A 118,357-nucleotide genomic window follows, 5' to 3' on the forward strand; every position below is an offset into this window, starting at 1 on the left:
GACACAGTGACTTTTAATTTTGTAATGTATATAAGTGAGATTATAGTGACATATAGCTCGACTTTGATTCAGAAAAAGAGCAAGGTCTGGTCCAAAATTCAATTCGGTGTCAATATAGATATATAGTCTGCTCTGGTCAATGACCAGACAAAGATTGTCAAACTTGGCGGTAAAACACATAAAGCAAAATATAAAAACCAACCAAATTCAAACTGACACAAACAACCAATAAAAACCAAGATCACAAATATCCACTGACCAACTCATGATCAAGCACTGCCCTAATGGTATATGTACAGGTGTATGCATTAAAAGAAAGGGTGGATCTAACTGTTTTATATGTGTACTGTTTAGATTTATTAATTACAATAACTTTATTTATTTATTCAATCAACAATCTTCATACTCTTACACTCTCCCCCCGGTCGCAGAATGACTTCCACGTCATTCATCTGGAAAGCTGCATATATCTGAAAAGTAACATGGCATGAAATACATATATTTACAATTTAAAATATCATGTGTTAGAACATTTAGAAGCAGACACAATGTTAGTAAAGCCATCTGGCATCTACTTTGGTCAATGTATCGTAGTGAACCATCATTCATCAACCCTTTCATAAATACTGCTCTTTGTAGCCAATCTGGTTGTTTTTGGTTCATCATGACAAACTTCTTTGTCCATGCTGGCATTTTTCTTTGTCTGGTAGATCTTCTTGGGGCTGGAGTAGGTGTATCGTCATTTTCTCTAGAAGGCATTTCATCTTCAGAATCATCAGATTCATTGATGTCATCATCAGTACTGTCAACATAATCATGGATGATATCATCATCATCATCATCATCTTTGATGATCTCTTCAGGTTGGTTCTCATGCTCTCTATACTGATGGGAAGCGTCCTTCCCTGTACCAGCTGCTGAAGCTTCCTCAGTTGTAGATTGATCGTCATCATCTAAACTGGGGGTAACTTTGGAATTTTCATTTCTAAATGCAGAGTTATCTACATAAGAAAATTCACTGTCAGTAATAATGCTTACTGGTTCTGCCTTCCTTCTCTTTCTAGGAATAACTGGAGGAGGAGAAGTACTTCTTAGAAGCTTTGTTCCGATAGGTAGAAGCAAATTTCTATGAAGAACTCTAGTTCTTCCTTCTCCATCCTCACGTCTGACTTAATAAACAGGAATCTCATCATTTGCTTTCGCTAAAATGACATAAATATCATCTTCCCATTTGTCAGCAATTTTATGTTTGCCGTTGTATACCACTTTCTTGACGAGAACTCTGTCACCTTCCTCTAAAGTGATGGCTCTTGCTTTTATGTCATAACGGCATTTCTGCTTCTGCTGAGAAGATTTTATTGCTGTCTGTGCCTGTCTGTAAGCATCTTGCAGTCTTTGCTTCAGCTCGGATATGTACTTAGTTGTACACTTATCCTCAGAATGGCTGCTGGAAAATCCAAAGACCACATCTACTAGCAAAACTGGTTCTCTTCCAAACATTAGAAAGAATGGTGTGAACCCAGTTGTATCATGTCTTGTAGAGATATATGCGTGAACCAGTGTGTTAATATGCTTTTTCCAATTAGCTTTCTGAGCGTTATCTAATGTTCCTAGCATTGATAGTAATGTCCTATTGAATCGCTCTGTAATACCATTACCCATAGGGTGATATGGTGTTGTCCTGCATATAGAGATGCCAAATATGGAGCATAATTCCTTAATGATGTTGCTGCAAAAATTGGTCCCTTGGTCCGAATGAAGTTTAGCTGGAATCCCGTAATGAACAATAAAATGGTTATAAATAGCTTCTGCTGTTGTTTTGGCTGTTTGGTTCTTGGTTGGCACGGCAATTGAATATCGAGTTAAATGATCAGTTATGACTAAAATGTTTTATATTCCTCCTTTCGATGGTTCAAGAGTGAGATAGTCCATGCATATATGCTCTAGGGGCTGTGATGTTCTGATGTTGACCAATTCTGCTCTCTCATTGCTGGTCTTGCTCTTAATGCATCTTTCGCAGGAGTTGATCGAATCAGAAACATCACGCTGTATCTTTGGCCAGTAAAATCTTTGCCTAATTAAGGAGAGAGTCTTATCTCGCCCTAAATGACCCATCTTGTTATGCAAGTATTCCAAAACAGTGGGGTACACTGATGCAGGAATTACATATTGCTGATGAGAATTGTCATCTACTTTGACTTCTCTGAGTAAAATACCATCTCTTACTCTTAATTTGGCGTAGTTCCTATGGTAAACAAAATCATCTTCAGTAATGAGTGTCTCTCGTTTGGGTCTAATACATTCCTGTATCTTGATTTTTCCAAAAACTAACTGTAGGATCTGTGTTTTTTGATTTCCATGATATCCAAATACTTTCCAATATCTGTACAAGGTTGTACTTGGTTACAAATAGCATCATCTTTAGCAAGCTGGGAAATTGCCTTAATGGTGTCACTAGATACTGTTTCCACGTCCTTTAATCTGGATAATCTATCTGCATCTATATTTGTTTTCCCTGGTTTGTAGATAATCTTGAAATTAAATGAAGCTAATGCTGAAATCCATCGATGACCATGGTCAGTTGCATCCAATTTTGCTGAAGTTAAAACATAGGTAAGGGGATTATTGTCGGTGTATACTACAAATTCTTTACCTTGAAGGTAATCAGAAAATTTTTCTGTGACAGCCCATTTAAGTGCCAAAAATTCCAGTTTGTGAGTAGGATAATTCTTTTCAGATTTACTCAGTCCTCGACTAGCATATGCTATAACTCTACCCATTCCATCCTGCTCCTGATATAGCACTGCACCTAGTCCTGTCTGGCATGCATCGGTATGGAGCTTAAAAGGTTTGTCGAAGTCTGTGTAACCTAGGACGGGTGGTGATGTAAGTTTCTGCTTAATGAGGTCAAATGATGTTTGCTGTTCCTTCTCCCACCTCCACTTTGGATCCACTTTCTTACTTCTTGATTTTTTTCCTGTGGCCATGATATCTGATAAAGGTCTAGCAATTTTAGAGAAATCATGAATAAATTTTCTATAGTATCCTGCAAACCCTAAAAATTGTCTTACCTCTTCAGGATTCTGTGGAATAGGCCAGTTTTTAACTTTAGCAAGTTTATCAGGGTCTGGCTCAACCCCATGCTCGGACACAAAGTGTCCTACATATTTAACCTTCTTCATAAGTAAGGAACACTTTTTGGGAGAAAGTTTAAGCCCATATTCTCTAATTCTCTGGATAACTTGCTGAAGGCGATTAAGGTACTTCACTACACCAAAATTTTATTTCATTTTTCATTACAGTACCAATAGTTAGACAGATATCAAATATCCATGTGATGATAGTAATATCTTAAGTATTTTAAAATAATTTCTTAATGTTTTTAGTGATTTTCATTTTAAAAAATATTTCCAGTACATAGTCAATAAAATAGAAGAAGTAATTGTTTCAAAAGATAGATCATTTCCTAAGACACTTTAAAAAAAATACAACACCTCATATCATTTAAATATGTTTTTATTAAAATTATTTGTGTTTTTCCTAAAAACAACCAGTGTTCGTATCTATTTAATCTGTGAATGAATAATTTAGAAATTTTGTTAAAAATAGTAATGAAGTGTAACAAAATGAATACAATATAAATCAAAGTACTGAAGTACTGAAAGCCGGGCTCTTTTGGTGTGTCTTTGTGCATATTGTGTAGTAAAGACTGAAAATCTCTCTCTCTCTCTCTCTCTCTCTCTCTCTCTCTCTCTCTCATGCTTTTAATGTCGGCAAAGCATCAGAGAGCGACCAAATTTTGTAAGCGGCTATAAACAAAAAATATGTCTGTCTAGTAGAAGTTAAAAAGTTCAACAGTTGCTGCCTTGAATTTTGCAACAAGCATTATATATTCAATCCCCGTTTCTTCATCGCGCAGCAAAGTAGTTCATGGAAATTCATGCGCATTGTATGTGTCCAAAATGCATAGTAGTAATGTTTTAAAAACACGTTATTAATAAGAAAACTAAGAAAGATAGACAATTCATTCCGAATTTAAAGAAAAGAAACAAAATGCCAACACTTTTGACAAAACTTGGCTCTTTGTGTAACTATTTGGTATAGCGGAAGCTTTACCTTGACGCTGTTTGGTTTTTTGTTTACTTGTGCTATTTATAGTAACATTGGCGATTTGCCTGCTTTCAGCAGAGCCCGGCTAAAAATTGAATGAAAAATGTTACAAATAATTGAAATAATTTTCCAAAAAATAATATGGTATGCAAGATCCACTTGTAAGAGTTATCTTTCCTAATTCTACGGACTGAATCACCATGGGACTTTTTCATGTCTAAAACATACTAATTTCAATACTTTGTTTGAAATGATGTAAATTTGCTGCATTTTTTGTTTAATTATTAGAATATAAATCAAAAGTATATGACTGAAAATTACTGGTAATTGAATTTAGAAATTAAACCTTTTGATTGTAATAGAAAAGAAAACTATATATATATATATATATATATATATATATATATATATATATATATATATATATATATATATATATATATACATGTATATATATATATATATATATATAGCCTTCACACATTAAAAAAAATTTACTAACATATTTCAGCAAGTACTCTTTGCAAACTATTGAACAGTGAAGGATCAATAATATGAGCTAATAAATTATTAAAGAAAATTTTATTCTAAAAAAAAAAACTCACATAAATTTACACACAAATGCATGCAATGGACAATACAACAGAAAAAAAAGGACAATACAAAAGAAAAACAGGAATTATAATAATACTTACATTCTGTATAAAGTGCCGACGATGTTCTGATATATATTTTATATTTAAAAAACTTGCATGCAACTACATGTACTACAGACACAGACACAAAGAACACAAACAGTACACCACACATAATACTTACATGATGAACATCAAGTTGATACGCTATGGAAACACAAGCTTTTCAAACCAACATGATCGACATACTTACAAATAGTGTGTTTTTCCTCAATGATGTCACTAAACATGTTAAAATCTGCAATTGTATAATACATCTAAAAATTTATGGAACAAATTAAAAAATATGTATACATTAATAAATTCTACATATATTATTAAAATCAATGTTCAGAACAAGCCTTAACTATCAAAATAAGTTTAGCAAAAGTGATCATAAATTTTTCCAACTAGTTTTGTTTTTTGTTACCCTAACATTGCCCTGCTCAGTCTTTTCTCCTAAAACCATCTTTAAACCATCAGCACCACCCCTTTCAATAGCAAGTCTAAGATGGTCATAAGACAGTCCAGACAAGGCAATTTTTTAAGCATGTAGGGAGATATGCATGAAGAGAGGGGAGCTAGTGTAGCAATCAATTCATTAGTTTAACTCTTGCTCTCAATGGAAGAAATAATAAAGTCTACACCAAAACTGTGCTTCAGCATAATTTCATATGAAACTTTATGATGTATAACCAAATATTGTAAGGCCTTAACATCCTCCAATGCTGAATGGGCATTGAAAGCCAGTCCCATAGTATCTTGTACCAGTGTCTGTAGTTTATAGGAGTGTTGTTCTGGCAATATTTCTCTAAATACATGAAGACTGTCAACAAATCCAGCTATTGTTGATTTTAGTCCACTCTCTGGATACTGCATAACAGATCTCATTAGAATTACAGAATCAAATACCTTTCCGTTATGACAAACTAGGATAGGATTTGGAAAAATGTTCAGCCATATATTAAACTCTGTCAAACAAGTCTGAATGTCAACTGAGTTCACTTTTGTTTGTTGGTAAAACAATTGTCCACTGGCAACATGGAGACCTGTAACTGCAGTTGCTTTGGCAGAAATGGGGGATTTGGGAAGAACATACCTATTAAAGGTTTCTTCTTCAAATATGCGAGCAAGCTGTGTTATTTCTGCTGATGTATCTATGAAATAAATTAATTACAATGTAGTATACGAGCTATGCTTCCTTGAATTAAATTTTAACAATAAATAATGTATAAAAAGCAATGTTACTTAAAGCAAACTGTTCACAGGTGCTGATAAAATTTTGTTTTACTGTAAGTGCCCAATAACAATAAAATACATGTATTATTTTAATGCAATGAACATATAATAAGAAGTAAAATATGTCTGCATGATTCATTCATGAAATGTCATTTCCAGTGTTAGAACAAATGATTGTTCAAACCTAGTCCAGTTGTTTCCAAGTCAAAATAAAGAAGGTTTGAGTCTGTATGGGTAGGCACTGAAACAGGTTTGGAAGCAGGGGTGCAATCTGGGATTTCTTCTATTACATCATCAGCACAAGACATTCCAACACCTGATTCATAGGTTGTTCCTTCTTTTATTTCTGAAGTTGATATCTATTGATAAAATTTTACAATGTGAGTTAATTTGACATTGCTAATGGATCGTTTGAAATATAACAATGTTAATTGATTGTAAAAAGAAATTAAATCTTTACACTTAAACAAGAAAAAATAAGAACAATTCAACTTACATGGCTTGATTTCAATTTCTTTAGTTCATGTCTTCGTCTCTTGCACTCAACAGTGCTTTGTCGCAATTTTTCTTTTTCTCTCTTTCGAGAAACCCTCCTTTCATGTACATTTGTGTGCATCCTGGGCGAGAGCTTCAAAGTATCGTAAACCTGATGAAAAATAAAATTAAATATACAGAGAGCAATAATTACATTTCATATACATATTACATGCATACATTTCTTATTTTGTAACTAGCTGTTATAATGATATATACAAAAGTAATTATTCTATGTAACATCTGATATACCTTTCCAATTGTCAGATGTCCAATATTCTTATGTGCAACAGCAGCTGCTACTCTAAAGGATGTGCTCTCAGATCCACTGTAATATAATACTTTGGGATTTTTGCAGGCCACTATTTTGTTGAAGTTTTCATTTGCCTGAGTGCTTCCAATATTGGAAAGTTTACTTGCATTTTTAGCTAAATCACTGAACAGATGCTGTAATTTTTGAGTAAATCCACTACAGAAAGATATTTTCCATATGGTAAATTTATGGGTTTCTAATTGTCTGGGTTCTGTAGATATTTACACCACTTTTTTCACATTTCTTGTGGTTTCCAAATACATGGAGAGGAATAGAGTCTAAATTTCTCTTTAAAGTGTCTGTGTCTTTGTTGGATTTCACAGCATATGAAAAAACATTTTAGTAAATGTTGAATGGATTTTGGACCTAGAAGAGGATACTTTTTCTCCTTCTTGATGTCATAGAGTTTACTTGCCAGATTTTTTTTTGTAGGATTAAAATCCGAAATTTTTTGAATATTTGGATCAAAAGACATTTTTGCCTTGGCTAAGGTTGTTGAGTCATTATCCATTATAAGATGTTTTACATGGAGGTCACGTGCTTTTAAGTCAGGCAACATTTCTAAAGCCATATCTGGTTCCATTGCCTTTGAGGATTTTTCCTAATTTCTTCTACAATCATGTTTATTCACTTCTGCTGATACTGGTGCTTTATCACAAAATCTGTATTTTAAAGAAATCAATTTATCAGTACATGTTTTTATCTGATTACATCTAAATTCAAGAGAGAGAGAGAGAGAGAGAGAGAGAGAGAGAGAGAGAGAGGGGGGAGGGGTGAGAAGAGAAGAGAGCACACTAAAAGCCCTACCTGCATTTCTTGCACCGAACAGCATATGAAAGAATTTTTCCTGTCTTCTCTCCATACTCGCATGCCCTGAAAAAGCAACAACACTTTGTCTTATTGCTATATTTCAATACCAGTAAGTCCAACAGTATACATATACATGTATTTCCTACTTACAAGACTGTTTATTATCTCCCCTTAAGGGAACTACTTTGTTTTAAATACAAAAACTGCTATACTGTTAGGTTTTATGTAGCATTGGGATGCTTGAATAATTATGCAAAATATAAAAAATGAATGATGGATGTTACCTGACAAACTTGCATAGTTTCGACCGCTACCTCTGGTCTGCCGTCCAGCATCAAAGGACACGGAAAAATTTTCGGCATCTTGTGATCTATGTTGAAATTTGTATCAATTTATAAATAATCTTTAACCTATTAAGTCACTGAGAAAATATCATATGTTGAAATAAATCAGTAAAAAAAACATTTCTACTGAACCTTTTTTTCTCCTCGGCAAGGGCTTCATTACAAGTCTCATTTGCAACAGCTTCAAAAATACTGTCAACCTCCCTCTCTCGTCTCTTAAAAGTTACAGAAGTTACAGTGGGAATATTCAATGCAGCAAGGAAATTGTTAACGGTCATTTCTCCAAGTCCACAAAATACCACAGCTGCAATGAAAATAAAAAAAAAATTCAAGATTTGATATTAGAAATCCATTATTATTTTCTTTCATGTTTTATAATTTAACAATTATCTATCAATCAATAGAGTTAATATAATACCTGCATCCAATTTTGTATTAATATCCCAGGTATTTTGACCATGTCTCTTGCCAGTAGGTACATTATTAATTTCATTGCAATTATTGCAATGAATTTTGAGGAGGCTGCCTATAATAAAAGAAATGTTCAACAACTTGTGTATTTTGAAACTGTAAGTTATCTACCCTCTATTATAATTTAAAAGATTGATATATTTTAAATTAAATGATATATTGTCATCTATTCAGATAATTATGAATAGGAGGAAAACTAATTAATGTCTTAGATACCTAGGCCATATCTGGTTTCTCCAACACAGGAGGAAAGTTTTAGCTCTGTAGAGCAATTACTGCAGCCTTCATCTAATTTTGCAGCCAAAACACTCAACTCTACAATCCTGCGACCTCCAAGAGCCCCCTCCTCTTCTTCCTTATCCTCATCTTTTTCGCTTTCAAACTCTGATTGACATGCATCATAGTTGTCATCAAAGCAATCATCTGCTATGATATAAATCAATATTCAGACAGATCGAATTTCAGTTGGCCATTTAATTGATTTTTGTCTATCATAATACTCAGTAATTGCAAAAATCATGGTGCATTCAAATGTAGTTAATTTACCTGGTGACAAAGACTGGTTATGTTCTTGTTGACCATCTATATCATCATGTAGTTCCAAGTATTTACGTTTTAGACCTAGATAGAATTTTAGCAAAATGTAAATTTCATGGTTTTCTCTGAATGTATCAAATGTTATAATAAACTAATGCAATGTTCTTTGTGCCTATAATTATTTAAAATTTCAAACTTATTTTATATACACATCATACCTCTGCTATAGCAATGTTCTTTACTTATATTCTCAAGCTGTCCATCCGTAATGTCACCTAAATTTAGTAAACACACATTTCTGTTTGCCGACTCCGTGGGCGTGTCCATATTTCATTGCCGTCTTGTTGCTCTCAATGTAACTTAGTTCTTTTTTTTTCGTATTCAATATCTCCCTTTCAAAAACGTTTTAAAGATTAAGATCTCTTTCAATAGATTTCTTCCTCTTTTTTAAAAGAGCTGTACCTATACAATTCGTCCCCGACAAAAACAACCGTTCCCGGAAATACGTTCTACGAAGTGTATTTTTTGTGTACTGCGTCATCAAAAACTGATGTAGTGCAAGACCTTAAGATGTTCCCTCAAAGATTTAGAAAATATGATTAAATCATCTAAATATATAAAACAAATTTTGAGATGAAGGTCGCCTAAACATTGCTCTTGAAGATGCTGATATGTTGCAGGGGCGTTTGCAAGGCCGAAACTCATGCGGTTGAATTCATAAAACCCAAGTGGACCAACAGTGAAGGCAGTTCTCTCCTTATGCTCCTCTGCAATTTCTATCTGATGATAGCCGGATTTCATGTCTAATACACTGAAGTAGGTGTTACCTGAAAGAGAATCTAAAATCTCTTCTATTCTAGGCAGAGCATAATTATCTTTGATAGTCCTAGAATTAAGATACCTATAGTCTATACATAGCCGCAAGGATCCATCATGCTTTCTAACTAAAACTACATTAGATGAAAACGGAGAATGAGATGGTCTGATAATGCCTGCAGCTAGTAAATACTTGATGTGAGTACGGACTTCCTCAACCAATGCTGGTGGTACTCTCCTGTACTTCTGCTTAAAAGGTATCTCATCAAGGAGTTCAATTCTGTGCTTCACTTTGTCCGTTGTACCTATGTCTGTTGCTCCTGTTGAGAATATATCCCTGTATTAAATACGAATTCAACAAATTCAAGCAGACCTGTTTTTCATCTTCTCCAATATCATCTGGGAGTTGAATTTTGGATATAATATCCTCAATTTGTTCTGAGCTTGACAAAGAAGATTTCTCAACTGTTGTGTCCTCAATAGCAACAGGCTGTATTTCGCAAATCACTCCTTTTGGGGATATTGAAATAGTCCTAGTTGTTATATTGTTGATGGTTACAGGCATTGTTTGACACTCTTCATACACATACTGATGCAGTGTAGCTTCTATGTCTACATCAGATGGAATGCAGGATTTTTCAGATTGCTGCATCATGACAGTTACTTGATGATAAGAAATCTTCTTATCCAAGTATCCGAGAATGGTCACATGACTGTTCGGAGGGATGATAACTCTATCTGTCTCAGCACTCTTTACTAATCCTAATACATAGCCATGTCTGTGTAACTCCCTCTCTCTCAATGCAAGGCATCTGAATGCTAAATACTATGGTGTGTAAATGGCTGCATCCTGCAGAAATCTTATGCCAAACTCCTGTTTTGTCACATCCATCAGGTTCTGTAAGATGTTTGTTCCTATAAGCACTGGTACATGTGCATTATAATTGCTCTTGGGAACAACTAAAAACAGACAATCATTTAGTTTGTTCAAAGATGGAATACCAAATGGTGTTAAATCAACACATACATAGCCAAGATAGGGCATCAGTTGACCATACGCACACTCTATATTGATAACGTTGTCCAGTGAATGAAGCTCTTCATCTGAAAGGTACTGATTATAAAATGCTTCGCTTAGAGTGGATACCGTTGCTCCTGTATATAGAAGAGCTGTACATTGTACATCATTGATGGCCACTGATATTTCATTTGGTTTTCCAATTAGTTGTTTTTCATTGGGACCCTTGATCCTCTCGCCAACCCCTTGTCCCCAGGTGCTGACGTGTTGTAGTTTAAAGCCTGGCGCCTGTGGTTGACTAAAACTCTGCATCCCACAGCGATATGGCCTACCTGTTCACATCTATAATAAGTAGGGGGTTTCTCTTACTCTGGCACTCTGAGGTTCCTTAGCAACATCTGTAGTTTGGGGCTGAGGAAATCTGGGATATTGCCTATATCCTCCTATGTATCCTCTTTCCTGTCTGCCTCTCTGATATGGTTGTCTTGGTGCCCTATAAGGCTGGGGAATAGGAGTATAAGAATACTCTTTTTCCTTCATACTTCTGACCTCAGTGGTTAACTGATTAATCTTTGCTTCTAAGCTACGAATCTGTCAGCTGACTGATCTTTCACTGTTGCAGCTTTTGCTGTAGCTGATTTCTTTTCTGTAGTTTGTGGATAATGTTCAATCTCCAATTTTCTCACAGATGTTCTTAGTTCATCGAATGATTTGCATTTATCATATAGATGTCCACATATATCTTTAATTGAAGTTGAAGTCCCTTAAAGAACATGGTTCTTAGCATCTCCTTGAACTGACTCCGGTCAATGAGGTTTTTCTGTATGGCCTTATTCAGAATATCCTCCGATCTACAACTCCACATCTCGCACATTCCTCATCCTCTCTCTGTCTAGCACTGTAAAACTCTGAAAGAATGTCCTCTTTTTCAGCCACTTTGTCATAAATACTGTCTAGCTTCTGTATAATTGAGGTTATTCGTGCCCCTGGTCCAAGATGCATTACCAATCGACTTGCTTCTCCCTTAAGTAAGCGCCATATAGCTTGATGAATGACATCTGGACTATAAGACTCATTATAGAGACATTCCACCTCATATCTCCAAACTTCATATGTGGCATCATTCTTAGAATCTCCGGAGAAAAATGGATTTTTAGGGAACTGACTAGGAGGTAGAGATTTGGCAGGTCGTGAAGAAGCAAAGGCAGTATCAGTACTTACAAACTCTTCCTTGATCTTCTTCTCCTGAACAGCAGATGACATCCATGATAAAAAATCTTCAGCTGAATCAGCTTTTGGTTTCATCTTTAGCTGCTTGAGTGCAGATACCACTTTGGCTATCTCCTCTGTTGACATTGATTCCTCAGTGTCTGACATGGTGTTAAATTGTATGATTGTAGCTAACACAAGTAATATTGAATGTATCAAAGAAATTTCACACAAATTCATGCAACAATACAATGTATGTATCCAAGTAGACAGTGTGCAAAAGGCACAATGAATTATTGCAAGCAACAGCTGATAATGTTTCTTTAAGTAAATGAATCAAAGAAATAATTAAGTTCTACCTGAAAGAGAAAATTCAGTTCAAATATAAAAATAACAATAAATAAATGACGAAAGAATTCAATAAATCCTTTCTATGTTGAAATAAACTAGAAAAAATACCGAGATGAATGGAAACAGCGAATTTCCTCGATTACACTTTGTTTACTTCTGTGAAACGCTTTTATTACGAAAACCGAGCCCGATTAGAATTTTTAACGGCGTAAACCGAACCCGATGATTTAAATACCAGTAGAAATGGCGATTTCTATGTAAATAATATAAACAATGAAGATAAAGCTTAAAACTAAATTAAAAGAGAAATTAATTAAATGTGTGTTTTAAATACTGTGTATAGCTTTCAAACCACACAAAAACCACTTAGATCGATACTACTACAACTCTGCGACAGAAAACGTGTTCAACACTGAACTCACGGCCCTCAAGATAAACAACGATGTAAACCAACTCAATCAACCGGCAAAGTAGTCCGAATCTCACGTCAGTCTCGTCAATAAACTGTCAAAAGTCTTGAGAGTATACAGCAAATAGTTTTCTTCTTAGCTTTTATGATTAGTATATTTGGAAATACGGGGAAAAACAATATGGGTTGTGCGCAAATTGTTAATGTTTTCACTTACACTGTACTGTACCCACACTTCCTTTCTTGCTATTGCTGTTCTTAATTTCAAATTCAAATGATCAATACACAATAAAGGGCAAAAATATATCTGAACAAAAAAAATGGTATAAGGATTGTGGCCAGACGCAATCCTGTCTCAATCAATATTACACAGGTATTTAAATCCGGATTACTTATACTAAAGTGCACTGTCTAACTAAAGAAATCACAGCTTTACATGCTTTGTGGTATACCAATTCTTTCAACAGTTTTATGAATTATGATAAATCAAGACTTGTCTACTTTGAGGTAAGGTATGCATATATGCGCGCACACAAATTACTAATGTCAATGTGGTGCACCAAAGTCTTATATCTATACGACTCACCAGGTGAGATACACAGTTTGTTTGCACGTGTTGCACTCTGTCGGTGGGTTGAGCAGCTGATCCTAAGAATAACAGATGCGCGGATCCCAGTCAATTTAGGAACACAGGCGCGGGACACGAGTCATTGTTCAATATGAATACACTGGCACTGGTCGTCGTGGTTCACAGTTCACTGGGTAGGGTTGGTGAAGTCTTTCCAGCTCCAATTACATATAAAGTCACTGTGTCCCAACGTGGGCGCCAAAATGTTACAGTCTTTGTTTAATGTAATTGATAACAAAGGTTTCTGTATGGTTCGTTTTATTCAGACACAGTGACATTTAATTTTGTAATGTATATAAGCCCATGCTATGGGAACAGACTCGTAATACACCGAATGCGTGATGAGATTATAGTGACATATAGCTTGACTTTGATTCAGAAAAAGAGCAAGGTCTGGTCCAAAATTCAATTCGGTGTCAATATAAATATATAGTCTGCTCTGGTCAATGTCCAGACAAAGATTGTCAAACTTAGCGGTAAAACACATAAAGCAAAACCAAATAAATACAAACCAACCAAATTCAATCTGACACAAACAACCAATAAAAACCAAGATCACAAATATCCACTGACCAACTCATGATCGAGTACTGCCCTAATGGTATATGTACAGGTGTATGCATTAAAAAAATGGGGGGATCTAACTTTTTTATTTGTGTACTGTTAAGTTGTATTAATTACAATAACTTTATTTATTCAAATCAACAATTTTCATACTCTTACACTATCAATGATCGGGATCGGGATTTCGATATCATTGGAAAATGTCACTGTACACGTCATTTTCTGGTTAGAGTACAAAAAATAACAATGGCGACTGCAGCTCTGCAGAACGACCTGACAACTTGTTCTATTTGCTTTGAAAAATTCAAAACGCCGAGGATTTTACCTTGCTCGCATGTATTTTGTCAGAGTTGTATTTCATCGTATATAGTGAGCTCATGTGAATCTAAAGAGGCTCCAGTGGGATTTTCCTGTCCCCTGTGTAGGGAATTTGTTCCATCACCAGTTGCTGACGGACAACCAGGAAGATGGGCAGAAAGTTTGCCCATTTGTGAAATTATCGAAAAATTGGTGAAACTCGGTGATCTAAAATTGTGCCAATCGTGTTACCGAGACAATGAAGAAGAAGAAGCTGCAAATATGTGCGTCACATGCGATGAGCCAATTTGTGAAAACTGCACAAAATACCATAAACGAATATTGACGACAAGAACGCACCTTATAATTCCTCTTAATGAACCTAGCAGAGCTCTACAATTCATCAAATCTTTAAATAAAAACGATAGATGTCCCAAACATCCTAATAAAGAAGTCGAGTTATACTGCAATCAGCATCGAAAACCTTGTTGTGCTCTCTGTGCCGGTGAAGAGCATAGAAAATGCTCCGACCTGGAGACCATAAAGTCAGCTGCCGAGAATACAAAGAAAGTGAAAGTTTTGAAAGAATTACGTGAAAAAATAAACAAATTTGAACAGAATCTGCTTACTCTCAAAATGAGACACGAAGAAAATCTAACAGAGATAGAAAACAAGTCTGATAGCATAAAAGAAGAAACTAGAAGACTCCGTCAGGAAATGAACGATCATCTTGACAAGATTGAGAGTGCACACATGAATGAGTTAGTTGACGTAACTAAAAAAAGTAGGGACATGTTGAATAAGCGCATTGATTCTGTATCAGATAGGATACACTTCAGCAGACACTGTATTCAGAGACTTCAAAACCTAGAGGGTGCGAGTGATGCCTGCTTTATGAAGGAATACCACCTTGTCAGAGAAAGCTTTAAATCACTGGAAAGACAAAGAATCAAAGGCCATGAATTAAAGCTAGAAATAAACATACCTGAAGAACTTAAGGTATTTGGAAATCTTAAACACTTCTATAAAATTCAAGTGCCACAATCGGAGTTACATCTGACAAGGAGAAAAGATGTCAGTAAGATTTCCCTTTCCCTCGTATATGACTTTAAACTACCTTGGACCATCATTCACAGTGGAACTTTACTTTCTGATGGAACCATTTTGCTTGCTAATTTCAACTGCCCTGACATCGGATTTTTGATGTTGAGATTGAGATTAAACACATGCGAAATAGTAAAGATAATTCCTTCTTTCGATTTTTTCTTCGACGTGTTGCACATAGGGAATGAATTTTATGTTACAAACCATAGCAAAAGTAATGTGATGGTTATGTCAAGCGATACCTTTAACATGGTAAGAGAAATCAAAATACTCACTGGTTTTAGACCTTATGGTTTGGCCAAATGGAATGACTTTATATTCGTTGCATGTGAGAGTGCAATCCTAAAATACTCTTTGGACGGGCAGCTTATTCGGAAATATTCTGTGGAAGATGAAACTATTTACGTTACAGTGACTGGCCTTGGTCACATCGTGTTCAGCAATGCTATAAAGGACACAGTAACCTGCATCAATGAGGCAGGGCGAATTCAATGGGTATACAAATCCTCTTTGCTTAAAAATCCACAGAGTGTGGACAGGGATGAGTTCGACAATTTGTATGTGAGCGGTTCGGGCAGTAACAATATTCTCATTTTGTCTTCAGATGGCGAGCTCATTAACTATTTTGAACTTATTCCATGTCCCTATTTTATAAAAATATGGAAAGACATTGGTATGTGTTGTGTGTGTAGCAAGAAGAGAAAAATCAAAGTATTTGAGATAAAATAAAGTACTACATGTAATTCTATTTTGTATTGTTGTAAAAATATTTAGTGAAATACTGTGTACAGGGAAATATTCGCCCCCGTTTTATTTTCTTTCCTTTAGCCTTTTCACCTTCGTCGTCAGCTGGGAGTTTAAGATTGGGCGAGTTCATGGAGTTTAAATATCTCAAATTGTCCTATCTTTAACACAATTGTTTCTGGGGGATTCAAGACGGGTTGATGCTGTTTGAAATTGAGACGGGCGAAAACATAACCCGGTATGAAGTTTTATTTTATCATATATGGATTTTTGACATCTATTGTAATGCATATATATTTTACAAAAATAATAAAAGCTGAATGTCGAATTATTTTCTTGTTTTTGTATACATACTAGTATTTAAAACATTTTTGTTTTGTAATGCTTTATGTTTTTGGTACATTATATAGCGTAATATATTTGAATTTTTAAAACCTGTACATTAAGTTACCTGTAGCTGTATATTAACTGGAAAAAACTGGCGATTCTTAACTTAATCGACAGCTTCTCCAACTTAATGTACAGCTACAGGTTACTTGATGTACATGTTTTAAATGTTGAAAGCAATACACACACATTGTCCTCAACAGTTAGGAAAATTTACTTTTAATTCAAATATAAACATAAATACCAACATCAATATTTAAAATACTATTTTACAACAATATGAATTTATCATCTCCGGAGAAAGACATAGAAGCACAACAAATATGCTGACCATTTCAAAGAGTCATTGTAAATGTGACTCCAGAAACATAAATGATTAAAATTTGAATGAGAAAGACATATTTCCAGAGGTAATATTAATTTCACTAGGGCACAGCTATTGGAATCACAGGGATCGCACATTTTCATCTTTTTTTTCACATACTATATTTCATAATTATTTTATTATATTTAACCGTGAAATAGTTTCCGTGCTATCATGATGAATAGTCAACGAAACTTTTCACCATTTTATCTCTAGAATGTCCTTTGAAGACTTAATAAGACCCCCATCAAACAAAGTTTGTATATAGAAATAGGTATTTAGGAATCACCTTGTCCGTCTGTCCGTGCAAAATTTGTGTCCGGAGAAACATTGGAAGTTCTTACTTCATACGAAGATTGCTTCTGACCTGAGGATGTGTCTTCACACGAACATTACCTATGACCTGAGGATGTGTCATGACCCTAACGCAAGGTCATTTTGGCAAATGCAAGGTAACTGGCAGGAAAAGTGTAAAATTTGTGTCCCGTTCATATCTTTCTTATGAATAAACATCGGGAATTTTTACTTCACACAAAGATTGCTTATGACCTGAGAGGTGTGTTATGACCTTGACCTTAGGTCATTTGGGCAATGTCAAGGTTACAAAGCGTAAAATTTGTGTCCGGTTTATATCTTTTATGTAGAAACATAAGAAGTTCTCTAGAAGTTCTTATTTCACACAAAGATTGCTTATGACCTGAAAGTGTGTCATGACTGACCATAGGTCATATTGGCAATTCCTGGCTGTAACATGTCTAATATTAATGGATATGATGAGAAGGTAAAGTTTCACACAAAGTTTGCTTGTACCAGGCCACATAAAATTAATTGCTAGATTATCCTCCCCGCCCGCCATTCTGAAAATGCCCGCCCCGATGCATTTTGTCTTCTTTTTTGAAAAAAAAAATTGTGTGTAAAAAATTTCGAAAAAAAGTCTTGTTCGGTATACCAAAAATTTAAACCATTTAATGACTGCCTGACATGTGGATTGTCGTTTGATTCCAGTCATGTTTGTTATGAAAGGATGCAAATGTCTTGCATTGACATTTCAGTTATATTGACAGTTAAGTTAATTAAGTTAAAAGTTAAATAAAATGGAATTTACATAACAGAAATTGCCTTGTGTTCAGGTATAAGCATTGACAATTCTTAAAAATCGAGCAGTTGTCATAATAGAACAGGGGCGGTTAAATAAAAAGCATTAAACATTTTCTATAATAGAAAAAACTTAAGTTATGATCTTTTTTTAGCGGATGGGGTATCGTCAAGTAACAACATTCTGACGCCTGCTTCAAAATGAATATGTATGGGTGGCGGAACGAGTAAAAAAAGTTAAAGGGGCATGGACACGATTTTGGTCAAAAATTATTTTTTTCTGTTTTTAATGTTCACAATGCTTCACTAAAGCATTCCTAATGATCAACTAAACTTTGAGTGTCAGTTTTCGTGTCATAAGCGAGATAAAGGGCTCATATTTCTTTGTCATGTAAACAAAGCTTTGTGTACGTTTTGAATTTTGAAGTAAAGAATTCCAGTTTTAGACATAAAATGAATGTCATAAACGCTATATGCTTAAAACGAATCATAACATAGAGAAATCGGCTTTAAACAGAACAACTTTTACCGGTATTTGAACCAATGTAAACAAAAGCAGGGAACAAGCCTTGTTTACATGACAAAGAATTGTAAGCTCTTTATTATGCGTATAACTACGACTAATACTCAAATTTTGGGATATCATTTGAAATGCATTTTTAAAGCTTTATAAACACTAGAATGAACTTTGACCATAATCGTGATAATGCCCCTTTAATGCAAAATGAACAAAATTTTTTTAAAGACATAATAAAATACGACACAGACCAGCTTAAAACAAAATCAACAGCCTCTTTTGCAAAATCAACAGACACCGATGCAAACCAAGCAATCACCGATGCAAAACCAACAGTAATTTCCTTGATTAACGCTAGGTGTCTTGCAAAGAGATATCAGGAAAATCATATCCTGGAGAAAATGCAAACCGGAGAAAACGCACTTAAGAATTTAGCTCGCTAAACAACATTTCAATTGCTGTTTACGTAGTATTTATTTCCCTGACAAAGAGCACTTGGTATTGTTTGAAAAAAAAATCCCGCATATATATTTTATACATATTAACACTAGGATCAGTTTAGATAGGATACTGTGAAATCATTAGATTTTGTGGTGGCTCACTTTTCGTGTAATTCGTGGGTACCTCTCATCCACGAATTAACATCCTCCTCGAATTAATAGATTAGGGTAATAGAGTCATAGTTTCTTTGTAGGTTTAAGAGAATACTCGAAAGTACGTCCCCACCAACCTGTAAAATTTAAGCAATCCACGAAAATTAGCCCCCACGAAATTTGACGATTCCACAGTAGTTAAGAGCCAGTTTAATTAATTGCGAGAATATTCCTTTTTTTTCTATGCTGCATCTCATATTCTACATCTCTTTCCTTTTATATCATAATGACATATTTAACACATTTATTGGTTTTTTGCCAAATTAATGTGACATAAAAATTATTTATAATGCATGAGTAATTAAATATCTATAGGCCAAGTGGTAGTGTAAGGCTGTTATAAGCTTGACCAGTCCCACGTTTTTGCCATAACCATCAAATGAGACGGTTAGTTTTCCATCGCTCCTTCAAAAAAATATTATTTTTATTTGTTTTATCATTTTAGTTTATCATTCACCTACACATTTTAACAAGCTATGATGCAAGCATATTAACATTTTTAATACCTACATTTCTAATGCTTTATTTAATTGCTTCTTGCATGATTCATGCGCCATAGAGTTAAGATGGTGTCCCAATTCTCTCTTCCTCCTCTTCGGTGCCTATTTTGGTGATTCTTGGAATGTTCAAGGTAGCAATATTACTGTTAATGTGTCTCCCCCAAAACCTCCATTTATCATTTGTCATTCCTGCAATTGTATTGTTAATGTACACATCGATTTCTAGAGCATTTGTCACAGACAGAGATAAAACGGTCGGGATCTATGTTTCAATATTTGCTTATCAACGACCAACTTTCGATTTAAAATGGTTGTCATTCTCTGATAAGATCAAACAAAAGCGATGCCGACTACAGCTCTGCAGAACGACCTGACAATTTGTTCTATATGCTTTGAAAAATTCAAAACGCCAAGGATTTTACCATGCTCGCATGTATTTTGTCAGAGTTGTATTTCATCCTTTATAGTGAGCTCATGTGAATCTAAAGAGGCACCTGTGGGATTTTTCTGTCCATTGTGTAGGGAATTTATACCATCACCAGCTCCTCTCCTTTATCCAGAAAAGTGGGCAGAAAGTTTGCCCATTTGTGAAATTATCGAAAAATTGGTAAAACTCGGTGAACCTAAACAGTGCCTACCATGCCAACGAGAAAATGAAGAAGAAATAGCTATAGATATATGCATCACATGCGATGAGCCAATTTGTGAAAACTGCACGAAATACCATAAACGAATATTGACGACAAGAACTCACCTTATAATTTCTTTTAATGAACCTAGCAGAGCCCTACAACTCATCACAACTTTAAATAAAAACAATAGATGCCCCACACATCCTGATAAAGAAGTCGAGTTACATTGCAATGATCATCAAAAAACTTGTTGTGCACTCTGCGTTAGCACCGAACACAGGAAATGTTCCGACGTTGAAACCGTAAAGTCAGCTGCCGAGGAAGCAAAAAAAGACAAAAGAGTGAAGGAGTTAAGTAGAAAAATAAACGAATTTGAAAAGGAGCAGCTTACGTTTAAACGAAAGTATGAAGAAAACATAACAAAAATAGAAAGTAAGTCCGATAGCATAAAAGAAGAATCCAAAAGAATCCGTAAGAAAATTAACGATCATTTGGACGAAATTGAGAATCAACACATGGGTGAGCTAAGTACATTTACTAAAAACAATAGGGATTTATTGAGGAAGCGCATTGATTCCGTCTCAGATAGGATTCACTTTAGTAGACACTGTATACAGAGTCTTCTGAACCTGGAGGATGCGAGTGATGCCTGCTTTATGAAGGAATACAATCGTGTCAGAGAAACCTTTGAGGTGCTGGAAAGTCAGACTATGAAAACAAAACTCGATTTAACAATACCAGAAGAACTTGCAGCCATTAGAAACCTAACACACTTTTGTGAAACTAATCTGTCACGATTAGAGGCACAACTAACAAGGAGAAGAAAATACATTAACATGTCTCTCTCTTTGGTTTATGAGTCTCGACTTCTCAAAGCCAATATCTGTAGTGGAACATTATTCTCTGACGAAAAAATCGTCCTAGCAAATCACAGCAGCGATAAAATCGGACTGTTTTTATTGAGATTAACAAATGAATCATGGGAAACAGAAATAAACTTTGAATCTTACAATTGGTTTTTTGACGTCAAACATACAGAGAATAAAATTTATTCAACAAATTGTAGCAAAAAATGTGTGATTATCATGACAAGCGATAACTTTAACAAGGTAGGTGAATTCAAAATGAAAGATGATTTAATGCCTTTCGGTTTAGCATTGAGAAGAGGTTTTCTCTTTGTCGCGTGTAGAAATGTAATCTTAAAATATTCTTTAGAAGGGTTGTTTATTTACAAATACAATGTGGAAACTGGAACACTTTATGTAACTGTGACAGACGTCGGGCACATTGTTTACAGTAATGGAACAACTGACATAGTGACTTGCATCAATGAGATAGGACAGACCCAATGGGAATACAAACACACCAGGCTTAAGAGTCCACACAGTGTTGACAGGGATGAGCTCGATAATCTTTTTATTTGCGGATCGAGCAGTGACAATATTCACATATTAAGTTCCAATGGCACACTTATCAAAATTATTGAGGATATTCCATGTCCAGCTTTTATAAAAATGTTTAAAGGCATTGATATGTGTTGTGTGTGTTGCAGTTGGAAAAATATCAAAATATATAGGATCAAATAAAGAAGCTGTATATAAAACTATATTTAAAATATATTAGACGTCTTAACTATTCAAAAGGGAATCAAAAATATACCATGTTTAATTTCGTGTTACTTTGACAAATTGATTTATTGCTTCATAATGATTTTTGTGTGATTGCGGTGTGACACATTTGTATCCTTGGAGATTAAGCAATGTACCACGTCATACACGTGTACAGTCATTGAAAGCTTTTATTTCATTTTCTGCTATCTAGACTCATATATATATATATATATATATATATATATATATATATATATATATATATATATATATATATATATATATATATATATATATATATATATATATATGCCTGTATTGACCATTTGTGAAAGTAAGACTTTATTCTTAAAAGAGCATAAGTTGGTCGTAGAATAGAATTCACATTTTTATTTTCATTTGTTCATTTTTTCAATATTTAATTCCGTTAAGTTGAATCTGTACATGTTACAGAAAGATAATCTTACAGTGACTAAGCTATCAAAGCCTTATGTTTTACAGTAAGAGCCCGACCCATATATTTGCAATGTAACATCCGAAAAGTAAGTCTTCATTTCTTGTAAGTTTTTGCTAGATATTTGTATGAAAAAAAGATAACTAGGTAATTATAATAGATATAATGCATGAGGTGGGGAAAATGTTTAAGAAATTTGTTGAGTGAAGTGCCCACCTATTCCAGACACCCTTTTTAAAATAAAAAATGTAACATTGAAATGTAGAAGATATTTTAATGCATTTTTCATTACTACAAAATTGAAAATCACAAAAGACATTCGCGTGCGCATGTAAATAATAATGAAATATATGAAAAATTAAAATTTTCAATTGAGTATGCCATTTTAAAACATTATTTCATCGACATATTGTTCTGGGTAAAGGGTCCGAAACTGAAATTTAATCTGTTATATACACAGTTCAATTCTAACAAAAACTTTTCTCCACTGAAACAAACATGATTTATTAAGAAAAACTTGTGCAACTGAAATTTCCTTCCTCGTATTTGTTAATCATACTTTAGACCAATCAGCTTAGTGCAGTATCCATAACAACAGATCAATACTAGCAGAGATTCAAATATTCTGAATGTTTATGAAGAACTAACAATCCAAAATCAGTGTATCAAATTGGTTATAATTTTATCATTTACTATCTACAAAATGTACTGAGCAAACCAAGAATACGGTATTATTCACCTTTTTTCTTCGTTTGTGGTAAGAAATATCAGACACTCCGATTTCAGGAATAATATATTTGATTGAATTGTAATCTTAGAATTCTTTAACTATTTCTTGAAACAACCAGAAAAACAAGTAAATACCAATGCTCAAAGAGGAGTGTCCAAGTAAGGAAAAATACGACCTATTACCATGTATGTCGATTAACAAAACTAATAATACTTTCATAGGTTTGTCATTACTTTACTATGTATATTGTATAATTATGTATAAATTACATGTGTATTACTGTTTGTCATTATTTTACTATGTATATTGTATAATTATGTATGAATTACATGTGTATTACTGAAGTTCCCTCAGTATTCGTGGATGCCATCTTTTTCACCCTTATAACAGATAACAAGGCATGTAACACTATTGCCTAGACAATCCTCCTTGTGTTCAACAGTTTATATATACCAGACTTTGATTAAATTGATGTTTATTTTATTTATATAACACTAGATTTTGACCCGTGCGTGCACGGGTTGACATTACATATAATATCGGATATTTACGAAATAGATACATCGACGCACCGTATATTGTTGACATTTGCATAATGCTGTTAATTTCACTACACTCTGCCGAGTTGGAATAATCTAAGTGTGCCTCGGGAAAGGCTTTCATCACAGTTAAAATACCTCCCAAATACCCGTAATGTAGCAGAAAATTGCAGAATCGCTCCAAAACGATTTTGGAAAAGATTGATGAAGTTGCATTGAAAATAAATTTTTCATAACAAACCATTTTGAAGCTGTAAATACCTTTCTTCGAAAAGTTTAATTCTATAATTGCAGAATTCAACATTTTTTCAACAACATTTTTTACACACCATGTTGACATTCGAAACACTCGGGATTTTTTTTTAGTAAATGCAGTGTGTAAGAGTTATCTCCCGTATTTTCTTTGATGAACAGAAAAAAAATTCCAATGAAAATTAAAACGCATTTTTTTTATCGTTTTTGAGTTTATCCATGCAAATGTGATATCGTGGAAACATTAAAAATGAAGTGCATCCCGTGATTTAGCGTGAATGTAATGCGTATGCGCAAGATTGTAAAATCCAAAAAATTCAGATGATTTCCGGAATTTTTTGAGGATTTTTCGTTCATTATTAATTAGCGATTGAGAAAAAATAAAAACAAATTGGTAATCTTCAAGTACCATTGGTGTTTAAAATATATAAAACAAAAGACAGTACTCTTCCGATTTATCGGTATTAAAGCCCAAACATTCGAGTCTATTATTTTAATATAGTAGTATAGAAATATTAAAAATGTAAAGTTGCATCGGACTTAAAGTTTTAGACAACAATAACTGTTAAATCAAGAAAATATCGTAATTTAAATTTTCAATATGAGGAATAAGAATGGTAAATGACAACAAAGTATGGAAAACATCAAAAAATGCTAAAAATTTTCAGTTTTGCCATTCTTGAAAAATATTTGACTTGAGAAAACTCAACGAGCTGACAAAACTGTTTAAAGAGGGTGATATCTCTAAGAAAAAAAATCAATTTCAGCCGTGAGGTATGCCGGTCCATTAAACTAAAAAAAGCGACTTTTCTTTCTTTGTCACTCCACTATAGGGGGTGTGTAGCGATGAGAAGAACAATGGAAATCGACAATAAGGCGGAAATCGGAGATATTCTTTAATATTTGGATATTGAAGGGTGTAGATTATTGACTTTCCACGAAGTGCATGATTTTTTGGAACTACATAATCATACATTGTCAAATGCACATTTTTTATAAGATCTAAAATTCAAAGATTCATTGAGTATGATTACATAAAAGTATATGAGAGAAAACCTAAGTGTGTGGGTCCTTTAGGTTGTGTGCAGAGAGGAAATGGTAAATATAGGTCAATTTGACTGATTTGACAAATAAAAACACATTTTGCTCGCCTCCTAGATATAAGAATAAGGATGTGAGAGATCTTGCATCTTAAAACCTCATGACAAATCCATTTCTTTAGATATTAAAGATGGGTTTTACCATATACCTGTACATCCATTAGATAGAGAGTATTTAGGATGCTGTTGGTCAGGTGTTTGTTATAGGTGGAAAGTACTAGTACTACATTTTGGCTTGAATTTTTCGCCTTACTTTTTAGCAAGTGTACATGTTAAAGTATTTTAGAGACATTGATCAAATTTTGTGTTGACGATGTCTTGCTGGGTGCGGCTAATAAGAATATTGTAGATGCTAAAGACCTTAAAGGGTTTGGGTTTTTTAATTTTGAAAAGTCACAGTTAAACCCGTCCAAAGGAATTGACTCCATTGCATGGGTACACTTTTTCCAATGCACAGAATACTGTGGAATCATTAAAATTCTTGGGGGGGCAATTTTCGTGGATTGCTTAAAATTTACAGGTTCGTGGGGATGTAAAATCGCTATTTTTCAGAGATTTGACAAAGAACATGGTGTGTACATAACTTTAAAGAAATTTCTATCAAAAAAAAAGAGTCAACCAAATCGGGGGAAGGGGGTCCTGTCCTCAAACGCCAGTGTTGGCAATGATCATGAAAAGTACGGACAAAAGTAAATCTTTATCCAATGTTCATTGATGAACATTCTGAAAAATTCAGGCCCTCTTAATATGTAAATAAAATGTAATAATCTGTCATTATATTCTTAATAATACAAAAAAGGAAATTATGAATATCGCGATAGACTTCATGATATAAAACAAATAATTTGCTGCTTTAAAAGCTTGTTTGACATCAGATTAAAATGTGTTAGTTTAAGTTTTATAAAAACTTTATGACCGTTTTATTGGTATCTATTAAGTACTGGGATTACTGTACTTAATCAAAGACAAAAACAATTTTCTGATACATATTTTTTAATGAACGATTCATGTTTGTGTATTTTCATGTAATCGAAACAAATAGCAAAATTATTTTACATGATATTACTTTTCTGACGTTGAATTTTTTTATTCTTCTAGAACTTTCTTGGCTTTCTTTTCCTTCTTTGTTGAAGGATTTGTGTTTGAATAATCTTGATTCCCAGTTACTCAAGCATACTTTGTGCTTGGTTTGGTTGAAATGGCCCTGTGATTCTGAAGAAGAAAATTAGCTAATAATGAACAGAAATAAATAAATGTTTAGTTTGTCAGTATAGTGCTAGCATTGTTTCGACGATTTCTCTATAAAATCTAACTAATGGTGTTTGGGAAACAAGGCATAGGAATCCAAGATGACCATCCCTATTTTATTCTTCATATCTTAAAAAATGCTGTACTGAACAAAACATGTATATTATGGAAAATATTAATCAAATGATGAATGTCAAGTCTTAACAAACAATAGGCCCAAGGGCCACATTGCTAACTTGTAGCATTGCAGTTTTCAAGAAGATCTCAATGGATATTTCATTTACGTGTACGCATATTCCTACATCAAGCTTTAGTTTAAGCTTATCTGGGCAAATGGTTTTCAAGCAAATTTTGTATTTTTTAAATATTCCTTTGTAAAATATTCAACCCCTCACTGGGACCATATTCTATCCATTGGGGTCATAATTTAATCAAACTTGAATCCACACTAACTTCCACACATTTAGTTTGCCAAATGGTTTTTTAGAAGAATTTTTCAGAAAATATCAACAAATTTTGCAATAGTTCTTAATTAATTCCCCTTGAAAAAGAATGCAGCCCTTCTTTATTTAAAACAAATAACTTGAATACCCTTCACCCAAGGAAGCTATATGTTAAGTTTGGCTGAATTTAAGCAGTTGGTTTTTGGAAATAAGTCAAACATAGGTAATCACAGATTACAAAGCTCAACGAAACGAGGCATCACCTATATGAGGCATCACCTATATGAGGCATCACCTGTATGAGACCATCTTTATAATAATATAATATGAAAATATGGATATTCATGGATACAGTAGTGTGGTTTGGCACAATAGCGTATTTCATATGTTAAAAAATTGTTTGATAATCATATGTTCATTTCATGAAATATTTCAAATACTATTCATCAATACACTAATATAAAATACGATATTGCATCCAGTGATAATATACAATATGGTGTAATATGATGTATAAAATTATACAATATAATACGGTAATATAATGATACAATATGGTATTGTATCATATCACATTGTGTCAAGATATGGTATAATATCATATGATACAATATCATTTCATATATGATACATCATATGGAACAATATAATTTCATACAACATTGTATCATTTCATATGATACAATCCCATGTGACATATTAATATATTATATAATACAATATCATATAATACAATATCAATAACATGATAAAATATAATATATAACAATATCATATAAAACACTTTCATGTGATACAATAATACATCATATAATACAAAATCATTCTATTTAATATCATATCAAAATAATTAATACTATACGATATTGTATCATATTCATATGATGAAATACTATACATATCTAAGTCATAAGATTTAATATCATGTGATAAAATAATATACAATACATATCATATTAAAGGATACAATATCATATATTACAATATCACATAAAACAATATCATTTCATTATGCACAAAAAACTGATACAATATCATATCATATAATTTTTCAAAATAATATTGTATACTTTAATAATATCATATCAATATATTATATATTTAATAAAATCAATATCATATGAATCATGTTATATCATCGGATAACAAACACATCTATCAAGCATGTTTGAGGGAGGTAGATTTTTTTAGCATCCTTGATAATGGAGATCAGGTTCTGCATCTGAAGCTACCCCTGCAATTCATTTATATTATAGTTAAATCAACCATGCAAGTTTGAAATAGTACTACAAGTACTACTAGCTATTAATCACCTGACCTGTTCCTTAAAAGACTAAACTTCCTCCAGCATTTCAAACCCATTGCTCAGATTCAGCATCCAAACCTGTAAGGTGCATGAGAATCACAAGCTGCATCATCCATGCAAGTTTGAGTAAGACTGAACCAAATATAACTAAGATTTGTTTATCAAAGGGCACCTGCTCTTAAAAACTTAAAAACCAGCTCAAAAACCTTAACCCTATCCAGCATCCGAAACCTATAGCTCAAATTCAGCATTCAAGCCTGTCAGGTGAATCGGTATCATAAGACACACCATCCAAGCAAGTTTGGTGAAGTTAGGACCAATAGTAACTTTAAAATGACTGTCAAATGACACCTGCTCCAAAAACTCTAACCTGCTCATAAACCTTAACCTCCTCCAGCATTTGACTTTCATGGCCCAGATTCAGCATCCAAGTCTTTCACGTCCATTAGTAGGTCCAGATGCATCATTCATGCAAGTATGGTGAAGATAGGACAAGTTATAACTTAGATACAGGACCTGCAACAAAAACTTTAACCAGGTCCAGACCCAGACGCTGAGGGTATAGCCTACAGTAAGCCCCCCCCCCCCCCCCCTTCCTCTCTGTGAGCTAAAAATGTAATGTACAGACACAGGGACAAAAAGAATAATAGAGATATGGACATTGGACAAAATGTGATCAGACAAGCTTATTTGAGCTTTCAGTTTAATTGAGATAAAGCTTGAGTAATTATAATAGCAAATCTAACAAACTACATTAAGCCTACATATCATTCCATATAGATATAAGTATATCCAAGAGGGTTTTTTCAAATAATTTTTAATTTTTCTTGCAATTGGAATTCTTTTAAACTATACTTTGATCCTTTCCAGAACAGCTTGATCATTGAGTGCTCTTAAGTGTTCTATCTGTCCATTTGTCTGTTCACATTATGTCCAGAACATATTACCTCTCCCTTTGCCTATTCAGTCTCATACTTTACCCTAAGAGTATCTTTTGGTAAAGAGTGTGCAGTAACCTTGAACCAACTTTCTATATATAAGGTGAAATGTCAAAGCAAACCTATGAGTAAAATCTTTGTCTGGATATGTCATATATTTTGTACCTTTGATCCTATCTTGCTCAAATTTCTCATAGTGCTTGTGGTTAAAGACTGTGCATTTATACCCTGAAACAAGCTTTCAAGTCAATGGTTAAGGTTATACCAGATCCATTAATCATTAGAATTAATTTTTGGATTTTCTCTCCATCTGACCAAATTTTACTCAGAACCTCAAGACTGAACTGTATTTTTCATCTTTTTATTTGATTTTTTTGCATTCACTATACATGTATTTGTAATTCAATAAAGATCAGTCAAAATTTGACATTTTTCCTATCATTTTTGAATGGGAAATAGAGATTGCTCTTTGAACAAGAACAAATTTTGTCAGTAGACACTTACAATCCTTGAAACGCTCTACTTTCCCACTTGAATGGTGAGTGAACAGCCAGCACAAGCTTAGCAAATGGCGGGCACACTCTGAGTGAACGGTGAGCATGGTAAGCACACATTATGAACGGTGAGTAAACACAGAGCGCAAATGTGAGCGCAAAAGTAAACAGTGAATGCACGGAAAACGATATGTGAATGCTATTTGTCACGAATACAAAATGAATGATTTATTTGGAGAGTCTCAGGAGTTATTCTTACATTTTGTCTATAATCAAGAAAAAATAACAAAATACAAGTATGTATTGCTATCAGCCTAAATTTAATATCAACCGACTGAACTATACATGAACACTGAATGAACGGTGAGTGCAAGTTGAACGCTATGTGAAAGCACTGAGGAAGCACACAGTGAGCACTTCGTGAACGATGAGTGCGAAAGGAGCGACCAAAGAGTGCAAGTGAATGCATGGTGAACGCATGGTGAACGCAATGTAAGAGAATGATGAGTGCACAGTGAAAGTAGAATGTTCCAGGGACTGTATAAGTCTTAGATAGATACCAGTCTAGTACATTTTTTTATGAAAATATTTCATTTGTTCAAGCAATCACTTAATATTTTCAGAAGAAAAAAAATGCTTGAAAACAAGCAATTTATATGAAAACGGAAGGAAAAGGTTAACTTTTTGATGTCATTTTTCAAAACTTATGGCATTAACTTTTTGATGTCATTTTTCAAAACTTATGGCATTAATGAATAAAACTTAATATTATGAAAAACATATGTATCTGTACAAAGAAAGCAAAGAATTACCCAGTAATAACAGTTAACTGATGATGTTCATTAAAGGGGGCAATATTAGGCCTTTGTCATATATAGTCTTTTCTTAATTATACAGTTAAAATTCATGTTTTTTTTATGCGCCTTAACTAGATTTCTCTAAAACATAAAATTACAACCTGTCAATATCCATTTTCAGGCTGGTCTTGAGCAAGAAAAGGCTTCCTCAGCAGAACAGCTTCTATGTTCGGCTTTCAAAAGTCATAAAAAGAATTGTTGAAAGATATGGAAAAATGAAATAGCAAAAAATAAAGAACAATAATAAAAAATTTGGAGACATTATTTTCATTTGCTATGTATTCCTATTACATTGTATAATAATTAAATAACATGACTTATATAAGTATTAAATTAAACCTAATGATACAATTAAAATATCCTACATAATATTAGATAAATAATGCCTGATTGTTTACATGTGTACTTAAATGTGATAATAAATCACACTTACCAGTCTTATTGTCCTGTTGAGTTATGTACCTGTAGACAAACAGCTTGTTGCTGTTGTCTGATCCAACCCAGAGATGATGAGTGTTGATATCATAACATAGGCTGCGTGGTTCATCTATGTCTTCTGATTTTGTCAGCAAGTATGACAGGAACTGACCATTCTTATCTATTATCTGTATTGTGTTGGTTCTGATATCACACACCAGGATGTTTGACAGCGCGTCAGTGCAGATCCCACATGGTGATAGCCCTGATCCTGATGGATGTCCTGTATAGGAGAAACGATGTCTTCCTTCACGATCTGTCACCACTACTGCGCTCAAATCATCAGATACTACAACATCCCCATTGTTGTTCTCTGCTAAAAAGGTAGGATTTTTGTACAGTTCCAGTCCCCGGTCATCGTGTTCTATTGTTTGCGTAAGTTCTCTAGTCTGGTTGTACCGTGTTACCTTGCCTATATTTGTATCTTCTCTATACATCCCAACCAGTAGATCTCCATTAGACTGGGACCAGAGCACACAATGTGGTTCCCATTTAGATTCTGTTTTCTCTATAATTGTGGTGGTTATTTTCATATCGTTTGACAGTTTGTTGATGTTATAATCTTCATCTATATAAATCAATTCACACTCACTATTTACAGTTTGAATTCCACCACTATATATCTCAAAACAAAAATTCTTCAGATGGTGTAGAATGTCACCTGCGGTGTTTATCAAGATGATATTATCATCACCTACCCATACATGGTCCGATGTCACACAGGAAATGTGCTCGCAATTATCAACACCAGTCACAGTGAGAGAATGGAGTAACTCAGGGGAAGACATCAATTTCAGCAAACTTTCATTTCCTTCCAGTGGTTTTTCTGTCTTTGAGACCTGAATTTCACTCAGTGACTCCCAAATATTAAGAGCAGCTGGATTATGACCTACAAACATGGGGTTTTTTTTTTAATATGTTGTGTTATATTAAATAATACATTAATTGATATAATTTATTTTCATTAAATTCAATTAACAGATTCTAACAGCTTGCTTTTGTACATGTATCATTATAAACAAAATATTTTCTCTGCAAGTAAACTAGTATAATTATATATTGGATGTACTGTATTCATGAGTGTTGCAGGTACTTACAAAAATAAATAATTTAATACTGGTTGTAACACAGCATGTGATTTAGTTAAATTTATATAACCTGGTTCTCAGGCTTGTCACAAGACACTTCACAATGCACCACCGTCAAAAACATAAAAATCAGCTTAATGGTACATTTGGATTTTGAACAGATTTTAATTTCATTTTCAAAAGTGAAACAAACTGAATTTGTCCATGAAATAGAGAAATTAAATTATATGGAATTAACTCAATATCTACCCAAGTTATACTCATATAACCTAGGTTGGAGTTATGAACGCTTTCTTATAATGATCTCAACCTTTAATTTTAATAATATCCCAAATAAACTATCATTTCTATGTGTTTTGTCGTCTAATTTTACATATTTATTACGTTTATGTTACTATTATCTTCAGATTACTGGCCGATAAGCAATGGAAATTATATGTAAGTTGCAACATCATGATCGATAGCTATTACACAGCACATGCAAATTAATCATGTTAATAATGTCCTACTTTTGTAGTAGTGTTTCTGAAAAGGAGAAATAAGCAAAGACAGGTGTCATATAATACTGTAAACGTACTACATTTGGCTGTGTATTCTAATTAGCGTTATTAGCGGAATGCATCTTCCTCTTAATCAAGTACGTCGCTAAATGCCATGCATATTTGTATCAGAATAGTCACAATCAGGAATACGCTAATTCAAATCCATGACCAACTTGTTGCAAAAACTAATTTCCGCCAAATATCATACATACCAAATATAAATATGTTTATAGTAATTTGATACCATGAAACATTGAACCATGCATGCTTACCAGCCATACTGTCCTGTCGAGTTATGTACTGGTAGACACAAATCTTACTGTTTGTGCCTGATCCAACCCAGAGAAGATGCATACTAATATCATAACTCAGGCAACTGGGTGTGAATATCCCTAATGGTCTAATTAGTAGATGCGACAGGAACTGACCGTTCCTGTCAATCATCTGTACTGTGTTGGTTCTGATATCACACACCAGGATGTGTGACAGCGCGTCAGTGCAGATTCCACATGCAGATAGTCTTGATCCAGACGGATGCCCTGTGTAGGAGAAACGATGTCTTCCTCCACACTCTGTAACCACTACAGCATCAAAGTCAGACACCACGACATCCCCATTGTTGTTCTCTGTTATACAGATAGGATTTCGAAACATTTTCTGTCCTGTGTTGTCTTCTTGTATGGTTTGTGTCAGTTGTCCAGTGTAGTTGTATCGAGTTACCTTGCCCCACATTTTACATGTTGAATCATAATCATAATAATTATAGAAAATCATCCCGACCAGTAGATCCCCAGTGCACGGAGACCAGTACACACACTGTGGTTTCCATGTAGAGTCTGTTCTCTCTATAAATGTGGTGGTTGTTTTCATATCCTTTAACAATTTGCTGATGTTATTATCCATGTCAATATAAAGAAGTTCATTTTCACTGTTTACAGTGTGTTTTCCATTACCACTATCAAAATGAAAAGAACGACAGTCTTTAAGATGATGTAAAGTTTCACCTGCTGTGTTTGTCAAAGTGAGATTGTTCTTGTACTCACTGACCCAGACCTGGTCCGATGTCACATGGGAAATGTGATAACAGTGATCCAAATTTGTACCTTTAAGACTAATAGAATAATAAAACTCGGGACTGGACATCAGTTTTAGCAGATGCTCATTACCTACACCTCGTTGTCTTCTCTCTGTTAGTTTGATTCCACTCAGTGACTCCATCACATCCTCCTTGTTAAATGATTTAGTCATAGCGAGCTGGCTGGTGTGGTGTGGAACACAAGGGCTATGTTGTATCTGGGGAAGGCATCTTCTCTTCATGAATAGGAGAAATTTTACTGATGTGTTTGATGACTGCTCATAACTGTATTCATAGCTCTGTATGCTTGTAAGATATGTTTTCATTTTTTCCTTCCGTTTTAAACATCTGTGTTTGAAATCAAAGTTATGTAACACATTGTCAAGACGACGTTTTAGTTTCTGGGCCTTTTTTAACATCTCTGAGTGGCAGTTGGAGAATTCTGTGTGATAGGTTTTGAAATCATCTTTTGCTCCTGTCAGGAGAAAAGGTCTGTAAAAGAGAGCCTCACTTCTGATGGTGTGAATGGTTCCTCTGTGTTGTTGTTGCTTTTTTCTATAAGTTTCCTTCAAACCTACTAAAACATGCAGATTCTTTTGCTCACTTTGTCTGTTAAAGTGAGAAATTCTGAATACCTGGGGTTTATGCTCAGAACAAGAATCGCACACAGGAACTTGACACGGTTCACAGTATTTTCCATAAACCTTGTTAGGATGCCTCACACAGATCTCGTTTTTCTGGATGTTGTTAAATTCCCCACAGTATAGCTCTACATTATGGTCTATTGTTTTGAGATCCCTCACATGAATCTCTTTACATTGGAGGCATAGATCACATGGACATGATATACATACATACTTTGTGTCCCCCAGACACTTAGAACACCGACGTATCCTGCACTGGGAGCTCGAATTGATTTGTCCATGCATGTTCTGATGCTGTTGGCCAACCCATCAACCTGTAGGTCCAAATATCCCAACTGACCTGTTCAAAAATAAATTTCATAAATGTACATTGTATACTTTCTATTCATTTGACATTTAAAAAGACATGTGAGTAGGACTAATATAATTGTATGTTGTGCACATGAGCAGAGATGTGTGCTTAATGTACCACTGTATATTTGCAAATGACTGTCAGACCGGTTTGAATACCGGTGCCTGATATTTAAGTTGGTAGAGCACCTTAATAAAGATTTTGGGGCCCTGGCTCAAATCCTGGTCTGGTTCATCATTATTTCTCCCATCCAGTTACATTTGGAGCTGTGACCAAGCCCCTGGAACTAACAGGTTAACACTTGCCAGAGGAAGAAGGCGGGTGACCAATAAAGAGGGGAAAAGACCTGCAATTAGGCCAAAAAAAAAAATATCTCTGTTTCCTGTCACCTGACCAAAAAAAATAGGGTAGGTAGGTAGGAAAAACATTTTATTTTTTAAAAACATTTTATTTTTTTAAACTTGAAACATGTGTCATATTAATAGGGGAAACAGTGTCTTCAGGCCTCAGATGAAGCTTTAAAATTTTCCATAGGGCCTCTGTGTAATAATGTCCTTTCCCTGCAAGATGCAGCTTTCACAGATGGGAAGAACAGTCTTGAACTTCTGCAAGAGTTCTTTATTAACTTCCCCCTCTCCACAACAATATGAACAAAGGTTTGCATGGCCAAGACCACTCCTGTAGTAGGATAATTCAACCGGACTTTCACATGTGATGGTTGACCTCGCCATTACCGTTTTATATAATGGATTTGAAGGAGGGAGTATCGGTGATCCACAGGTGTATTCTAGCTCACTAAGGTCACATACAATTGAATATTGTTGTCTTTCAGTTAATCTGTATTTTGAGTATACTACACGTGGTTTCCTGCATTCTATGCATTCTACAATTGATCTGGCATTCTGTACAGTACACAGACTTGGTGTTGATTGAGGTTCCTCAATATATCCCAGTACATCAACATTCTTACATGTATTTGTCAGCACAGTCGAGCAATCAACGCCTTCTGCAGGTTCTTCTGCAGGTACTAGTGGTTTCTTTTTTTTCAAAAGTTTCAGGGTTGGTCTGTCCTTTTCTGTTGTTTCTTTCCCTCTCACCTCTGAGTATGGAAGATAATGTTCACCTGTGGCATCTAACTGGGGGTCTGGTAGCCATGAAGGTTGAGAATTTCTAGGGGGAATGCAGCAAGATACATTGTCACATTTCTTGATTTGGAAAACATACTGTGTAGATTTGCAGTGACGGTCCAACCAATCTTGGTATGACTTGATTTTTCTAGTGTGTGTCTTCTGCAATTTTGTCAGGTCCATGTCTGGAAATAGTTCTCTTAGGTGTCGTTTCATTACCTCAATATCTTGGTCACTGAGAGGATCTAAGACCTGAACAGGTTCATCTTTGAGCTTCAATCTGATAAATCTATTCTGAATGGTTCTTTTTACTTCCTCAAGAGATTCTGTCCACCCTTGTCTAATTCTAAAGTTGGGGTTTTCTTCATGAAAAGCCCTGACTTCTGCCATGCTATTCTTGTTTTTCAAAGCATCTTCAATCTTTTTCTCACAGGGTTTTCTTTCTAAAGACACATTTTGTAGTCCTAGATTTAAAATGCTCATCACCCTCTCTGCTGGATTTGTATAACTATGGCCTGGTGCACAGCGAGCATGGATTAAAAGGTCCAAGTTAAACTCCTTAAACAAGCAGATGTTTGCTAGTTTAACAGCTTCCAGAGTGTTTCTTTGATCTACTCCACCGTCTGTGAATTTCAACAGCATTGGCTTAGGATCATTGCCTGAACTAAGCATCATCTTTGAAAGGAATGCTGCATGACGAAAAGGAGATGCAGTCTGAAAAATGGAATCATTCAGCACAGTAAAAACCTTTCCACGTACAAAAGATTTGTCAACACTTTTTGGCACTTCGCATTGTAATACAACTGATGGTGTGAGTGAACACCGTGTCATGTCGTGATCAAGGGCAACAAGGGTGCTGGAAGTAGGTACAATTGATTTTTTTCCCCTTACTCCTGTTGATACTGAAGCACCAGGATCACCAATTGGTACTTTTGCCTTATCATCGCAGCATACCATCATGCATCTTTCAGCTTCCTCTACAGCAAATGATTTTAGATACTTAAACTGAGCATTGCAGAAATGACTGTCAGGATGAGTTGTGCGTAGTTGTCTTCTTTGAATTTTAAACTGTACATTTAATTTAAATGATTTAAACGAGATGTAAAGTTCAAAGCCCCATGGCAATATGGATTTCTCGGTGCAAACTGTAGTTTTACAAGACTTGCTGAAGGAACAGGGGTACCAGGTGGACAAGTAGATACTGCTCTCTGGATCATGTCTGATATTGAAATGAATTCACTGAGATGTGCATGGCCATGTCTCCTGTCATCAGCAGCTGTAATATTCTCAAGAACTTCTTGAAGCTTTTCAAAAAACACATCAAACTTCGTGTTTGGTCTTCCTGGATTGGTATGCCTTAGATCTGCAATTAAATCTGTATGGCCTAATGAAATGAGACGTAAACGTTCTTGCATAACCGGATTAGTTGTTTGACTGCCATCAAATGCCAACTCCTTGTATATGTATTCTATAACAGATGGTGACAAGGAAGTTATATTATTAATCTTCTCTTTGAATGTTTTTTTCATCTCTCGGGTGTGAAATTCCTGAATTTCTGATCTTGCTGTCTGCAACAACCTGGCACCCTGAACTAATATCTGTGACTCTGCACGGTTCTCTAGTGTCCTACAGATTATGAATGAGGATGTTGTTGATCCACCTGGACTGAATTTAAGTATGTCTATTGGAACAGACAGCTGAAGACCCTTAAGGAATCGGTATTTCTGCTTTGAGTCAATAAATGGTTCATTAACATGCTCTTTTTCATTAAAAATAAAAAATTCTCCAACTTCCTTTCCTTTTATGATAGCATCAAGCAGGTGGTATTGCTGCTTAACCAATGATGATGGTGTCCTATGCTCAATAGTTGCATCTTCAGCAATTGTTCTTGCAGGATGCATCTCTGCATGAGTTGTCTGCATTTCTTCATTCTTTCTTTTTAGGTAGTTGCTATAGGAATCAAAACAGTCAGCCAGGCCCTGAATTTCTTTACTTCCCTTCCTCCATGCTTCAGTAGAAGAAGTTATGGGTCTCAATAGAACACTACAAAAATGATATTCATATTTCAAAAGCATTAACAATTTGCCACTGCATAAGAAATAATCTTTGGTTCATCAAAAATAAATATTGAAAAGGTGATCGTTTACTATATTTTTTAGTAATAAAAGAGTTGTAGCACAAATTTAAACTGACCTATATAAAGTTTCTGCATGAGATTTAAGACATCCAGCATCAAGAGGCATCTGTTTCATTTTCTTCCTTTTGACCTCATTAAACCCTTGGTACATGTCAAATGCATCAGGAATTGGAGTTAGATCCTGTCTGTCATGTGCAGCATCGTTGATAGTCAAATGTTGGTTCGTAATGTACCACAGCGCGTTACATAACACCTGAAATAATAACTATGTTATAAGCCTTCATCAAGTTAACTTAAACATTTAACTATCTAAGTTGAACATCTTATCTTCTATTTTCCACTTAATATTTAATATAATAATACATGTCTTTATAAAAAAGAAGGCACAAATTTATCATTATTGATATAAAACTGTACATTGTGGATAGCACATGTATCTTTATATTAGATTTGGTAAGCAGTATATGTTTGTTAAATATATATATTAATATGACGACATTTAAGATGAAGATACAAGGATGAGAATTAATGAAGACTGAAGGATTAGAGTGGAGGAAGGCACACAAAACCATATATAAGTGCACAGACTATTAACTAGCAATAGCATAGATGACCAATCCCTTTGCATAGTTTCAAACTTACCAAAGTAAAAGTCAAATCTGTCAGAGAAATAACAATCTTTAAACTTGCATCAAAATGAATTTAATAAGAATTATCATCTTTAAAATTAATTTCCTTGGAACACATACTTGAACTATATAGCTGCCCTCTGTCTGTAGCACTGGTTTAGGGAGATCCAACTTGTGTTGCTTAAAAAAGGTCTCAATCAAGTTGTTGTACAACTCATCCTTTCTGGAAAGCCCACCTTTGACCCCTGAGCTAGAAAAAGATCAGTAAAATCTATTTATTTACAACACAAGCATTTAATATAAAAAATTTCACTTGCACCTTATTTTAAGCAAACAGCATATATTTCTTCAAAGAAAAAAGTGTCTTAATATTGAGCCATACATGTACAATGTATATTATTAAAAGATCTTTTTAATATGTCAGAATATTTTGACACCTTATTTAATATTTAAAATCATTTGATGTAGAACAATCTCTCTTTAATATGCTAACAAAAATATACCCCACATTTGCTGCTTGATACCGGTAAATAAAATGTCCGTGAAACTGTATGCATGGTCAAGTACTTTGTTTGTAGTTTGATACATACCTGCTACGTTTCTTGTCGGGAATAGAACGGCCACCTGCCATCAGCAATTCAAATGCGTTTACAGCTTTTTTAGTCGCATTTGCAGCATGTTGTTGAAGTTTGTTAAGCTCTGGGTCGTCGGTTGTTTTGCATATGAATAAAAAGGATCTTAATGAAAAGTTGCGAACGACTTCCCCCACCGATAAGGAACCGTGTATTCTTGTTTGATTTTGTGCAGACACCGTAAATTCTGCTTCTTTTGAATTATTCTGACAATCATGGTAAGATTCAAAGAGGTGTGTAAATGTTGTTGAATCCTTTACGCTAGTGATAAATTTCTTGCCATCTTTGAAATGTATACAAGGTTGGAATTCCAGAGACAGCACACTGGCTGTCTCCGGACACGCCATGTTAACGCAGTCAATGTTTATCGTGCGCTTTATCGACAAGACAGGTCAGGGTTTATTCTCAAACGTTTAGAAGACCGATTAGCTAAAATTTAAAACCTGTCGGTCAATCTTAATATTTCCGGGGAAAAAAAACTTGGCGATCGAAAAAAATTTTAGGGTCGGGGGTTAAAATATAGGGTCGGTCGGGCGACAGGAAACAGGAATATTTTTTTTTTTTGGCCTTAAGGGGGAGGAATGTGACAGTCAGACCAATTCAACTTCCGGCGCCAAGATAGATAGAATGTTCTATCGATAAAATGACAGATTTCCTATGGACCCAGTTCAACCTGAGCGTAGCCTGGTCATGGTTAAATTATTCTTTCTAGCGCCAAGATAGCTCAGTTGATAGCTGCCCAAGTACCTCACTAGAGATTCAGGGTTCTGGGTTTGAATCTCTGTCTGGTCAGTCTTTATTTCCCATCCCATTATGCATACACGAATATAGAAATGATGATTAATATTAACGAAACATTTTTGTTCGAAGAAAATATTTTTTTTAAAAAGCCAAAATTAATCGTTAACATTACAGTATTATCTTTCAAAATACGTCGAATGAAAGTTTTGTACTGATATCTCTATTTGGACAGCTGTTGGAGACGTCAGTACAATTTAAAAAAAAATAATTTTGGCCTCGTCGTTGCCAGAGACATAAGAAACATTATTTATATCTCTGTCGTTGCCGATACCATCAGATCAATCATTGGTCACCATGCGGGATGCACGGTGACGCGTCCTATTTGAAATATTCTAACAAAATGACAACATACTTATTGACATTATATTTTGCATTATTGAAAGTGATCAAAAACGGCTTCTTGAAAAGACTTACAGAGTTAACATTACCAAAGTGCTGATTTGGAGCCGATCATGACTAAATTTATTTACAATCGGGTTCGGGGTCCATGGTGAGGACTAATCGCCGGAATGGCGACGGAATAGACGTGGTGACATGTATAAAAAGGTCGATAACTTGTGTTAGGTATAAGCTATCATCATTCGGTTTTCAGTTTTTTAATCTGTGGATAGAGGGCTATCGAAATATGTAAAAACGTTTTTGATAGGTACATGTTTAATACATAAAACCTTGACCGGAATGAGCTATGGTCGCAAAAATCAGCTGCCGGAATGACGAAGTCGACTTCAGAAAACACCTAATATCTCAAAAAGTTTTTAATATTTTTTCATTCGGAAACGATTTTTTTAATCACAACGACCAGGCCTATAAAATGTGATGTACAAATATCTAATAAATTTTGTTAATTTTGAGTGTAAAATTTCCATTCCGGTCAAGGTTTTGAGCATTTTAATCCAGTTTGATATATAAAACTATATATTATCTGAAAGGTGTATAACTAAGGATGAAAAAAATCTTGACCGAATGGAAATATAATCAATGGTTTTTATGATACAGGTGATTATTTAGAGATGACTCCACGATTACAGCATTCTTTTTTAACAAAAAATTTCCATTCCGGTCAAGGTTTTGCATACTAAATCTAAAGATATCGATTTAATTTTTTCACATTTTATAGGCCTGGTCGTTGTGATTAAAAAAATCGTTTCCGAATGAAAAAATATTAAAAACTTTTTGAGATATTAGGTGTTTTCTGAAGTCGACTTCGTCATTCCGGCAGCTGATTTTTGCGACCATAGCTCATTCCGGTCAAGGTTTTATGTATTAAACATGTACTTATCAAAAAACCAAAAACTGAATGGTGATAGCTTATACCTAACACAAGTTATCGACCTTTTTATTCATGTCACTACGTCTATTCCGTCGCCATTCCGGCGAATAGACCTGCCCGGGGTCCATATATTACGATTACTTTCACTTTTAAGCTTTGGTTTTATGATGCTAGTCCAATAAGAAAAAAATCTCAAGTGTTGTTTGATGGCTTATTCAAATGATCAAAATGATTTGACAATTTGTTCAGTTTGTCTCGAAAAATTTAAAACGCCGAGGATTTTGCCCTGTTCGCACATCTTTTGTCACAGTTGCATTTCATCGTATATGGTGAGCTCGTGCAAATCCAAAGAGGCACCTGTGGGATTTTCTTGTCCACTTTGTAGAGAGTTTGTCCCAGCACCAGCCGACATAGGGAAACCTGCAACATGGGCAGAGGGTTTACCCGTGTGTAAAATTCTAGACAAACTATCCCGAAGTAGAGAATCCAACCTGTGTGCTGCGTGCCAGCGAGAAAATGAAGAAGAAGAGGCCACGGACATCTGCATCACCTGTGAGGAAGCAATTTGTGCAAATTGTGCTAAATATCACAGGCGAAATTTAATAACATGCACTCATGTTGTTGTCCCGCTGAAGGACCCCAGCGTAGTGTTGCAGAGTGTTATATCATCGGTAAAAAATGGGAGTTGTCCAAAACACCCTGACAAAGAAGTAGAACTACATTGTGGGGAGCATCGCACGGCTATGTGCACTCTGTGCGCAACCACTGAGCACAGGAAATGCCTTGATGTCCAAACCGTTCAATCTATCACTGAAAAAACAAAGAAAGGTGGCAGTCTGCAAAAATTGCTAAGAAAGGTGAATAATTATGAGCAGGAACTGTTAATGGTCAAGAAAAAGCAAGAAAACAACCTCAGTGAAATAGACAGCACATCGGACAGTATACTGGAAGAAACCAAAAAGTTAAGAATGGAAGTTAACGCTCATCTGGATAAGCTTGAAAATGAACACTTAAATGAATTGAGTAAAGTTACAAAGGAGAGCAAAGACATGTTAAATAAAAACATTGATTCTGTCTCAGACAGGATTCACTTCAGCAGACACTGTATACAGAGACTTCAGAACCTGGAGGATGCGAGTGATGCCTGCTTTATAAAGGAATACCACCATGTCGGAGAAAAGTTTGAGGTGCTAAAATTGGAAACTGTGAATTTGAAAGAACATGAAATAAAGCTCAAGTTAAATATATCAAAAGAATTAAGAAAATTAAAACAAGTGGAAAGGTTTTCCAAACTTGAAGTTTTACATTCACGGAAACATCTACTGAACAGGAGGGACATTGAGGATGTGTCTTTTTCTCTCATATATGAGATTCAACTTCCTGATGCCAACATTTGTGGTGGAAATTTCATTTCAGATGAAGTGATTGCTCTAGCAAAATATAATTCAACCAAGAAAGGTCTCTGGCTGGCTGGATTGAAACGTAACACTTGGGATAAAGTTAGGGAGAGTGATACAGATGATACTTATTTTGACGTGCAACATTCAGACAATGAATTATACATTACAAACCAGACAAACAGAAGTGTGATTGTCATGTCAAGCAATGATTTTACCACGGTGAGAGAATTCATAATGCAAGATAATTTGGTGCCTTATGGCATATCCATCTGGGAAAATTTTGTTTTTGTTGCTTGTCAGATTGCAATTTTGAAATACGACTTACAGGGAGAGTTGGTTTACAGATACCCAGTTGAAAAGTCTTCTCTGTACGTGGCGGTGACTCGTCGCGGCCACATTGTGCACAGTAATGTAAAAACGGACACTGTGACCTGCATCGATGAGAAGGGGGTGCCCCTGTGGAAGTATGTCAGCCCCAAGCTTAGTGGTCCCTGCAGTGTGGATAGAGACGCGCTCGATAATCTATACGTGGGTGGATCCAAGAGCAATAACGTCCACATACTGTCCAGCTTTGGCTCTCTGATCCGGGTCTTGGAATGTATCCCCTGCCCTGCTTTCATGAAAGTCAGTGAAAGAGGAGACATGTGCTGTGTGTGCAGCAGCTGGAAGAACATCAGAGTGTATGAAATCAAATGAGACACAAAGCATTCTGTGGGATTATCTGCCCCTTTTACTGCTCCATCTGTCACTCTCTTGTTTGCTGTTTGACTATGTTGACATGGAGTAAGGGGCCTATGCTGTTTTACTCCTCCACCCTAAATTCAAGTCTGTAAGATGCTGTTTTTATTAAACTACCAGGTCTGGACAATGAATAAATTGATATATCTATTTGGAATAAACGACTGATAGCTATTTTTTCCAAACCAAAATGAAGAGTTCAACCAGAGTATAAATTAATGTTGAATACAATATGTATGCCAATGCTGCTTGCATACCATGCCTTTACTTCCTGTTGTTGTCTAAAGATTTGATTAAAACATTAACGTTTTGATTAAATGTTTGCTTATGTTCAGAGATTAAAAACAATGTACAATGTGAAATAAAAAATAAAATACAGTTTATGATGATTTCGTCTGTGTGAATTTAAACTTAATGGATTATTATAACTTACCAGTAAAACTTTCATGGGTTATTTTTTAAAATCCTGTCCTGGGGAGGGGGAAATGTTCCAAGCCTATACTTGATAATTTTACTCTGCATCGAAGTTTAACCAAATATGAATTTCTGGGTGGGGGGGGGGGGGGGGGGGGGGTCCAGACCACCCGATTCCCTCTAGATCTGAGCATGTCTTTAAAAATCACTATTTCTTATTAAAAATAAAAAGATACAACTTCCATGGTCCAGATTCGGCAATAGAGGCATGCTTACTTTTGATTAACTATCTTACACATGTAATATGTACACTCAGTAAACTGTAAAAAGAAATTGGGCAGTTTGTCACTCAACTTTCTGGCAGGCACGTCGCATCGTGTTATTTTTTCATTGAGAAGGGGGGGGGGGGGCATCCGGAAAAAAAAACACGAAGCCCCCCCCCCCATCCTGGAGAACCTCGATCTTCAATTTCATTTCGTTGTTTTCACTTCAAATCTGTTTGTGCTCCGGAAAGGGGGGGGGGGGCAACTCCACCATAAATAATTTTCAATATGTAAATTTATGTTCCTGATTATGCTTAATATTTTTGAGCCAAAAAGTACTATACAGAGGCGTCGGAACCGCCCCCCCTTTCAATTTGCTTCCGACGCCAGTGCTATAGTTTCGATTTTTGATTGCAAGTATTTGTATTCCTGACATTCAGTTTGAACGAAGAAAATGCTCCCTTATTTCTAATCTAAATTAAATCCTGTTTTAAAATGACTCAGTCATTAACGCAAGATTATCTTTTACAAATAATTTTGATTTGTTTTTTTAATTATTCTTAACATTTAGATCACGCGATCATTATACATGCAATTTTAAAATAGAATACGGCACTTCTTTCTAAGAAAAAAGTACTTATTTTGTGTTTTCTTATATCATCCTTCCCTATAATTATTTTATATACATCTACAAAATATTACGTTTGATTGAAATTGAATGTGTGGAAGAAAGAAAAAGAATGTGGAAAGTTCGCAACTCTTATTTTGAGCTGGTTGCTGGTTCAAACACCGCTGCGGGCGCTGGGTGTCATATGTTGTGTCCCTGGACTATATGACTTCATCTCGATCTATTGTCTCGGTACATCCCGCAGAAGATGGAACGAGCCGCTGAATTACACGTAGCACCATGAAGTACGGCTATAAGTGTTGTGAGTCCATTTGATTGGGCATGGATTAACAGTATAACACGGTTATAGCGATCGCACTCTGAGGGTCCACCGCGGATCTAGAGGCTTAAACTCTGGGGGTCCACCGCGGTCCTATAGGGACTTAAACTCTGTGGGTCCACCGCGGTCCTAGAGGCTTAAACTCTGAGGGTCCACCGCGGTCCTAAACGCTTAAACTCTGAGGGTCCACCGCGGTCCTAAACGCTTAAACTCTGTAAATATTTGCTGATATTTACAGTGGTGATTCGTTATGAGTTCTTCATTAAAAATCTCTCTCTCTCTCTCTCTCTCTCTCTCTCTCTCTCTCTCTCTCTCTCCACAAAAGAGCTGTGAAATACATTAGAACCATTTTAACAAGGCCTTGGACTCTCATTAGGATGTAACATTCAATTTCTTGGGTCAAAACAAGTTAAAATAACGCTGGTTTCAAGCGAAATATGCACCGATTGCGTAGTCTTGGGTCAAAAGCCAGACAAGTCTTCTTGATTTCAAAGAGCAATGACTGAGTGGCCTACAATGAAATAGACAAGCCTACGTCACATTGCTGTTTGACACAACTACCCAAAGTCCAAGCTCTAGTAAAATTGGTTCTACATTTTTGGTTATGTCATTATGTAGTGTTTAAAATAAATGTTAAATATAAAAAATTATCTCATTTCTTTTGTTTCAATTAATTGTGCCCATTCCCTATAAGTTATATTGATACTGGCACATGCATGCAATATGAAAGAGCTTTCTTTATTGAAGTTCGTTTACATTATTATGCTTTATAAGAACACAAACAACATATGATATTGTGGGAATGGTTTCTAATACATATGCAGTAATATTAAGTGTATCGCAATGTGATATTGAATATATATGCATGAACCTCAAAAAAGAAAATGAATTTGAAGTAAGGACGGTTTTTTCCTTTTTGATAGAGGGGAAACTCTCATAAAAGCAAATTATTTTTCCGCAGTGTGATATTGCATAAATATGCATGCGCCTTAAAAATGAAAATAAATTGGAAGTATAAAGACGATATTTTAATTTGCTTTTTTGATAAAGGAAAACTCTCATAAAACCAAATTATTTTTTCGTTCAAGAGCAATCTTGGTCAATTCAATAAAATAATAATGTTATGTCATTATTTGAAGAAGAAGTTTAAAGGTGTGCGAAATGAAAGAAACAATAATGTTTATTCTTTAACGCGAGTTGCAATCCTCTAGCTGTGAAGTTCAATTAAATTATGAGAGGGATTCTATAGAAATGGTATAGAATATCCCGACCTCTTAACTGCTGAACGATGGCAATTAAAAGCCAAATCAAATTCAGCAATGTTTACATCAAAGTTTAATTTAAATAGCTGTATAACTTGGTACCAGTGAAGTGTTTGGTTTGGACCTCCCTTCCCCCCTCCCTCTCACCCCCAATCATTAAACACATACACTGTACATGGGTCAAATAAACAGGGATTTTGCTAGAATTATATACTGAGCATGTACGACCCAGTTTTAAATTGCTACAAAGTCACAAATTTGATCCCTCTTTACTCTATCATGCCGCGCGAGTGACATTTAAGTAAATATTTCAGCTTTAACCAATTCGATAATATTCGAACAATAGCGTATTTGAAATCATTCGTCGATTTGCCTACGATATGATGTATCAATTTCCTTGATTTTTCTAACCCGTTTATCTCTGATGAAATATTCTCGACAGTTAATTGTTTTTATGGTTCGAAGGACGACTTAAAATCCAATACACAAAATGATTTAATCAGAAATTCAAAACCGCGCAGGGGCCGTGGTATGGAGTGTGTATTATAGCTAGCGATCGAGCTCCGCGCGTCTAAAATCATTGCGTGGAACCAAGGCAATAAGCGTGACTCTTTAAAAAAGTCAGTGTAGATATTCCAGAGAACAGGGATTAAAATCTGATTATTGTATTAGCTGCGAGGAAAGGAAAAAAATTCGATTTCATTAAGATCTGAAATTTAAATGAACGACGCAAGCGTTAATCCCGGTCTGTTGTTGTTGCGTAGGACGATTAAGATCCCATTGCGTATATTTTTATGGAAGAACTCGGAACGAATTGACGATGTAAATTGATATTTGATTCTAGTGATTGTGGACAATTATCCACGACAGAGGTTGGCGGTAAACTCCACATTTAGATCTTTTTCTGTGATTGGAAATTTCTCTGTTTAATATGAGAAAGTAACAGGCGAGCGGAGCGAGGTGCGTATAGCCCAGCCGAGGAACCATGCGGCTCTTTCAAGACCAAGTCTCTATGGAGGACTTTGAGCCCCCTCCCCCGTTTCTAAAGGACCCTACTCGGGATAACTTGAAACATATTACCCAGTTTCGTGACGGGAGACATCGCGTGGCGACTCCCGAGAAAGTGGCCATCATGGAACTGTCCACGAGTTTCGAAAAGAGGCGCCTGGGGAAACAGCAACAGATCCTGACGGAGATGAACCAGAGGTGTCGGGAACAGGAGGTGGCGGATCTATCGTCCAAACTGTCCAACAAGTGTGTGCTGGAGTCAGAGAGGGGCGCGGTTGGTCGGTCCCGTGAAATAACGTACTACTCGACCACGTTCATGATGCACAAAACTAAGACTGTGACAGAGGAGCTGGACATGTCCAACAAGACAGAGTCGCCCTCTACAACCCCTCTGCCGTTCTTTGAGAAGACGTACAAACATTTTCCGGCGAGAAAAATTATTAAACATCAAGGGAAGTTCGAGCTGATACCCCGGAATAGCCGTCAGTCGCCTATAAGGACCCCCCGGGTCGACCCCAGTCCTGTCAAGGCGCTGGTATCCCAGGCCATGAGCGAGCCGTACCGCAAAATCAAATTGTTGAACTCTCAGAAAATTAACGGGCCGGTACAGTTGAACCACTATATATACCCCAGACAGGACCAGTTAGCTCCCCTAGTGCTACCCAACATAGACTCCACTATCCAGGATAAAATTGATGCGTTTTCTACGTCACGTGTGCATCTCGGGGCCCGCGCCAAAACGATGAGCATGGACAGCCAGGTTAATGGGACGATGAACAGCAAGGCCGACCAGAAACCCCCAAAACGGGTCTCACCTTACAAGGGGGACCAAGAGATTCCGGGAACCTTCCAGGAAAATACAGTAGGGGGTCACACCCCACCCCCCAATTCTACCGAGCCCCCTATTGAAGTACAGGCGCACTGATATCGAATATGTGAAAAATTATTTATCTATTGACTGTGCACATATTCCGAATCTTTTTTAACCGTATATGTATATCTTAAAATTCTTGGTTGTGATTTTAAAAACCTGTCCTCATGTGTACTTGTGGTCTTTGGAAAACATTTGGCGTTGATCGGTTGAAAACCTGCTAGACGTCTCCGTGAAAGAGAGGGATTATCAGTGAGTAAGGCGGATTAAGTCACAGTAGGCTGAAGCGCTTTGGGCCAGCGTCCAAAATCTTTAATTGCAAAAATGTGCATACAATGCAAAGTGTTGTTTTGGTCCTGCAGTTTAAATGTTTAATGATAAACATTTACAACAAAATGGTTTTAACGCACATAGGGCCAAATCAAAATACTACTGTAGGATTTGACAGGAGTTGTCAGGAAATTTCATCGGGATTTAAATGCCTTTATGACTGCTCGCATTAATTATTGTCATTCCACATATCAACATATTGAAAAATCTTTATCAAGCACAGTGGGGGAGCGAGATCCACCGTTACATCTGATGACGTCAAAACTATGGCGAAAATTGACTGTTGAGGACACCGTGAACTCCTGGCTTTGTCTCGTAGATAAAAATAGATTAACCGCACTCCAAGATTTGTTTAATTATCGATTCCATCTTGATTTTGTTTTGAGAGAAGCCTGGTTTTATTGTGTCTGTAAATAAGTACGAACAAAGTGCTGAGATGGGCGAGACAGTTGGACAACTCATCAGATTATTAAATATTATATCATCTCTGCAATGATTTGAGTTTTTCATACAATAAACGAAAACTTGTTTGTATTCGTTTATACATAGTATTGAATACTCTACAGGTGTAAATTTCGCAAATATTATGTTTCCAGATCAATTGGGTATTACATTGATAACCGTTATTTGGGGGAAGCACATCTTGCCCATTTTAAAATCAGAAATTTTGATTGATATTTGTCAAATTATTTGAAATATCCAGCTTTAAGATTAGAAAATGGTAAACGACTTTAATCAAAATTTTTAATTTATATATTTTTAAAAATAATTTCAACACTTTGATGAAAAGTTCTGCTGTGGGTATGTATGCCGGCCTACATTCTACTTAGAGGGGGTAAGCTTTAAAATCAATGCCTTCAAGAAATAAATTATACATTTTTTGACTTCAGTGTTTTCTCAATTTTTGGTTTTGGGTTTGAAGAAGTTACAATAGATCAAGTTTGCTTTCTGTGTACATCAAACCCTTATTTAGTCCGGACTGTTGGTCCTATATTTCATAGTCCTTGACTAATGCCGACAATTATACTGTATACCATACACCGTTATCTTATTCTGTATAAGACTTAACATTATGGGAGAAAGGGTGGTTTAATTAAGTTCCTGTTCAAATCAAAACCTTAAGTCATGTGCTCAGCTGTAAAAAATTTTATTTTTCAACAAAAAGATTTTACATTTTGTATCATTTCAATATACATGTACATTGTACAGTGTATTTCACAAAAAATATTGCTCTTACAATGGTTTGACCAAAATTCAGGTGGACTATTTTAATCCAATACTCGACCTTCTAAACTTTGGGAAATAAATAGGCAGAAGTTGTAAGTCTTGTTCAAATACGAATAAGTGATAAATGTCAGTTTATATTTGTCTTGTTGATATAAAACATTAAATGCATTTCTTGAAAAGCAGGATTAAACTAGGTTCAAGAAAGGGCCGAGGCTTATATATAGGTACCAAGCGAAATGAACAGATTTAAAATGCATACCCCAGTCAAATAACAATAATATTTGAAAATATTTTTGAAGGTTTTAAACATACATGTACCTATATTTATACTGCATTGAACATTATATAGTGCAGATAAAGACATTCTTACCCCTCCCCCTTAACCTCCCATTTAAAATTGACCTTAAAAAGATAACAAAGTTCATTAACACATATATGTTCTCAGATCACAACAACCTTTCATGCACAAACACACTTCACTAGGTGTTGTCAGTTTCCATGCTTGCTGACTGTGTTTCCACGGTAACCTTTTCTGGTCGTTTATAGGAGCCCATTCCGGCCGCCCTCTCTGCTTCCTCTATCGTGTAAGGCTCAATAGACAGGGCTTTTAACCTACAGAAACAATAATATCTGCATTTTAATTCACACCTCATAAAATCCTGAAGTACTGTCATAGACATTTTTTATTAATATAACTGAATTTTCATAAAATTTTGATTTACAATCATTTTCCCCCAATGTGTCTGTTCTTGGATAATTTCATTTCATTTTCAGAAAGATACTTGTAACTACACAGACGCTCCAACATTAATTAATCTATCCACAATATTGGTGTCTGCAATTAATGATTCCACAGTGAATTTGAAATATAAAAAAATTGAATTGCCCTTCCTTCTGTAAGTAATGGGATAGCTCTAGTTTAAATCATTTAATCATAGAAAGCAATTGTTTAAATTATATTTGCAACAATGGCAATTCAAAGGTCATCTTAGCTGTACAAGTGAAAAAAATGTCATTAGAATCGGAAATCATGGAAATGGAATGATTACGTAGAGAATCCCCTAATAAATGGATTTTCATTTATTACACACATCACTTACAGTCAAATTACAACAATATATTCATTATCCAGCATTGGTTTGTGCCAAATTTGAACTTTTTCATAAAAAACAATTGTCCTCTAAAAGGAGTAGCTATTTCAATAGGAATTTCTGATATTTCACTCTAAAAATTGTTCAACAGTCTAATCTGTATCATTTCAATTGTAATGAATTAAATTGTTCAGTGTACTTAAAACTAGCCCTCTCTTTATCTTTTCATCTTAAGAGGAAGGGGGTATATGTTTCAATCAGACTGTACAATTTCTGTTAAAATAAAGTCTTTTGGAAAAGTAATCTACAAATTCCAAAGAACTTAATGCATTTGATATCTGTAAACAAACTAAAATAAATGTAAGGAAACAAACAAAATTATGGTTGACACATGATGGAATAGAATTATACAATGTAAGCCCAATTAAATCAGGATGATGAATTGCACACAGTCAGCAAACACAGAATTTATCAGTACAAAGTAACAGATGTCTAATTACTACTAATACTTACCTTCTTTTATGTGGTTTGCTTTTAAAATGTGTCTTCAGAGAAGTTTCATTAATAAAGTACTTCCTGCAAAATATAAAGTATCACATGAATAGAAAAATGTGCTACTAAGCTTGAACAAAGAATCATAATGTTAGATACACAACAAGAACTTTAGTAATATAGTAATACAACTATGATTTTCTTTACAATGAAAACAAAAGATTAACATGTTCGATATTAAACTGTGAACTGAACATTCAACGCAAAGATTACCATTTATTGAGGATTTATACAAATCATTGTTGCAAACAATTACTAAATGTAGCACCAAGCCCTTACTACATTGCCATTGTAAATTATTTAATGTTCTTAATATGCAGGTACATGTATATGTACATATTAACCATTGCAAGTTTAGTATCATCAGGTATTGCAACTTGACAAAATTTCATATTCCTGCGTTTCTTCCAACTTACAAATGAAATGAGAACCATCAAGATGTGCAAATAAGATGCAAATCAGTTCTAAATAATAATAAATATCCGGTACTTACGCACAATGGAGACAGTAAAACTGCCCCGCACCAGGTTTATCAAAGTCGGCTTCCTGGTTCAGCAGTTTCTGAGATTTTGCCGGTTTCATGTCTTCGTGGATTTCATCAAGGTCCTTTGTCTTCCTCTTGGTTCGGTACTTTTCCTTCAATGGTTTATCTCCCTTGTGCTGCTTCTTCCTTGATAGTCGTCCCATGATGATGTTGCCTTTACCTCTAGAATAAACAATTACATTGATGGAAAAGTAACAATTTTTAAATCTGAATTATATAACTTGTAACACACTGAATTGTTCTGACCTGTAAAATGAGGAAAGGTAACTAGCTGATGTATTACATAGGAAAATTTCATGTGCTTCTATGGTAATAGTATTAAGAGTATATAGCTTATAAATTAAAGTCATTTTCATCTAGAAGAGTACAACACTGATCAACTTTAACTGAAGTGAAATTTGGGTTAAAAGATTGCAAAATCTACTTAAATTCAATTAAATTTCAGATCACAATCACGTACATTATGTGGATCATGGATAACTGTAAACGAACATATAAAAAAGTTTGTTGAAGCACATTTACACTTTGGTCTGGACAAAATTTAATGAGTATTAAATGGAGCAAATCCGAGAAACAAATCTGTAATATCAACACAATATCTCGACAAGAATGGTGAGAATTTCGTGAACACAACATACCCCAACGTCTGTCAAAATTTACCCACGTGGTCTGCTCTGAATCGCGAGCCCGATGCGTATGAACCATGTAGCCAGAGGTATCACATGTCCGGCTAAAATCAACATAATGACGTTTTCCCAAAAAAATAAGAAAAGAAAAAGACACAAAATCACCAGAGTCATGTCTCTGAAAAGCACATAAAATGAAGAAAAGAAACTTTAAAAGCATAATGCATGTAATATATTTTAATAATTTTCTGAGTGTGAAAAAATGTCAGTATCATTAGCAGGTAAGCAGCTATCTAAGCCGTGAATCATTCTAAAATTTTATCATATAGACTTGTTAATCCTCTCCTCTACGATACACAATACATACATGCATAGCGTATCTTAGAGGAGCCGATTCACAGGTCTGATTTTATTAAGTTTGCCAATCAATCGAACAAGTGCAGTAAGATCATGCTACAAAGGAAATGGAGAATTGATGCTCATATTTAGTCAACCTAATTTCGCAATTTTTAAGAAATTGTTTCTATCAAAAATACCCTATTCAGTGTTTGGCTTATTTAAACACCCCTATTAATGAATCGTAATAATCAATTTAAATAAATCAAATATTCAGTTAGTTTATCCGCTAGATGTACATGATGTATCACGGTGACGACAGTTGCTCATAGACATAGGCAGCCATCCTGTAATATTCATTAATTTACCCCCACCCACCCTAAAACGGTTAGGTGTAAGCTAAAGAGAAATGAGTTGAAACACTCAATTTTCTTTTAGACGCGTGACCATGTTGCTTATGTGAATGAAAAGAAGACTAATTTTCTATAAGATACAATACTGTCAAATTTCGGTCAACTCAATATGCCACTGTGAATTTAAAAAAAATGATTTATAAACTCAAATTTAAAGTTATCAAATATTTCAGCCGTATTATATAAAAGCATGCCATAAATGACGCCCCATTAAAACTAGCTACTTTTAGTATAGGCACGATATACAGAGCAATCTGACTAAGGGATATTTGACAGAAAAAAAGTTTAAACAAATACAAGAGCAGAATATACAGATTTTACCCCAATTTGTTCATCATATATCAGGTAGTGGTTAGAGTCCAAACTTTTCAAAACCCGTGGAAATTTGCGAGGGCGAGGCCATGAAATAAAAAAAGTAACTGTTACGTTTAGCTTCAATGCTCCTTTTACTACATGTATACTTGTTCACGTGCTTATTTTCAGTAATTATACCAATTTTTAATCACATTTTAATTCTTATTTCTTAATTGTTATCAAATACATCAGCTAAAAAAATGTCTGTTTAATGCAATATTTACCAGAAATCCTGTGTCACAAAAACTTGGACCTTTGAAAATGAGTCTTAGATCTATGTACAAAGATAACGAATCCCTGTTGTGTTTTGTTTTTTTAATTTTGACCGTATTTACCCGAGGTCAATATATAGAATTGCATTTTTACTTCTTCTTGTTTTCAGAGATATCGTAAATTTTATCCTCTTTTTTCTTTGAGTGAAGATAATAATATATACCGGTAATCTTTTGACACTTTCCATAAAAATTTTCTGATCCTTTGTTCATAATTTGAACAAATTTAAATCATAGTCTTGATTAAACAAGGAATTTTACATTAACATATTATACCGGTACTACATGTAGTATGTAACTAAGATTTTTTTCACAATTAATAACAACTTTTTCAATATCAACTACTGTGATAAAGAATACCTCCTTAATTGACTAATATATTATATATAGAGAGAGAAAATAAAACAAGATTGGGATCAAGGTTGTTTATTACAAGTAAATTGTAATAAGACAGTTATTGGACGCTGAGATTGACATATTTCTCCAGCCTCTCCATCTCTTTATGGGCGACTTCGATCTTCTTCTGGATGAGGGCCTCCTCCCTTCGCTGCTGAGCCAGCTTCTGCTTTTGGGACTGGACATTTTTCTGATCGTCTGTTGAGAAGAAAAAGATTAATAATAATCAGTTAAATTTATGTAAGAATATTAAACCTTTTACAGTGTATTAACTCATTTTTTCATCAATGAATTTCTAATATATGACATAAACCCTTAAACAATAAAATTGTAGTAATTAACTTACCCCTCCATTTTTCAAAATCCTCTTTTTTTAGCTCTGTCAATCTGCGTGGTGGCATCTTTGGCTCCTCCTCGGAGACAAACGTCAGACCAAAGGCCAGCCCACCCTTCTTCTCCGTCACGTCCTCAGTGACCATGGCACGGCGCACCTTCTCGTACACCTCTGCCTCCTCCTTCATCACTCCCACCTTGTTATTTTTCGCAAAACAACTCTGCAACAACCCCATATCGATACACAACTTGGCCGTATCAATCGCTAAGGCTTTTGATAGCTAGACAATATTGTGACGTCATAATATGTGGGCGATTGTGACGTTACAAAAACGTGGTGTTACGTCATTGAATTGTTACATACATCCGGAATTTAGACTGGTTTAAAAACCGACACCAAAGTTCCTGGGACTGACTTGATTATCCTTATACATTGTATCTCACCTGGAAGTTTTTCTCCGAAATTATCATTTAATTTAAATTTGATCTTTAAACTGATAAACATTTTCTATTCATATTCAAGATATAGGTTAACTGAAAATGTGAGCCTACTTTTTAAGTAGGAAGTTTAGATCTATCCTTCCTCCATTAGTAAACTTAAGATGCCAATCCAAGTCAGATAAATTATACCCTACAGCCACATGCAGGGGCAATACACGTTTAAAAATTTATGGTTACATTGAAATTAATGTTAAAACGGGCGTTGCCACTGTGTCTACAGCTATTTCTGTTCGCTTCATGGCAAAATCCCGGTACGGTATTAGTAAAATAAATGAAAAAAGATAAAAATTATTCGCAAATTCATTTTCAATAGTTGTTTCAGACGGTTTTGTAAATATAGTACTACTTGAAACAATAGAGCTATGGTTCAAAATATTTCTTCACTTAAGCAATACATATCGTGTCTACTGCATCTGCACAATGGAGAAATAATGCTAAATCAAAATTGATTTTAATTTTTGTATTTCGTTTTGTTCCATCATTTTTGTGCTTAGCCTTTTCCAGTCCAACTTACGAGTAAACACTGGGCCATATTCATATTCTGTGATTCTCCGTAGAAGTTTGCATAAAGTAGGAGTTGTTTATCGTGGTACATACCTTTATTACCAAATAAACTTGCCTTGTGTGTGGGATAGAACCAGTCTACATTTCCGAGAAGAATAAATGAAATGTACACTACATTTCAATGGTATTTCGGCAAACCCAAGAACCAATGTAGAGTCAAATCCTACAGCAATCTTATTGAAATTATATCCTTCATCCTAACCCATCCCCCCATCTAGTTTTCAATTCGTGGAGGATTGAAGATCGATCTTGAAAACACTGTGGGGGTTGGCGGGTTGGGAAGGGTTTGGAAATTTCTGCAAGATTGAACCCATCAGTACTTTCAATACTTGGATTTGGATCTTTAGATGTTCCAAGTTCATCCACAGTAACTTTGTGATTCCATAACGTTTTTATACTGTGTCCAGATAATTTCACAATCATCCAACTTTAATAAAAATACTCTAAGACTTTCAATTTTCTTGGCCAATGTACATATTTTCACATTATACTATCATAGACACATCATTCAGTAGAGGCAGAGAAAAAATAATCAAAAATTTATTTGCAAATCTTTACTTTCAAATGCATTAGTGTAACAAAAGCACTATTACTGGGTGAAGAAAATCAAAATCAAAATGGTCTGTGTTTTAAGGCCTAAACATATATCGCCTGGGCTTAACAAATATCGCCCCACAGACATTAGTATCCTAAAACATATATCGCCTGGGCATAACAAAATATCGCCCCACAGACCAAAGTATGATCAAGTATTGGTTATACAAGTCACTAACACAATACACTAGCTAGACTCTACCACTTACAACACAAATATTACTCTGGGCCCACCAGTTTATACTAGTTCCCTTATCACAGCCAACATTACAAATCATTTTTTTTTTTACATTATATAAAATGAATATTTCCAAACATGTAGAGGGTAAGGATTTAAACATGTAGTAGATGGTGTTAATACATAATTATATTGAATTACTTATTAAAGTTCTTCTTTAAAAAAATGTGAAAGAAACAGTGCATCTCAAATACTGATACACGTATCAACTCCTTTTTCAGATTGAAAACAAACTGTTTAATTGATTAGATATACATGTATATGGATATGGTGTGCTAGTTGCTGCAGACATTGATACAAATGTTAGAGGAAGTGAATCATGATTTAAGTTTTATGTACAAAAAAATGACCACTCTTAATACAAAGACAAAAAATCTTTTCCTCTAATGAATCATGGGTAATTTTTTTTAAACTTTCCCTCTTAGAAGACTTTGTGACATGATCGAAGAAAAGATATATATAAATACACAAAATGTTCCATGCAATTTCATTCACTTTATAATAAATTCATGATAGGATACTGCCATAAGGAAAAATTTAAATGCATCTTTAAAAGGGGAAGCAATATTTCTTTTCAGTTTTGGGATGAGTTTAACACCCATAATATACGTTGACACACAAAGGGTTGATAATTTTACATGTAAGTTCCAATAAAGAAATTCTTATTTCCTCCAAAAAAGAAAGGTTAATGATGATGTGTAAACAACTTCGGATCCACAAAAACCAGCTTGAAGAACAATCCTAAGTTTTTTGAAATATTCTTACTCCATAAGCGATGAATCAGCCATGCACAAGTAACTCCAGACGATATAATCTTACTGGTGAGTTGTAACAGCTTCATTGCTCTGATGATCTTGCTTGATAGCTATCTTTTCATTAAAATTCAGCAAAGATTTAATTTACATTCTAATGTATACAATTGTCAACATTCTTTCTCTCCAGACGAAAGTTACTCTAGTGACCAGATCATGACATCACGCAGCCCGTTCTGGTTCAGTGAAGAGTTTAACCTTGTCTTCGATGACAGCAATCAGTTTTTTGTTGAGGAGTCGATCAAAGTGCTCCGTTATGGAGGCGTGGTGCTGTTTTGGGTGAACAAGAGATTCCGTTGGCACCACCGCAAGAATTCCTGCGAATTCGTGGACAAACTGGCACCTGTCCAAAGAAAACAAGACGTAAACAAACAAAGTTTGACTTATAATCCTACCGTGCAGTCATATTGCCTTATGCTTTTGAACAGTTATTAAAAATTTTCAAAAATAAAAAATATAATTAAAATGCATACAATATCAAAATGGCTTGCTAGAAAAACTAAGGAGATATTGACAGTTTTATACAGGAATATTAAGTGATTTTTTCCCAGCAGGAATAATCTTTCTTATCTGGGAGTAAACTTTTTAAGGTACCTTAAGAAGCAGTCACATATCATGTGGAGAAGGATCTATCAGAAGCAGTTATATATCTATCAGAGTATTTATTAAATTCTAGTTATACGATATATGTGTACGTTACCATAGTGATTCCAGCTGATTGTCCATGTCTAAAGGTGAGGTGTTGGCATGGAGAACTTCACCTCGGTGAAGCAGAGTACACACCAAAGAGCTGCCGAACTAGACAAAGAAAGAAGTCACCATCAAGTTGTTATTTTAGTTCATACATAGAGAGTAAAAGACACAGATACTGTGGAATCATTCGATTTCGTGGCGGCTCAATTTTCCTGGAATCCGTAGGTACCTTTCATCAACGAGTTAACATCCTCCAGGAACTAATAAATCAGGGTATCAAAGGGGCATGGTCACGATTTTGGTCATATTTTATTTTTCTGTTTTTATTATTTACAATGCTTTAAGAATGCATTTCTAATGATCAAATGAAATTTGGGTGCCCGTCGATGAGTTTTAAGCAAGATACAGGGCTCATAATTCTTCGTCATGTAAACAAGGTTTGTGCCCCGTTTTTGTTTACATAGGTTCAATATACCTGTAAAAAATCTTTTTCAAGATGATTTGTCTATATTCTTATTCATTTTAAGCATAAATAAACAGTTCCTAACGTTTAACACATTCATTTTAGGTCTAAAACTGGATTTTTCACTTCAACGTTCAAAATGTAAACAAAAGCTTTGTTAACATAACGAGAAATTGTAAGCTCTGTAACTCGCTCATAGCTCAACAAATGACACTCAAATTTTGGTTGCCTATTAAAAATGCCTTGCTGAAGCATTCTAAACATTAAAATCGAAAAAATAATTCTTGATCAAAATCGTGACCATGCCACTTTAAAGTCATATTTCCTTTTGTAGGAATTAGAGATTTCACAAAATAATGTCCCCACATATCTGTAAAATTTAAACAATCCATAAAAATTGGCCCCATGATATTTAATGAATCCACAGTAGTTGTTGGTACACACATATACTGGTAGTTCTTTTAACTGCAGTTTATCAATCTACAGAAAAAGTTTTGTTTTTTCTCTGTGTACAACACTACTAATAATTAGCCTGCAATATTTTGACATCATACAATTCACTGAACATGTATTCATGTATATTAACAACAAGTTCACCATTTTAATAACTGAATGAGATAATTCAGTCTTGAACTCAAATCCATCAAATATACAATTGAGAACATGTATATAAACATGAGGTAATATATCCAACTTTGACCTGTGTGACATCAAGCATCGGAACTTTGACCTTTGTGTTACATTGAAACTCTGAACTTTGACCTTTGTGCTACATTGAGACTATGAACTTTGACCTTTGTGTTACATTGAGACTATGAACTTTGACCTTTGTGTTACATTGAGACTATGAACTTTGTGTTACATTGAGACTGAACTTTGATCTTTGTGTTACACTGAAGCTTTAAACTTTGACCTCTTTGGACTGACCTTGTTCTGTATGGCGACAGCAGTGGTCTTTGACTGGTTTTGTCGGGATTCCTTCAGCTCCGTGGCAAACTCAACCAGACGCTGGAGGTCACACGTGTCAATCACACGAATCACTGAGTCGTGGAGACACATCAGACCCTGAGATAAAGAGCAATTTACTGGCTGATAAGTAAATGTCTTTGGACTTCATGATTAACAACTGTTTTATGCGTACTATAAACCTTACAAAATATAATTTGAGTTTACAGATGGAACACATGGAATATAGACACATGAAAAACAGAACATGTCAACACATGTATCATAACACCACAAAGAACACAATATAAACAAAACATGTGAACACACAAAATACTGAAAGTGTGATTACAGAACATGAAAAGCACAGAACATGTGGAACATACATCAATCATATCATGAAGACATATATCACATCACATGTCAACACATGGAACATATATAACTAGGAATCTACAGTATATATATACACTTGAGCATTACCTCGTCTCCTTGATCCTTTTTGATCAGATATATATATATATACACTCTAGCATTACCTCGTCTCCTTGATCCTTTTTGATCAGATATATATATATATATATATACACACTCTAGCATTACCTCGTCTCCTTGATCCTTTTTGATCAGATATATATATATACACACTCTAGCATTACCTCGTCTCCTTGATCCTTTTTGATCAGATATATATATATACACACTCTAGCATTACCTCGTCTCCTTGATCCTTTTTGATCAGATATATATATATACACACTCTAGCATTACCTCGTCTCCTTGATCCTTTTTGATCAGATATATATATATACACACTCTAGCATTACCTCGTCTCCTTGATCCTTTTTGATCAGATATATATATATATACACTCTAGCATTACCTCGTCTCCTTGATCCTTTTTGATCAGATATATATATATATATACACTCTAGCATTACCTCGTCTCCTTGATCCTTTTTGATCAGATATATATATATATATATACACTCTAGCATTACCTCGTCTCCTTGATCCTTTTTGATCAGATATATATATATATATATATATACACTCTAGCATTACCTCGTCTCCTTGATCCTTTTTGATCAGATATATATATATATATATACACTCTAGCATTACCTCGTCTCCTTGATCCTTTTTGATCAGATATATATATATATATATACACTCTAGCATTACCTCGTCTCCTTGATCCTTTTTGATCAGATATATATATATACACACTCTAGCATTACCTCGTCTCCTTGATCCTTTTTGATCAGATATATATATATACACACTCTAGCATTACCTCGTCTCCTTGATCCTTTTTGATCAGATATATATATATACACACTCTAGCATTACCTCGTCTCCTTGATCCTTTTTGATCAGATATATATATATACACACTCTAGCATTACCTCGTCTCCTTGATCCTTTTTGATCAGATATATATATATATATACACTCTAGCATTACCTCGTCTCCTTGATCCTTTTTGATCAGATATATATATATATATACACTCTAGCATTACCTCGTCTCCTTGATCCTTTTTGATCAGATATATATATATATATATACACTCTAGCATTACCTCGTCTCCTTGATCCTTTTTGATCAGATATATATATATATACACACTCTAGCATTACCTCGTCTCCTTGATCCTTTTTGATCAGATATATATATATATATACACTCTAGCATTACCTCGTCTCCTTGATCCTTTTTGATCAGATATATATATATACACACTCTAGCATTACCTCGTCTCCTTGATCCTTTTTGATCAGATATATATATATATATACACTCTAGCATTACCTCGTCTCCTTGATCCTTTTTGATCAGATATATATATATATACACTCTAGCATTACCTCGTCTCCTTGATCCTTTTTGATCAGATATATATATATATATACACTCTAGCATTACCTCGTCTCCTTGATCCTTTTTGATCAGATATATATATATATACACTCTAGCATTACCTCGTCTCCTTGATCCTTTTTGATCAGATATATATATATACACACTCTAGCATTACCTCGTCTCCTTGATCCTTTTTGATCAGATATATATATATATATACACTCTAGCATTACCTCGTCTCCTTGATCCTTTTTGATCAGATATATATATATATACACTCTAGCATTACCTCGTCTCCTTGATCCTTTTTGATCAGATATATATATATATATACACTCTAGCATTACCTCGTCTCCTTGATCCTTTTTGATCAGATATATATATATATATATACACTCTAGCATTACCTCGTCTCCTTGATCCTTTTTGATCAGATATATATATATATACACTCTAGCATTACCTCGTCTCCTTGATCCTTTTTGATCAGATATATATATATATATACACTCTAGCATTACCTCGTCTCCTTGATCCTTTTTGATCAGATATATATATATATACACTCTAGCATTACCTCGTCTCCTTGATCCTTTTTGATCAGATATATATATATATATACACTCTAGCATTACCTCGTCTCCTTGATCCTTTTTGATCAGATATATATATATATATACACTCTAGCATTACCTCGTCTCCTTGATCCTTTTTGATCAGATATATATATATATATATACACTCTAGCATTACCTCGTCTCCTTGATCCTTTTTGATCAGATATATATATATATATATACACTCTAGCATTACCTCGTCTCCTTGATCCTTTTTGATCAGATAAGCCATGTTCCTCAGCAGTAACTGTACCATATTCTCTGCCTTGCTCTAGAAAAAAATATACTGAATGATAAAATTGAAATTTTTGTCATCAATATAACATAATGTGCACAATCAAATAAAAAAATAGTGTTGTTTAACGTGATCAGGAGCTACATGACACACTTATATAGGATTAAAAAATTAATCCCCAGCTTTCTTTCGAGGAAATCCAAGCATTTCTAATAACCTTTGTCTGTTAATACACAGATCAGTACCTTTTCCAGAAGTGGTAGGACCCGAGCCACCAGTTTCCTCCCTTTGCGGATTGACATGATGGACAAGAAATGATCATTGTTTCCTGGGCACAGTAAATATTTATAGAGATCTGTCAGCATGTTCTTCCTGTCTTCAAATAATGGTTTCCTGCAAACAAAGGCAAACATTTTGAGTCATCACACATTGCTAAAAACTTTCTTAAATGGTAGGGGCCATTTAGACACAGAGCTGAACTGGGATATCCTTCCAGGGCATTTGTTTATAACTGCATGTTGTTTACATATACCGTAATCCGGTGAATATAATACGCACTTTTTTCCCAGCATTTTTTACCGTGAGAAAGGGGTGTGTATTATACATCCCTATAGGATTTGGACATATTTTTTCCCTAGCTGAAGCACGGGTATCATACTGCCGTATTACCTATGCCGTTCACAGACAGGACCAATACCCCGCTATACATCGTAACATTCCTTCATTATCACATATCTATTATTATTTAAACCTTAGGAAATCGTTGTTATAGCATGTAATTAAAGAAAATGTATACTTGAAGTCTGTTAATAAATAAACTGTTTCAAAATGGCCTTTAAAAATTAATTTGAACTGTCTATTCTTTATCTCCGTGTACGCCGCCATTACAGATGTTATTAATAGAATGCGGATGGCCAATTGCTATTTGTAACTGATCTTTGAAAACAGCTTACACATCATTTGGCTCATTTTTTAACCTTTTTCATGTAATGCTAACTGATTTATTGCAAATAATTATGAATATAAATAATTCTATAACTTATTCCATTAATTGAAGCCATTGAAACAGTTGTGCTCCCCCACCGCTAACGCTTGACACCTTGGGTATCTCAGACACTTCCCTTAGGCTATTAGTGTACTATACACAACACAACTATTTGTGCACACATTTCATTATGTTCCTGGCCTCTAATTGATCACTTTGATCATCATCGGAATCATTTAAGAATTTAATTAGGTCCGTTATCTCCATACCTTAACATGGATTGTAATGACTAAAGAATTATATAACGCTTGTTAAAAGTAATTGATTTTATTTACGGTAGAATATTTAATACTAGGTTTTTTAAAAACATTGATTATGAATTAAAACATTGATTATGAATTAAAGATATTACAGCGATGTATTTGTTACAATAAATCCGTATCTAAAAAAATATTGTTTTTCTTATTTCCGGTAGCGTATTCCCGCGATGAAGTTGAGCGTACATACAAAGTGTAACTGCTTTGTTGATACTCAGGATTACCGTTTGGTCATTTTTTTAATGCGTATTATACATCCCAACAAGCTTTTTTTCACCATTTTCAGGCCCAAAGTGGGGGATGCGTATTGTACACTACTGCGTATTATATTCACTGGATTACGGTAGGTGAAAATCATGTTTTAACATTTGCTCTGAATATTTTGTACACCTGAAAAACTTATTTTTTTTTTAAATACCATAAAAGTGAGAAGCTAGAATAATTGTGTTTTTTTCTAAATATTTACAGGGGCTAAAAACAGGTAAAAAAAAATTTGAGTCCAATAGAAGATAAAAGTTTATGCCAAATTAGAAAGTCACCATTCATTGATCCATGATCATTTCTGTGTTGCCCTTTTTCTTAGGGAGTGCTTTTACAATCTGACAATGCCTTATAGATCTTACAAAGAGGAAGGAGGGTATTTGGCAATAGATAAATCTCCTTATCTGCATTATATTATTTACCTTGCTTCCTCTGGCAATGCTAATATTTTCTTTTCGATGTCATCCACATCTAAGAGAAGATTATAACCCTGCAACAAAAAAAAAAATTCTTCACTATGTATACACTTCATAGATTTGTCATACAGATAATCTGACTGAAATTTTCTACACTGTCTGTTTCCACTACACAGACCTATGTTCTATACACATATACCTACACTGATTTACATTCTGTACACAGACTTGTATTCTCTATAAATGACTTGTATTATCTACACATAGACTTACATTCTCATAACAGCTAACTTACATTCTCTTTACACAGACTAGCTTTCTCTATACACAGACTTCAGTCCCTATTTACAGACTTAAGGTATCCCACTCCTCAATGTTGTTGTATCAAGATTTTCTTGAGAAGTATATCATTGAAATCTGTAGACAAAACAAACTTAAAAAATACAAAGATAATGGGGGATCAGTATCCATCCCTCTGAGTTATGGCCCATTTAATTTGACCTTTTTGCACCTAAAATGCAATTTCATCCTGATTAGGATTTGTTGTCAGTATTTTTGATTTAGCAAACTTATTTCTTCAAATATTGTATTTAATTATGCACAATGGTCACACTGAATAGAGGGATTACGAAAAAAAAATTGTACAAAGCTGCATACATTTTTTTGTGACCTTTTTGCACTTAAAATAGACAATTTCTATAATAGTTACAATTTGATTTGAAATGAAAACTTCTTGAATATCAAGAATTTTATAAGATTAATCCAGTTTGCCTAAATATGTACTCAGTATCATTTTGACATAATATAACATGGGGGTCAGTGATGTCAAATTTTAGATATAGGGCTTCAAAGGTAAAATTCTCGCAAAATTTGGCTTAAAAAAATTCAGACATGTTCTATAAATATGCATGATTTTATGCTAAACGGCTATCACATTCTCAAGATTTGATTTTGTACATGTCACACAGAACCTATAAAATATGTTACAAACCTATCAAATGTTAAAAATGTGAATAACGAATAAAGTATAATAAAAAGAAAAGTATATTGAAAATTCATAAAATTGCTTGTTTCTGTCATTTTCGTCTAGAAAACCTTCCGCATGAAAAAATAGTTCCCCAAAAAACTTGTTTGTTTCTTGAATTCAAATGGATTTTCTTTATGAATGTTGTGTAATTATGAAATAATAATCTATCTGTGATGATTAAATAAATAAAATCATATTCATTTGAAATATAATGATCATCTGCGCAATGAAATCAAAACATGAGGAGTGAGATACCTTAAGTTATCTCTAAAGAATTTAATTCTCAAAACACAGACAAACATTCTCTATACATACATGTAGATTTAAGTTTTTTACACAGACTTACAATCTCTATACAGATTTTTTTCTCTATATACAGACTTGCATTCTCTAAACACAGACTTACATTCTCCACACACTGAGTTACAGTAACACTTAAGTTCTCTACACACAAACTTAAATTCTCTACACAGACTTAAGTTTTCTTTACACAGACTTACATTCTCCACACACTGAGTTAATTACAGACTTAAGTTCTCTTTACGCAGACTTACATTTCTTTACACAGATTTACATTCTCTACACACCGACTTACATTCTCTACACAAAGACTTACATACGGACTTAAGTTTTCTTTACACACAGACTTACATTCTCTATCTCCATCAACAGCTGCCTGCTGCCTCTTAGCTCTACACACAGACTTACATTCTCTACACACAGACTTACATTCTCTACACACAGACTTACATTCTCTATCTCCATCAACAGCTGCCTGCTGCCTCTCAGCTCTACACACAGACTTACATTCTCTACACACAGACTTACATTCTCTACACACTGACTTACATTCTCTATCTCCATCAACAGCTGCCTGCTGCCTCTCAGCTCTACACACAGACTTACATTCTCTACACACAGACTTACATTCTCTACACACAGACTTACATTCTCTACACACAGACTTACATTCTCTACACACAGACTTACATTCTCTATCTCCATCAACAGCTGCCTGCTGCCTCTCAGCTCTACACACAGACTTACATTCTCTACACACAGACTTACATTCTCTACACACAGACTTACATTCTCTACACACTGACTTACATTCTCTATCTCCATCAACAGCTGCCTGCTGCCTCTCAGCTCTACACACAGACTTACATTCTCTACACACAGACTTACATTCTCTACACACTGACTTACATTCTCTACACAATGACTTACATTCTATACACACAGACGTACATTCTCTATCTCCATCAACAGCTGCCTGCTGCGTCTCAGCTCTACACACAGACTTACATTCTCTATCTCCATCAACAGCTGCCTGCTGTGTCTCAGCTCTACACACAGATTTACATTCTCTATCTCCATCAACAGCTGCCTGCTGTGTCTCAGCTCTACACACAGATTTACATTCTCTATCTCCATCAACAGCTGCCTGCTGCGTCTCAGCTCTACACACAGACTTACATTCTCTATCTCCATCAACAGCTGCCTGCTGCGTCTCAGCTCCTTGGAGACATTCTTGGGCTCTCCTTCCTCTGAGTGTGGCTTGTTGTCACTCCTGACGTCAATAATTTGCCTGGGATTGTGAACACTTGAGGTGGTTAATCTGCCCAGAGAGCCTTCAAACTGAGCTGTAAACAATTTACAGGCTTTATAAAATCTATCAAAAATCAAACTATGTTGTAACAACTTACAGGCAAACTTATATCTATTAAAAATCAAACTAAGCTGTAATCAATTTACAGGCTTTCTAAAATCTATCAAAAATCAAACAGAGTTGTGAACAATTTACAGGAATAATAAATCTATTTTCATTTAAACTAGGTTTTATGCAAGATGAAAATTCGCTTTTTCAGGTTGTTTTAAAAAGATTGATATTGTTGTTGTTGTTTAGGAAAAAGCAATTGATATGTAGAGATTTTGGTTCATGATTTACCTACACTAGTACTGTAACATGTTATGTAAAATTTATACTAACTATATAATAGTGCATGGTTACCAAGGCACTGAATTCATTCAAACTTACAAAATTGACAATTGAAATTAATCTATACTTTTAGAGCTCAAATGACACATTCTTTGAGGAATTTACGTTACCTCATCTAGATACGGTGTATAGTAAAACATGCCAATAGCTAAATCCCAGGAAAAAAGTTTTATATCACTATAAATTAAATTGCCTTATCTGTTATTTTTGATGTATCAAAGGTACTGGGGAAATGGCACTGGCTTAGCTGTGTGTAAATTAAGAAATAAAGTATGAGTTATCGTGAATGTTGCAGAATATGTTATGGTTATGATGTTATGAAGGTTATGAAATGTTGTTTGGAAATATAAAAGCCGAGGCGTTAGCCGAGGCTTTTATATTTCAAACAACATTTCGAGACCGAGGAGGTTATCCTGCAACATTCACGAAAACAAGAACTTTATTTCTATTCTACTAACAGCCCAGTATTTCTACAGTTTGTTTTTCCTATAGAGAGACGATCTAGGTCATTTTGACGGCTGTTCTGTGTAACCCCAACGGTTTTGTTAGTAATGTTTACATGTGTATCAAAGGAATCACATGCAGATGACAGAATTTTTCTTTGGATTTTTAATACTCTTCACTTATTTATAAAATATCTTTGAGTTATTTTCCCAATATAATACGATTATTACTACTACACGTTATATATTTCATGTAAAAACACGCAGTGAAAATGTGCTGGGAAGGTCCTAGGAACAGCCGCATTGATCTCATAAAAATAAACATTTGAGGCAATACACATCATTTTGACTGGAACTAATACGTAAAATTGACATGGTTTTAAAACTTTTTATGGTTTGAAGTTGTACTTTCATGATCAGTGCGAGACAAATAGGTATTTCTGATCTGATAATATACTGATGACGTTCGTGGTATATTGGAGAATAACGTCCGCGGCATCTCTTTGATCTTGGCAATAACTGTAGTAGAATTGACAATAACTGTAGTAGAATTGACAATAACTGTAGTAGAATTGACAATAACTGTAGTAGAATTGACAATAACTGTAGTAGAATTCATTCTAATGGTAAAGTTTGTCACTGTGTTAACTGTACCTGGAGTTCTGTCACCGACCTCACTATAGGAACAAGTTCATAGTAAGTATATAGTAAGTTATCGTGTTTAAGTGTACCTGGTTTGTAGGGCTTGGTCTCCAGTTTAGCCATGGCTGGTATGATGAGGTTCAGCTCTGAGTCCTTGTCGTCTAACGCCCCATTCTGCTGTCTCTTGAGGCGTTCCTCAGCCTTCTTCTTTAGGGTGTAAGTCTACAACACACAGTGACAGAATGAATGAATGATTGAATGAATTAGTATGTAAGCATGTTCATTGTCAAAATATGTTCTAATCTGGCCTTGGACTAAGTGATCCAAATTGTATGGATTTTAAGCTTTTCCAGAATTTAAACAGTATGGACTCATTGAAAAATATGAAAATTACATTGTCTCTTTATAACTACATGTCGATCTTAACACAAAAAGGTAATCCTGACAGTCTCCTGACAAGTTTTACCATAATGACGTTACCATACATGTGTATGGAAAGTATTGAAGATCTTTTCAGTAAAAAGAATGCTCTTTACAAAGATTAGCTTTTAGATGCATTCATTATCAGTAAATGTACATATTTATTGAGATGTTCAGCATCTAATATATTCATGGTTATGGTTGGTCCGCATTGTCGTAGAAATGCACACATATTATAAAGTAATAATTCAAAACAGGTGAAAACTATATTTCATTGGGAAAACTATCTGTACCTAATAAATAACTTTCTAAAAGTTAGAGCAAAATGACAACTAATTTGGAAACCAACAAAAAAGAATTGAAGGAAGCGTATTTACAGTGTAGTAAAAGTCATCCAGATAAGGATTCTCCGTCTGGAGCTGGATGAGCTGGATTTTGATAATCCAGTCTTTCTCTTTCTGGGTCATGAGTCCAGCGTAGGCATCCACCGATCGTTTCCTGTCTTCGTCCGGATTGTAGTGGTAATATCTCCGTCGATCGTACTCTCGCCGGTTATCCTGGTAGTCACGGCGATGATCTCGGTTGCCCTGGTGATGAATTTGATCATATTTGTTTGGGTCGTGACCTTCTGAGTAACCTTCCCTGACATCCATGTTCATGTAACCTCCACGACTACTAGAATGATACATGGACATGGAGGAATGAAAAATATAAATAAAGAATACTTGCATATACAGGTGTATTAGGCCTTTCACAACAACATTCTTCAGTACATGGTTGATACGAAGTGAGAATCAGATTAATTCTGTAAAGGTCGGATACCATACAGTGTTCTCAAGTGTTAAAAAGCTTCTATAATGTCTTTATTTCAATGAATTATATGCAATACATGTATAGTAAACCTAGATTTGCTTTGTATTAACACTCTTACAATCCTTCTTCAGAGAATGCAATGTATCAACAGCACCTGATACACACATAGGACTACTACAGTTTCCAAAGAAGGCAATGATCTGGTATGAAATTACTTACTGCCCTCGGAAATGGCCCCTTCCCCGGCCTCTCCTGGGATCTGAGTGACCCATTGGGTGAGGTGGTCTATAAAATACAAACAACAATTTAAGCAAGACAATCAAAACTTCTGACACAAGAAATCTTCCCACATTTCAGGAGACTACTGTTAAACAGTTACAGTCAAAATGTCATATCAAATTCAGTTTCATTCCCTTTTATCTTAAAATTGTATCAGCCTGAGGATCCTCTTACATGTAACATGTGCAATAGGATCAAAATTGCTTGTCACCATATTTTACTATCACATACCTAGGGCCCCCTGGGCTGCTGTGAGGGGGTGGGTAGGATCCCGGAGGAGGTGGGCCGTACGGACTGCCGTGTGGGGGTCCAAAGGGGCCTCCATGCGGGCTCTGTCTGGGCCCTGGGCTGTTATACGGACTGTGAGGGGGAGGGGGTCCTCTAAGCATGGGCCTGGGGATTCCAATGGGAGGCGTGGTCATTCGATTCCCTGTATCAAAGGAAAAATATTTAGTACATGCTTACAAGAGTAATAATTTTAATATACCAGTACATGTACTATATACCTCAAAATTAAGTATTAGATATTTTTGGGTTTTTTTCTATTAGGTTCTAAAAGCTTCAGTTTTCAGTGCTCAAATATTTGTATACATCTTGGATGCTAGTACATGTATGTAATTACCAAAAGTTGAGCCAAAAAATTATTATACAGTTTATCAAATTCTGATGTACATGTACTAGAAAAACTTGAGTCTGCATTTCATAACAGACTCAAAATATTTGAAGTATGGTAAAACTTGAGAGAAAATTCATTTATGAAAATCAATGAAAATGATCATTCCCTTTACTCAAAAGCCAATGAATATTAAAATAAAGATCTTTTAATCAAAACAATTGCATCATTGATGTGCACATAAGGAGGTAACACTGTTAACACACCAGTGATGAGAAGTGCTGGTAAAGGATCAGGATAAAGGTAAAACTCATGGAATCAACAAATCGTCCAAGAAAAAAAAAATCAAGAGAACAAGTATTTCATTATCATGATCATGCAAAATAAACAACATCCAACACCTCAACAAAATAAAACTCAGAAGGTAAATGAACAAGTCATGCAATAACAGAAAACTTAGCTTGGTGTCACTGAGATATGAGAATGAACACTGGGGAACCATCAAACTTGGTCAACTGTTAGAAAAATAAACCAAAATGTCCCCCATGCAATCTGCCTCATCAAGGCAGTGAAATTCACACCCTACCCAGAAGACTTTGTAAAGCCCCTCGTGCATAGGCAGATAATATAGAACTCTGGGGGGTTCCGGGAGGGGGTGAGGGTGACCCCCTCAATACAACAGATATGGGGGACACTCTTCCTGGCGATGGTGAAGTGTGACCAAATCCTGCAACAGGAAACTAAGCATGGTGGACAACACATGTACAATGACATGCAGCTTATAATACATACAGCAATATTCCATGCACTCGTTTATTGACACATTAATTAAGCAAGAAGAAATTGATGCTAAGCATCTGATATGCAAATAACCACAAAGCCTTTTCTCTCTATATTAAAAACTATTCTTAAGAAATCAGAATACCAAAATTCATTTCTGTTCTGAATGGAATCAACACAAACAGGCATTGAACATATAACAGGAATTCATCTGAAGACATGCAAACCTGGACCCAGTGGAGAAAGCCTATGCAACAACACAGGGGAGGATCTATTATTCTGAGGGGTGGTGGGCACAGAATCTAGTGGGGATCTCCTACCATTGAGTAGGTGAGGTGGAATCGGACCAGGAGGTGTGGGTCCAGGGGGACCCTCACCAGCCCGGGGAGGGTAGGGTCCCGGACCCAGGGGGGAGCGCCGGCCTTCCATCATTGGCATGTACGGTGGACCATATCCCGGGGGCATTCGCTGCAAAGAAAAAAGTATATTTTAACATTTGGACAAACACATTTTCTGTATTTTTAGTAGCTTGATGAAAAAGTTTTAAAACCTATCTAATGACCATCAAGAGCAACTTATTATCTAATTTTTTAACAAAGTTTCATTAACTGAAGGTTGACACCAGTATACAGTTGATAAAAGTTGTGCAAATGTTCAGACATGTCAAATCAACACTATTATATAGGAGGCCGTTGTTTACTAGTCTGTGTAAGCTACATGACTCACCTGTGGAGTCTGGTTTCTTGGGCCATGTGACCCAGGTAGAAATCCTGGTGGGGGGTGATGTAGATGAGGCTCAGGAAGAGGGGGCGGTTTCTGACCCTCACCCCTCAAATGTCGCTCCAGGTCCTCTGCTGTCATCGCATGACCTTTTGACCCCGGAACTATCTGCTGTTCCAGCTCTTCCAAAGTCCTTCCTGGGGCACCCTGTGTGGAATAATTTTAAAGATCCTTATATGCTGACCTTGCTCATTTATTTCTGGTTTAAGATCACAAGATATTACTACAAGTTTGAAAATATACTTTTTGATACAGCTACATGTAAATCTGGTATGAATCACTGACCACTTTGGCCCACAAAATAGGTAAACAACAAACCACCAAACCCTCTGACAGGATGACAGGAGCAATGGGTCTGACCTTGACGCAATCATTCCTCCATTTATTTATGGTCAGTTCAAAATATATATTGTGATAAAATCATTCGCAATTTTTTGTGAGCAATAAATGTACAGCTTTTTGTATGGATTGAACTGTAGCTGTGGGGTTCGTCAACCAGAACTTCCCGTAGAGCTACAATTCCACAGCTAAGATTTCTCTCTGTCCATTGTTTATTTACTAATTCTAACAAGACCCTCCCCTACTACTGATGTTGTCTCCTTGTTGTCTCCTTACTTTGGCATGGGAGGTGCCCGATGCTGCCTTGGCAAACTCAAACAGAGTCTGGAGGTTGTTGACCGTGGGGGGCATATAGGCCTCTTTCACCGGGGACCCCCAGATGTTTCTGCTGGTCGGGGACACCTGCAAACATAAACAACAGGTAAGTTCAATAATTTATTTATCTATGTCATGGTCAAGGCACATGTCCTTGGCATTTCAACATTAAATCTAAACTATTTGTTTTACAATGACTGATAAACCAAGTTCAATGACTTATGCTAATATCTCTCGTTTTTGCACAATGGCTGTAGTGATGAGCTTTGACGTGACTTACCAGGTGCTCCGTGTCCAGTAGTGCTGGAGGGGAGGAGGGGCCAAACAGGTCGTCCAGGTTCTGACACTTCTACAAAACAAGAATTACCATCATCTTAAATAATTCTATCTAACACTAATACAGTAATTTTTTTTTTTACTTAAAATCAAAGGCACTTCTATATCTTTAAAACCCTGAATGCAGTCAAATTTTTTTTCAGGAAAATAACAGATTTTTTTGACTTGTCAGAATTGTACGTAGCCTTACTTTGGGTATTGGGCAGTTTTTGCTGACATTGAGGATGGCGGGGTCGTCAATTTCTTCGTCCTCCACAACAAGCTGCCGTATACTCTGTTCCATGAACTCCTGTGTTAAAACCCAAACAATGAATTACCAAACCTCTTAGAAAAATTATATCAGTACCTTCATACAATGAAAAATATTAGCTATTTCTAGAAATACAAAACATACTTTTCTGTGCATGCAGGTCCATAGTTTTCTGTTATATTGAAATGTTATATCAATCAAAGATTTGAAATGTGTGCCTGCCAATCTCACTGAAGTTAAAACTATTCATTTTGTGTTTAACTGATCAGATTTATTGTCCAGGCCAAAATAAAACTATTGTTTGTTTGGAATTGCCTCCCGCCTCATTGAAATACCCCCCTTCCCCCCAAATGATTAAATTTAATTATTGTAGCAAAAATAAAGAACTTCCTTTTATAAGGATTTTTTTTCAGCATATTTTCATTAGTTAAACTTCAATATTGAAATATAAAAAAAAAAAAAAAAAATCTCCCTTCCTCCTGCATCTATAAACCCCCTGGTGGCAATTCCAAACGAACATTTTTTAAAGGATGGCCTCACAGAATTCTTACATACTGCAGTAAAATATTGCAATCAAATTTATCTACATCTTCTCAAATTGTACCTCTTGACTGGCATAGTTGTTTTGGTATTCAGAACCTCTCGATGGCCGTCCATACAGAACTTTGTCGCCGACTTCGATAACCTCTGATAGTTTTTCATGTTGCTCTTCCCAATCAAAGTCCTCTGTATTCAAAATAGTAGTATTCATTGAAAAAAACTTACTGAATTATTAATTGGCACAGCGCTGTTGTTCCACACAATCTGTGCTCATTATGCTGTCAATAAATATCTTTACCGCTTTTTAACTACAAGAGCAGTATAGCAGTAACATACAATTTTTATCAGAATGTCGCAAAACAGTTTTGACTATGGTGTTTCACCATAAGCATGGTAAGGCAATTTAATGAACTTCCAATAGAAAAACATAATGGGGTTGGGGTGGATGGAATATACAGGTAAATGTTTCCGCAAAAAATATTTATAAAATAACAGCTTTTGTCAATGAATTTGCATGCAACATTTTCTCAGTATTTTATAAGGGGGGTTGGGGGTTGGAAGGGGGAAAACTCACTCCATTAGGAAATTGCTTCCCTTAATACCGAGCGCAGCGAGAGGCGGGCAAAGCCCGCCTCGCAAAGCAAGGATTAATGGTAACACGTATATATAAGAAAATCAGTGAAAAATGAATGTTGAATCAGGGGTTCTAAGGCCAAAAAAATTTCTTCCAGCCCTGGGCGCCGCCATATTGGCAGCCATTTTGTTTTTAAAAAGGTAGTTCGATCATTGATTGACTGGTACTTATAGATGTTTATTGCCCCTAAACTGGATTAAATAAGGTCCAGTGTTTTGATAGAAGGTAATTTGAATTCAAAGAAATTAAAAAGGAAACCAGATTAGTTTCAGTAGTGCTTCAATCAAAAAACACGACTTGTTCTATGTATGTCTTATCAAATTATCAGATGGAAAATAAAAACATTAACATCAAGGAACTGATCTTTTAGATACTTGATAAAATATTTAATTTGATTACAGCGGCATTCATATGAATTTAATTGATGAACAATGAAAGAAATTCGGAATCACGTAACTCTCTTCGGCTATTTCCGAAGACAAAACTTGAACGTTTTACGTCTAAAATATGACGTCATAATGTAGACTGATCATGCGACGTTTAGTTTAACTTTGACGAATGATTTGAGTAGGCAACCATGCAGGCGGATTCTACTGTGTGCGTTTTAAATATATTTTATTGTACAAAAGTGTTAAATCTGCGCTTGGTCCAACGGTCACACCGTTTACATATTATAGATGAGATGTTTTGTAATTGTAAGAATAGCTAAATGACAAATAAAATTAGTCCTGTATTTCTGTGTATTGTGGAGGCATTAGTCCAACCCTTTGACCCAGTTACAACTGTTATATAAAGGATCTTATTTTTTTAAGATAACTGTAAACAAACGGTTTTATGACTGTTTTCACATTAATTTGGCAGAATTATTAACTAATTACCAACTAATAGTATTTTCAACACTAAAAGTAATAAACATCGGTTGCACAGTATGTGATTGCATCATCGGTATTTATAACCCCTAAAGATAAGAAAATCTCAAGTTATTAATTACAACAGGGGTTAACTGATGCTGTGAAAACGTCTTCAGAATTAGTTAATTATCATTTGATTGCCTTTAGGGATAATTTAAACGATTGTAAACTCATAATACAGAGCGACTTTAAATTCTCTTATGGAGGAAATTCCAACGAAGTTGCCGATCAAAAAGTGACAATTTCGTTTAGTTGGTCCTTGATTGCCAAAAATTTTAAACTCGCCACGTGGGCAACTAAATCTCTAAGAAATGGTCGCCCACAGTAAAAATTACTCGCATTTGCGAGTGGGTGAGTGGTTATTTGCAACCCTGTGTTACAATACATCTGCAATAAACATTGTATGTAAAAAATATTATACAGTGTATAATATACACACCATCGATGTCACCACCAAATGTCTCATCATTCATTAGATCAATATCCTCTTCCTCCTCGGGTGCTTCCATCAAATTGTTTTCATGATACCCTGCCCCTAGGGCCTATAATGAAAGGAATTTGATTTTATTTTTGAAGAATTATTGGTTGTAACCTGTTTCTCTATACAATATGTCTATCAACCACATCTCATAAACAGTTTTTAAAATATAACATAATGAAAATAAGAACTGGTCATTAAGAATATGCTCACTAGTTTGCGGCCAGTACTAAAAATAACAACAATTTACCAATCATCTTTTATCAATATACATTTATCTTATTATTATCCTTAATTTTATTGGTTATATGAAAGGAAAAATTGCATGTTGACTGTGTTTATTACAAAACTTTTAATCTCAAAAGAACTAAAAAAAAAAAGGGGGGGGGGGAGACTTTGGACAAAGTTTAAGTTCAAAATAGAATTTTAACGAATTGTGGCGAACAGTCTCAAGTGAACAGGTAGAAGGGGTCTAAGAACCTGATGTCAATTATTCATCTATTAGAGATTTTGTTTGGCTTGATATTTTGACCAGCCAAATATTGGGCAAGTCCTTCATAATTGATGCCTGTAAATTCATCCCAACCTTCTGTCACTTGACACAATTAAAATCATTATATTGGCGTGTCCCGCCTGCTTCATTTTAACTGTTAGAACCATTTTAACAAGACCTTGGACTTTCGGTTGGACGTAGCTACCTATTTCTTGCGTCAAAACAAGTTAAAATGACGCAGTTTCAAGCGAAATATGCACAGATTGCGTAGTCTTAGCTCAAGAGCCAGACAAATCTTGTTGATTTCAAAGAGTAATGGCTGAGTGGACAGCAATGAAATAGACAGGCCTACGTCACATTGCTGTTCACACGACTACCCAAAGTCCTAGCTCTTGTTAAAATAGTTCTATCTTTCTCATTAATCATTACCATTTCATGTGCATTTCTCTCAATAAACATACTTTTAAAAAGAATTATTACAGATATTCATCCAGATGTTCTCATATGATTGAGTAACAAAATTGAAGCTAGCAAGAAATGCCAATATTACAATTAAACTGCAAAAAGCAACTTCAGCTTAACTTCCAGAAACAGAAATATGAAGAGAATTGAAGGTGTCAGTCCATATATGAAGCCGAATTCCAAATCTCTGCCAAGATTAATTAAGCTTTACATATCTATCAACAAAGCCATCTGACTCTAACTAAAATTAGACTTGTAAAACCACTTCTCTATGATACACTTAGAAAAAATACATCCCAATGTAAAAGCCGCAAAGCGGATCTGCTTCGCTTTGATTTTAAGTCGTTAAAAATAATCTGCAGGGGAAAAACATTCTTATACATTACAAACCATTTTGAAAATGCATCTGTAGTTAGGTCCACAAAATATCCATTTAATGGACATTTTGTTGATATAGCCATATGAATTTGCCTGCCATTTTATCAGAAATTGTACTTGGATTGTCTTCGATTTTATCATTAATTTCAAACGTGATTGTCTTCGATTTTATCATTAATTTCAAACGTGATGTTAAAAGCAGCAGTGATTTCCTTGCAAAAACAGTTAATAAGGTAAAATGGTATTATAAAAGAGCAACATTGTAGGTATTTGAGACCAATCATAATTATGAAAATTTAGGCAATATACAATGCAATATTTTTTTTTTCCATTAGCTGCAAAGCAAGTAGAGGGGACAAATTCTATAGTTAAACCGGGTTTGTAGGACATCTATCATTTTAAAGATAGAAATCATCATAGAATTTTCTAGCTACGATACACTTTACAAGATCTAACGACATCTCAAACAGAGTTATCTCGGACCGACCTGAAAAAGCAGATTCATCCAGTATAGGCCTACAACTAAGAAGAAGAAGAAGAAGAAGAAATGGCCAACCATGGTATTAAACATGAATTTTAAGCGCGTAACTGTAAAGAGAAAATTCGGGATAAATTCTCCGTCTTAAAGTCAGGCTTACATCATTACGTTCCGGAGGTTTCCATTAAGAGTGAAAGGATAATGCTTATGCTATTTTAAAAGTAACTAAAGCTTTATTATCAAAATGGAGGGGATTTCTTGAGTAAGTTCATGTTCACAAAAATGAAGACTATTACATGTATTTCAACTTTACTTTTGGGTTTAAAGTTAAAAAATTAGCCCACAATTACTCAGTTAGAAATCATAATAAATGTTAGACTTGTTGGCGATACCACACATATCTTTACGTACAGGGTTGCATGGTGATAACGTGTCTTCCATTCCAACTCTCAATCCATTTTCGATTTATGGCTGACTACTCTCTAACCAAATGACTTTGAAGAATAAGAATTTTATTCGTTAAGAAAAAATTGATGTTCAGCTAAATTACAGTGAGATCTTTATAAATTATGTTAAAAAAAAATTTAAAATGTATAACCTTACTTTTTTTTAATTTTTGGTTTGAGACTAATTGACGTACTTTTCCGCCATTACTCGTAAAAGAACGGATATCTTCGTCATTGTCCAGAAAACCTGGGATTACACGAATCATGAAGCTGAAACCATATGACTGAGGCTGGGAAACAACCTGATCTTCTGTAAAGTAACAGATATAAGCCAAAATATGACTCATAAAATCAAATTTATTGAGAATGCATCAGTCAATATTTCCGTAATTTTTCCGTAATGTCAGAAGTCGACATTTCCGAAGAGCTTCCGAATGGAGACGACTCGGCCTTTACGGACGATCATCAACAAACTAACGCCGGTGGCGATGCCAACAACACGGTAAATGCCGAGGGTCACCAGGCGATTCCCTCTCAGCTATACGTGACCACAACACAGGGCCTTGTTCCAGCAGAACAAATTCAAGAGGAAATAAAAACCACGCACATTGTGATCCATGATCAAACCTTTGACTCGGGGCTTAAAACCCCCACCACTCCACTCCCCCCTCCTACCCCAGCCACCCCACTCAGTAGAGAGAAAGGGTTCAAATACACGTGGGACGAATCTGTTCAAGGCAATATTCTTCCAGTGAGATGCAAGAATTCTAACGGGGAACTGTACAAAAATAAGTTTGGATCAGGTACAATTTTGTAAAAGTGGCATCCTCATTTGATTAATTCTGAAAGATTCTACTATAGTCTGTCCCAAGTTATTGCTTCCATCAATTTTTGATGATTTGTAATAAGAATACACATACCTGTAAAAGAAATACAATTGAAATCGATGAGAGGGAATATATCCAAGATATCTTCATTGAACAATTATCCCTTTTCACTCATAAAATTTCAGAGGAACGAAAACAATTTTCTTACGGAGATTTCTAATGGGAAATGTTTACATCTTTTCTCCATTCGGAATACACTCGGAATACATCGCGCAATTTTTTAAAATTATCATCCGGGCTTATTAATGGCTGATGCAATGCAAAATCTCGGTTCAATTTTGGGATGTGTATTGAAACTTGAAGCGGTAGAGGGGGCGTTTCAAAACAGATAATCTGGACATTTTTCATATTAGTGGATGAACGTAGTTTGAGCACAAAGGTATTTACTATTATTGAAATATAAAGCAAAAAGTGGTGGAAGCAAAAACTCGGGACAGAGTATAGCATAAGATCAATATTTGTTTAGTACCATTTCTTTCCAGTGTATTGTTATGTCATTTAATCAACAGATAAAATTATATGTGAAAAATGATGTAACAATGCATTGCATTGTGAGAAACTTTGGTCGTTGGCGAGAATGATCATGTCCAGTGTATGGAATATAGTATATAAATCACAACACCATACAACAAACAACCAAACATAATCTGCAAATGTATACTTAATATATTTTAGGTGGACGAGGAAGGTGCATAAAAAGTGATGGCGAATGGTTCACACCCAACGAGTTTGAGGCCCGGAGTGGACGGGCAAGCAGCAAGGACTGGAAGAGGAGCATACGCTATGGTGGGCGGACCCTACAGTGTCTGATAGAGGATGGTGTGCTACAGCCACACGCTACGTCCTGCACCTGTGCTGCTTGCTGTGATGATGAAACAGTTGTAAGAAATTTGCTTTTATCTTAAAACTTGAAAATTTTTAATGGAGCATATTGATACAATGGTTTAAATGATGTTTAAATTTAGGCATCAGATAATGTGTCACTGATTTGAAAATTACATTTCTGTTCAGTTTAGCTGAGAATCTTACAAAACAATTTAGCTAAAATCTATAAGAATATTAATTTAAAGATTTGAATTATACTCAGGTGACTTTTAAGGCCCATGGGCCTCTCGTTTTTCAGACTGGTCCAGTGCGACTGTTCGTTCCTTACAAAAGACGCAAGAAGGACAGCGAGAGTTGTCCCCCTTCCCCTCCATTGTCATCTCCTCTCCCAATCAAAAAACAGAGAATTAACTCGGTGAAATCGCCTGCCCCTCCCCCTTCTCAGCAGCAAATCTCAAATGTCACTTCACCTGTTTCCTTAGCAACCATCGTACCAGCCAATAGCATCAGCAAGGATACGGGAGGTATGTATCTATGGCAATTTTAGTGTATGATTTATGCTTGTGTATTTATAAAAACAGTCATGTTTATTTAAGAAATAAACAACGTTATTTAGTGAACATGGCGTTATGAATAGCAACTGCTCTGCTGGCATATTCCATGATGCGCGCTAGCGCACCATGGAAAATATGCCAGCAGAGCAGTTGCTATTCATAACGCCATGTTCACTAAATAATCGTTGTTTATTACTTATATTTGCATTTTACCACTCGCAAATAGCCTGTATTAGCCTAGACCTTGACATTTAGCTATTACATCAAAAGTAAACATTCAGACTGTAATGTATCTTTTTAATTCACATAGATTTGTTAACAGAATCAATGATATGTTTTAACAGTAATTCCTTTAAAATGTTATCAAAAACATGTTTTAATATTACATGTTAATACGTCAATTCTAATGGAGTTGGAGAAAAACACATGATGGATCGTATAGTGGTTTAAATCTATAACGTCAATGAAAAGTATATAAAACGTTACACCTTTATGACGTCATAGTATACTGACAGAGCAATTGCGATTATAGAGAAATAATTGCAGCTCCTCCGTATGGGCTTACAGTGGGAAACAACAATAGAAATGCAAATATACATAAATATATTAATTTAATCAGATAAAGTATTTATTAATCATTTTTTTATCTAAATTCTTGTATACCCTTTTTTTTCCTCAAAAATAATAAGAATGAAATCTACACACTTTGTTGCAATTATTAATAATTTTTAGAAAATGTTGCAATTATCAATAATTAATAGAAAATATTAGAGCTAAGAGATAAGTTAGATTTGCCATTTACTTATGATTTTCACCTTGCTCTAGCTGTTTATGGATTTTTCCTACAAGTGTCCAGAGTGTAGCTACATGTAGAGTGGCCCATTAAGATTTTCAGTATAATTTTATAATTTTGTGATAATTGGACAAGAGCCTTAACTCTCTTTTCTCCTGTAGCTGTGATGGTTTCAATTGGTGGACAGACACACGCTGCCCAGCCAATCAAAGTGACCACATCAGAGGGTGAGACCATGCAGATGCAGATCCTGACCACAGCTGACAATCTGGGAACGTTTCTCACAACAGGAGGTACATGATACATGTACATTTTGATAATTACAGTTTATCACATAAATCTTTGTATTGATAGAATAATAACTATGATTTCAAGATAGGATTTTTTGCCATGGAATTCTTATCATGTTAACAAAATGAGTGCAATAATCTTTATGCATATTTTTTCGAACCCAAATGCTTGTCTTTCTTGTGAATTTTACAAGGTCACATATTAAAGCAATATGAGCTGTATTTTTTAGAATTTTATTTTGCTGCAAAAAGCTGCTAGTATGATAAGTCTGCATATAACTTTAACTTTTATGATAAATAAGGTTAGAAAAAATCATTAATTTTTGTCAGATGAAAGATTTCTAAGGAACATATAGCAAATCAATTTTTGTACAGGACGACAATAATTCAATTTTGCTCCAATTAAGGCTTCTTAACAGCCTTTTTCACAAAAATTTGGCGAATAGAAATTTAAAAACCATGATATTTTTATCATTTTTGTAGAAAATGTTATTTTTGTAAAAAAAATAAAAATATTTCATCATGAAAATTGCAGCTCATTATGCTTTAAATTGAGTTTCTACCATAGAGCCTTTAGATTGGTTCTCGATGACCAAGTACCGGTAGATATTCACTGTTACCATCTGCTATGTGATGTATGATTTTATTTTTTGGGTTACAGATGCTGTTGTTATGGCACCTATTTCTGATGTGAAATCTTCCAATGGCGGTCTTACAAATGCAGCCATCTTGTCCGTGCCAGACATGTCAGAGCAGAGACAGTGGTGGCAACTAGAGGAGGTCAGTGGACAATTAAGTTCCTGGGTCAGAGATCAAAAATTACATTCCTTGTTGGGGGAGGGTGTGTGGTTTTTTTGACAGTGACAAGCTATCTTTATCTTCCTGTCCCTGTGATGAATTCTGATTGATTATATTTTCGCATTTTAAATCACTATTGTGGAGGTATTGAACATGTATTCCATAGGGACCAAGCCTGTTTTGATGTTGATTTCAATGTAACCATATATAAAGATGGTATATGGTTACATTGATTAACCATCAAAACGGTTTTGGTCCATGTGATGTTTTCTAAATAAAAATTCAGTCACATGTTTAGGACCCTTGTTTAACTACATGCAGATAGTAAAGCTTGTGTCATAGAGTCAAGAACAAACCATGTTGATTCCTTTCTTTAATTGTAATCCCTTAGACCTGATAAGTTTATTCATGCATTTTTAGACTACAGGAAATGAAACTTTATATGATAATGTAATAAATGCTGAAAGTGGGAAATCATTATAAGTGTGTTTGCTGTCATTATGTTAATCTGTACAGAGAGGAGTTACAGCAGACACAGTTATAACAAAGTCATGCTTACAGTCAGTTCCCTAAACTAAAAATTGTATGATAAATCAAAATCTGATTTAACAAATCATGTTGAATTTATAGCAAATCAAAATTGCTTGACTACTGCGATAAAGTATAAACATGTTTTACTGCAGTTTGACTGACATGACCCGCAGTTTCCCTCCTTTCTCTTTACAGTTGGCCAACAACATGTTACTACAGGCCCAGCAGCTCAAGTCCATGATAGAGCAGGCCAAACAACAGACTCAACTGTTCAGGGACGCCGCAGTCCAGCAGGTCAAAGCCCAGATGGAGAAAGAGAAACAAGAGGTGAGGCAGTTACTGGCAAAGTGTTACCAATCTTGTTACAATTACTGGCCAAGTATTGCAGTACTTGTTGCAATTTTTGGCAAAGTAACACAACACCTAGCTTTTTACAGTTACTGGCAAAGTATTGCAACATTTGATACAGTTACTGGGTAATTATTGCAATGCTTGTTACATTTATTGGCCAAGTATGGCAGTACTTGTTACAATTTTTGGCAAAGTAACACAACACCTAGCTTTTTACAGTTACTGGCAAAGTATTGCAACATTTGATACAGTTACTGGGTAATTATTGCAATGCTTGTTACATTTATTGGCCAAGTATGGCAGTACTTGTTACAATTTTTGGCAAAGTAACACAACACCTAGCTTTTTACAGTTACTGGCCAAGTATTGCAACATTTGATACAGTTACTGTGTAATTATTGCAATACTTGTTACAGTGACTAGCCAAGTATTACCAGTCTTGTTAAAGTTACTGGCCAAGTATTGCAATACTTGTTACAGTGACTAGTCAAGTATTACCAGTCTTGTTAAAGTTACTGGCCAAGTATTGCAATACTTGTTACAGTGACTAGCCAAGTATTACCAGTCTCATCACAATTACTGCCAATTGTTGCAACACCTGTTACAATTTCTGGCAAAATTATAACACTTGTTACAGTTACTGGCAAATTATTGCAACATTTGTTACACTTTCTGGCCAAATATTGCAAATCTTGTCAGAGATACCGACCAAGATACCGAGCAATAATGCCCTCAATATTACTTCATTTATCTTCTTATATCTGCAGGCAATAAATGCCCTCAAAATGGAGCACCAAGTTAAGATGTCACATGCATTGATGGCGGAGCGGGCCCAGCGACAGATTGCAGTTCAGCAGGCTGTTGCCAACGCAAGGTCAGGGGTTAAGGACACTATGGATGTCACGGTGGTCTCCTGCGAGTCGTTGTCATTGGAGAGCGGACAATCATCCTCTAACAACATAGTGGAAACCATCATGGTGACAGAAGTGGACTCGGAGAAAGAGAAAGACTGATCATTAGACTTATACAGTGGAAACCATCATGGTGACAGAAGTGGACTCGGAGAAAGAGAAAGACTGATCATTAGACCTATACAGTGGAAATTTTCATGGTGACAGAAGTGGACTGAGAAAGAGAAAGACTGATCATTAGACCTATACAGCGTTGGTTACATGTATGATGCTTTGGCAGAAGCCATTTTATTTTTGTTATCTATTGTATGTATTATGAATCATTATTTATATATCATCCTCATATTTAAGTGGTTGTCTCTCTCTCTGTCAAGCTCATTTCGGGTCTAACCATTACATTTTTTTTGAGTATGTATTTTATCTGATGTTTTAAACATGAAAATGTACGTGAATTTTTCACAGACTGTGTAATAGAGGATATTATTATTTTACCATATTAATGTTTATCAAATGATCATAACTATGTGCTATATTACTTGTACAATGTACATAATAATACTTTGAATGATGTAAAATAAAATGTTCAATAAGTTTATATTTTGTTTGTTTTTCATTTTGAGCTCACCTGAGCTTTTTACATTTTTCGATTTCTTCTCCAGAACCACTGGGACAATTTCAACCAAACTTGACACAAAGCATCATTGGGTAAAAGGGATTCAAATTTGCCAAAATAAAGGGCCACAAAATTTTTTTCAAGGGGAGATAATTAGGATTTATTGAAAATTTGCTGATACCTTTCAGAAATCTTCTCAAAAACCATTTGAGCAGAAAATCTGAAACTTGTGTGGAAGCATCCTCAGATAGTGTTGATGCAAGTTTGTTCAAATCGTGGTCCCTTGGGGTAAGGTGGGGCCACTATAGGGGTGTCAAAGTTTTACATAGAATATATTCTATAGAGTAAATCTTTAAAAATCTTCTTCTCAGAAAGCAATAAGCCAGGAAAGCTGAAACTTGTGTGGAAGCTTCCTCATGTAGTGTAGATTTTAGGTTGTAAAAATCTTGACCCCCAGGGGTAGGGTGGGGCCACAATGGGGGGTTGACCTTTCACATAGGAATATATAATAAATAAATAATTAAGCTGTTTTTATCATGCCTTATTATTTGCCACATTATTGTTTGTCTTTTCATTGCTTATGCGCGGGTCATTTAAATACTGAGGACATCAGTTTAATCCAGATTTAAATTTATAAATTGTTGAAATTTAAGCATACAAGATAAAATGCTCAGTACTTTTGGATCCTAGAAGAAAAAAATATTTCATGAACAGTATGTAGATGACTGTAGGTGAATTAAAAATATATATATTTGAAAGTGCCATTACATAGATTTCCGCTTTTTAGCTCACCTGAGCCAAAGGCTCAAGTGAGCTTTTCTGATCACAATTTGTCCGTTGTCTGTCGTTGTCGGCGTCGTCGTCGTCGTCATTAACTTTTCACATTTTCATCTTCTTCTCAAGAACCACTGGGCAGATTTCAACCAAATTTGGCACAAAGCACCACTAGGTGAGGGGGATTCAAGTTTGTTCAAATGAAGGGCCACGCCCTCTTTAAAGGGGAGATAATTGAGAATTATTGAAAATTTGTTGGTATTTTTCAAAAATCTTCTCAAAAACTATTCGGCCTGAAAAGCTTAAACTTGTGTGGAGGCATCCTCAGGTAGTGTAGATTCAAGTTTGTTCAAATGATGGTCCCCGGGAGTAGGGAGGGGCCACAAGAGGGGGATCAAGTTTTACATAGGAATATATAGAGAAAATCTTTAAAAATCTTCTTCTCAAAAACTATTTGGCAAGAAAAGCTCAAATTAAAATGGGAGCATCCACAGGTAGTGTAAATTCAAGTTTGCTCAAATCATGGTCTCCGGGGGTAGGGTGGGGCCACAATCAGGGGATCAAGTTTTACATAGGAATATATAGAGAAAATCTTTAAAAACATTTCTTTCAAAAACTATTAGGCCGGTAGTTTAGATTCAAGTTTGTTCAAATCATAGTCCCCGGGGGTAGGGTATGGCCACAATTGGGGGATCAAGTTTTAAATAGGAATATATAGAGATAATCTTCTTCTCAAAAACTATTAGGCCAGGAATGCTCAAATTTGAGTGGAAGCATCCTCAGATAGTGTAGATTCAAGTTTGTTCAAGTCATGGTCCCCGGGGGTAGGGAGAGGCCACAATTGGGGGATAAATTTTTATACAGGAGTTTTATAGAGAAAATCTTTAAAAACATTTCTTTTAAAAACTATTTGGCCAAGAAAGCTCAAATTGGCGGGTAACCATCCTCAGATAATGTAGATTCAAGTTTGTTCAAATCTTGGTCCCCGGGGGTAGGGTGGGGCCACAATAGGGGGATCAAGTTTTAAATAGGAATATATAGAGAAAATCTATAAAAATCTTTTTCTAAAAAACTATTAGGCCAGGAAAGCTCAAACTTGAGTGGAAGCATCCTCAGATAGTGTAGATTCAAGTTTGTTCAAATCATGGTCCCTGGGGGTAGGGTGGGGCCTCAATTGGGGGATCAAGTTTTACATAGGAATATATAGAGAAAATCTTTAAAAATCTTTTTCTCAAAAACTATTTGGCCAAGAAAGCTCAAATTGGCTGGTAACCATCCTCAGATAATGTTGATTCAAGTTTGTTTAAATCATGGTCCCTGGGAGTAGGGCGGGGCCACAATGGGGGATACATTTTTACATAGGAATATATAGAGAAAATCTTTAAAAATCTTCTTCATAAAGACCATTTGGCCAGAAAAGCTTAAACTTGTGTAGAGGCATCCTCGGGTAGTGTAAATTCAAGTTTTCAAAATCACAGTCCCTAGTAGTAGGTCAGGGCCGTGATGGCGGTTTGAATTTTTACATATGAATATATAGAGAAAATCTTTAAAAATATTCTGGGAAAGTTTTCGGTCCAAAACTCAGTACTTATGTGAAAGCCCAGGTTATGCAGATATAAGTTTGATGAAACCATAATACCCTAGAGAAAAGTGGGGCCACAAAATGGGGGGGGGTATAAAGGAATAGAGAAAAATCTTCTTACAGGTACAAAAACAAAAGGGGCTTGGTATTTACCAAAAGAAAGAGGTGGATAAAAATTGGCAGATTTTCAAATTTTTTAGCAAGATCTACTGTACATAGTTGTCAAGATATTTTGATACTGTAATGCTAATTTGATCAGAATTATTAAGGCAATTGTTGCTCAGGTGAGCAATGTGGCCCCTGGGCCTCTTGTTAAAATATGTATGTTTTGCACGAAAAATTAGATATTTTTTACTACTTCACTAATTTATTAGATTTAAATTTCAAACTTGCATTCAATCTTGCCGTTCCTGGTTACTCCTTGACGAATTTTAAAATCGCATCATGAGATGAAAGATTTTTTGTGTCCTCTTATCTATATAAAACATCATTGTTTTGGATTCAATTCATATCATCGAATTGAAACATCTCTTTATAGAAAAGTAGTAAAGGGATACTAGTACCCACTGGATGTATAAGAAAATCTCGCTCATTACATTAACTTCTATTAAGGTAGTAGGTCAGGTAAATTTTGTTATTCTGTGTATACCCCCCCCCCCCCACGTCCCCTCGGACTACCCTCCCATGCACTCTTGACAGTGTGTGATGTGTGTGTATATATGGTAGCTGATGTCAAGTAAAAAAGAGGAGGAGCTAACGATAGGTGTATTGCTATTCTGATTAATGAAATATCTAGGTAGCTGTTGGGGTTCAGTGCGGGGTACGGGTACTCAGGTTTAGTCAATACAGATAACCGTTAGGGCTCTGTGCCTATCCTGACCACAGTATTGGGGTAACGTTTAAACACAGGTATACACAAATCGTTCCTCTGGCTGCAGATAAGAACATGACATGCGGTCCATGCATATTTAGCAATACCCAATCCCTCCAAGGAAATGCTGGAGAGATCGGTCGCTATTGTGTTGCTGATTTTTTCCCAAATTGATATCAGCAGATCCGGTAAGGCCGTTTGATATAGACTGTTATTATTTTAACTTTATTTTTCCCGATTGCTCTATTGACTCGGGGATATTTATATTATAGCATGTTGTATTTGTTTTTTTTTCAACTCTGTTTGTTCAACTGATAAAGACGTTGTTTACTTATTTAAAAGAGAGAGAGAGAGAGAGAGAGAGAGAGATGATAAATACAATTAGTACAGGGAAGATCCTTCTGGATTGGGCGCCATTTGATTTTTTATCTTTACATTACTACATGTACATGTATGTTCAGACCCCTTACCCTCAGCATGTACATGTATTACTACATGTATATAAACAATTATATCAGCACATACATACAGTACTATATGTATTAAACAATTATATATAGTTTAATCTGCCTGTCAGCACAACCCCCAACTTGTACATAGAATACCCTGTGTTAATCTGATGACATGTACAATTATTGACGACAAAGGAACCAATAAACTAATGTTTAATATGTACTCTTCCAAAACATTGGACCGTAATCCTTTCCTTACACAGTGTGACCTTATAACAGGGTAAATAGTTGTTATAGATCATCTCTTGTCGATGCAAACAAGATAATCAACGATTTAATTTTAATCGATTTGATCTATACATGTATGTTAAATTCAGTCTAGTTTTTTAAACTTTCCATAAATTTTGGTTGGGGTTCAATTTTCCCATAATTAATTTTTTATATTATTACGTCTATGAAAAGTGTCTGCCCCCCCCCCCCAAATCAATATAATTTTTAACTTAATTGAAGGCTTTTTCTTAAATTCAAATGCCTTATTTGTCACCAAAAAAGCAATTATATTGCTATTTTATCGGATATATCTTACGGAAGTAAAGAGATTCTCTTAGTTTTTCAACGATAATATCAGACTTTGAAAGAGATCCTTTAAAGATTCATAACTGAAATAAAATTTTGAAATGACGTTTTACTGAATATAATATTGTTAATGAATGGGTCTCCAACATGTACAATTTTATGCTAAAAATTAAAGTATACAATATGTTCATTTGTTTATGTAGATAACTCAAACTGAGGTCAAAATTATTTCTTAAAAATGGTTTCCAATAATCACAATTGATGAACAATTTCATTTTTTTAAAATTTAAAACATTTTTCAGGTAGATGTGGTTTTGCTGATTTTGAATGTGATAATGGAAATTGTATAAAGTGGAATCTCCAGTGTGACGTCATCGATGATTGTGGCGACGGCTCGGATGAAAATGACAGCCTCTGTCGTAAGTACTCGGCACCCTCCGGAAGATTTCGCCAGTGTTGGACGATCGATTTCGTCGATCTTGACCTCGATAAAATCCGCATGGTTAACGTTTACATGACGTCATATTTTAATTAGTAAAATCAATTTATATGAATATCTCAACGTCCAAATGCCGTTGATAGGACATGTATCACTTAAAAGGATCACTTGTTCAGAACGAAAGAATTGACCTATAAGGCCGATTTTGCTTTTTGTCTTTACAAAAGCAGTTTGCTTCTCTCTCTCTCTCTCTCTCTCTCTCTCTCTCTCTCTCTCTCTCTCTCTCTCTCTCTCTCTCTCTCTCTCTCTATTGCTCTCTTTAATGTTTACTGATAATTCATTGTAGAGAGATGCACAGATTTCCAACATAAATGTTACTTTGAGGGAAATTGCATAAACAAATCTAGAATATGTAATGGAAATAAGGACTGTTCCGATTGGTCCGATGAGACGCCATCACTGTGTGGAGGAGGTAAATGGTTAAATTTACATAAACATCTATTGTTTGTTTATCATCTTTTTTAATCTACATCAGTTAATTAACTTCATGAAAATTCAATTTAAAGCTTGAGATTTTTATCATTTCATCTGCAACTTTCATTTCTTAGCCTGCATGAAAATTTAAGATCTCGCATGATCATCACATTTTTGGGAGTTGATTTTAATCAACTCTCCTATGCACTTACTCGGGCAAAGCGAAAGTGAAACAGTGTTTGGACCAAAGCACAAATCAATGCCTTAGACAACACTTAGTTCTTGAAAATAATCGATAAATTCGATGCTATACATTCTGAAGCATTGTTTTTCAAGAAAAATTATTTATTAATACCATGAAAATAGTAAGATTTTAAACTGTATAAACAGTTTAGATATTTTTTAAAGTCGTATGTATTCCTATGCTAGATCAATGTAGTCTCGTTCAACCAGACGCTTGGCTGTCTCCGTTAATATCCGACAAAACAGAGTCTCTCTTGCTTGTCGAAGATAATCGGAGACAACCGCGCGTTTGGTTGAACAAGGCAAGAGTTCAATCTTGCCTGGATCCGTACAATTTCTCAGAAATATTTCGATTACTGATACTTCTTGTCATGCAAAATCACATATTTGATTTTGAATAAATGATAATCGATAAAATCAACTCCCGTCAGTACTTCAGTACTTTGATTTTATATCTAATAATCAGAAATTAATTAGTTCTGGCAATGGCGTCCAGTGTTTTAAGGATGAAAAACAGGCCGGTTGTGGGTTAACTCATTAATTCGTCTGACCCCAGGACTATTATATACAAGGGATCAGCCCTACAATAATTAAAATACATATTAATAATTCATACAATATACATGTAATAAATATCATTTTCATTTGCACACTCACGTGTATTTGATATATGAGTAAATCACACAGCCTTTAACATTTGTAGTAAAATGATTACGTGAAAATGCAGGCACGTAGCATCGTTTTTGAAAGTGGGGGGGGGGGGGGGCAGACTCATCCCAAAAATCTTGACAAGCAAAAAAAAAAAATTATTATATAAGTATGACAAATAATATAAATATTCATTCATTCACATTCAATACAGGATACACCGGTATTAATACGAGTTAAAAAAGAACTTACTGTGCGTGCTGTATATAAATATGTGCCCATGCATAAGAAATAGAATCCCTTGCGTACGCCCTGAGTGGTAACTGGTCTTGTCACTCTCAGAACCTGTAATCTGGTTTTTATCAAATTCACGACCCGCTAAAGTGGCTAGGCCAATCGAATACCTTGATATATTTATAACTGTTTCCTCGGTCAGGTCGTTTATTAATAGTAACATGCAGTAGAAGAAGATGAATAGAGAATGAAATGATGATTGGATGAAAAGAACATTGATACATATTTTATTTTATTTTATTTTATCACATATATTGATCTGTTTATTTAATCACACGCAAAATTATCACTACCACGTATATTATTTGTGAATTTAGATTGTTCTTACCAACGTCACTTGTTCCAATGCGACAACAACAGATGTATCTATCGGAATCTCACATGCAACGGAAGAAACGATTGCTTTGATTGGTCGGATGAAGTAGGTTGTCCGCAGGGATGTAAGTAAACCATTCCTTGAACTTTAACCTAATCTGTTAACAGTTATATTTATGCAATTGAATTTCTTGTGCTAGTGTACACATAGGCTAAAGCATAAGGTAAATTTTTACTGTTATTTTTACACCTGTGCCAGATGTTTTTTCATCATTATCGTGTATTACACAGGTAGAAAATTTGCCTCTGCTTGGGGTTTTGACTCGGATTCTCCCGAATCAAGCGCTCTATTAATTGAGATTAATAGTTAACCCTCTTACAAAACCCTGTAGGAATGTCATTCATTTTAATTGGTTTTTGCCAAAATGTACATATTTAAAAACTAAAAACTAGAAATATGTTCACATACGTTAACGTTAATAACGTCAGATATAGGACGATCTATCCACTTCGTTATTTCCTTTCCAAACCTTTCATAACGCCTCCAACAACATTTCAGCAACTGATACAAATAAAAACATTTCCAATTCAATATACTTTTAATATAGAAAGAAAATAATATATGTTTTACAGGTTCTGGGTTTGAATGCACAAACAAGAAATGCATACATTTTAAGAAAACTTGTGATGGCAACAATGATTGCGGGGATTTCTCGGATGAAGTTGATCAGCGATGTCGTGCGTATCATATATGCTTTCGTTTGATATTCTTTTTGTTCGACTGATGTTGCAATTGTATCACTATGTATGATGTTCTGGCCATTCGTGTGATGTTCTCACTGTTCGATTACTGTTGTATATTATAATGTAGTTGCTGATTGCCCCTACTACTTGATCACGTGTAGAAACGGACATTGTATCCACTATGGCGATAGGTGTGACGGCGAAAACGACTGCGGGGATCACTCTGACGAAAGAAAGTGTAGTACGTATAAAGTGATGACGTTATGAACTATAGTGAGTACAAAGTGATGACGTCTTAGACTGTGGTATGTATAGTCATTTAGTGACTCGGACCCCCCCTGGTAAACACAATTATCCTTCGAACCCCCCCTTGAAAAATTTTCTGGATCCGCGCATGATATAAAGTGATATTGACATAAACTGTGATGAGTATAAAGTGATGTGTATGAAGTGATGACAGCAACATTCTTTGACGTTCGTTGATACCTAAATAAAACTATAAGTTGACAATGATGCAAGGTATGTGTATAATTCTTGCTGCGCTCGCCAGAACGGTAGCACCGTAAAACATATTATTTACGTTTGAAAAAGACAGTTGTTCAGAATTGTTAAAATTACCGAGATTTTATGTTCACAATCGATAAGCGCGTGCTATGATCATATATGACGTCATGAAAAAGCTCATACAGAATAGAACGTTTTCGTTATTCTATAGTTTCATATAAGGAAACATATTTGCAAATGTAAATATTTCGTTATCAAACCTCTCTCATATATTAAAAAAATTGGCCATCTTGTTTTTGCATAAAGGTCACGTCAAGGTCACTGCTTTTTTCTCAACATAAAGGATGACAAGTAATAGCTTTCCAAAAAGCTTGCCTGACTAAACAAAATTATTCAATGGAAGCATGCATGCATTTATCAATTAGGCTATCATATCAGAAATGAATTTTAATTTTCGCTGCTGATCATAAATTCATAAATGGAACATGCAAATTTAAGACGAAATGTTAGTGTTGTGATTACGTAATATTGGTTACGTAATGTAACGTAAATAAAAATATCCAGTTTTAAAATTTAGAATTTATTAAAGTTCAAAATCACAATTAAAGAAACATCATTTTAAAAAGAAATCCAAAGTGAGAGTGAAAAATAATTATCAATCCCGCATGTCTCATCTTTGACAACTCCTCCCCTTTCTCTATAAAGGACCAATGAAATAACTCCAAGATGGAACCAAAATTTGGGGAACGCTCAAAGACATAAATTCTCAAAACAGGATACAGGAGGGAATTACTATAATAAATTCAAAGACACGCAAGTCCAAGATCTGACCATCAATCAGATAAACGAAAATAAACAAATGGCAGTAAACAGGGGATCACTGTGAGAAATGGATAAGGGAGAGGAGGGAGATGTCAACATGAGAGATCACAAACAGATGCGGCAATGTATTTCTAAAATGATCAAACAAATTAAATTTCAAACATAAAATACCACTCGGTTTACAAAAGGAAATTAATTCAATATGAATGAAATATATAATAAAGTTGTCTTTATCAATAAAATATACGTATGTATATAACATCCGTATGTATTATTTTATTGATGTACATTGATATATATTGAAACTAAATTGATATTGCTCAACCCGAATTTCCTCTTTTTTCTTAAATTTTTGAAGATATTTTGATTATCCTCTTATCCAATATTAAAATATTTCCGATTTTTACATAATTATTATGAAGACTTTATATTAAGATTTAAATTAACAGAAAATCGAAATTCTTTTGTATTTTTTTCCGGCACACAAATCTTTTTATAGAATAAGGGCTTTAAAAAGCTAATAGAAGGTAATTTGGTCGGCAAATCACATTCTAAAAACATACTCTGAAACCCAAGTACCTTATAATTTGCATTAGTTATAAAAAATCCAACATTAATGTTATTGTTTTAAAAATGCTAAATAGACTCATGAATCTACAGCAATTCTGAAATGCAAAAACGTGATATTTTTCTACGCCAATGTTCCACCAAAAATATAATCCTTGTGAGATTCTAAACTTTGAATACAATTTTTAAGTTCTGTGATAGTAAAAAGGAAAGGAAAATATGATATTTTAAATTCTTTTTATCTTGAATTAATGAACATTTAATTAAATTTTCTTTTGAAAAGTACAAAACCAGATAGACTCCTTCCTTAAGAAATGAATTCAATAGCTACTCAATTTATCTATGAAATGAACTCAGTGTCTACCAACATAACTATACGAGTTTAACCTGGATTGGGCAGTTTACGCTTTGTGCACTGTTGAAGTCAATTTAATTAGTTTCATACGATCGAATGATATAAAATGGTTTTGGACATTTTACGCTTTTTATAAACCGCTCATCGTTTAACATAACAGTTATCTGTAGGTGTTACAGTGTTATAACTGCAGACGCTTTGCACACACTTTGCATGCAAAAATATGTGAAATGTAGATATTGTTTTTTAAAGGCAAGTGCAAAGAAAATCAGTTTAATTGTGAACACAGCAGGGAATGTATTCCGTTGTCATGGATATGTAATGGTGTTGTTGATTGTGAACAAGGAGAGGACGAAAAAGATATCACATGCAGTGAGTTTTTAAAACATTTCACATCAAGAGCAATCTTTTTATAATTCTGCAATGTTTATCTTATGGCACGAAGCCGGATGATAGTGTAGAATACTAGTGTTTAGGTGAAATAATTTTAATCAAGGTAAGGTACATATGCCAGGTGAGATATATCACTATCAGAAGTAGTTTGAACTCCAATCAATTGTCTATGACTCTTATAGAAGTTAATTTGTCGGAAACTGCATCTACTTTAAGACGTAGATGTGCAAAATGCCATATTGGCAGTTCTATATTAGTTGTTTGTGTAACTAAAACATAAAATTCTATATACTATATGATTTTCTAGTTGGAGTTTTATTCTCATTTGGTTTAAGAATGTATGAATCCCAATGAGTTCCGGTGTAAAAATCGAGGTTGTGTTGCCATGGATACGCTATGTGATGGGTTCTCTGACTGCGATGACTCCTCAGATGAAGAACTTTGTGGTAAACTTTTTGTCAATGTTTCAATGTTTTGCCTCCGTGTGTCACAATTTAAATTCAATTTTTTTCCATTGTAGTTGTTCAGATTTTTTCTTCTCACATTTAAATTTGAAAAGAAACTTTTATTCAAATTTAATGTTCATTGTATAAATATTTTCGGATGACCTTTTAATTGTATTAATTTACAGCTCTCTCTCTCTCTCTCTCTCTCTCTCTCTCTCTCTCTCTCTCTCTCTCTCTCTCTCTCTCTCTCTCTCTCTCTCTCTCATTTAAGGAATTAGGAATCATTCTTTGAGTATTATGAGGTGATGATTTTGGTCGGGGCGTGGTCAAATCCAATAAAGCCCGAAGGGTTTTTTGGTAGATTTGTCCACGCTTCAACCGAAATTATCACCTTATAATATTTAAAGAAAGTTTGATTATTACTTATATTTACATAATTCCAATCTGTACACTATAAAACAACATTATTTTAAAACCACAATTTTTTTTATGTAGCACATTCTATGTATTACTACGCGGCGCAGCCAATACCGTTTTCCGGTTATGCTATAAGACGCGCCCATTTTGTGTCACTCATTTTTTATGAAGTTATTGGATTTTAGGGTTCAAAATTGATTCGTTTTGTTATCACAGACAAAGACAGTTAAAAATGTAAATATTGTGTTTCAGATCCCTCTGTAAAAGTAATTCCTGGCAAGTATGGTCCGCGACACTACGACTGTCATTGTGAGGGACATTGTCATCCAGGTACTGGGGCGTGTCAGGGGGCGTGCCGGCAAGGATGGGCGGGGCCAACCTGTCAGATCAACACTAGTATGTCTGATTATATCATGATAGCCATTCCAGACCGCGATTACTTATGTTTAATTATACTTGGTGGGTTTTTTTCACTTTTAAAAATGACACCTTTTTAATCTTATAGAAGCAATTTCATTCCAAACGCCCATTCAGAACAGTGGTCATAAGGTCATCCAATCAGAGTTAAGTATTGACGGCGACGTCAGAACCTGTCCGCCGCCCGCTGTAGGATCCTTTAATGCGTATTGGGAAGCTAACCTTACTAAGCCTTCTGAAATTAGAAGAATCAGAATATATAATCCAAAAGGTACATTTTATAAGTGAATTGGATTTTTCATTCACAAGGTTTATTTGAGCTAATTGTGTATTTTATAATTATGGTTTATGGCTTTTTGTAAGTAATATATTTGTCTAAATAAGTTTTAACACTTGTTTTGTTGGTCTCAAAAGATGAAATTAAGCTTTTGCTTTCCTTCTCTGATGGTGTCTTTTTAGATGTGACGTATTTAGCGGGTCTGGCTTTGCATTTGGTTGTTCCTAGGTGTGTCATCAATAATACTAACCTATTGACCAATGGCTACCTGGATATTACGTGTCCAGATAACGTCACAATGCACAGTCTGTTGCTCATCCTGATAGCAGACGACAACAAAATGGCCATCATGCAAATCTGTGAGATTCAGGTCATTGGTAAGAAAATCAATGTAGAAATTTTATCAAAAGATCGTTCCCATTTGTTAGAGCATTTGCACACACCATTCTAAAATAAATGGTTAACAGTATTCCTTACTCTTTGAATTTGAAAGTAAAACTTTTTTTAATCTATCATTCAGCAATGATTTTTTAAATTAACTCTCTTAATTTTGTGACCAAAAAAAACCCAGGACATGTCGAACGCATATTATATCCTAAGGACTAGTCTGGTTTTCAAAAAAAAGGGGACAACGCTTAAAAAGATATTCTACCACCCTCATTACTTAAAAGTATTAATTCCGATGTGTTTTATAATCTTTGATTGGACAAAAAAGTTCACAGACATACACTATGCAATGTTTTTAATGCGGAGTGGCTCTTAAATATTGGTACTAAGTACATCTTTAGTTATTTGATTGCCATTCAACCATTTGAGTACTTCTACAGTGTGCTCCAACTACTCATTCGGTGACCAGTGTGAGAAAACGTGCAATTGTGATGGAAATGAAGGATGTGATGACGTCACGGGAACATGCGCACAGAGTTGTTTATCGGGTTGGAAAGGTCCACACTGCGACAAAAATTCACATAATAGAGGTAACGGATATAATGAATCGTATATAATTTAAACAAGCTGCGAGAAGACCCTTTTTGTAATCGGAGATGTTTTCACTCCGATATCTATATACTCTCAATGACATCATCTGTATAGTATCTATGAGTGCTGTATATATTTATCTGTGTATACATTTAGCTCATACTTGTTTACTGTTTATATTTGGCGCTCATGTTCTTAATGTATATTTGGCTCCTACGGGTTTACTCTATATCGTCAATTGTACTATACAGTTGGATATTCCGTGTTTCTTTTTTATATTTAACGCTTCGGTACACTTGACCTGTGTATATTCTAGGTAGATTGATCATATTATTTGTATTGGTTATGTAAGCTTTATAACTATATGCTGTAAAACTGTAAAACGTATGCTGTAATATAATTCTTGAGTTGACCGTGAATAGCTCTCCAGCTGTAAATCTCATAAAAATGTAAAACTGTTAAGCTGCATTGATTGTACTGATAACTCTAAACCTCAACATTAACGGTTTAACTGTTTTACTTTTAGGCAGTATAACACATCAGTTGTGTAACACATATCTGTATAATACTCAAGCTTTATTTAAATTTTCAGCTGTGTAACACTTCAGTTAAGTAACACTTAAGGTGTTTAACAATTCAGTTGATTAATACCTTAGCTGTATAACACTCCAGCTGTGTAACATTTCAGCTGTATTTAACAATTAAGATGTACAACACTTCAACTGTTTATGACTTCAATTATCTAACATTGAAGCTGTATTTAACACTTAAGGTATATTTAACACTTAAGCTGTATTTAACACTTCAGCTGTTTTTAACACTTAAGCTGTATAACACCTTTACTGTGCAACACTCAATCTTTTTAACTCTTAAACCTTATATGTATATTTGTTAATAGTTATATTACTATTTAGCTGTATAACATTAAAGTTGTATAACTCTTATCCTGTACTGATATGTACTGATAAATCTTATGCTTAGGTGTATAACATTTAAGATGTATGTAAGTATATGATGTGTAAGGTCTTAAACCATTAAGTTGTATTACTCTTAAGCTGTGTATACATGTGTTACACTTAAGCTGTTCATACATGTGTTACACTTTAGCTGTTTATACATGTGTTTCACTTAAGCTGTTTATACATGTGTTACACTTAAGCTGTGTATACATGTGTTGCACTTAAGCTGTTTATACATGTGTTACACTTAAGCTGTGTATACATGTGTTGCACTTAAGCTGTTTATACATGTGTTACACTTAAGCTGTGTATACATGTGTTGCACTTAAGCTGTTCATACATGTGTTACACTTTAGCTGTTTATACATGTGTTACACTTAATTTATAACCTTTTTAAAAAGCTATATTAATATTAGCTGTAAAACTTTTAAGCTGTCTAATTCTTAATCTGTATGACACATTATAAACTGCATAACACTTCGGCTACATAAATTCCTGTCTTTTTCAGCTCTTCGAAGGAGGAAGAATCCGTCCCACGATAACAGTGAGTCAGTTTTACATTTCTATTAAAGGATTAATTTAATTTTTCTCAGTTTATGCTCTGTTTTTGATACTGAAAGATATACTAATTGACGAACACCTGTGTGGTTCATACAATAAAATGTTAGCAAAAATATTTGTAGAAAAATGTAATCAAACACAAGAACAACAAGGCTGTTGTAAGCTAATATTCATTGATCAGTTAAATTCGTATTTGTTTCCTGATGGAATACTAGTAATGGTTTACTGATTTAATTTTGGATTGAATTTCGATTACTAGTGTATGATTGATGTATGATCGAAGTATTGATTGATTAATTGATTGATTGAATTACTGTCGATATCCTGGTAGGTGCCGGGTTGTCCCTCCCTGCGTGGATCTCCATTGGTGTGGTAGCAGGGGTATTAACTATTTTAACCATTTTCTGCGTAATACGGTAAGCATTCGGCCTGGACAAGACCAAGTCATATTCTGACTATTCCAATATAGAACACATTAACGTTATAGGGAAAAACAATTAAATTTTTTTTATTTCACAAATTTTAAACTTTATTTTATATTGTTTTACTATAATGGTATATACGAAAGCCGAGAAGGATCATTCGAGATTCGAGATTCGAAATACGAGATTCGAAATACGAGATTCGAGATTCGAAATTCGAGATTCAATATCTAAATTAACCAATCAAATCATGGATCTGAAACCTGTATCCTAGCAACATCAAACTGTTCTAAATAAAGATCATACGTACATGCTCTTTCCTACAAATAAATGTCTTAATAGCTCTTATATAGTGGTTATAAATTGGTTAAATTAACATTGAGGAATTAACCCCACACAGTATAAACAATTAAATTAGAAATAACACTGTTGGCTTTGCGAATCTAAGTGGTTTCGTTTGCCCTGTATGTATTTCCCCCCGAACAATTTTAACCCGAAGTGTATTCGCCCCAACTGTGTAAAAATCGGCTCGCGAAGAAAGATCTGTTTAATCTAAATGTTTTAGCTATGAAACGAAACTCAAAAAAATAATCGACATGTCAAAATATAGGTTATGATAAAGTTTTAAACCATAGAAGATATAATGATTTACAACCTCAAAGACAAAAATCCAGATAAGAATAGTGTATTGTAGGGTATGGCAATGCCATTGTCGATATGAGAGAGAGAGAGAGAGAGAGAGAGAGAGAGAGAGAGAGAGAGAGAGAGAGAGAGAGAGAGAGAGACAGACAGACAGACAGACAGATAGACAGACAGACAGACACAGAGAGAGTTTTGTAGTGTCAAATTCAGTTTGATTTAGAATTTGAAATTGATTTGATTTGTTACAAGCATATATAGACAATAATTAAGCCTCTAAAACGAGAAAAGAGAGGAGGTAGCTAGGGTAGGGCAGACCAACTAGCAAGCTTTAATTTTAACGGTGTTAGCGCACCTGTGATTTACATCGACTCACTCTCTCTCTCTCTCTCTCTCTCTCTCTCTCTCTCTCTCTCTCTCTCTCTCTCTCTCTCTCTCTCTCTCTCTCTCTCTCTCATCACCTAGCATTTCCTTTTCCGTGAGGGGGCTTGGGATATTTGTGATGTCTTACATTAGCTAGCGAAAATGATAAAAAAAACATGAAATTTTCTTTAAATTGTGTGCGGATGTTGTACGCCAATAATCTGTTTTCAGTATATACATTTCAAGAGGGGGGGGGGGGGGGGGGGGGTGGGGGGGGGGGCTATATAGTCCTAATTAATTTGTCAGTTATTCTGTCCCCACTTTGTTTTCTCTTCGTTTTCCAGGTTTTTTAGCTCACCTGAGCTGAAAGCTCAAGTGAGCTATTCTGATCACATTTTGTCCGTCGTCCGTCTGTCCGTCCGTCTGTCCGTCCGTCCGTCTGTCCGTCTGTAAACTTTTTACATTTTGAACTTCTTCTCTAAAACCGCTTATCCAATTTCAACCAAATTTGGCACAAATCATCCTTATGGGAGGGCGAATATAAATTGCAGAAATAAAAGTTTGATCTGTATTCAAAGCGGAGAAAACCTTGAAACTGTAGAAAAAGGGGGGTGCATTTTTAAAAATCTTCTTCTCAAGAACTACCGAGGCAAATTCAACATAGTTTAGCATAAATTATCCTTATGGGAAGGAAAATATAAATTGCAAAAATTAAGTGGAAATTTTGTTTCAAATCTGAGTTATTACGAAAATAATAATAAAGGAAATGCGTGTTTCAATCAGTTTAATAGCTTCGGGTTCGGCATCCGGTAAAATGATTCCATACTTCTAAAACGAGGTTCTTTGTTTAAAGCAGCCATGACATTATACGAAAAAGGGTCGATCTGACTATGATGAATTTGCTTGTTGTGCAACAGTTCGCGTATGAAGGGAAATTTTGAAACATACAAAATATATTGGTGCCGATTTTGTGAAGTAAATTGAGGCTAAATATTTCAATGCGTTGACAGTTTTCACACATGACGTTGGTGTTAGCTTGTTCTGATTTTCGTTTCGTTCTCATTATGCTTTGTAACCTGGAAACTATCGTCTGTATTTCGTGATTTTTACGTATCAAATCAAACAGAGACTTCGGTAAATCAAACAGTTAACTGTTTACCTGCGCAAATTAAGCAAAATCGGATGTAGGGGACGGGTACTGAAATACAATTCATTCTATCGGTAATTCGGCATTATCTTTTGCGTAATGGTACATGTAGATTAATGCAATAGGTTTTGTTGAGATGCTCGGCATTTTTTCGAGTTTATTCAGTTTAAATAGAGTTTGATATCGCTGACGGAAATATGTAGGTATATACATGTATATATATATGATTCATTTCGAAAAAATAAATTGTGTTCTTTATTTGTTATACATGTAGTGCATGTTTCTTGTGTTTAATTGTTTACAATTTCTATTTACTAACCATATTTGAGTGTTAAGCTTCGAATTATAAGCAAGATACAGCGATTTGCTCACAATTCTATGTTTGTACACAGATCATAGTTTTGTCAATATTTATTAAGAAAATTTTCAAAGTCTGTTCTTCCAGAAACCAACTTTAACAACTTATTGTATTGTAAACTTAACCTTTTTAGCTCACCTGAGGGTGGGGCCACAATGGGGGGTCGAAGTTTAACAAATGAATATATAGAGTAAATCTTTAAAAATCTTCTCCTCAGAAACTAATCAGCCAGGAAAGCTGAAACTTGTGTGAAAGCATCATCAGGTAATGTAGATACAAATTTGTGAAAATCATGATCCCCGGAGGTAGGGTTGGGCCACAATGAAGAATCGAAGTTTTACATAGGAATATATAGAATAAATCTTTAAAAATCTTCTTCTCAGAAACTAATCGGCCAGGAAAGCTGACACTTGTGTGGAAGGATCCTCAGGTAGTGTAGATTCAAAGTTGTGAAAATCATGACCCCCGGGGTACGGTGAGGCCACAATGGGGGATCGAAGTTTAACATAGGAATATATAGAGTGAATCTTTAAAAATCTTCTTCTCAGAAACTAATCAGCCAGGAAAGCTGAAACTTGTGTGAAAGCATCCTCAGGTAGTGTAGATTCATAGTTGTGAAAATCATGGCCCCCGGGGGTAGGGTGGGGCCACAATGGGGGATCGAAGTTTAAAATAGGAATATATAGAGTAAATCTTTAAAAATCTTCTTCTTAGAAACTAATCAGCCAGGAAAGCTGACACTTTTGTGGATGCATCCTCAGGTAGTGTAAATTCATAGTTGTGAAAATCATGACCCCCGGGGGAAGGGTGGGGCCACAATGGGGGATCGAAGTTAAACATAGGAATATATAGAGTAAATCTTTAAAAATCTTCTTCTCAGAAACTAATCAGCCGGCAATGCTGAAACTTCTTTGGAAGCATCCTCAGGTAGTGTTGATTCAAAGTTGTGAAAATAATAACCCCTGGGGGTAGAATGGGGCCACAATGGGGGGTCGAAGTTTAACATATGATTAAATAGAGTAAATCTTTAAAAATCTTCTTCTCAGAAACTAATTAGCCAGGAAAGCTGAAACTTGTGTGGAAGCATCCTCAGGTAGTGTAGATTCAAATTTGTGAAAATCATAACCCTGGGGGTAGGTTTGGGCCACAATGGGAGGTCGATGTTTTAGATAGGAATAAACAGAGTAAATCTTTAAAAATCTTCTTCTCAGAAACTAATCAGCCAGGAAAGCTGAAACGTGTGTGAAAGCATCCTCAGGTAGTGTAGATTCATGGTTGTGAAAATCATGATCCCCAGGGGTAGGGTGGGGCCACAATGGGGGGGTCAAAATTTAACAAAGGAATATATAGGGTAAATCTTTAAAAATCTTCTCAGAAACTAATCAGCCAGATGTTTCTTTATAATTGTTAAGACTTTGGCCCCAGGACAATTCTTTGGCCTCCCGAGAAGGTTCATAGTTTGATGTACGTTTATATCTAATATATAAACTATTGTTAAGGATCATTTTGAGAACTGCAATACTCAACATATGATAAGACTATAAAATCATCTTGTTAGAAAAGGGACTAATGATTATAAGCATAAGAATATCCAGGGGAAAATGGATTTTATTTATACAGGATCTACATGTATTATTGTACATTGTCCAGATAGTTTGTATTATGACTCCATTAAGCTGATTTTATCATACCTATTGTTCCTCAGGTGAGCGATGTGGCCCATGGGCCTCTTGTTTTATTTGGCTCGGCAAATTAATATAAAACTTTCTGTGTAGCTCCATAACGATGCACTGTAGATAAATTATGAGTAGTTTTACTTTTGATAAACAGGTACATATCCGTACTTGATTTTAAATTTGACTCCTATAATCGGATTTAATATTCCAATAATTATAGGGTAGGAAAGAGTAGACGGGACTTTTTGCGCATATCCTACTGAACCATTCATTCAACACAGGTATTAGCATTCATCGAGTTCGACTTGCTTTCCTTTTCTTTCATCCACTGGATTTAAAGCTATTAATTTTTGAAAATATTTTGAATTTATGGCTTGATTATATATATGCTGGTGCATATATTTACCCAAATGGACCAAAATATAACCAAATGAATCTAAAATTTTTGACAAAATTAGTTTTAAACGTACGACTCTTTTTTTCAATTCTAATCCGGTATGTCCTTTAGAAAAATCTTGAACCACACACATTTTAGCAAATAAAACGACAATTGTTTTATTTTTTTATGGGGAGGGAGGTGGTGCCGGTAAAGGACATGTATTGCTGGTGGCAGTTGTGCTATACTCTCATTTGTTATAATAGGTAATACTACATATTGATATAAAATGAAAGTTTCCAATTACACTGTACATAGCTTCTATCACGCATTTTGACCCGTGCGATAGTTTAAAACAATTTTCAAAGCATTTAATGTAATTCAACTGATCATTTTTGAAATTTAATTTTCTGGATCCCCGCCTGATACGTCCGCCTTCTTGTATATTAGAATTACATGTACGTTGACCATATGTACACATTAACCTAATCGGCTATGTTATGGGACGATAACATTTTTCATCAGTGTTTTTGCAGGATACTGTGGAATCATTATATTTCGTGGGGGCCAATTTTCGTGGATTGCTTAAATTTTACAGGTTCATGGGGACGTAATTTCGTGTATTCTCTGAAACCTACAAAGGAAATATGACTTTATTACCCTAATTTATTAATTCGTGGAGGATGTTAATTCGTGGTTGAGAGGTACCCACGAATTCCACGAAAATTGAGCCACCACGAAATCTAATGATTCCACAGTATGTAACAAATAACAGCCTATTTGTGGGTTTTTGCACTGAATATTTGAGATAATTTGCCGCCATCTTTTATGCATTCCACCCACCACTCACAGTTTCTTTATTTGGTGTTTTGTGTGTTTGGCGACAAATTGGTAAATTTGCACCACTCACCCCTTGTAGCTTCATCCTGATTACATTTTATCTGGGTAAGTGTAATGTAGTAGTATATTAAATACACACATCTTTGTTTGCAGTGCTTATTTACATCTTTAGAGATTTACTTACAAAAAAAGTAAACATTTGTATTGCTTATATGTAATTATTGTCAATTTTGGTGCGGTGGGGGGGGGGGGGGGGGGGGGGGGGGGGTAGGAAACTAAAGAGAAACTTAACTTGGCTGTGAAACATATGCTTTTATTCTTTCTTGTTGATATATCAATGAATGAATTATAACAAAATACATGTACAACAATTAATTTTGAAATATTCATGCACAATCAAATAAAGGGTTTTACTGTTCTCTGCACAAGAAATCGGCAATGTGAACAAATTGGCACCCTATCATCCCTACTTTTAATTGTAGAGAGTAGGCATCCTTCTATATTGAAAACAATTCCAAAAGTAAGACTCATAATAAGTTGTTTACTGAGGAAAAGGAAAAAAATTGTATTTATTAATAATTCCGTATGATGTGATAATATCTCAATGATTTGTTTATAATCATAGTACTAGTGTATCACTGTATGCATACATAAAAACGATAAGTAATGCTTATATTTATTAGTGAAACAGGACAGATTATTTATATTTAGATTATTTAGATACATGAACTAATCTTCATGCGGGGATCTAGAAAGGAGGGGGTCAAAGGATCTGGACCCCCTCCTCGGGAAAATTGGAGCTTATTAAATTTACATAGTAAATTTTTTAAAAATAGGCCTAGGACCCCATACAGAAAAAATTAGCTACGCTTATGAAGTTCTCTACCATAACCGCATTTTTACGCAAAAGGGGTGAATAAACCCGGGTTTTAAACTATTACTGGTGGTGAAATACCTTAGGGTTCAAACGCATCAGGTGGAAATGCACCAGGGCAAACAAAACCACTTAGATCCGCGAAGCACACTGCATTATTATTAGTCTACTTAGATATTCTGTGTAAAAGTAAATACAAATAATTATTTAGTTAGGTAGGGAGAAGTGAACATAGCATTTATTTGTATATAAGAGCATGTACGTATGATTTTTATTAGAACAGTTTGATGTCGCTAGGATACATATTTTCAGATCCTTGATTTGATTGGTTAATTTAGATATTGAATCTCGAATTTCGAATCTCGAATCTCGTATTTCGAATCTCGTATTTCGAATCTCGAATCTCGAATGATCCTTCTCGGCTTTCGTAGGTATACCGTGTAAAACATTTGTTTTTTCTTATAAGGGCGCACAGAAATCGGTCGCGGAGGAATACCCCTGATACCACTTCCTCTTTCAACAATAACAGAGAAAATGGCGGAAGTTCACCCGGAGGTGTGACCAGCAGCTCGTGTCAAGGTCTGAGGTCCTTTAACTCATAACACAATGGTCTAGCTGTTTAGAGTCTTACCGCAATGCTTCGTCGTGTGTATATATCCTGTTGGAAAAAATCTTTAATATCAATAAGCAGAATAAGATATATCTCTTAGACTTCATGTATAAAAAAATCACTATTCAGATGATACTTGGTCAGCAAAATCGTAGCTGCATGCTATCCTAGCTGCTTTGTTAGATATCTAGGTCCTTAGCTGGACACACTGAATTAATTAATGTTGTTGCTAAACTAGCATATCGTTCAAGATTAATGCAGCTACTTCCGTCAAATATTTTCATTGCTGAGATTACTAAAAGCTTTTACGATCTTTAACGCAGTCCTGTATATAATATATAATATATAATGGTTCTAATCTGAACATAAGTATCTTATACCTAAATTGTTAGAAAATATAAAAAGGAGACACGGTGGTCGAAGGTAAGCGCTGTTTCGGATACTTATGCCGGTGCAAAGGTGGCAACCGTGTAAGTTGCATGTATCGAAAAATTCAAATATGTCATATAATAGATTACACTATTGCTTAAAGAGTTTACAATCCCTTTTGCTGTTCATGTATCTCACCTGATAGTTGAGATATTTACCTGTAAAAAATACATTCCTGTAGAAAAAAAAATTCTATTTTTTTCCTAAGCAAATTTCCTATAATAGAATATTTCGAATGTCCTACCAGAATAGAAGAAGTTCCTAAAGGAATTTAACATAGGGATTTGAGCAAAACTCCCAAACGATTTTAAAACCCAATAGGAAATCTTATTTCCTGTAGGAAAACTACCTGTCTGAATTAATTCCTGAAGGAAATACGTTATCTAATAGGAATTATATAATTCCTGTAGGGTTTTTTTATAATATCCTATAGGATTTTCAATATCTCCTGTACGGAAATTATTTTTCCTTCGGGAATTATTGTTTTTCCTATGAAATATTAATTTTTGAAAGTGAATATCTGACCCGTCAGGTGAGACACACTTACACAAAAGTGGTTAATACATGTATATACTCTCCAGACAAAGGTTTATACAGATTTTTAACGAAACTGCATCAAAAGCGGGTGCAAAAATGCCACCTTGTCACTGGCATAGTTATCCGGCACAGTGTTTAGGTATGATAGGCACAGTGCATGTTGCTCGGTCGTTTTGTGTTTTTTGTAAAGTAAAATGTTGCTTGATTGAATAAATCAATATACGATTCGATCTTGTGACAGTAAGGATTTTTTATCTATCTTTAGGATACGAGTCAGTTTCATCACCTTACAACGAAGCTTACAAAATACATGGGGGAACCCCAATATCATTCCCAGCAATCCGGAGTCCTGGCAGGAAGGACGTCATTGATGACAGATGCTCTTCAGTCTATTTATAGTGGAGGAACTGGTTACTAAAAAAGGAGACTGATACCAAAACTGTTCATATGTTCATGTAGTGTGTACCAACACTAATCACATCAAGTAGTGGTGTTACTCTGACAACAGTGTAATTGTGTCCGTTGCCATGACTACTCTCACTAAGCTGAACGTAATATATGATCGAAGGATTTGTGTGTGTTGCCATGACAAGATGACGTACTATGACTTCTACCACTATGCTGAATGTAAAATGTTTGTTTGTGTTGCTGTGACTACCATAACTGCTGTACTTTAAAAAATTGCATTATATACCATCACAATAGCATACAGAACTGATTTATTATTATTATTATTTTGCTTATATATTTTTAACAATATCGGTTAGTACATGCCAAAATGATCAAAAACATTAATAGAAATCAACTGCATGTATTGCTAAATATTTATATGCAAAAAATATTAAATTTGTTCATGTTGACAAATACTACATTGTAAATGTACAAGGTTTAGAATATTTGAAGTTAATAGTTACCCAGTTTATACGAGGATAAACTGATTTGGGTAAGTTCAATTGGGACCGCGAAGCGTTTAACTGTGTGCGGCCATCTTGTACATATGAGGAAAAAGAGTGTAAACATTTCTTGAACTGGCTTGTTTCTGCCCGAAACTGGCCAAAAATGTTGCCAAAAGATATAAAAACAATGAATATGAAGTCCTACATGTCATTTTGTTTGAAAAGTTTGCATACAAGAACAGGACACTGCCTTTTTTATAACTCAAAACAGCTGTCGAATTGCGCAGGTACCGTACAGACTTGTTTTTGAAGATTTAAGAATCTGAAAAATATGAAGGGGGTTCATTGGTGTCCTTTCTACAACCATTTTTTAATTTACTTGGTCATATATAGTCTTAAACACAGTTCTGAAAAGCTTTGTTACAACGGTTTCTCTCTGTAACTCGCTTTGCTGAGGTACCGGGGGAATAAAGGATCTTCGGGGACTTCGAAATAAAACCAAATATTAAAATAAAGCCAAAATACAAAGTTTATCAATATAGATTGCAAATGTCAAAAGGTGTAAATTCACAATAAAATCAATTGAAAAGAAAAAGAACATAAAAAAATATTTACCTTCGAAATAAAATCAAATATATATTAAAATAAAGCCAAAATATGAAGTTTATTAATTTAGATTGCAAATGTCAAAAGGTGACAATTTGCGTTTGGCTTTTCGTTTTATTTCGTCGATAATTACAAAGTCACGCCCCTAAAGTTAATCCCGAAATATAAAATATAATTGGTTATTTAATTACTTGTGGGCGTGGATAAAAATGAAACGAATAGGTGCCAGGTAAGATGTCAAAACGGGTTGAATTATGTAATTAAAATACTAAGCGGTCCTGTGAGGCTTATTTAACAATTTACGTTAATTTGAAAATTAAAGAAATAAGTATCTAAAGATTTCGACGTACATGTAAAAAGTAACATTAGCCAATTATTAAGTAAAATCGTTAATATTGCGACATTTGAATATTTTACTTTTTTTTCCTTCTTTTTTTCATTTTAAAAACGTATATACCAAAAAAATTTATCTACAAATTTAGGACATACCATTATTAAAATAGCATTTGATATGAATGAAATATACACAAAATATACAGGGTAAGTGATATATAAAAATATAAACAATATATATAAACGGAGCATAAAATTCTGTAACAGCTTATACAGAATAAAGGAAAGGTAAGTGTTTTGATTTTTGTTATAAATGGTTTAACATTCTTGAAGTTGTTGATCTTATACAAAGACGGTGTTGAAATTGATATGAGACGAAATTGTGACCCGGTGAGCTTTAGTCTTTTAATTCAACAAAGAATTTAAGATAGATCAAGTTCAGGGATTTTAGTCTTGGGCATTTTATGTTGAGAAAGTGAAAGTTGAATAACTGTAGCTCTCCGCATGCGCTGATCTAGAAAAAAATTCCATGGGAATCCGAGGAAAATCTTCCGTAATTCAACTGTGTAAATACGAAATTTGAATTTCTACCTCCCAGCGCCCGCGCATGCAACGGTGAGAAGAAATTTGGACGGTCCACCGCAAAGAATATAAAGTTCTTTTCAAATAAAAACTTATATATTGCGCAAAAAATTGCGCTAGTTTTGGGCTTATTAATTATTGCACAATATATTATGTACAAATACTAGCAATCGATTTCAATAAAAAAGAAAAAAAAATCCTCGGGCATCTTACAACAGACCGCTTGCCTCTGATATAAACAACATCACACTCCCCTTAATTAAAATCAAGAAGATAGTTTGTTCACAGGTAATGCAAGGTGATTCTCGATCTTCAGGTGAAATAAACATAATGTCACACTTCCTCCACTTTTCCAAGGTCGGTAAGGGTGTTTACGAGTAATGAGACGACATAGTAGTCAATAATGTCTATAAAGAATTTTTCAGGTACTCATTATTTTCACAGAATTTGTGGAAACCGTAAATTGCAAGTTTATAACACACAAGGAACTGTACATGTAAATTCCAGGTCGTCCATCTGTATTTTTTTTTTAGATCAGATATACAGACTTGCTGCAGAGAGAGAGAGAGAGAGAGAGAGAGAGAGAGAGAGAGAGAGGGGGGGTGTCCAACGTGGTCATTTCAATCAACTGGCCCAACGTTGGTCTCACAAGTTTTCAGGTCGATGTGCGTTAGATACAAGACCAACATTTCCCCAATGTTAGGGCAGTGTCGGCACCTGATCATGCTGATGTTGGGTCAACGAAAACTGTCCAATACTCGATAGGTGCAACGTGAACCGTACAACTGCAACACAATATCAGGAAAAACACCAGTCTGTGTATTATTCATAATGATAAAGAATAGGGGTTCTTTACTTCATAAGCTACAAAATAATCTTTGAAAGTCCAGATGAAATATGAAGAAAATATGAATCCATCCACGGTGCCAAAATACAGGCAAACAAATTACCTCGTCACCGTCAGTCATAAACATAGTCAACATTCGGAAATCATCGGTCGTTTTTTCAAGACGGCCTAAAGAAGAGTAAGAACAGAAAACTGTTTTATATTTTAAAGATATTCTGCTTCATATGCGTTAATTTTACCATTCTGCATAGATTATCATTATTCGGTAAACTAGAATTCTGTAAATATGTAGTATTAATTCAGATGATAATGTAAACAATGAAATCAAGTGCGATTGATGTTTACAACATATCTCTAATTTCCTCTATTCAACTTGCAGTGAAAGTAAAATACTCAACAGCATTGAATCATTGTTACATTGGTGAACTTTTTATTGGAAAAAAAGATGATCATAATGATTTATTTATTTATTTATAATTGAATTTGTAGAAAGAACACCAAAATGCCACCAGTCAGTAAAATGTTTCGGCCCAACAAGAACAAGCGGTGGACGTGCTTACAATGCAATAGATCCTACAGTCGCAAACATGACCTGGAGCGCCATGCAGATATTGCCCACACAGTGACAGAGGACAAACCCTTTAGATGTGAACAGTGCAAGTTTGTTTTTGATTCCGAAGACAATCTGAGAACTCATGAAAATGAACACAAAAAGGAGGAAACCAAATTGAAGTGTGAAATTTGTGATAAGGGATTCAAATCTCAAAACACTTGGAAAAGACACATAAGGGCTCATTTTGACCCCCTCCCTTTTGCCTGCGAAGTATGCAAACGTCGATTTGGACGAGAGCATGATATGCATAGACACACTCTTAGAATGCACTCTGGGGAGAGGCAATACCAGTGTGACCTTTGCCCTTCTAAATTTGCATGGTTCAGTGATTTAACCATTCACAAGCGTCGACACAATGTCATGAGAAAGTACAGGAAAAGCAACAAATTAAGCTCAAGGAAAGCTCTGCCTAGAAAATCGAAAAAGAAAAAACCCAATAAAAGTGAGGAAAAATCCCCTGATGAAGGTTCACATGTTTGTAAAACCTGTAGTCAATCATTTACAACATTTTCTGCTCAACAGCTTCATACATGTGATGTTCCAATATCTTCGGAGGAGGATGAGGGCGATTTGCAGGATGACGCAATTGGTGATCCAAATGAAATCAATTTCAGGAGAAAGTTTGAGAGAACTGCTGCCCTAGAGGCCCACTCTTACCAGTCAAAGCCTTATCCTGAGAATTCTGATAGTAAGGCTGAGGATTCAAACATGCCACTGGACCTGAACAATTTGGAAGGAACAAATTCTTTGCACAATGATGTTCATGAGTGTTCAGAATCAATGACTCTACTGAAAGATCAGCATTTCAGGGCTGAAAGTGAAAATGAAAATTCACCAGAAACTTCAAATTTATATAAAGGTGCTCTGATAGATGACACTGATAAGGAACCACTGATGAATAGTAATACCAGAAATTGTGCCATAATTGAGGGATCAGACGAGGAGTTACAAACTGGTTCTAAGCCTCATGAGCAGGCCCATGATGAAGAAGATGATGATTTACATACAGATTTAAAGGAAAAAGAGCATGCAGGTCAAGAAATCAGTCAACCTTCAAACAGTGAGAATTCCAGTGCAAATATAAATGAAAGAGAAAGAAGATTCAGTGATGGTTTCAAGTGTAAACTTTGCCTGAAAGTATTCCCCAAGTTCTCATCACTCCAGCTTCACTTATGTGAAGAGAATCTGGAGGAAGTCAACATAATAGAAAACTCCCCTAAAGATCCTACAATAAAAGCCAAAAAAATTCTGTCCAGATCAAAGGACCCTAACATTCAGAAAACATGTTCCAAAAGCCCTTTAGAATCTGGGCGGAATTGTGTGAAATCAGTCTTTATGAAAGCTCAGCAGCATAGTTCCACTTGCACAGAATTCATCTTTTGTGGGGAATGTCATCAGACATTTTCAAAGATATCCAAATTAAAGAAGCATTCATTAGAAAAACATAACAAACCTCTCATTCTTTCTTGTTCGGTTTGTCAAAAAGAGTTCAGGACCAAAAGCAAGCTGGAGCGCCACTTTGCTTCTCATGAGAGCCCGGTCACTCATTCCTGTGAGAATTGTGGAAAGACATTTAAACACAAGCGAGACATGGAGAGGCACCAGGAACGGCACACTGAGGAGAAAAAAACTAAGCTCAAGTGCAACTTTTGTCCGAGAGAGTTTTACCGCAAACATGACTTGGACAGACATGTTGAAAATATACATCCTGCAAAAGCTCCATACAGATGCGAGCTGTGTCTTGCCGGATTTGGTTCCGTGGAACAACTGGAAAAACACCTACCAGAGCATGCTGCGACCCATCCTCACATTTGCTGGGAGTGTCAGAGGGGATTCAGAACTGTACAGAACCTGAAGCGCCATCTGGTTCTACATTCAGATGAACGTCCATTCTCCTGCCCCGTGTGCAAGAGAGGATTTAACCGAAAATACGACATGTTTCAACACATGCGCATTCACCGTACAGAGAGGGTTGAATGTAAGCTTTGTGACAGGAAGTTTGTGTCGGGTGACGGGCTACGGAAACATGTCAGAAAAAAGCATTCTTGATTGTACTTAATTTGTTTGGAAAAAATCTTCAAATTCAATTTGACAAATGTATTGTGGCGAACTGCTGGCATTAAGAAGTGAGAATGTATTATAATACATGAATTATTTAGCAAACGTTTATTGTCAGTAATATTTCACACTGTACCATCTCAGTAAAAACTAACTAAACAATATTGATACATACCAGTACATTTCGATTTTTTGATTGTTATCATATTACTGGGCATGATCTCTTTTAATGCTCATGCATGCAGTCTGACTTTGAGAGTGTACCACAGTCCTTTATTCCAAAATTTTTAATTTATGATACTTTGGCACCCTAGCTTATTCATGACATTTACCCCTGCCAGGGACGGTAGGGAATATACATGTATATTTACATTTTCCAGTGTCTTTGCCTGTGATAACACTACGTATCGATTTTGTACTATATAACCCATAATACAAATGACGCCAAATCGAGGCGCCAGCAGAGTTTGCTTATTAATATTTAAATATATAATCGTACGATGGCTTCAAATTATATAAATATAAGTAATAAGGAATCATTCTTTGAATATTATGAGATGATAATTTCGGTCGGGGTGTGATCAAATCTATCATAAAGCCCTTCGGGCTTTATTGGATTTGATCACACCCCGACCGAAATTATCACCTCATAATACTCAAAGAATGATTCCTTATTCCTTATATATTGCACAACAGTGAAGTTTAGGGTTTTTTAAAAAAAAAATGTTTTTCTTCTGTTCTATGATTTTTTTACATTAAGGAGGCTGGTCCATGCTCAACAAATAATTACACAGTAGGTCTACCTTAAAATCTGAAATATGGTTTTTAGCTATAAACCATATGTAGTAAAGAATTGTTTAATATGAAAATGTTCAATAAATGCACTAAAATATCTCAATGTCTAGCAATGTGGTATACTAGTATTCATTTGGATATGTACATTTCAGTCAAGCAACAAGCTCATGAAAGACGTATTACAGAATAGTTAGGGGAAAAAAACGTTTCAAAAGAAAGCACAGCAATGGTTTTAATAATACATTTTGCCAAACAAAAAACAACTGGTATAAAAGATTCTTTTGAAATAGGTAAATGATATCTTGGGAATTGAAATAAAGCTTACGACTGGATAGTATATTAAAATGAATTGAAAAAGGGTGTATCAATTTAAAACTGACAAAATTCTGGTTTTGATTGCCAGAATTATTGTCTTGGTTCTCTCCAATTGGTATGACAAAATGTGGTTATGCATGGCGAAGTTTAAAGCAATGGAAGGCAATGAAAAGAATCCTACTTTTTCCCGTTAGATGTAATTTAAGCAAGAGATATTTACCCTTGGCCGCCATGTTGAAGGTCAACATGCCAAGGTTCCTCCATTAATCATCCAACTTTATTTGCCAGACTAACGAATACGTTTTTAATTGTCAATCCAAACGGTAGAGAAAAAAACCCATTCCTCTTTAAGCTACCAAACATCTGGACGTATTTGATAAAATCAGAATACTCTCTGTAATTGGTCAGTCAAGGTCAATGCATCAGAAAGAGGAGAGAGAGAGCAATTTCTCTATAATCTACCAAACATCTGGACGTCCTGTGATGAAATCAGAATGCTCTTTCTAATTGGTCAGCCAAGGACAACATCAGAAAGGGGGCGGGGACATGACTCCCTACTTTTAACAAAAAAAGAGTTTGAACAAACTAACCCCTTCTCCCTTGACTAGAAATAGTGAAAATAAACTCCCACTAACAACCTCCCATCCCTCGATTAGGATTTTGCAGATTGGCCACGTGTTTTTTAGTTTGTTTGTGGTTTTGCTTGTTTTTATTGATTGTCAAGATTTTGGGATGTACGGTCTGCCCCTATCAAAAATGATGCTACTTGCCTATCGTTTTAAAATTTCTCCTTGTCAATCAATATATAAAGTTAGTGTTAAATGGCAAGTAACAAACCCCACAACTCTAAATTAAAAGGCCTCTGTGAGAAATCTGCCGCCCCCCCCCCCCCCCAAAGACAGCGGCATTGGATAATATGTAATCAATTCTGAAAGTCATGGCTATATCTATAGGTCAAATGATAAGTATTATGAGTTTATAATCTTATTTAATTTTTAGGTCACCTCAGTCGTTCAGTTTTACAATTTTACATTTTTAACTTCTTGGAAACTACAAGGCGCCAATTGTTACCATTTTTTATGTGAAGCATCTCTTGGTAAGAGGAATCTAAATTGTGAAATTAATGGCTCTACCTCTACCAGGGGCACCGGCGGGGCAAAATTTGCCAAAAAAGCCAAATTTACAAAAATCTTCTCATGTGATGAAAAAACTGGTTGCATGGTTATGATGTCCATGAAGCCCTGTACCAAAATTGTGAAATTCATGGCCCGTGGGCAGGGGTTCAGGCTATAAGGTGAGGCCTCTTTGGCCATATAGTGAAAATGTATTAAATCTTAGAAAATCTTCTTCACTACTCCCACACATGTGGAGAAAAACTGAAGGCATGGTTATGATGTCCACAAACTCCTCTACCTAAATTGTGAAATTCATGGCCCCTTGGTCAGGAGTTCAGGTTGTAGGGCTGGGGGAAATATGGCCATATAGTGTTAATGCACATAATGTTTAAAAAAAGACAAAGAACACGGAATAAAAACTAACTGGATATTTAGAAAAAAAATATTCTGTCATCTTTAATAATAGTTCATGTCACATGTGTGTAAGGCAGGGGAAGGGGTTACTAGTATGTAATCGTCTTATTTATTCTGCTCAGGTAATTCAATGAAAGAAATGATTTAATTCACATGTTTAGAAAAGAAAAATAATGAAGCTGTTCATCATAGTTATTGATATGATATTGTGAAAGCATTTGAAAGGAGTTCATGGAAGAGGATTATAACAGCTAACAAAGTTATCTTCCCTTGCTTCTTCAAAATGAAGTTATATGATCAAAATAGTTATACAAGTATTCTTATCATTTGAAACAAAAATAGTTTTTGAATTTTTAAAATAAACAAGTAGACTTGTTAATAGTAAAGTAATAAGTAGTATACTAGCCACCTTGTTTTAGTTTATGAAAACATATAAACATAAAACCTCTTTTGAAAGTTCACTAACTGGGAAAAAACACTTTGTATGGAAGCTTTATACCTATACAGTAGTAGGCCCTACACTCTGATACGAGTGATATGTCTTCTGCTAAAATATAGGATTAAGATTTAAGAGTCCTTTCAAAAGAATTCAGGCAGGGGGGAAACTCTATGAAATGCATTTATGAGACTCCTCCACAATTTTTTGAATAGACTTAGGTACTCAGGTGACCGTTAAGGCCTATTGGTCTAGATCTCTTGTTAATTTATAAAAAGAATCGTCAAGTTCTTATTGTACTTTTTGATTAAAAGGCAACCAAATATACCGTCCCTCTGGATTTCAAATCGGGGGGGGGGGGGGGGGGGGGTCAATGGATCGACACTGTAATATTGAGCTGCCTGGCCTAACCAAAAAATTACAAGTACAACACTTAGAGTGTCAAAACCGAATGTTTTATAATATTTTTCTGTTCATGTGTATGTCAATATTATTAATTCTCTCCGATCCACTATAGCTGATCATATACATAGAAAACGAAGACTGTAACTACCATAACCCCAACCAAAATGCCACTGATTTGACTATGAAGATATTTTGGGGTAACCTAACATCCCGGAAGTGTCCAGAATTACTAACCAATGTCGACAACTCTCTCACAGGGCTGCATAGTATTTATACGTGTGTACCCTAGCATGCTGGTTTTAAAAATAGTTCAGGGGTTAAAACATAAGTAATGTCACTGAATGCAAAGCACTGTCATCGAGTGGTTCACATGTACTTATTTATATCCATACATCGATACGCATTGGATGATTGTGTCATTACAACCGCAGAAAATTGTAAGGAACGACCACCTGAATATTTACCCATACGATACAGGAGACTCTACGCATCTGTTGCTTATACACAGAAGACGTTAATGCCGCTGAACAAATCTTATTTGCAATTGTTTATCATTTGCATATTATGTGTTCTTTCAAAATCTAACACAGCTGTAAGGTTTTATAAGAATATTTTCACATGTATTTCGTTACATTCAAATGTAACAATATCATTTTGGCTTTTAATAAAAGTTTAAAACTGCACCATACATCATTGTTTTGTTCTTAACAGTTAAACTTTGATTCCCTACAAAAAAGGGTGTGTTCACATCATAGCAAACAACTTAAGAAACAACGCCTTTCTGATATCGGACAAAATTCTAATTTAAAATAATTTATAAATTAAAAAACAAAACCAAATAATAATAATTATAAATAAAAATATACTGAGCATAAAGTATGTTGCAACTTGAGAACAACTTAGTTACGCTTTGACATAATGTCTATATATGCAGATATCCAATAAGTTTCATTCATTTTTTTAAATATTCTGTAACTTTATTTATACTGACTACACAAACACACAATATGTACGAAAACTTCACATGAGTGCATAGTAGATGTAAATTAAATCATGTTAATACATGTACCATGTTAGTGGAAAATATTTTAGCAAATAAGAAGACATCTTTTCAGTAATGTGGCTTTTCTTTTTTTGGTTTGAATCTAAATGCCATTGAATGATTTTAATACTTACTTCCGGGCAAATCTTTTTATGTAAACGATAACTACCCTGGTAATATGATTGTTAATGAAAGTTATAGATATTTTACTAATGTAATGTTATTAATTTATTTAAATGCATTTATTTCTTTTCTGAATACAAAATGCACCAGTATTTAAGGACACTTAGTTCCAATCATTTTAAAATGACAGGTACGTATTAAGAAAGGGGGTCACTGGCCAGCCCGTAGTGGGTGGTAAACCTGCCTTGTCTTGTTAATATATTTATGGACAGAGTTCATAGTTATGAGACATAAAAAGAAAAACAAAGAAATATTTCATACTGGTTCCTTATTTGAGACAGTACATCATTTGTAAGACATTTTGTAGAAAATCTCATTTAAAGTAATTTAAAAATAAGAAATACATTGCTTTCAGGGTGAATTTATTTTCAAAAAAATATTAAGTTAGGTTTTATTTGAAATCATAAAATAATTTACGCACTCAACACTTAAATGCTCTTTATATATATATATATATATATATATATATATATATATATATATATATATATATATATATATATATATATATATATATATATATATATATATATATATATATATATATATATATCGCATAGCCCCCTAACTCCGTCACTACCCTAACTCCGTCACTTTCGGGAAACTCCTCGCCGTTTGATATCAAGTGCCATTATGACGTCATTTTTTACATGTCAAAAATCTTTAATCAAATGTCAACAATTTGCAACGGTTAAATTTAAGAATGTGTCAAAAATAACAGAATTAAACCTTGTTCATTTTATGCACCATTAATTGTGTGAAATCAGCTAAAACTTTTTCACGGGTGTACTAAAATATCGATATTTCTGACATGCGGGCCCATTCGATCATTTACGGTGGTTAGCCATTTTTAGAGAGGTCAAGATGAAACATTTCACATGTAATACATTTTTGATTAAGGTAATTAATACATTTTTTTCAGTCCGCAATAGCCTTTATGCACTAATCTTGATAATAACGTCAAATCGCTCATGCCG

General features: G+C 34.9%; 12 protein-coding genes and 2 long non-coding RNA genes across 21 annotated transcripts; 7 read left to right on the forward strand and 7 right to left on the reverse strand.

Moving 5' to 3' along the window:
- Window positions 1-4,771: 4,771 nt before the first annotated feature.
- LOC117689740 (uncharacterized) lies at window positions 4,772-6,654 on the reverse strand. The gene is made up of 4 exons (XR_010709415.1): window positions 6,520-6,654; window positions 6,208-6,382; window positions 5,884-5,941; window positions 4,772-5,043 (listed from the first exon to the last, which is right to left on the reverse strand). It is a non-coding gene; the product is annotated as an uncharacterized lncRNA (long non-coding RNA).
- Window positions 6,655-7,903: 1,249 nt separating this feature from the next.
- On the reverse strand, window positions 7,904-8,915 carry LOC136271176 (uncharacterized). Its single transcript, XR_010709035.1, has 4 exons — window positions 8,712-8,915; window positions 8,443-8,550; window positions 8,157-8,328; window positions 7,904-8,050 (listed from the first exon to the last, which is right to left on the reverse strand). It is a non-coding gene; the product is annotated as an uncharacterized lncRNA (long non-coding RNA).
- A 5,349-nt stretch (window positions 8,916-14,264) lies between these two features.
- LOC136271815 (E3 ubiquitin-protein ligase Trim36-like) lies at window positions 14,265-16,485 on the forward strand. The gene has a single exon (XM_066072345.1). The coding sequence runs from the start codon at window positions 14,274-14,276 to the stop codon at window positions 16,155-16,157; it is 1,884 nt and encodes a 627-aa protein (XP_065928417.1). The 5' UTR covers window positions 14,265-14,273; the 3' UTR covers window positions 16,158-16,485.
- A 3,325-nt stretch (window positions 16,486-19,810) lies between these two features.
- LOC136271914 (E3 ubiquitin-protein ligase TRIM45-like) lies at window positions 19,811-21,896 on the forward strand. Its single transcript, XM_066072499.1, has 2 exons — window positions 19,811-21,429; window positions 21,873-21,896. The coding sequence occupies exons 1-2, from the start codon at window positions 20,032-20,034 to the stop codon at window positions 21,894-21,896; spliced, it is 1,422 nt and encodes a 473-aa protein (XP_065928571.1). The 5' UTR covers window positions 19,811-20,031.
- Window positions 21,897-25,992: 4,096 nt separating this feature from the next.
- LOC105343600 (uncharacterized) lies at window positions 25,993-40,294 on the reverse strand. 2 transcript variants are annotated; one of them, XM_066071621.1, is made up of 5 exons: window positions 40,224-40,276; window positions 32,671-34,457; window positions 30,725-31,657; window positions 30,393-30,464; window positions 25,993-26,217 (listed from the first exon to the last, which is right to left on the reverse strand). In XM_066071621.1, exons 2-4 carry the CDS (start codon window positions 34,400-34,402, stop codon window positions 30,409-30,411), a joined length of 2,721 nt encoding a protein of 906 aa, XP_065927693.1. In that variant the 5' UTR covers window positions 34,403-34,457; window positions 40,224-40,276; the 3' UTR covers window positions 25,993-26,217; window positions 30,393-30,408. The 2 variants fall into 2 exon arrangements, with proteins under 2 accessions (XP_065927693.1, XP_065927692.1); XM_066071620.1 differs by having other exon boundaries at window positions 25,994-26,217; window positions 40,210-40,294.
- Window positions 34,671-39,377, reverse strand: LOC136271762 (uncharacterized). Of its 2 annotated transcripts, XM_066072201.1 has the most exons (5): window positions 38,953-39,377; window positions 38,483-38,612; window positions 38,376-38,392; window positions 37,790-37,986; window positions 34,671-37,639 (listed from the first exon to the last, which is right to left on the reverse strand). In XM_066072201.1, the coding sequence occupies exon 5, from the start codon at window positions 36,554-36,556 to the stop codon at window positions 34,988-34,990; it is 1,569 nt and encodes a 522-aa protein (XP_065928273.1). In that variant the 5' UTR covers window positions 36,557-37,639; window positions 37,790-37,986; window positions 38,376-38,392; window positions 38,483-38,612; window positions 38,953-39,377; the 3' UTR covers window positions 34,671-34,987. The 2 variants fall into 2 exon arrangements, with proteins under 2 accessions (XP_065928273.1, XP_065928272.1); XM_066072200.1 differs by lacking the exon at window positions 38,376-38,392 and having other exon boundaries at window positions 38,953-39,376.
- A 903-nt stretch (window positions 40,295-41,197) lies between the features above and the next one.
- Window positions 41,198-43,584, forward strand: LOC117691582 (E3 ubiquitin-protein ligase Midline-1). The gene has a single exon (XM_034477917.2). The coding sequence runs from the start codon at window positions 41,272-41,274 to the stop codon at window positions 43,159-43,161; it is 1,890 nt and encodes a 629-aa protein (XP_034333808.2). The 5' UTR covers window positions 41,198-41,271; the 3' UTR covers window positions 43,162-43,584.
- Window positions 43,585-46,473: 2,889 nt separating this feature from the next.
- On the forward strand, window positions 46,474-48,828 carry LOC105343601 (uncharacterized). The gene has a single exon (XM_011451015.4). It carries the CDS (start codon window positions 47,075-47,077, stop codon window positions 48,020-48,022), a length of 948 nt encoding a protein of 315 aa, XP_011449317.3. The 5' UTR covers window positions 46,474-47,074; the 3' UTR covers window positions 48,023-48,828.
- A 600-nt stretch (window positions 48,829-49,428) lies between these two features.
- On the reverse strand, window positions 49,429-52,458 carry LOC105343602 (zinc finger protein 593 homolog). Of its 2 annotated transcripts, none has more exons than XM_011451018.4 (4): window positions 52,351-52,458; window positions 51,662-51,874; window positions 51,130-51,192; window positions 49,429-50,137 (listed from the first exon to the last, which is right to left on the reverse strand). In XM_011451018.4, exons 2-4 carry the CDS (start codon window positions 51,853-51,855, stop codon window positions 50,005-50,007), a joined length of 390 nt encoding a protein of 129 aa, XP_011449320.3. In that variant the 5' UTR covers window positions 51,856-51,874; window positions 52,351-52,458; the 3' UTR covers window positions 49,429-50,004. The 2 variants fall into 2 exon arrangements, with proteins under 2 accessions (XP_011449320.3, XP_011449318.3); XM_011451016.4 differs by lacking the exon at window positions 52,351-52,458 and adding an exon at window positions 52,173-52,263.
- A 1,665-nt stretch (window positions 52,459-54,123) lies between these two features.
- On the reverse strand, window positions 54,124-54,746 carry LOC136271598 (uncharacterized). The gene is made up of 2 exons (XM_066071919.1): window positions 54,456-54,746; window positions 54,124-54,307 (listed from the first exon to the last, which is right to left on the reverse strand). Exons 1-2 carry the CDS (start codon window positions 54,676-54,678, stop codon window positions 54,168-54,170), a joined length of 363 nt encoding a protein of 120 aa, XP_065927991.1. The 5' UTR covers window positions 54,679-54,746; the 3' UTR covers window positions 54,124-54,167.
- A 1,285-nt stretch (window positions 54,747-56,031) lies between these two features.
- Window positions 56,032-77,893, reverse strand: LOC105343604 (protein PAT1 homolog 1). Of its 4 annotated transcripts, none has more exons than XM_011451023.4 (20): window positions 77,774-77,893; window positions 75,513-75,615; window positions 73,593-73,714; window positions 72,929-73,027; window positions 72,683-72,751; window positions 72,364-72,489; window positions 71,695-71,895; window positions 71,196-71,436; window positions 70,775-70,915; window positions 69,807-70,005; window positions 69,516-69,581; window positions 68,861-69,155; window positions 68,153-68,285; window positions 66,456-66,622; window positions 63,956-64,023; window positions 62,216-62,363; window positions 61,932-62,006; window positions 59,235-59,372; window positions 57,852-57,949; window positions 56,032-57,494 (listed from the first exon to the last, which is right to left on the reverse strand). In XM_011451023.4, the coding sequence occupies exons 1-20, from the start codon at window positions 77,801-77,803 to the stop codon at window positions 57,314-57,316; spliced, it is 2,700 nt and encodes an 899-aa protein (XP_011449325.3). In that variant the 5' UTR covers window positions 77,804-77,893; the 3' UTR covers window positions 56,032-57,313. The 4 variants fall into 4 exon arrangements, with proteins under 4 accessions (XP_011449325.3, XP_011449324.3, XP_011449326.3 ...); XM_011451022.4 differs by having other exon boundaries at window positions 68,861-69,158; XM_011451024.4 differs by lacking the exon at window positions 70,775-70,915 and having other exon boundaries at window positions 68,861-69,158; window positions 71,289-71,436.
- Window positions 77,894-77,989: 96 nt separating this feature from the next.
- Window positions 77,990-84,343, forward strand: LOC105343605 (deformed epidermal autoregulatory factor 1 homolog). Of its 2 annotated transcripts, none has more exons than XM_011451025.4 (7): window positions 77,990-78,611; window positions 79,371-79,576; window positions 79,795-80,044; window positions 81,029-81,160; window positions 81,819-81,937; window positions 82,682-82,813; window positions 83,605-84,343. In XM_011451025.4, the coding sequence occupies exons 1-7, from the start codon at window positions 78,209-78,211 to the stop codon at window positions 83,848-83,850; spliced, it is 1,488 nt and encodes a 495-aa protein (XP_011449327.1). In that variant the 5' UTR covers window positions 77,990-78,208; the 3' UTR covers window positions 83,851-84,343. The 2 variants fall into 2 exon arrangements, with proteins under 2 accessions (XP_011449327.1, XP_011449328.1); XM_011451026.4 differs by having other exon boundaries at window positions 77,991-78,611; window positions 79,819-80,044.
- A 3,247-nt stretch (window positions 84,344-87,590) lies between these two features.
- Window positions 87,591-107,147, forward strand: LOC105343607 (uncharacterized). Its single transcript, XM_011451028.4, has 16 exons — window positions 87,591-87,776; window positions 88,919-89,035; window positions 89,402-89,527; window positions 91,032-91,154; window positions 91,663-91,767; window positions 91,901-92,014; window positions 94,274-94,393; window positions 94,750-94,860; window positions 95,530-95,673; window positions 95,783-95,965; window positions 96,154-96,348; window positions 96,799-96,948; window positions 98,417-98,452; window positions 98,801-98,885; window positions 105,631-105,743; window positions 107,006-107,147. The coding sequence occupies exons 1-16, from the start codon at window positions 87,713-87,715 to the stop codon at window positions 107,137-107,139; spliced, it is 1,920 nt and encodes a 639-aa protein (XP_011449330.3). The 5' UTR covers window positions 87,591-87,712; the 3' UTR covers window positions 107,140-107,147.
- Window positions 107,148-110,115: 2,968 nt separating this feature from the next.
- LOC105343608 (zinc finger protein 845) lies at window positions 110,116-113,569 on the forward strand. The gene is made up of 2 exons (XM_011451029.4): window positions 110,116-110,182; window positions 110,494-113,569. The coding sequence occupies exon 2, from the start codon at window positions 110,507-110,509 to the stop codon at window positions 112,664-112,666; it is 2,160 nt and encodes a 719-aa protein (XP_011449331.3). The 5' UTR covers window positions 110,116-110,182; window positions 110,494-110,506; the 3' UTR covers window positions 112,667-113,569.
- The last annotated feature ends 4,788 nt before the right edge of the window (window positions 113,570-118,357 follow it).

The sequence above is a fragment of the Magallana gigas genome, chromosome 9 (genome assembly GCF_963853765.1).
Source record: "Magallana gigas chromosome 9, xbMagGiga1.1, whole genome shotgun sequence".
NCBI lineage: Eukaryota > Metazoa > Mollusca > Bivalvia > Ostreida > Ostreidae > Magallana > Magallana gigas.

Coding starts and splice junctions, on each gene's coding strand:
- LOC136271815 (XM_066072345.1), top strand. CDS start 14,274: ATGGCGACTGCAGCTCTGCAGAACGACCTGACAACTTGTTCTATTTGC.
- LOC136271914 (XM_066072499.1), top strand. CDS start 20,032: ATGCCGACTACAGCTCTGCAGAACGACCTGACAATTTGTTCTATATGC. Junction 21,430..21,872: donor CAAGCGATAACTTTAACAAG/GTAGGTGAATTC, acceptor TGTGTGTTGCAG/TTGGAAAAATATCAAAATAT.
- LOC105343600 (XM_066071621.1), bottom strand. CDS start 34,402: ATGCATGGACAAATCAATTCGAGCTCCCAGTGCAGGATACGTCGGTGT. Junction 31,658..32,670: donor TCGACAGGACAGTATGGCTG/GTAAGCATGCAT, acceptor CCATGTTTGTAG/GTCATAATCCAGCTGCTCTT. Junction 30,465..30,724: donor TCAACAGGACAATAAGACTG/GTAAGTGTGATT, acceptor GACTTTTGAAAG/CCGAACATAGAAGCTGTTCT.
- LOC136271762 (XM_066072200.1), bottom strand. CDS start 39,341: ATGGCGTGTCCGGAGACAGCCAGTGTGCTGTCTCTGGAATTCCAACCT. Junction 37,987..38,482: donor AGGGCAGCTATATAGTTCAA/GTATGTGTTCCA, acceptor TTATTATTTCAG/GTGTTATGTAACGCGCTGTG. Junction 37,640..37,789: donor CATGCAGAAACTTTATATAG/GTCAGTTTAAAT, acceptor TCATTTTTGTAG/TGTTCTATTGAGACCCATAA.
- LOC117691582 (XM_034477917.2), top strand. CDS start 41,272: ATGGCTTATTCAAATGATCAAAATGATTTGACAATTTGTTCAGTTTGT.
- LOC105343601 (XM_011451015.4), top strand. CDS start 47,075: ATGCGGCTCTTTCAAGACCAAGTCTCTATGGAGGACTTTGAGCCCCCT.
- LOC105343602 (XM_011451016.4), bottom strand. Junction 51,193..51,661: donor TTTTACTGTCTCCATTGTGC/GTAAGTACCGGA, acceptor TATATTTTGCAG/GAAGTACTTTATTAATGAAA. Junction 50,138..51,129: donor AGCAAACCACATAAAAGAAG/GTAAGTATTAGT, acceptor TTGTTTCTGTAG/GTTAAAAGCCCTGTCTATTG.
- LOC136271598 (XM_066071919.1), bottom strand. CDS start 54,678: ATGGGGTTGTTGCAGAGTTGTTTTGCGAAAAATAACAAGGTGGGAGTG. Junction 54,308..54,455: donor GGATTTTGAAAAATGGAGGG/GTAAGTTAATTA, acceptor TCTTCTCAACAG/ACGATCAGAAAAATGTCCAG.
- LOC105343604 (XM_011451022.4), bottom strand. CDS start 77,803: ATGGAAGACACGTTATCACCATGCAACCCT. Junction 62,364..63,955: donor GCATTGCCAGAGGAAGCAAG/GTAAATAATATA, acceptor CTTTGTTTGCAG/GAAACCATTATTTGAAGACA. Junction 62,007..62,215: donor TCCTACCACTTCTGGAAAAG/GTACTGATCTGT, acceptor ATTTTTTTCTAG/AGCAAGGCAGAGAATATGGT.
- LOC105343605 (XM_011451025.4), top strand. CDS start 78,209: ATGTCAGAAGTCGACATTTCCGAAGAGCTTCCGAATGGAGACGACTCG. Junction 78,612..79,370: donor CAAAAATAAGTTTGGATCAG/GTACAATTTTGT, acceptor AATATATTTTAG/GTGGACGAGGAAGGTGCATA. Junction 81,161..81,818: donor AACGTTTCTCACAACAGGAG/GTACATGATACA, acceptor TTTGGGTTACAG/ATGCTGTTGTTATGGCACCT.
- LOC105343607 (XM_011451028.4), top strand. CDS start 87,713: ATGCTGGAGAGATCGGTCGCTATTGTGTTGCTGATTTTTTCCCAAATT. Junction 87,777..88,918: donor AATTGATATCAGCAGATCCG/GTAAGGCCGTTT, acceptor AACATTTTTCAG/GTAGATGTGGTTTTGCTGAT. Junction 91,768..91,900: donor TGAAGTTGATCAGCGATGTC/GTGCGTATCATA, acceptor ATTATAATGTAG/TTGCTGATTGCCCCTACTAC.
- LOC105343608 (XM_011451029.4), top strand. CDS start 110,507: ATGCCACCAGTCAGTAAAATGTTTCGGCCCAACAAGAACAAGCGGTGG.